We start from the raw sequence: 129,938 nt of genomic DNA on the forward strand, positions 1-129,938 counted from the left end.
TATCGACTGTTCTCAAGGTAAGTTCCGGTGTTCTTTAATCACTATCAAGACAAAGTGCCTTAAAGTAAAGACAATCGCTGCCACACTGAAAGTGCTATCCCACGCCCTATGGTGGAAGAGAAAGGAGCATCTTTTATTCTATTCATGTCTGAATTGAGAGCTTGTGATTCTGAGCATGCTTTCGGAAAGTACTTGATCACAAAAAATCGAAATATTTTCCAAAAGTGTCAGGTCCTTGCCTGTTTGTCGCAGCAAAACAACTCTCTCAGTAGACTTAAAAGAAGGTCACTAAAAAAGTGACATTTAACCATATTCACTCACTCACTCAAAACTAGGTTGGTGGGGACCTCTCGCCCTGCACTGGATCCCAACGGATTTCAACGGTGAAACCTCCATGTATGTGTTGAATGAACACCCGCATGACGGTCATGCTATGGATATTTATCGACTGGATAAGAACGTGAAACGCCCATGTACACCCCAAGTTACAGCTAATGAGATGGCTTGTTCATATTTTACTTCATTACATTCTGACTGCGACGGGTAACATTGTTGCTATGATGGCCTTGGTTTTGTAGTTAGTGTCTGAAGGATGTGAGAATGGTCCCATATGTCTGGAGGATGTGAGAATGGTCCAATATGTCAGGAGGTTGTGAGAATGGTGTCAATTGTCTGGAGTATGTGAGAATGGTATCATATGTCTGGAGATTGTGAGAATGGTGTCAATTGTCTGGAGTATGTGAGAAATGCTATCGTATGTCAGGAGGATGTGAGAATGGCCCCATATGTCTGAAGGGTCTGAAAATGGTATCATATGCTTGGTGGTTGTGAGAATGGTCCCATGTGTCTGGAGAATTTGAGAATGGTGGCACATGTCTGTATGATGTCAGTAGTCGGTTATGAATCACTATGATGATTCACGTAGCTCTTCAAAACCTCTAAAATATATTCCGCGTAATATATATGTATACACAATGCGCCGTTGTTGAGTCTACCGTCATGTTGATGGAGGTTGTAAGATGTTGCACACTGTTTATGGAACACCGCTCTGAAACAGAACCACAGATGGACTATGTTGTTGATTATTTATGGAGTAAGACCTGTTTGATTGCTTACCGATAAGAACAGCTTTGGTTGCTGGCAAGCTGAGCGAACACGCAAGGCAGGTCTCTGGCTAATTAAGTAAATATTTCACAATGATCCAACCAAACTATCATTTCCAATGGAGTCAGTATTGATTGATGAACGAGAAGGAAATGACATGCTATAAAAATGAATTACTAGGTTACTAAGCTTAATGTCTGTGCTATTTCCAAAATTCTCACCCTAAACATTTATCGTAACCGGCAAGAAATGTAACGTGGGTTTACAAGTAAACACATACACTGTGTTGTCCGTCTAATAGTCACGTGATATTGACCTTGACCACATAAAACACTGGTTTTACTTTCACGTTAACTTCGTGAGAATAATGTGGTCAAACTGCTGTGCACGCATGCGTGTCTGAGTGTGTGCATGTGTGCATGTGTGCATGTGTGCATACGTGTGTATTATGTTATATGATTGTACACTGTACGACTTGTGTGTGGTACAATAATTTCATGAAGATGTTACGATCAATGAATGTGATACCCTCCTTTTCAACTACGGGTGGGTGTGCAGGGGTATCAGTTACCTCGCTTTGCTTGGTCAAGATCCCATTTATGATTTGCATTGAAAACTATCCATAATCCTCATATATTTCTTCTCAAATGTTTCACCAAGCTGGGCCCTTTTCTTTGATATAAACACAACATTTCGAGCTCCGGGAGATAGATCCGGTAATCGTAGGTTCGAATTCGACTGAAGTAATATCATGAATACTTACTGTGTTTACTGTCGGCACAATTCATCGGTTCCGTCTATGCTTGTGCCATTTCGAACCATTCTCCTATTTAAAGCTGACACGCACTCACCGAACTTGAAAAAATTATTTTTTTCTCAAGCCTTAGATTTATCCCTAAGTGTTCCACAACGCAAACAGTTGTTAGTTTGTCCGTAAGAACTTGTCCCGAGATGTCGAACCTGGCCCTAATGCCCAAAGCATTACCGACAACGTCTTAATACCGCTCATTATTCTCTTATTACCATCAGCATTAATGAACTCTTTGGAAATCAAACTGTATGGATTTTCTAATGAGATCCACACTAATCAGACTGCTGGTTAGGAGATCGATGTCGACCCGTGAGTTATTCCGTGTGGCAAGCGTTTTCCGAATAAGCAACAGAAATCCTAAGAAAATACCACAGGTTCAAATCCAAACATGATATTTCCTTTACGCCTCCCCCAGAACACTCCGTCAATGTAATAGCCATTTCTGAACTGTAATTCAACCAGCGTAATCGTTAAATCGGCACTTATGCCATTGGGATAACTATCGGCTTTTTCGAAGCTGTACTCGGGGACCTGCGCGATAAGTGACAAAAGCGAAATCGATAATACGATAGATCGATAATTTCTTAATCTACTACCTGTCTTTATTGAGGACTGGCGTCCGTTGGGGGATATCGGTGCCTCCGCATTGTGTCCCGTGTCCAGCATGTTTCACTTGGACACTGAGTAACAAGGAGCCATTAGTGCACGTGGCTATTCAATCCATCCAAACTCAATGACTACCTGATTTTGAGGAAATCGTTTGTCTGTAGATGGGAGATGGGATCGTTTAGTGTAGTGGGGTAGGAATCAGCAGATTCGATTATAAAGTCAGTGTTGTGATTGAGAGTCTAGGACACATTGTAGTTCCTATTTGTCCAAGGGGATAATTATTGGAAATCGTGTTGGTCAGTGGAATGCAGCGGTCATTGAGGGTTCGTGGTCAATCAGATTACTCCCTACATCTGCTGTTCAGTTATAGCAAATAGACATATATTACACATGAATGAACGCTGTAAACACCTGAAGTTCAAGTCGAATTACCTTCACGTTTAATAATCAACACCGTTGCTTGGGTCGTTGTTCAACATTTTAAGCCTCACTCGTCTGTCATATCTCTGTCGAATAAGCACGCTAATCTCTACTTATCAGTGATCTAAATTCACCACGAGGGCAATACGCATTTGGCAGAGACATTCCGTTCATTCATTTCAACAGTCTGGTGGTTGGTTGGTTAATGACTGACTCGTGCTTGAACTCGCAGTGTCGTCTGCTTCCAACCGTGCACGTGCTGTGACGTCACACCTGGCTCAGAACACAACTGACAGTCAGAAATCGGATTGCCTCACCTGAATTTTAGTTGACGTATTTCTTGGTTGGATCATCAACCTTATCTCAACACCGCCACTGACAGGAGGCTGGGCTGTCTACTACCTGCTCCGAGATCGATACATGCGCTGATTTTGTGATAATTCGTGGAACAATTTCAGAGTTTTATTGTTTTCTCCCCGGGATATTTATTGAAACCCAGACATGAGACGTACTGGGGGATTGTGAGCCAGGATCAGAGTTAACCATTTGCATGCAATGATTCCGGTGTCAGATGGTGTTGCAAATACAGATGGTGTTGCGGACACGAAGGTAAGGCAGTGTTCATATTGTTGTGATACGTTAAGTCTCTTCGTTTCAAAATGAAGGCCGTTGCAAATGTTAGATTTTCAACACAATAATGAAACGTTTCTGCTGTAATATGTTTTGTATGTGCTGAATAGTCTTCATATCACCACATCGCATCCCGAAATGAATGCATGTTTTTTTCACTGTTCTTGACTCCATTCCGACATTGTTTCAAATTTCCCATCCACCCATCTTTAATGTTGTCTATAAATGAATCATAAACGATATAGTTGTTCTTCCTGATGTATTGGATGCTGGTCTGTTTATTCTGTTTGGATCTATAGTTAAGAGCGTGTTGGCGATCGTTGTCAGTCTTGTGACGTCTTGGTGACATTTGGAATTTAGTCAAATCCAGTTGTAGATAAAATACTTACTTTTCTGCAGTTTAGAACTAAACTTTACGCCATCGGTACCCAAGTCAACATTATTATAATTTTATTTTATTTCTAAATAAACAATGATTTAAAATGTTATTTCAGTTCTTGAAATGGGGAATCAGTATTTCATTAGAAGACGATTATGGATATGGAATGGATTCTTCTACTATGAAAACACTTATGAGTCATTAAGAGGGACTACTTATATCCATACGTCCAGATAACGTTTTAAATGTGAACAAACCCTGGTTGGCAATGCTAATTCCGTGAATGGTCGACCGCGCCTGTCCCTCTTGGGTCTAAACGATGGAAAAAGTCGAGCCCAGTTGTTTAATGAGCACTGAAAGTACTCCGATTTAATCAGCAAGCATAATGTGTTTACTGAGACATGTTCAATGATGAATATTAAAAATCACGTTTGAGTGATTCCATATGACAATACTGCAATAAAAGACATACCGACAATTCATCAAAGCATGACACTGAGAGACGGAACCTTTGTTCAGCTCGAGTCTCTGATACAGACACTGTACATGGAGGAGACGTTAATCAGGGAGCATGCTCGCGTGTTTCACGAGTGTATTGTTTCTCATTAGCTTAGTGTATTGTTTGTCGCTTCTGAAGTAGGGCATACCTGATCACGATGAGGTACTACAGGACTGAAAAGGTTTCTGAACAATGTGTCTTTTCAGGAAACGAGGAAGGAAACGTCACTTGAACTTTGATTCCACCATCCATAAAAAGATTAACGTTTATGATAAACAGGTCTTGTGATTTCTATGAATACCTACAGGTAATTATGCATAACAGCAGATTTACATTGAATTACGCCATATGGCTATAAGATTATATATCCTGATGTAACATAGCTCCTAGGCAACTTACACTTGCTGTGAGAGGTGTCTAAGTGGATTTGTTTGCCAGGATCTTGTATTTGGTTCTCTTCCTTTCAAATACCCATGGACGTTGCCCATAATGATATAAGTAACTGATAAACAGGCTTTTAGAAAATACATCTGTGGATAGCAACGTTTTTATTGTTTGAAGCGACGTTCTGGGGACACACAAAGTTCACCAGATTATGTGTTACAGAATTGTCAGGTACAAGCTGCGAAAATTACGTATTTATTTATGTGAGAACTCAACTCCCATTATGTCCATTGCGTACTGTGAACTGGATTTTTGTAAAAACTCAATAAATTTGGAAGTTATGTGCGTGCACACAAAACTATCAAATCTTAGCTTGTGTACCGAATCTACAGATGGATAGATAAAGTAACTGAGGTATACTGAGAGGGTCTATTTAAGGGCATGAACTTTACCATTTGCAGTCTTTTGTATCTTTTCTCTTATTGCAGATCAAATATAAATAACAAATGCGTAAACCAGTGTTTAAAAATTATTATAATTTTTACAATTAATAGAAAGTGGCTAGATACCCAGCTGAGTTTCAGTGATGTGAGTACTGCTGCGGCGTAGATTTACCCTCTACGATACTGGGAATAAAAGACTGACGGTGTGAGGTGAACTCGTTTATTCTCCGATCGGTTGATATCTGTTGATATCAGTGGGCATTATGTAACAATAGCGTCATCATAAATACAAATTCATTCCATTATATCAAAATATAAACATACGTTTTGTTACGGTTAAGAATTTACCGTGACAAACGATGTAAGAAATGCCCTTGTGAACCAGCAAAACAGAACAACGACTAGTCATAAACGTTCTAATTATGTATTATTATGCAACGAGAGCAAGGTATACAAAGTCACAATTCAATAGTCATAATACAGATTTCAGGTACAATTCAAACAAAATCTAAGTCAATGGGTCACAAAATACAATATAGCAAACTCACCAAAGTCTTAGTGCGAGAGAGAATCAACTATGCAGAGTGTAAACACAGCCTAAAAGTGTTGACCAGCTATTAAAACGAAATGTGACCCATCATAATTATTATTCAAAACACTAAATGTTGTGACCCAATAATAATTTTTACTTAATTATTAACAAAATATACAGAAAATATGTACTCATAACAATATTACATCACATTGCGTTACATACAATCAATAAGCATATGTTTATAGGTACATTACTACCTGTAATAATGCATACGTCATATGCTCATGTCATCTCTTACGAATGGGTTTACCAAATGCCGTCATGTTATCAAGAGAGGGAAGGGAAATTAGGATACCGAAATGAGACACAATCGAGTGCATAACTGAGCGACCTAAAACATTACATGTTGCACTGAATTTGATCATTACAGGTGGCAGTTATATATGTCTAGAGTAGCTGGGTGCGACGTCATGTCACGAACATAAGATTTACGTGTCCCGTGTCCTTTCATGAACTATCCTGAATCTTAGTTGATGGTGTGTTATGGAGCTGAAGACCACGATGATGTAACTGAAATATCATTTGTCAGTCAAGATACACTTTTCATATTTTAACCTGCATCAAGTTCAACATTCTTGACAGTTTTTAGGGAGATGCGCCTAATGACGCGACTCATACGCATAATTCTGATTTACTGTGACGGGGGACAATCAGACTTTGAAAGGTCAGAGAAATGACCTTTAGTATCTGTGTTTGTCAGGCGGCAGAGAGGACTGAAGTCCTCAGTGTAAGACCTGGCATCTAATTCAACAAATTATCAATATCAACAAAGTATCAATATTGATACACATAAAGACGTTAAAGACACCTGAACGCCCAAAGGTAATAAGGATGCAGTGATAGGCAGAAACGAAATACTGGTATATATAAAGTGTTGCTATTGTTCTACGTTGGATCACAGGGAAACTGTACTTGTAGCGCAACCTGTCGCGTTGCCATCCTTTGCTCACTTCCCTCCCATACATGAAGACTAGTCATTTTCTCTCTATTGCGCAATCCTATTTGCGCTACAGTTTGCCTGTGGTTGGATGCTACCAGTGAAACAGGGAATGATTATTCTCTTCGGCAACACCCGATATCAGCACCGTTTTCAGTGATTTCTTTCTTATAGTATCACCACAATTTCATTATTAAGCTTACTTTTATTTTTATAGCAGAATGTCGAGATCAAATATATAAGCGAAATAGTGCTGAGCAGGTAAACGTGGTAACTCATCTCTTAGTTATATCCTGTATTTCACAGGGCCATAGAAAGCGTTCATGGGTATAAGGAATAAAATAAAGATTACTGCTGCAACAAGTGACAATCAGTCCAAGTTGGGATATGCCATTGTTCGTGGAGTGAAAAGTACATGCAATAACATATTACTAACAGATTATAGAATAGTGTGGATATAGAGCTGCCCTACGTAGCGGGCCCAGGTTCGTTTTCCATTATGGTTGCAAAGTTTCAAGTACTTATTTACACACCATGCAATAGCAAGAGATAGGGATTATTCTGATTATAATCTGCTACAGATGAGCTTCTGTGTATGGGACAGGATCACCCTTTCGTCCCTAAGTCTTTTTAGCAAGGGTGAGCTGTTTTTAATGAAATATTCTTGAGTCAATGTCCTTAAAAACACGTGCTGACCTTCCTCTGCGTATGTGCTAAAGGGTAATCCTATTTCCAGGAGTCAACGTACATGACTATGCTTGTGTTGATCTCACTGCGTACATAAATGTGTCCAGTGTATATATCGGTTGTTTATTATTCAACAAAATACCGATAGCTGGGTTATCGTTCTAGTGTGTATCACCTAACTTGGCCGTACGAATGAACCAACCAGGTATATAACATGAAGTATTAATACCATTAGCGCTTTCTTCAGTCACATATCTTACACCGAGTAGAGTGGATACAATAGATATTCCCCTGGTAGTTAAGATATTCCTCCTGGTACTGATAAAAATATCCATGCATTATGTATTTCGGACTTTTGTCGAACTTAATGCGATGCTGGTGGTCTGTTCAGCGCTTTTGAAGACTTTAATTTACGTAGAACAGTCGTGATGTTGAAACATGTACGTTAAAGTAGATACCGGAAGCAGCTTTTTGTGGTGTAAATCTAACACTGCTCAACGCGGCTTTAACCCTCACGAACTCACTCACAAAATCACTGAATAGGAACCATCGGTCTTCATCGGGCCTTTACATTTACGGTAAAGTAAAATGTCAAGCCCTTGACTGTAAGTGCCACGCAAATGGGTCAAACGATAAACTGGTGTCCCAACTATCGATCAGCTTGCTGTCATGACTTGAGAGGACACTTATACCATCAAGAGTCGTGTAAAAGAGTTGTGTTGTTTGCGGGAAATATATTCATCCTGTCATTTATTGACCCATATAGTGCAAAAACATGGAATCGGCACGGATCACCAACATCTACAGCCTTAGGCAGGTAGCCACTACCTGTGCAGATCTTGCAAAGAAGGAAATATGAGAAGCGCCAGAAACTATAATCTCAACGCTGTGCAGTCATATTCTCCCAACAGCACGGGTCAATACAGATAATAGTAAGTCTATGGATAGTGTGGTTCGTTTCATTTGCTTCACCTTCCATCGACCATTGTTACATTCATACATTTTAACACCAAAGAGAATCGCCTACTGTGACTGTTCCCAGTGTATCCGATATGGTGTGTCGTGGTACATAGGCTATTCAACCTCTGCTCACAATACAACGAGAGACGTCAATGTTTTGCATTCGTGTATATTAAGCCATGCTTGAAAGGGTGGGTGTGTTATACTCCGGAGTATCAGTGCACGTTACGGTCCAACACGGTACCCGTCTTTCGCTACATCACGTGTCCCCACCCTCGGGAACTCCGTCTACCCCAGCTTCCAGCGTTAGGGACGGGTGTTTGTATTGCGCGGGTGGGGTCGTCACACTACATAGGCACAGGCAGATTGGGAACGACGCTTGTTTAAGACGTTGCGTCTCAAGAGGATATATGGTTTGATACGTTGTCACTGGACAGAGGTGGAATACGGGCTGTATACCCTCGGATTTAGAGCGTCGACCTATCAGACTTGATCATGGAGTGGCGAGAGTTGAGGGAGATACTCTACCCGGTAAGATATAGCTTTATTATCAAACCATTCAGTTAAATGGCAGAAGTAGGTCGCGTGAGGTATGTCAATAATATTGTTTACATACCTCGTTTCAGCATGCCAAGGTAATTGCTACGATGAAAGCGACATTGACGTCTTAGCATGTGTAAATAAAAAAATTAATAACCGAAAGATCTTCAAATAAAGAATCCTTATTAATCATTTTAGTATGATGCAGGTAATCAAATATATTCAATAACACTGTTTGATATTTATTTTAATTATCGAAACCTGACAATTCCTATATGTCTATGATTAGCCTGCTTAATGGCAACGGCAAAATATTGGTCTGAAATTAACTTCACGATTGTGTGTATCAACCCCAGGCCGAGAACTGTAGACACAGGTATGATATTACCACGTCCTCCATTAGAGAGTTGCAGCGCCAGGCTTATGTTTGATGTGCTATTTTAAGATATTTGTGGAGAATAACTGCCGAGATTGAAAGTGCTTTGAAAGAGAAGAGCTTCTCATCCACCCGGTGTGTGACAGGTGAAATATTGGTGGAGGGAGAGTGTGCGTGTGTATGTGTGCATGTGCGTGCGCGTGCGCGTGCGCGTCTATGTGCCTGTGTATGTCCCGGGAAATCAATCACCATACACAAGAGCTGACGACGATGCAGTTACCGCACATCGTTATGAAGGTCTCTTAGAAGTTCAGTGAAAAATTTGTCTTACACAGACAGAAAAACGAAACGCAAGAGAGTGAAATATGATACTTTATTCAGCTAATGTAGCTTTCAAGTAGGTTAGACTATAAGAGTCTTTCCTATAAATATGCAGCTTCTTACTGTCGACCGTCGTTCCTACGTTTCTGTTCTAGTGAGTATGGTCAGCTATTGCGCTTAATGACGAAACTGCCTACTGTCCACTGTTCTGAGTCATGTTGGTATCTGTGTTCGTCGGTATCCATGTTTATGCCATCTAGTGGCATTTGTCTGACTTTCTTTCTGTTCATTTTGGGGCATGTGAGGTAGCCAACTGGATAAAGGGTTTGCCCTACACGTCGCATGGTCGGGTTCGTTCCCTCAAATGGGTAAAAACTGTGAAGCTAGTTCTGGTCTCTGCCCTCTCACATTATCATTGCTGGAAGGTTGCTAAAAGCCATGTAGAACAATATTCACCCATACACTCTAAACCTATTGGACGTTGTGCAACACTGGCATGAAGGCTACAACAGTGTGTACAGGAAACATTTATGTGTGAAATATGCACAGGATACCTGTTGCAGGCGTAGATTCTTATCGCAGTCATCTGGTCCTCATCTGTGTCCAGTGTGCAAAATATAGCTGGTCCTGTGTGGTCCCTGGCTTGTAAAACATCATCAGGACCACTAAATGATAAGTTTGCAGTGGTCCTGGTGGCCATTGAAATATGTATTGATAGTTAAGTAAATCTACAAATGTTATTGTGGACCAGTGAAGAAGAGACTGGGCCACTAATTACTGTCCTGTGGTCTAGAGGGAAATTTTGAAAGGTTTCTTTCCCTGCAGTTTGTATTTTACCCATGTGGACGATACACGTGTGTGCTTGTTGTTCACTCATATGTTTACACTTCTACCTTCAACTTCGTACATGTGACAGCAAGAAATTTATCAAGCAAACTATGTAGTGTATTATCTAGTCTACGAAAAGCATTTAGATGTAACGAAATAAAAAAGAAGTTGGCATCAATAAATCTTCACTTTTATGAAATTTAAGAACAATCACTTTTTTCTAAAATTCAATATTAGCTGTATCGTTATCTGTTTACGATATTTACAGCTTTAGTCTGACGCAGATAATTGGCCTGCTAAGTTAAAGATTTATCTGGAATATTTCAAAGGAGAGAAAACAGTTTCACTAGTGTACACATGCTCAAGTTGAGGCTGTCTATTGTGTGATATTCTGGTGAAATACGACATAGCAGTAGGTGATTGTCGTGTTCGTGACAATGCGGTCTACTCTGAAGCTTCACTGAAGCGTGTGGCGGCTGCCTGGCGTACTGCAACAAAGGTTTCTGTGAGCACGGCTCATTGTTCTAATCACCGTAATTGCATAGTCGTTTCTTGTTCATTCGGGATTTCATTGTAGTGGCATAGTAATTTCCAATGTAACTTCCTTCAATGTAAATTGATGTCTGAAGGCTGTTTAAGTAACATGAAAGTAGGACTGGATTTAGCAAGTATTTACATGCTTGTGTTTTAGCTATCTTTACTCTCTATTTAAACGTCGCCACATGCTCTTCTACTGGAGATAGGGAGAGAGAGATATTGCTACCGGCATAAAGCCACATAGAGACATACAGAGAACGGGAGGACACTTATACCTTCCACATACCCCAGAACCAGTCAACCAGCCACCCATTATCTCCCATACAGTCTACATTACACTCGCATATCCACATACCTGATACACGCCCACCCAGTCGGCCTTAAGTGACACCAAGTACAATTCGCCAACCTCTTCCATAGATTGAGTAGGGCAGTGGTCTGGAGAGGGGCTATGAGAGCATGTATTTGGTTAAACTAAGGGATGTTTATATCAGCAAAGAGCCAGATGTCCTTATGCCATACGTATATATTAGTATGTGATAGTTTCAACGAGGAGCGTAACTAGGTATCTAGATGGAGGCATTTAGACGTTGATGCAGTTAGGATGGCTAGGTATACCTAACGATAAGGCATTTATATTACCGTGTGAATACTTTGGACAAGTCGTGTAACATAATGGCCTAGCCCGCCTAACTCAACACCTCGATGACTTCTCCACTATTATTATTATCATGCTGTAATCAGGTAGAAAGAGAAAATGATACTTCTGGGACATTATTTGTGGTGCGTCACCTCTCCTCGCGTTTCCTTGACGTACATTGGTTTGGCAGAGGTGTTCTTGGGATCAGATACAGTCGCGGACGGCAGGGTAGAGACCAGGTTGGATGACAAACAATGTTCCCATTTTTTCCACAGGAGCCCATTGATGCGATCAGAACAACGTGATTAAGCCAGGCTTATACCTCATTGTTAAAGAAAGAGATCTGGGTCGTTTGGTTGTCCAAACAATAACGAAACACGTTTGACTTTCACGACTTTTCTTGGCCTGTCTGAATGGGATGGAGGACAATGTGCAAATCTCAAGTCAGAAATGTTTTATTGTAGTAATATTTCAAACCCACGAAACACTTTTCTTGTATATTAAGAGGAATGTCACATTTCGAGGAGTGACACATTTCAACACATCTACAGGTCAGAGGGCAAATGGATTCTGGGGAAAGGAAATAAATTCACCTATACAGGTTTTTCGAATTCGACAAAACGATATTTCACAATGATAGGTGGCGTCAAATATCTTGGATTGCTGTGTTTTATACTTCCCAAAGTTGTTTTTCCTGAAACAGTAATGTAGTCTTAGAGTATGTACAAAACAGCCGGCGATTGGTGGATCGCGAAACTCACGATACGAATGTCTGTAGGTTATACGTTTATACCACCCCTGTGCTTGTAACTATAAGATCTCAACATCCGCTGCTTTACCTCTCCTAAAATGATGTCTAGTTAAGTCCCTATTCATTTTCTTTAGCGAAAATGATCCCAACTGCCTCAAGCATCGAGTACCGTATCGATATCGTCATGATTTTGATGAAATATTAACGGTGGCTTTAAAAGAATGACTGATGCGTCATAAGGAACTGTTTTCCTACGACTGTATCGATTACCACTCTGATGAATGTTACGAAATCCAAGAGATGACGAACGTTAGTTCAACTCGGGATTGTTTATTTGAAAGATCCCAGTGCAGATGAAATGAATGATCGGGGCTCGGTTGGCCGGAGCAACAAACACTTGCTGCACTGATAAGAGGGAAAATGTTTCATTCATCCATTCATTCATTCATTCATTCATTGACATGTATATATTTATTTAACCGCATGCAGAGGGCCATGGAACCATTTTGTCTCTCTGTTCCAGTGTCTTAATTAGACGACAGTGGATTACACGTTTAGGAAAATCAAAGACGGGGGTCATTTAATCACCCTATCACCTGTGACATTATACGTCATTTGTCAGGCATGTTGTACAAGAGGGCCCACGTTGCTTATATATTTGTTGTATAGTGTCTATAAACATCTACAGGCCAAAACCACAACACACGGAAACAGCAAAGTTATACGACAGGGGTGCAGTTAACCCCTCGTCCCTATCTTCTAAAGTCTTACAACGTACAAATACAAAAACATGAAAACTAAATACTGAGCATTGGGACTGGGCGCATTGCTCCCCGACGCCCGATTATGTGAACCATTGCTGTAACTATAAGAACCAAATAAGTGGTGAGTATGATAATAGACAGACCACGTGTCGTGTAAAGTATCAGGACTTTTACAGAATTAGTCCTCGTTAGGACATGAGTCTGAATAAGGATTTCCACTATGCTTTCATCGGCGTTCGTATGCTAAAATGTCGCCTTTTTCGGTGATGTAAATCCATGTATGCAAAGACATTTTTGTCTAAGTGACATCAGAAAGCGGCAATAATTCAGCAAATCACTAAATGTCTACTTAAGAGATAAATCAGCATGCAGAGGCATGCAGTAAACCTGTTTCATGTCGTGAGTGAGTCAGTTTTACGCTGCGTTTAGCAATATTCCAGCAATATCGCGGCTTGGGACACAAGAAATGGCTTTGTGGGGAATCGAACCCATGTTTTTTTTCGTTACGAGCGAACGCTTTTCACCACTAGGCTACCTGACCGCTCCGGTACCATCGACGACCAGCTGAATCCCAGACCGACTCGCCTAAAATTACAAGTGATCCATGCAGTTCGTGGTTTCACTGGAGATGGTTACCTGGTGCCCCGGTTTCTACGGGTACATTTCACCTAGCTGTTGATTTCAATCAATAATTAACTTAATGAAGAAACCCCGAGTCATGTCGAGCAAAGATTGATCATTTTCTAGTCGCACGCTCCACGAACTTTGAATAACTGCCACTATCGCTTAGAGCCTGTATTCATTAAAAATCAATTGTTTAGTCCAGCACCGGCGATATTGCATCGGTGGGATCACGAATGGCATACTTGACTCAATCTGTAATATCTGTGACGTCACGGGAGTCGGATGGCCAAGCTCTTTGGTGCGAGTGTTTGATTCAGCCTAAATAGTAGGGTGATATGAATTATTTATCCAAGTACATGCAGATTTAATTACACCGCCTGTTCCCATCGCGATGTCCTAACCCAAGGATCGCTACAGGACAGTGCAGTCGAAGGCGGAGATTGTGGTGTGTGATATTTGTATGGGCATTGTGGTCGACAGGAAAGTGGTCAACGATTCTGAAAAGTAGGAATACGATGACCGATTCTATATACCGGGGTGAATGTGTTATTTCGACAGTCTGTGTATATATACCCGTATGGATTCTAATACAGGAAGGAGCGATAGGTTTGCCTTGTGATAATTCGGTCGCCCGTCAAAGATTCCATACATGGGTACAATGTTTGAGGTCAGTTTCAGGTATCCACCCTGATATTGCTGAAATATGCTGTAATATGACGACGTTAACAATACTCGCTCATTCACTCACTCACTGTGAATTTTACGCCGCTTTTAGCAGTATTCCAGCAACATCACGGCGGGGTATACAGTTTGAATACGATCGAAGATTCCATGTGTAGATACTAAATAATACAACCCAACTCAGTGACTCTACACAGTTACTGACATGACTAAACACGACGAACCTGTAAGGTGACGTGATGTTCATAAACGTGAAGTAAAGAAGTAACGTCTACTGCCAACAGACAAACACGATCCCAAAGCTCCGAAACGTTGCGTCCCTCAAAATATAGAAGTTGACAAACAATTCTTGCCTTTATGTGTATCACTTCTAGATGAAATTCAAAGACACTATTTCCTTGGGTAAACGTATCATAACGATGAAGTGAGTGGGTGAGTGAGTTTAGTATTACTCCGCACTCAGCAATATTCCATCTATATGACGGCGGTCTGCAAATAATCGAGTCTGGACCAGACAATTCAGTGATCAACAGCATGAGCATCGATCTACGCAATTGTGAACCGATGACATGTCAACCGAGTCAGCGAGCCTGACCACCCGATCCTGCTAGTCGCCTGACCTCTTACGACAAGCATAGTCGGCTTTTATGGCAAGCATGGGTTGCTGAAGGCCTATTCTACCCCGGACCTTCACGGGTAGACTGTAAAAAGAAGTTGAATATCACATATATAGATGTAAGACTAGCATGCAAATCTAAAACTGGTCATAATGTTTTAAGACAATGCCATATCTACTGGGATTATAGATAGTCAAACCATCGTAGGTATCTTGTATGACTTTATACACATGTGTTGAGTATATATTCTTCTCAAAAGGAGTTCAGGTTATATCGCTCACATTTCATCCATAAAGTGAGCACGCTCACATTTCATCCATAAAGTGAGCTCATGAAATAAAATGTTATTGTCAAACCCTTCAACAATAAACCAACCGTCTTAGAGCTTGCAGTGTCCTCAGTTATGACAATAATTGTTTGAAATTCAAGAAAGCCATGTCGGTAAAATAAGAACTTTTGCAGTGGGATAATTGTTTGATTATTTGTGTGTGTCATATTAATGACTGTTCATGACATTTAATGCACATTACTTCTCATCATTTTGCAAAGAGACGGATGTTTACCATTGAAGAAAGTTTGAGATATTGGATTTGCAAGATTGATAAAATGCAGTTAATGAAGCCAAGGAGGAAACGGATTATGAAGAGAAATTAACGGAAAGTGTGACAATTATTCCATTCCTTGGAAATGTTTCATCTATATGGATATATTATGACGTTTTCTCATATGCATGCTGTAGGATGCTCGCAAAATGCAATATCACCTAAGTTTTTTAAGGTATGTATAGCTCGATGTTCAGCTTTGTAGTATATTTATGATAGTCTTTCAGCGAGAAGTTGAGGCTGTCTGAAACAAGAATCAGGACACGAAAAACATAGATTTGTTCCCACAAACATCGTATCAAGTCTTCTAGAAATATACTTTCTTGTATCCAGTCTTTCAGCAAGAAGTTGAGGCTGTCTGAAACAAGAATCAGGACACGAAAAACATAGATTTGTTCCCACAAACATCGTATCAAGTCTTCTAGAAATATACTTTCTTGTATCCAGTGTAATCAGCTATATTGAAGTAATGTCACCAGTTTGCGACCGCCCCAGCTTGACGTGTCTAATAACGATGATTCATTACTTTCATCCATTCACCAACCCAGACTAACTGGTTTTGAAAACATTTCGATTACATTATCATTTCATTTACCATGTTAACCCAAGCGTACAAAGATAAATCCTTTGCAAGGCAGTGTATGCGTTATAAAAGACACGTTGTCGATATCCTGACTCCTGTTTATAACCCGTATTTATATTATCAGATTAGACGTTTATATTCCCACGCAATCAACGAACATTGGAAAGTTCAGGCTTGTACTGAAAATAAATTTGAAATCTTCTAAATTTAGTTGTTAAGAAACGAAGAGTTAAGGTTAATGTCAGTTCGACCCAGGTAGTCTGGCATTAAAATCCCGCAGCCCTGACTCTCCGTTGCCATAGTTTCTTTGGGAAAAGGCAATAATTTTATGGGTGTCAACTTCCTTGTTGTGATGGACACGACGCCACGGAGTATATTCTTACTCATTCGTCTACATTCTCCTGATGAAGAGGTTAGAATATGCTCCGAAACGTCGTGGTCCCTCAAAATAAAGAAGTTGACACAAAATTCTTGCCTTTATGTGTATCACTTCTAGATGAAATTCAAAGACACTATTCCCTTGGGTATACGTATCATAACGATGAAGTGAATGAGTGAGTGAGTGAGTTTAGTTTTACTCCGCATTCAGCAATATTCCAGCTATATGGCGGCGGTCTGTAAATAATCGGGTCTGGACCAGACAATCCAGTGACCAACAGCATGAGCATCGATCTACGCAATTGGGAACCGATGACAAGTCAACCAAGTCAGCGAGTCTGACCACCCGATCCCGTTAGTCCCCTCTTACGACAAGCATAGTCGGCTTTTATGGGAAGCATGGGTTGCTGAAGGTCTATTCTAACCATGGACCTTCACGGGTCATAACGATGAAGCAGAATGCTAACATTCTTTCGTGTCCAACGAGATATACGGCAGTTATTTAAGGGCGTCAATATACCCAGTGTTCCCGAGACTGTTCAAGTCGTGTTGGTTTCTCTGAATGACTAGGAATGCTACCCGTATATGTTTGATTGCACGCTGAAAATGACGTTATTCCGCTTCAAATGGCGGACTTGATGCCCGAGGGTTGGTCTATAGCAGGCCCTCTTGCACTCAAATCTCAGGGTAAATATTATTGACATCTTAGGTCAAGCATAGTCACTATTAAGTCCATGATTTAGGGTGACCCTTTCAGGTCATATTTGCTAAGGGATACGTGTAGTACAATTCATGAGACTTGCATATTGCCTTTGTCGTAACATCTTGTGTGTCTTAGGTCAGTATCTTCTGTGTATTCGAGTGTAAATAGATGCAGATGCATTGCTTCTGTATCTCAAGGATATAGGCTTAAACAAATACATGTACACGTGGGTGGTTATACAACTACATCTCGTGGTATGCTGAGTACAAATATGCAGTAACACCTGTATACCTGCCACCCCGGCTTATGTATCACATGAACTACCTATGTCCTGTTCTCGAGCAACAAAGCCAGAGAGAAACTTAAGTTCTCTTGTAACTCTTGCAATCATGATATTTGCCTGATGACCGTATGACTCACGATATATGTGTTGACCATATGACTCACGATATAAGTGTTGACCATGTGGCTCACGATACGTGTTGACTCTGTGATTCACGATATATCTGTTGGCCATACGACCATACGAATATATGTGTTGACCATGTGACTCTCGATATACGTGTTGACGATATGACTCACGTGTGTTGAGCATATGCGTCATGATATATGTGTATTGATCATGTGTCCCGAGATATATCTGTGTTGACTATATGACTCACGATTTATGTGTTTTGACCATGTGATTTAGCTTATGTTTATATTATTCCCCATGATACAGGTGAATAGATCACATGCCTATATGCATTTGCACTGGTCATACTCTTTAGAGACATGTGTATTCTGTGAGTATATCTACCTTAAAAAGTATCATGTTACGTTGAGCCATACATCAATAGGTGTCAGCACCGGCCTTGTGCCACGCCCCTTTCTCGTTGGCGTTGTGGGATACGGGATGATACACCTTTCGTGCTGTGTAATTGTTAGTGGATTTCAGATATAGGCCAACCCCACGGAGAGGCTACCCAGCACGTACACCTGTGACGAGATAGAGACAGCGAAGCACTGGTCATTGGTTGGTGGTATTCTGAGATATGTGGGGATAATGAATGAATGTCTATGAAGGAAAGGGATGGACTTACATGACGTTGAATTGGAACTGCCAGGAACTGTGCACTCTACAGCGTCTGCCTGGATAGTGGTTCACTTTTCCTGAAGCACCTTACTCTAATGTCATGCCGTGAGAGACAACTGTTTCAGAGTTAGATCTGTAGCTACCTACTGTTCTCAAACTTGTGTGACTGTCAGAAGAGGTTTGTGACATATCACAATGTTGATGTCATCACTTCTGGGACCACCTCATCAACCAGCGTTGAGGATTGCGTAGTAGGTTTCTGCAAACTAATGAGAGCACACGTACTCCCATCTCTTGACACTGCAATAAACCAGCACCGAACAGACAACGTCTTGTCGCATCACGGGCTTCCATGCTGCGGGCGTTTTCAAGCACCTGTTTTTATTTCACACTACACCACCCCGCCTGTGGGGTACCAGAATATGGACTGTAAGCCCAGGAATGGACGTATGTTGTAGTTCGAGCTGTAATTGTTGTTAAATAGCTGCCCACTCATGCCCAAGACTGTCATAAACAGGTAAAGTGGGTTAGGTCTAGACCCCATGTCGTAAACTGCTTCACAGTTCTAAGTTAATGGTGCTTGTGGTCAACAAGCGAATGTCCTTCGCGACATACTTATGCTCATGGCTTAGTCCGTGAATGGGAAGGACTTCGTGAAGTATACATACAAGCACTCCAGCAAGCAGGCCAATAACACAGTGTCACACAGGCGAGAACGATATTCCACAAGACGTCAAACGTCGAGCAATGGACTCGTTCTTTATACTGAGTTTGCAAAATAACGCATCGTCTGGGGGTTAATGGATACCATAATCTATGGCTTCTGGATTGTGTGTGAAAAACGAACGCCAGCAACATATACCTACAACGCCATCGCTCTGACTGGGAGGCTACTGCAACAGCTCTGGCAACGTGATACTTCCCGATGGCGTGCTACCCGTCATTAAAGGGGCGGGATCGACTGGTTTGAATGAGTCTACGTGCTTTCTACCCAGATCTGGGATATAAATATCCACGTTGTGTGGTACTGTTAAAAGGTGTTACAGTGGATAAATGGATTTCAGTCCTTTTATTGCCATGGATAACAAATACCCGAGTGAAGATGTCCAAGAGCCGCAGGTATTATAATATTACTGTGGGAACATGCTGAGATTTATATTCTTATGCTTATCGGGATAATACATCGAATTTTCCTATTTTGTTTGTTCCAAAATGCTCACTGTGATGAGAATCCCATTCAGTGACCTTTGAAGATCTTAATCATTTATGTGTGCGCTCAGCCTTTGTAATCGGTCGCTTGGATGAAATCAAGCTCGTTTGGTACGTTGGTCCTAACTATATCTCAGCTTATTCACCTGAAACTGAGGTTCTACAAACACTTCATACACGGTAGAATATGAGCGAGAAGATCATTAATCCCTGCCTTACATGAGCAACTTGATGATGTTCATGGTTTTATGAAATGGTAACATCAATGAACTAGTAACACCTATATATAGTCTTGTCTGTTATCTATGTACTAATAACACCAGTATGTAGACATGTCTGGTATTTATGGACCAATAACACCAATACATAGACGAGTCTGTTATCTATGTACTAATAACACCAGTAAGTAGACATGTCTGGTATTTATGGACCAATAACACCAATACATAGACGAGTCTGTTATCTATGTACTAATAACACCAGTAAGTAGACATGTCTGGTATTTATGGACCAATAACACCAATACATAGACGAGTCTGTTATCTATGTACTAATAACACCAGTAAGTAGACATGTCTGGTATTTATGGACCAATAACACCAATACATAGACGAGTCTGTTATCTATGTACTAATAACACCAGTAAGTAGACATGTCTGGTATTTATGGACCAATAACACCAATACATAGACGAGTCTGTTATCTATGTACTAATAGCACCAGTAAGTAGACATGTCTGGTATTTATGGACCAATAACACCAATACATAGACGAGTCTGTTATCTATGTACTAATAACACCAGTAAGTAGACATGTCTGGTATTTATGGACCAATAACACCAATACATAGACGAGTCTGTTATCTATGTACTAATAACACCAGTATGTAGACATGTCTGGTATTTATGGACCAATAACACCAATACATAGACGAGTCTGTTATCTATGTACTAATAACACCAGTAAGTAGACATGTCTGGTATTTATGGACCAATAACACCAATACATAGACGAGTCTGTTATCTATGTACTAATAACACCAGTATGTAGACATGTCTGGTATTTATGGACCAATAACACCAATACATAGACGAGTATGTTATCTATGTACTAATAACACCAGTAAGTAGACATGTCTGGTATTTATGGACCAATAACACCAATACATAGACGAGTCTGTTATCTATGTACTAATAACACCAGTATGTAGACATGTCTGGTATTTATGGACCAATAACACCAATACATAGACGAGTCTGTTATCTATGTACTAATAGCACCAGTATGTAGACATGTCTGGTATTTATGGACCAATAACACCAATACATAGACGAGTCTGTTATCTATGTACTAATAACACCAGTAAGTAGACATGTCTGGTATTTATGGACCAATAACACCAATACATAGACGAGTCTGTTATCTATGTACTAATAACACCAGTATGTAGACATGTCTGGTATTTATGGACCAATAACACCAATACATAGACGAGTCTGTTATCTATGTACTAATAACACCAGTATGTAGACATGTCTGGTATTTATGGACCAATAACACCAATACATAGACGAGTCTGTTATCTATGTACTAATAGCACCAGTATGTAGACATGTCTGGTATTTATGGACCAATAACACCAATACATAGACGAGTCTGTTATCTATGTACTAATAACACCAGTATGTAGACATGTCTGGTATTTATGGACCAATAACACCAATACATAGACGAGTCTGTTATCTATGTACTAATAACACCAGTAAGTAGATGTATCCGTTATCTATTGGACAAGTACCACTAATATATAGACGTGTCTGTTATCTGTAGACCAGTAAAACCGATATATGGACGTGCCTATTATCTATGGACCTGAAACACCATCTATGGACCAGTGACAGAAAATGAACATGTGCGTCATATTAAGACCTGTAACATAAATGTAGAAATCACTGGTATCTATAGACCAGAACTATCAACATGTCGGTTCCTCATCTTGGGACTAATGATAAAAATATATAAACGTTTAACGGCTGAGTATGTAAAAACTGCCGGGTGCTATTTTCTCCTCTGTGGGTTTGTCCGGATGGCCAAGTTCCCATAGATACGAGCTTTGTTGTACCTGTATGTCGCGTGTATTTTGAATGTGGGGTGTTTTATTTACTGGCTATATGTCCCAGATGGATCATGAATTCACCAATCACTTCTTTCCAGTGGAAGTTAACGCAGTTTAGATAACAGGATCACATGACATACACACCCTCCAGCGGACTCTTCAGTGACTTAACAATATCCTCTTGTTGATGTTCGGGAAATTAAGTTTCACATTACTGATTCTCAGTTCCCTGATTATTACCAATCCACTTAAGTCGCATCGCCTAACGACTTTTCCAAGCGGTCGGTGAACAAAGCTCATGAACAAGGGTTAATAACAGATAGAAATGTGAAGATTGTTGAACTATTCCGACATCTGATTCACTGAAGTGCCCGACGTGTGTAAGGTGTGTGGGTGAAGTGCAGTGTCAATCAGTTGCAAGTGCCCGTTTTTATGGCCCTGAGTATATCACAATATAGGCAACGTGTCATGTGACTCTTTAACGTAAACGTAAGGCTATAGCTGCTTTTGTCAAGTTTTATTGTCATTTGCTCGTTAAGATTGGTCAGTTAAAGTGGACGCAAATACACGATAATGCCCGACGTAGCAAATACTCGTATGTGGAAATGTATGTAAGCTAACATGTATGTAAAGCCTGCTGTTAACTTAGGTGGCACGGTGGAATATTAATATAGATATGGGCTGGTGAAAATAAACAGTCGAACATGGACAGGCACATGTACAAACCTAATAAGGCAAAATGCATTAGTGAGGTAAACAGCTCCATGAGTGCTCTTAGGGATAGGGGAGCATGCCAAGATAGGTGAAGGTGGACATGGACAGGTGAACGACATGGCAGGTGACAACTGACTTGGAAAATTAGATATCGACAGGTAATTACAAATTTACACAGGTGAGCATGGACATTGTTGCTGAACGTAGATTTTGAAAGGCGATTGTTGACAATGGCTTGCTATACTGACATACAGGTGATTGTAGACATGGACGGATTTATATAAACATGGAATGGCATTCTGACTCACAGGTATTTGTAGACATGGACAGATACTTATAAACATGGAATGGCATTCTGACTCACAGGTATTTGTAGACATGGACGGATTTATATAAACATGGAGTGGCATTCTGACTCACAGGTATTTGTAGACATGGACGGATTTATATAAACATGGAATGGCATTCTGACTCACAGGTATTTGTAGACATGGGCGGATACTTAAAAACATGGAATGGCATTCTGACTCACAGGTATTTGTAGACGTGGACGGATGTTTATAAACATGGAATGGCATTCTGACTCACATGTGATTGTAGACATGGACAGATACTTATAAACATGGAATGGCATTCTGACTCACAGGTATTTGTAGACATGGACAGATTTATATAAACATGGAATGGCATTCTGACTCACAGGTATTTGTAGACGTGGACAGATACTTATAAACATGGAATGGCATTCTGACTCACAGGTGATTGTAGACATGGACGGATTTATATAAACATGGAATGGCATTCTGACTCACAGGTGATTGTAGACGTGGACGGATTTATATAAACATGGAATGGCATTCTGACTCACAGGTATTTGTAGACATGGAAGGATTTATATAAACATGGAATGGCATTCTGACTCACAGGTATTTGTAGACGTGGACAGATACTTATAAACATGGAATGGCATTCTGACTCACAGGTGATTGTAGACATGGACGGATGTTTATAAACATGGAATGGCATTCTGACTCACAGGTATTTGTAGACATGGACGGATTTATATAAACATGGAATGGCATTCTGACTCACAGGTATTTGTAGACGTGGACGGATGTTTATAAACATGGAATGGCATTCTGACTCACAGGTATTTGTAGACGTGGACGGATGTTTATAAACATGGAATGGCATTCTGACTCACATGTATTTGTAGACATGGACGGATGTTTATAAACATGGAATGGCATTCTGACTCACAGGTATTTGTAGACGTGGACGGATGTTTATAAACATGGAATGGCATTCTGACTCACAGGTATTTGTAGACATGGAAGGATTTACATAAACATGGAATGGCATTCTGACTCACAGGTATTTGTAGACATGGACGGATTTATATAAACATGGAATGGCATTCTGACTCACAGGTATTTGTAGACATGGACGGATGTTTATAAACATGGAATGGCATTCTGACTCACAGGTATTTGTAGACATGGACGGATTTATATAAACATGGAATGGCATTCTGACTCACAGGTATTTGTAGACATGGACGGATTTATATAAACATGGAATGGCATTCTGACTCACAGGTATTTGTAGACGTGGACGGATGTTTATAAACATGGAATGGCATTCTGACTCACAGGTATTTGTAGACATGGACGGATTTATGTAAACATGGAATGGCATTCTGACTCACAGGTATTTGTAGACATGGACGGATTTATATAAACATGGAATGGCATTCTGACTCACAGGTATTTGTAGACATGGACGGATTTATATAAACATGGAATGGCATTCTGACTCACAGGTATTTGTAGACGTGGACGGATGTTTATAAACATGGAATGGCATTCTGACTCACAGGTATTTGTAGACATGGACGGATTTATATAAACATGGAATGGCATTCTGACTCACAGGTATTTGTAGACGTGGACGGATGTTTATAAACATGGAATGGCATTCTGACTCACAGGTATTTGTAGACGTGGACGGATTTATATAAACATGGAATGGCATTCTGACTCACAGGTATTTGTAGACGTGGACGGATGTTTATAAACATGGAATGGCATTCTGACTCACAGGTATTTGTAGACATGGACGGATTTATATAAACATGGAATGGCATTCTGACTCACAGGTATTTGTAGACGTGGACGGATGTTTATAAACATGGAATGGCATTCTGACTCACAGGTATTTGTAGACGTGGACGGATGTTTATAAACATGGAATGGCATTCTGACTCACAGGTATTTGTAGACATGGACGGATTTATATAAACATGGAATGGCATTCTGACTCACAGGTATTTGTAGACGTGGACGGATTTATATAAACATGGAATGGCATTCTGACTCACAGGTGATTGTAGACATGGAGATGTTTATAAACATGGAATGGCATTCTGACTCACAGGTATTTGTAGACATGGACGGATTTATATAAACATGGAATGGCATTCTGACTCACAGGTATTTGTAGACGTGGACGGATGTTTATAAACATGGAATGGCATTCTGACTCACAGGTATTTGTAGACGTGGACGGATTTATTTAAACATGGAATGGCATTCTGACTCACAGGTATTTGTAGACATGGACGGATGTTTATAAACATGGAATGGCATTCTGACTCACAGGTATTTGTAGACGTGGACGGATGTTTATAAACATGGAATGGCATTCTGACTCACAGGTATTTGTAGACATGGAAGGATTTATATAAACATGGAATGGCATTCTGACTCACAGGTATTTGTAGACATGGACGGATTTATATAAACATGGAATGGCATTCTGACTCACATGTATTTGTAGACATGGACGGATGTTTATAAACATGGAATGGCATTCTGACTCACAGGTATTTGTAGACATGGACGGGTTTATATAAACATGGAATGGCATTCTGACTCACAGGTATTTGTAGACGTGGACGGATGTTTATAAACATGGAATGGCATTCTGACTCACAGGTATTTGTAGACATGGACGGATGTTTATAAACATGGAATGGCATTCTGACTCACATGTATTTGTAGACATGGACAGATTTATATAAACATGGAATGGCATTCTGACTCACAGGTATTTGTAGACATGGACGGATTTATATAAACATGGAATGGCATTCTGACTCACAGGTATTTGTAGACATGGAAGGATGTTTATAAACATGGAATGGCATTCTGACTCACAGGTATTTGTAGACGTGGACGGATGTTTATAAACATGGAATGGCATTCTGACTCACAGGTATTTGTAGACATGGAAGGATTTATATAAACATGGAATGGCATTCTGACTCACAGGTATTTGTAGACATGGACGGATTTATATAAACATGGAATGGCATTCTGACTCACATGTATTTGTAGACATGGACGGATGTTTATAAACATGGAATGGCATTCTGACTCACAGGTATTTGTAGACATGGACGGGTTTATATAAACATGGAATGGCATTCTGACTCACAGGTATTTGTAGACATGGACGGATTTATATAAACATGGAATGGCATTCTGACTCACAGGTATTTGTAGACGTGGACGGATGTTTATAAACATGGAATGGCATTCTGACTCACAGGTATTTGTAGACATGGACGGATGTTTATAAACATGGAATGGCATTCTGACTCACATGTATTTGTAGACATGGACGGATTTATATAAACATGGAATGGCATTCTGACTCACAGGTATTTGTAGACATGGACGGATTTATATAAACATGGAATGGCATTCTGACTCACAGGTATTTGTAGACGTGGACGGATGTTTATAAACATGGAATGGCATTCTGACTCACAGGTATTTGTAGACATGGACGGATTTATATAAACATGGAATGGCATTCTGACTCACAGGTATTTGTAGACGTGGACGGATGTTTATAAACATGGAATGGCATTCTGACTCACAGGTATTTGTAGACATGGACGGATTTATATAAACATGGAATGGCATTCTGACTCACAGGTATTTGTAGACGTGGACGGATTTATTTAAACATGGAATGGCATTCTGACTCACAGGTATTTGTAGACATGGACGGATTTATGTAAACATGGAATGGCATTCTGACTCACAGGTATTTGTAGACGTGGACGGATGTTTATAAACATGGAATGGCATTCTGACTCACAGGTATTTGTAGACGTGGACGGATGTTTATAAACATGGAATGGCATTCTGACTCACAGGTATTTGTAGACGTGGACGGATGTTTATAAACATGGAATGGCATTCTGACTCACAGGTATTTGTAGACGTGGACGGATGTTTATAGACATGGAATGGCATTCTGACTCACATGTGATTGTAGACATGGGCGGTTGTTTATAGACATGGAATGGCATTCTGACTCACATGTGATTGTAGACATGGGCGGTTGTTTATAGACATGGAATGGCATTGTGACTCACAGGTGAACAAGGAAAGGTGAACATGGAACATAGGTAAACAGGTGAAAAACGACCTGCTGCAAAGATAATACATATGGACAGGTGTATAACGAATGAACAAGTGAACGAAAATATAGATACATATAAATAGACATTTGCAACTGAAAGAAGAAATGGAACTGTGTCACAGACATGGGCATGTGAATACACATGATAGGGGAACATCGACATTTCAGGAGACAGAGGACATTGGCGGATGATCATAGACAAGACTGGTGAAAGTAGAAATGGATCAGTGATTTGACAGTTCACAGTTGTGTCATTTTTCCATTGCCCAACTACCTACATCAAAACCTGTACAAAGTGGCAGGAGTACCGCTCATGCATGCGTTAATCTTGATTTTGCTATCGAGAGCAGATCCAGCTGCAATCTTCTATCAGGAGATTCGTCACAAGTAAATACCGATTATCCAGTAAACCAGTGTTATTACAACTTGTGTCCGTGAGAAAGAATGTCATCAGGCTCTATCCTCAAGAACATAATAGATTGAGAACCCACTTTCAAAATTTACAAATATCCCTAACTATTTTTATCCAGTATATTATCTAACATAGCATTTAAACCATTAGTAGTTGAATTATCATAACGTATGATTGTTTGAAGCCAGAGGAAAATTACGTATGATAATACATAAAAAGCAACCAAACCACTAAGAATGCATTATCTAAAGAAATATAAATAAAAATACATGAGGTCAGTACCAGAGTATAGTTGGTATCTGAAGCGTCTGATTCTTTATGGAGTAAAATGCAAACTGGATGTGTAAAAAAACAGTGTTGTAAACCCAAACCGATTATCTGTTTAAATGCCATTAAGGGATCTCTGAAACCGAGTGATGAAACCAGGTTTTGCGAGATGGATAGGCATGTACTGCCGCACTGTAAGATCCCGGTTACATCATGAATCACAAAACGCATCATCACCAGCGTGCAAACTGCGTGCAACAAGGCTGTTCTGAACAAGTTCATACGACACCTTCAATGGTTTGATTGCCGCATGATGTTCCCAAGCTTCTACATGAGACTGTGCTATATCCACTATGACAAACAGTGCTTACTTTATCTCTTAACACAGGTAATTTTGTCCCAGTCAAGAAGGTCATGTAAAAAATAGTGTTGTAAACCCAAACAGATTATCTGTTTAAAAGTGTCTTAACTGCTCATTCATTTAGACCATTCATTCTTCTTTTATTACGATCTTTGCTACCAGATGGATGGTTGTTTATATCACTGTCCTTTTCTGTTCCACATTCCCTATAGCCCTAATGCTTCCTATATAAATCTGTCAAGTATTGATTCAAAATTAAAGACACAATCAACAAACCAGTGACAGAAGGGCAAAGCTGTTTACTTTTACCAATTCCAATTAACAGAACAGTTCGGTATTGATGAACATTTCTATGGTGGTTATCTAATACCCGATGTCTCTAATATTTGTTTAAGTCTCATCGCTCCATGTTTGCTACAGCCTTGAATTAAGTACAGGATCAGAATCCCCCGTAGTCATGACGCTAGCAACTCCTCATTGCTGTTTACTCGTGTGTGGAAGAGCGCTCGTCGAAACAGTTTGGTGTGCACGAGATGTGCTTTATGACACTGTGGACATCGATGTTATCAAGATGCGTTACGCAATGTTGCCTACACAAAATAAACAACCGTTCTGTTTCATGTACATTGTCCCTTTGGCGAAACTGATTATTTATCGATTTAAAAATATGTGTCTTAGAATTCGTGTCTAGTTATACAATTATTGAATCATTGTACCCTGAGAAATCAAAGCGGCAAGTCTGATTAGATATGACAGTATGACATCTACCTGTACTTCATGATGAGAACAGAAAGTGGCCTATCTAAAAACAACTGGTATGCACATGCATTTCGTGAAACTTGTATCACGTGTGATTATCTGCATGCTGAAATAAGTATTCCAGTTCTGTCGCCATTCGTACGACGAACCACGCCGTCAGGAACCACGATAACGACGTCACCGAGCCTGACCGTTATCGCTCCTCTTTCGAGCAGTAGTGTGGAGGGGAATCTGCACTTGGACCTTCCCACCCAAGGAGGAATGGGACAATGTCCAGTGCTACGCTTCACGTCGTTCCCTGACTGTCGGAAGCCAAATGTAGTCATACAAACTGATTCCGTCGCCTTAAGAGAGGGTCTCCCTTTCACGAAGCAACCTTTCCTAAGGCTGACCTAACCTCTAAGGTTGGCATTTACGTAACCTTAAAAATGTTACGTCCGTTTCAGGAAACAGCGTTACGTCACACCTCTTAAGTTGGGTTGTTTTGTAAAAGCAGACGTCAACCTTAGTAAAGGCCAAGGTTGAAATCCTTAGAATCAGTTATGGTTAAACGTAAAGATGAGGGGCTCCTTTCACGAAGCATCTTTTGCTAAGGTTAACCCTAACTCCCATTCCTTGACATTGCACTAAGGTTACCTTAATGACTTACGATCGCCTTAGTGCACAGTGAAAGGAGGTCCAGGTTGCTTCGCGAAAGGAGACCTAGGGTCCTTGTCATCTGTCACCACTACTTTCCATGTTAGAATTCATGTTACAAACATATTAACCTCCTCGACCTATACATCATATTTTGATATGCAGGTGTGCAGGTTTTACGACTAACAAAGCGTGTATCTTGTTTAATATCACAGAAAGCATCTGAATAATGCATATACGGTACGTAATGGATTAAAGGGTTTCACAGCACACATTTAAAGGGTTAAACAGACTATATATAACCTTGTAACAGTACTCGTTAAAACTTAATGTCATCCGTTTTATGGTTTTAGTTTATCTATTTACTCAGTGCCATTTGTTTTGTGTTCAGTGGATGATCGCTGTCAAGGATAGATAATAGGTTAGGTAAATATTCTTATTTCATAATTCGAACCCTGCAGCAAAACTAGCATGGGTTAGTGGAAAATAACAAAAGCACATTAAGTAAGCATACGTACAAGACGAGAAAGATTACTGTATAACTCATCTCAGTCTTTAGGCCTGAATTACGCGCTTTTACGAACAAACTAATTTGACGCCTCTTTAATATTCGGTATGCCAGGAATCTCAAAATCTGTCATGTGGAGGTATCGCTGACAAAGTTACATTCTTACAAGTATCGGTATCAGATGCGCCCACGGGGCTATCTTGGAACATAAGTGTATGTGACACTTATCGGTAACCCAACCATCTTTCTTTCAAACCCCCATGATGCGCCAGTACCCTAGGTTTTACCTCAGGGCGATGATCAGTGGTGTTATGAATGCCAGTTTGAAGGTAATCTGGGCCCTAAATTCTTTGAGTACCTTGACGAATTCCTTAATCGAGGTTATACGTGCCTCAACATCCTGTGTTGACAGGAGCGCAGAGGAAATATGGGTATACTACTCAAAAGACGTTTAAGAACACTTTATGCGTACGTGTTACGGGGTGGTGGGTAGTGGGTGGGGCGGGGCGGTAGAGTGGGCTTGTAGTTTACACTTTCTCACATCACGTCAGAGACCCGAGTTCGAATCCTCACGTGGGTAGAGTACTTGAAAGTGGCCCCTGCTGTGATAATACTGTTATATTGCTACTAGAGGCGCAAGTCTCGCTCATTTACTTCCATGGTAACATAACTGTATGATAAGTGTTGCGATATGAGCAGATAGAGTAGTATACTGTATTTATCACCATAAATTTGAATACGTGAATAGATGTAAAATACATCGTGATAATGAGGGATTTTTTGTTTTCGATGCACTCAGCAATACTTCAACCTAATGACGGTGGTCTGTGTTTAATCAGTCTAGACCAGACAATCTAGTGATCAACAGCATAAGCATTGATCTACGCAGTTAGGACAATGACATCATAGGGGTTCCAGATAATTCCATCAGTATATGGCGTGTTGCAGATCCCGCTATTGAATCGTTTGAACTACTAGTCTCAATTATCTTTATGCAATATTGTCCTCTGCTGCGATAAGGTACTTAAAGCAATACCCGCAGTTATGGGAACCAACACGTACTAGGGCCTCATAACCCAGTACCTTGAATAACTCGTTCCAGCCTCTCGAATACCAAACTCGTGTAGCGGGTATTTAAATCTCGAAAACATGCACATGTATATTTAGACGTGTGTTTCAACCACAACAGAAAGTTTTATAGTGCATGACATAAGCTGATGTACCTATTATGTACAGGCATATATCCTCAATCGCTTAATGCGTTTTGCAAGAACAGTTTTGAATAAACCACAATCAAGAGCCGTGATTGTGAAATTAAGTAGTAACGCGGATGTCTAATAGGATTAAAGGTTACATCACAGATTCACATACCCAACACTGAGATTGATATCAACGTTAACAGTTCCTAAGCAGCACAAATGAGTAACACTTGGCGCCATGTAATTCACCATAAGGAATATTCCAGGATAAATACTTGTATTAGCATTGCCGTTGAAGTCTACTCATGGTTGTGATAAACAGGTCGCAAGTCTCAGAGAAGGTATGATGGTGCAGGGTTCGAATCATATCTCCCCTGACTGTTTCTGAGTTGGTAAGCAGCATGACCGTAGATTTCATCTAAGTGGTCAATGTGAAAAGATATTCCACTTCGGTGTACTGTAACCCATCAAGCAGAGAGCCGTGATATAACAGATAAATCGCCCGGAGCTGCTGAAACTAAACTGACTCTATGACAAATACAGGGAGTCTTGTTCACCATTCCTGTACTGAGAGGTCTCGAGATATCACGAACTTAATAACTGTACTACGGTTCAAATGTCTCATCTATTTTATAATGTACATTGTGATCATTCAGGAAAAGACCATTATATTTATTTATTTATTTATTTATTTATTTATTTATTTATTTATTTATTTATTTATTTATTTATTTATTTATTTATTTATTTATTTATTTATTTATTTATTTCAGTGCTTATTGAAATGAGGTATCCTGTTTTGTTATGTCTCATGTGTTTACGATGTAACCAAAATTTCCTTCGGGATAATGAAGGATTATCTTAACTTATCACTAGAGTTCTCCACAAACAAAAATCTAAGGAATCCCATTAATACAAGCTTTACGCCCTATAAGTACTCTTATACTGCAAAAATTAGGCTTAGGTACTCCTCATGTTGAATAATTATCTGGAGCCCTGCAGAGTTATCGACTTACACGCGCAGAGTATTATTGCATAAACTGTCCCGTCTTCGTTTATAGGGTTGCAGATTCACTGTCTGTGTTCCAAGTTCATGTAAGCATCTTTCATAGGACAAAAAGCCTTTGGATGGTTCAAAGACAACATGTAGACCTGAAGTGAACAAGCAGCCGTTCAGCATGGTTCGTGTTTAATACACTGTCAGGTATCGAACTGTGTGAAGGCTAGACAGTGTTGCTGCTTCAACGCCTGACATGAGAGCGTGTAGAACGCGGGATGTATATATACATATGCATAAACCAGTAGCACAGGTAGAACAGGGTTTCCAGTATTCTCGTCCATGACCTTGTGTTAGTGTTCCTGTACCTGAGATGAACGTGTTACGCAAAGGAACATTTAATGCATTGTATTACCAACATACGCAGTAGTCGTTGACAGGTCATGGCACTTGTTAAATGCTGCTCTGTTTAATAAGCGGCATACTCGCGTTGCTTATATTCATTCACTAAGACATAGAGTGAGTGAGTTTAATTTTACACCGCACTCAGCAATATTCCAGCTATATGGCGGCGGTCTGTAAATAATCGAGTCTGGACCACACAATCCAGTGATCAACAACATGAGCATCGATCAATGACATGTGTCAACTAAGACAGCGAGCCGGACCACCCGATCCCGTTAGTCCCCTCTTACAACTAGCATAGTCGCCTTTTATGGGAAGCATGGGTTGCTGCTGAAGGCCTATTCTACCCCTGACCTTCAAGGGTCACTAATACATAGAAGACATGTATCATGAGCGTATTGTACGTGATATACTATTTTAAAAAATGATAAGAGAAACCCAAAGTGTTTCATATGACATTACCCAGTCTGTCAGTCGATGACTGACCACATTTTAACCACTTCATTAACTTAGTCATGTTGGAGAATCTTTCTTTTTGTTTTGAGAAGAATTACAATTAAAAATGATGCAAACGAATTAATGGTAAAGGTTAATGTACGTGTGTTTTAGGTTTCAGCCAAGTGTTAACCTAGGGGCGATGTAAAGGATATGGAGTTTCAGCCAAGTGTTAACCTAGGGGCGATGTAAAGGATATGGAGTTTCAGCCAAGTGTTAACCTAGGGGCGATGTAAAGGATATGGAGTTTCAGCCAAGTGTTAACCTAGGGGCGATGTAAAGGATATGGAGTTTCAGCCAAGTGTTAACCTAGGGGCGATGTAAAGGATGTGGAGTTTCAGCCAGGTGTTAACCTAGAGGCTATGTAAAGGATATGGAGTTTCAGCCAGGTGTTAACCTAGGGGCTATGTAAAGGACATGGAGTTTCAGCCAGGTGTTAACCTAGGGGCTATGTAAAGGACATGGAGTTTCAGCCAAGTGTTAACCTAGGGACTATGTAAAGGATATGGAGTTTCAGCCAGGTGTTAACCTAGAGGCTATGGAAAGGATATGGAGTTTCGGCCAGGTGTTAACCCAGGGGCTATGGAAAGGATATGGAGTTTCAGCCAGGTGTTAACCTAGGGACTATGTAAAGGATATGGAGTTTCAGCCAAGTGTTAACCTAGAGGCTATGGAAAGGATATGGAGTTTCAGCCAGGTGTTAACCTAGGGACTATGTAAAGGATATGGAGTTTCAGCCAGGTGTTAACCTAGAGGCTATGGAAAGGATATGGAGTTTCAGCCAAGTGTTAACCTAGAGGCTATGGAAAGGATATGGAGTTTCAGCCAAGTGTTAACCTAGAGGCTATGGGAAGGATATGGAGTTTCGGCCAGCTGTTAACCCAGGGGCTATGGAAAGGATATGGAGTTTCAGCCAGGTGTTAACCTAGGGGCAATGTAAAAGATAAAGGAAAGTTTTAAAATGTTTTAAATCAAATTATATTTTATGTAATAAAACCGTGAGGATATTTTCTGTGAATGCTGAATGTAATAACCCATCCTAAGATATGTTTAATTTGAAAAGTAAACAGAAGATAAGTCAATTGTCAAATTGTAGTCATTATGTTGTCGTTGATCCTGTTGGTAATTAATTCAAATGCCGATTGGTTCTAATGCTGATTGACTGAGAAGTGGATTGGTTGAGCTCCTGATTAACTCAATCGTTGGTTAGCTCAGCTGCTGATTACATCAGACGTTGATTGGTTCAGCTGCCAATTGGTCCAGTCGCTGATAGGTTGTTATTCTGCAGGGCTCCGTGATGACGATGTCGACGGAGGAGGACCGGCTGATGTGCCTGGACGAGCAGTGGAAGATAATATTCAATGAGGTAAGTCTAAGTGCTCGCTGATAACCACCTTCTGTCGGGGTGCGGAGTCTTCTTAGATAATGTCCAGCTGTATTAGCTACTAAAATTCCTCGAATACAAGGTGCGTCTGAAGCGAAAAGCATATATGCCAGTCCCAAAAGAAACGAATTTGGATTTTAATGGTACTTGCCGTCTTTCCCAATTATGGACCAAGCAAGTTTCAAAAAATGGAAAATTGACTGATATATTAACATATCCAGAAACAACGGCGTGGACGTCTGTCTATAGATTGCTTTTTATGTCAGTGAAGCCATCAAATATATTCAACCATGCACTGGTATACAACGCATATCCAGATGTACGGTAGATCGTATACATGCGAGAAACAGATTGTTCATTTGTATGTTGAAAGGTAAGACAATGTACACACCTTCATATGAGTGTCAGAGAAGTGTATTAAATGGGTAGTAACAACTAGAGAACTAACCAAAGGTATTCCAGAGATGGTTTGCCATGTGGCCTTTCCAAACAAAATAATCAAGCTATTTTTACACACCTTAGGCCACCTGTAGCTTCAAATCACAACTGTTTGTACACTGTGAACTTTATTTCAAGCAAATTCGTGCCCCCATCTACGCTGTCGGCCACTACATCAGCTACCTCCGGAAGTATGTCCACGGCGACAAGGCGGGGCCGGGCAGACCACCAATGGTCCTCAGAGAGGGCATCAGTCCAATGTCATACCTTCTGCGCAAACTAAAGCTGGATCTGAAGATGTCATATGACAGGTACGCATAATGTTTCTTTGTTTTATGCCGCAGTATTCCAGTACACCGTAACAAGAAAATCCGGTGATTGTTATCACGAGCACTGTCCCTCACTGCCAGGGCACGATGATCTGCAATAAACACAGTCGTCCGACTTTTCCGCACGCTCCTGCTTTGCCCCCCTTTAGTAAGACTGTAAAGTGCTGGGAACCCATTCTGACCCGGGTTTCTGTTGTTCGGGACATGTATTCATTGCTTCCCAGTTTCAAATCGAAGAATAAATATACAGACGTAACAAGAATACCAACGCTTCTACCGTCTATGATGCATTGCTGATGCTCACTTGTGGATCGGGCATCTAGTGCAAGGCTTCAGTTCCTCCCAATACTAGTATTGCATCTCTTAAACTGATAACAGCAGATAACTGGGTCTTCTCTTCCCGTGGCTGTATGAATTATATTTTTCTGAATTGTCGAATGTGTTAGGTGTATCCGTTATCTTTATTTAAAATTAGAACCTTATCTTTTACTTGTTAAAGTTAACACTTTCTCGATTTGGTTGTAGCTTAGAAGTTCGTTTTAAAGTACGACAATGATAAATTTGTGGACGTGGCCGATAATACCGCTTAACCGTTATATTGCCATACGAGCTTCACAGTACTATATTTCGCAAACCGGTTCACCCGATACGATCTGCCATTTTTGTGATGTAGCCAAACTACTAATAATATTCGTATTTCCTCTATATCATTATATATTAATACACTCCGTATTGGGTCCTCTTATGTTCCTTGTTTAGATAAATGAATCACTTATTGGTATCAAGCAACATACTTTCATTTGCTGATGATACCTCCCCTTACATAATCATACGTAACCCCACCGATGCACCAAGAATGTTGAACAGTGATCTTGCTAATCTGTCTGAATGAAGAAATGAATTGCAGGTGTCGTTTAGTCCCCCCAAACCAGTGACAACGTTATTCACTGAAAGGCAATACCTAGAGCGAAAACAGATTTAATGATGGATGACTATCATAAACATTTAGGGCTACGATTTCAAAGCAATGGTATATAGAATATGCAAATCGAATATCAAGTAAAGAAACTAGTCCTATAATATATTGCTTTTGGAATCTTAAATGTGAACTAATAAACTAAACAGAAAGACTGTATATATCATTCCTCCTTCCTGTCAGTACTAGAAAGATTACACCTTGATGCTCATCGTACCTTAAGCGAGGCCATCATGGGTATCAGTCATTAAACAAATGACGAAGAAACATGTATGCCATCTCTCTTTCAAAGGAGAAAGAATCATAAATGGTTTATTTTTTATGAGATGGTACATGTTTAACGCCAGAGTACTTAACAAGATAAGCTCCACAAGAAGTGGGCAAAAATACTCACTATTGCCTTCATAATGCCAAAGATACTCAAGACAGCCAGAACAAAAACAACTAGACGAGTTTAACACTATAACACCCTCTTCTTCCATCAGTCATACAAGGCTACAATAATCTGGACGACTATGTAAATCGGCAGAGTTATTGTATAAATTTAAATTATATCTTACATATTACACTCTCATTTTCAGAGCTATAAATACTTTAATCATTGCCACGCGCTTTTTCCAAATTATCATGTCCAAACTGAGACTGGGTGTAGTGTTTTAAACTTATACCATTTCGAAAGACATAAAAGGAAAACAGTTCATACCATTGTAGCTTTTTAACAGAAGATACCCCGTACTTCACTTTTTGCCCTGTATTTCGTCATATCAGACATAATATAACCAGTACTTCTACCGCAATAGATTCTCTGTTGAAGAAATAATCTGTGGCAAAGATAACGTATCCAATATTCATGCAGAATTACTTCTTACATCCATTTATCATTTCATAATTCAACTCCAAACGTATGGCTAAATAACACATAAACTCGTTTTCTTGGTTTTGAAAATTGCCTCATTGAATTATACATCCTTTTACAATCTCTTAATCGTGTTTAATTCGTTTAAGCTGTTTTCTCTTGGGAGAGGCATCAATACAGGCCTTGTTCGATCCGTTTGCCATTCCTTTTTGTGGGTTCTCTGTTCGTATTGCGATGTTTTGTGATATACTTTGGCGTACTGCAATATGTATTGCAATACATTGTGAAAGTGGAACACATGGTTTAAGGTCATGAAATTACTGTTTCATTTCTTTTGAAACAATGCCACTAGCCAGTTAGGAATCAGGTGTGATTGTAGGAGAGATCAAATGAACATGTTTCTGAATGCTTTGCTCTAATGTTTGGAACTCGAGAAAAAGCGTCTGCAGCGGGGTCAACCATTTCGGTTTGTTTATCCCCACAACAAGTGCCCTACCAATCTATTTTCTTTAATTCACATGGTTTAAAATTCATGCTAGTACAATCACATGACCAATAAACAGTTTCGAAACTAAAAATATGCGGTTTAAACAGTATTTATTCAAAAAAATAAATAAATAAATAAATAAATAAATAAATAAACATGAGATGTTACTAGAATGCGCACGTAAAGCACATTCTTCATCCAGTATATACCAGTCGGCGGCAGGATGATGTGCTCTGAACGAGCCTAGCACATTGAGGTATACTAGTATATTTCAAAATTGCACTTTGTGCATTATGAACTGATAAAAATCATGACATTAGTTTTAAACATTAACTTGACACGGCAAGACGTAGACTTTCGGAAAACGGGAAATCAGCTTCATTAATCCTTTTGTGCACATTACCATGGCCACACATGAGTTTAACTGTTTGTTTCCAAATCGTCTTCCAGAGGCATCATGCAATAACAACTACAAGACCCAGACTTTCTTAATCTAAAAATATCTGTAGAGATAGACTGAAACCCATGAACATTAATCATGTAAATTATTTTTTATTAGCCAGATGTTTAATCCCATACTTCACATATTAGATTCTAAAAGTGAATAAACTTATCCACTTTTCCACATTTCACAAATTATGGTGGCTGATTCGGGCCATCGCTTTATCGCCCGGCAAAATCAAGGCGACATCGCGACAAAGCGATAGCACGACACGACATTGCGATACGGCGACACGATATAGCGATATTGCGATAAGGCCAGAAAACGAAATAGCGAAAACACGACACGAAATAGCGATAACACGACACGAAATGGCGATAACAAGACACGAAATGGCGATAACTAGACACGAAATGGCGATAACTAGACACGAAATGGCGATATCACGACACGAAATGGCGATATCACGACACGAAATGGCGATAAAACTGGGCGACATTGCGATATTGCGATAAAGCGAAAAGGCGACATTGCGATATAGAGACACGATATGGCGATACAGCGACATTGCGATAACGCGAAAAGGCGACATTGCGATATAGAGACACGATATGGCGATACAGCGATATTGCGATAAAGCGATACAGCGACAGTGCGATATAGCGACACAGCGATATAGCGATACAGCGACATTGCGATATGACGATATTGCTCCCTTTCCATTTGTGAAATGTGCAAAAGTGGATAAGTTTATTCACTTTTAGAATCTAATATGTGAAGTATGGGATTAAACATCTGGCTAATAAAAAATAATTTACATGATTAATGTTCATGGGTTTCAGTCTATCTCTACAGATATTTTTAGATTAAGAAAGTCTGGGTCTTGTAGTTGTTATTGCATGATGCCTCTGGAAGACGATTTGGAAACAAACAGTTAAACTCATGTGTGGCCATGGTAATGTGCACAAAAGGATTAATGAAGCTGATTTCCCGTTTTCCGAAAGTCTACGTCTTGCCGTGTCAAGTTAATGTTTAGTACTAATGTCATGATTTTTATCAGTTCATAATGCACAAAGTGCAATTTTGAAATATACTAGTATACCTCAATGTGCTAGGCTCGTTCAGAGCACATCATCCTGCCGCCGACTGGTATATACTGGATGAAGAACGTGCTTTACGTGCGCATTCTAGTAGCATCTCATGTTTATTTATTTATTTATTTATTTATTTATTTATTTATTTATTTATTTATTTATTTATTTATTTATTTATTTATTTATTTATTTATTTATTTATTTATTTATTTATTTATTTATTTATTTATAACCTTATCTTTTACTTGTTAAAGTTAACACTTTCTCGATTTGGTTGTAGCTTAGAAGTTCGTTTTAAAGTACGACAATGATAAATTTGTGGACGTGGCCGATAATACCGCTTAACCGTTATATTGCCATACGAGCTTCACAGTACTATATTTCGCAAACCGGTTCACCCGATACGATCTGCCATTTTTGTGATGTAGCCAAACTACTAATAATATTCGTATTTCCTTTATATCATTATATATTAATACACTCCGTATTGGGTCCTCTTATGTTCCTTGTTTAGATAAATGAATCACTTATTGGTATCAAGCAACATACTTTTATTTGCTGATGATACCTCCCTTTACATAATCATACGTAACCCCACCGATGCACCAAGAATGTTGAACAGTGATCTTGCTAATCTGTCTGAATGAAGAAATGAATTGCAGGTGTCGTTTAGTCCCCCCAAACCAGTGACAACGTTATTCACTGAAAGGCAATACCTAGAGCGAAAACAGATTTAATGATGGATGACTATCATAAACATTTAGGGCTACGATTTCAAAGCAATGGTATATAGAATATGCAAATCGAATATCAAGTAAAGAAACTAGTCCTATAATATATTGCTTTTGGAATTTTAAATGTGAACTAATAAACTAAACAGAAAGACTGTATATATCATTCCTCCTTCCTGTATTTGAATACTGTGACTTCATTTGGGACAACTGATCCCAAGAACAAGGATCAGTACTAGAAAGATTACACCTTGATGCTCATCGTACCTTAAGCGAGGCCATCATGGGTCATCAGTCATTAAACAAATGACGAAAGAAACATGTATGCCATCTCTCTTTCAAAGGAGAAAGAATCATAAATGGTTTATTTTTTATAAGATGGTACATGTTTAACGCCAGAGTACTTAACAAGATAAGCTCCACAAGAAGTGGGCAAAAATACTCACTATTGCCTTCATAATGCCAAAGATACTCAAGACAGCCAGAACAAAAACAACTAGACGAGTTTAACAGTATTACACTCTCTTCTTCCATTAGTCATACAAGGCTACAATAATCTGGACGAATATGTAAATCGGCAGAGTTATTGTCTAAATTTAAATTATATCTTACATATTACACTCTCATTTTCAGAGCTATAAATACTTTAATTATTGCCACGCGCTTTTTCCAAATTATCATGTCCAAACTGAGACTGGGTGTAGTGTTTTAAACTTATACCATTTCGAAAGACATAAAAAGAAAACAGTTCATACCAATGTGGCTTTTTAACAGAAGATACCCCGTACTTCACTTTTTGCCCTGTATTTCGTCATATCAGACATAATATAACCAGTACTTCTACCGCAATAGATTCTCTGTTGAAGAAATAATCTGTGGCAAAGATAACGTATCCAATATTCATGCAGAATTACTTCTTACATCCATTTATCATTTCATAATTCAACTCCAAACGTATGGCTAAATAACACATAAACTCCTTTTCTTGGTTTTGAAAATTGCCTCATTGAATTATACATCCTTTTACAATCTCTTAATCGTGTTTAATTCGTTTAAGCTGTTTTCTCTTGGGAGAGGCATCAATACAGGCCTTGTTCGATCTGTTTGCCATTCCTTTTTGTGGGTTCTCTGTTGTCTTTCTGATGTCTTTTCTTTTTTTTTTTGAACAAATACTGTTTAAACCGCATATTTTTGTTTCGAAAATGTTTATTGGTCATGTGATTGTACTAGCATGAATTTTAAATCATGTGAATTAAAGAAAATAGATTGGTAGGGCACTTGTTGTGGGGATAAACAAACCGAAATGGTTGACCCCGCTGCAGACGCTTTTTCTCGAGTTCCAAACATTAGAGCAAAGCATTCAGAAATATGTTCATTTGATCTCTCCTACAATCACACCTGATTCCTAACTGGCTAGTGGCATTGTTTCAAAAGAAATGAAACAGTAATTTCATGGCCTTAAACCATGTGTTCCACTTTCACAATGTACTGCAATACACATTGCAGTACGCCAACGTATATCACAAAACATCGCAATACGAACATTTTGGTAACACCCAACCCTGCTAATGACTATTTAGAAAAAAATCGGTAAATATCTCAAACATTTCTACATTTACTGTAATATTTTTTGTCCTTTTGTACGGAACAATGTGTCGACGTTGTAATAGTATTAACCACCCCACCATTCAAATACAACATTGACATGGTCAGAAAGCAAACAAACAAACAAACAAACATACATGTTTTTATCTGTTTTCAAATCGTTTACCAGAGGGATCATGCTATAACAACTACAAGACCTACACTTTCTTAATCTATAAATATCTGTAGAGATAGATTGAAACCCATGTGCATTAATCGTATACATTGTATTTTATTAACTAGATGTTTCACCCCAAAAACATTTACATCCCCGCACATGTACCTTTCCTGTAAAATTCTATTGCTCTAGCCTCAACAAACCTAAAATAAAGTCAATTCCACCCAATTTTGTATCAAATTGTTTAATCTAATCATGTGTAATATTGTATCTCGGACTGTTTAATTGGGCTGTCTCCTCAAACGCTGAAGGTCATCAGTGGGTCCACAATACTGTATTCGGCGTCAAATATATTTTGCTTTAAATTCTTTAAATTCTGAGAGTGACTTACTATACTTACTGAAATTAATTCAGGGTACAATGTAATATTTTCTTATATATAGATACAAGAATAAAAGTCTTCTACAACTTTTCTTTATGATCATATTATCATTTCGTAAAGAAGAAAAAAAAGGCACAGTATGATGGCAAATCCGTTCTGGTGAAATCCTATAGCCTACAAAGTTAGCATGACCATGGCCTGCACAACTATCACAGTTTGAAATATGTCATCACTCATCGTGCTTTTGGATGAGCTATAGCTATTTCTGTAAACTGGATGGTTTTACAAATGCGTTTATCTCACATACTCCACCTATCAGATTCTAAAACAGAATCAGCTTACCCGCTTTTCCATATTTCATAAATGGAAAGGAAGCAATATCGCAATATCGCAATGTCGCTGTATCGCTATGTCGCAATATCGCTGTATCGCCATATCGTGTCTCTATATCGCAATGTCGCCTTTTCGCGTTATCGCCATATCGCAATGTCGCCCAGTTTTATCGCCATTTCGTGTCGGGATATCGCCATTTCGTGTCGTGATATCGCCATTTCGTGTCTAGTTATCGCCATTTCGTGTCTTGTTATCGCCATTTCGTGTCGTGATATCGCTATTTCGTGTCATGTTATCGCTATATCGTGTCGGGTTTTCGCTATTTCGTTTTCTGGCCGTATCGCAATATCGCTATATCGTGTCGGCGTATCGCAATGTCGTGTCGTGCTATCGCTTTGTCGCAATGTCACCTTGATTTTGCCGGGCGATAAAGCGATGGCCCGAATCAGCCACCATAACAAATGGAAAGGGAGCAATATCGTCATATCGCAATGTCGCTGTATCGCTATATCACTGTGTCGCTATATCGCAATGTCGCTGTATCGCTTTATCGCAATATCGCTGTATCGCCATATCGTGTCTCTATATCGCAATGTCGCCTTTTCGCGTTATCGCAATATCGCAATGTCGCCCAGTTTTATCGCCATTTCGTGTCGTGATATCGCCTTTTCGTGTCGGGATATCGCCATTTCGTGTCGGCGTATCGCCATTTCGTGTCGCCGTATCGCCATTTCGTGTCGTGTTATCGCTATATCGTGTCTTGTTTTCGCTATTTCGTTTTCTGGCTGCATCGCAATATCGCTATATCGTGTCGGCGTATCGCAATGTCGTGTCGTGCTATCGCTTTGTCGCGATGTCGCCTTGATTTTGCCGGGCGATAAAGCGATGGCCCGAATCAGCCACCATAATATTCAGTGTCATATAAAATTATCTATGGTGGCGAAAAGGCGACATTGCGATATAGAGACACAATATGGCGATACAGCGATATTGCGACATAGCGATACAGCGACATTGCGATATTGCTTCCTTTCCATTTATGAAATATGGAAAAGCGGGTAAGCTGATTCAGTTTTAGAATCTGATAGGTGGAGTATGTGAGATAAACGCATTTGTAAAACCATCCAGTTTACAGAAATAGCTATAGCTCATCCAAAAGCACGATGAGTGATGACATATTTCAAACTTTGATAGTTGTGCAGGCCATGGTCATGCTAACTTTGTAGGCTATAGGATTTCACCAGAACGGATTTGCCATCATACTGTGCCTTTTTTTCTTCTTTACGAAATGATAATATGATCATAAAGAAAAGTTGTAGAAGACTTTTTATTCCTGTATCTATATATAAGAAAATATTACATTGTACCCTGAATTAATTTCAGTAAGTATAGTAAGTCACTCTCAGAATTTAAAGAATTTAAAGCAAAATATATTTGACGCCGAATACAGTATTGTGGACCCACTGATGACCTTCAGCGTTTGAGGAGACAGCCCAATTAAACAGTCCGAGATACAATATTACACATGATTAGATTAAACAATTTGATACAAAATTGGGTGGAATTGACTTTATTTTAGGTTTGTTGAGGCTAGAGCAATAGAATTTTACAGGAAAGGTACATGTGCGGGGATGTAAATGTTTTTGGGGTGAAACATCTAGTTAATAAAATACAATGTATATGATTAATGCACATGGGTTTCAATCTATCTCTACAGATATTTATAGATTAAGAAAGTGTAGGTCTTGTAGTTGTTATAGCATGATCCCTCTGGTAAACGATTTGAAAACAGATAAAAACATGAATGTTTGTTTGTTTGTTTGTTTGTTTGCTTTCTGACCATGTCAATGTTGTATTTGAATGGTGGGGTGGTTAATACTATTACAACGTCGACACATTGTTCCATACATAAGGACAAAAAATATTACACTAAATGTAGAAATGTTTGAGATATTTACCGATTTTTTTCTAAATAGTCATTAGCAGGGTTGGGTGTTACCAAAATGTTCGTATTGCGATGTTTTGTGATATACGTTGGCGTACTGCAATATGTATTGCAATACATTATGAAAGTGGAACACATGGTTTAAGGTCATGAAATTACTGTTTCATTTCTTTTGAAACAATGCCACTAGCCAGTTAGGAATCAGGTGTGATTGTAGGAGAGATCAAATGAACATGTTTCTGAATGCTTTGCTCTAATGTTTGGAACTCGAGAAAAAGCGTCTGCAGCAGGGTCCACCATTTCGGTTTGTTTATCCCCACAACAACTGCCCTACCACTCTATTTTCTTTAATTCACATGGTTTAAAATTCATGCTAGTACAATCACATGACCAATAAACATTTTCGAAACTAAAAATATGCGGTTTAAACAGTATTTATTCAAAAAAAAAAGAAAAAGAAAATACATCAGAAAGACAACAGAGAACCCACAAAAAGGAATGGCAAACAGATCGAACAAGGCCTGTATTGATGCCTCTCCCAAGAGAAAACTGCTTAAACGAATTAAACACGATTAAGAGATTGTAAAAGGATGTATAATTCAATGAGGCAATTTTCAAAACCAAGAAAAGGAGTTTATGTGTTATTTAGCCATACGTTTGGAGTTGAATTATGAAATGATAAATGGATGTAAGAAGTAATTCTGCATGAATATTGGATACGTTATCTTTGCCACAGATTATTTCTTCAACAGAGAATCTATTGCGGTAGAAGTACTGGTTATATTATGTCTGATATGACGAAATACAGGGCCAAAAGTGAAGTACGGGGTATCTTCTGTTAAAAAGCCACATTGGTATGAACTGTTTTCTTTTTATGTCTTTCGAAATGGTATAAGTTTAAAACACTACACCCAGTCTCAGTTTGGACATGATAATTTGGAAAAAGCGCGTGGCAATAATTAAAGTATTTATAGCTCTGAAAATGAGAGTGTAATAAGTAAGACATAATTTAAATTTAGACAATAACTCTGCCGATTTACATATTCGTCCAGATTATTGTAGCCTTGTATGACTAATGGAAGAAGAGAGTGTTATAGTGTTAAACTCGTCTAGTTGTTTTTGTTCTGGCTGTCTTGAGTATCTTTGGCATTATGAAGGCAATAGTGAGTATTTTTGCCCACTTCTTGTGGAGCTTATCTTGTTAAGTACTCTGGCGTTAAACATGTACCATCTTATAAAAAATAAACCATTTATGATTCTTTCTCCTTTGAAAGAGAGATGGCATACATGTTTCTTCGTCATTTGTTTAATGACTGATACCCATGATGGCCTCGCTTAAGGTACGATGAGCATCAAGGTGTAATCTTTCTAGTACTGATCCTTATTCTTGGGATCAGTTGTCCCAAATGAAGTCACAGTATTCAAAGACAGGAAGGAGGAATGATATATACAGTCTTTCTGTTTAGTTTATTAGTTCACATTTAAGATTCCAAAAGCAATATATTATAGGACTAGTTTCTTTACTTGATATTCGATTTGCATATTCTATATATCATTGCTTTGAAATCGTAGCCCTAAATGTTTATGATAGTCATCCATCATTAAATCTGTTTTCGCTCTAGGTATTGCCTTTCAGTGAATAACGTTGTCACTGGTTTGGGGGGACTAAACGACACCTGCAATTCATTTCTTCATTCAGACAGATTAGCAAGATCACTGTTCAACATTCTTGGTACATCGGTGGGGTTACGTATGATTATGTAAAGGGAGGTATCATCAGCAAATAAAAGTATGTTGCTTGATACCAATAAGTGATTCATTTATCTAAACAAGGAACATAAGAGGACCCAATACGGAGTGTATTAATATATAATGATATAGAGGAAACACGAATATTAATTTAGTAGTTTGGCTACATCACAAAAATGGCAGATCGTATCGGGTGAACCGGTTTGCGAAATATAGTACTGTGAAGCTCGTATGGCAATATAACGGTTAAGCGGTATTATCGGCCACGTCCACAAATTTATCATTGTCGTACTTTAAAACGAACTTCTAAGCTACAACCAAATCGAGAAAGTGTTAACTTTAACAAGTAAAAGATACGGTTCTAATTTTAAATAAATAAATAAATAAATAAATAAATAAATAAATAAATAAATAAATAAATAAATAAATAAATAAATAAATAAATAAATAAATAAATAAATAAATAGACATGAGATGTTACTAGAATGCGCACGTAAAGCACGTTCTTCATCCAGTATATACCAGTCGGCGGCAGGATGATGTGCTCTAAACGAGCCTAGCACATTGAGGTATACTAGTATATTTCAAAATTGCACTTTGTGCATTATGAACTGATAAAAATCATGACATTACTACTAAACATTAACTTGACACGGCAAGACTTAGACTTTCGGAAAACGGGAAATCAGCTTCATTAATCCTTTTGTGCACATTACCATGACCACACATGAGTTTAACTGTTTGTTTCCAAATCGTCTTCCAGAGGCATCATGCAATAACAACTACAAGACCCAGACTTTCTTAATCTAAAAATATCTGTAGAGATAGACTGAAACCCATGAACATTAATCATGTAAATTATTTTTTATTAGCCAGATGTTTAATCCCATACTTCACATATTAGATTCTAAAAGTGAATAAACTTATCCACTTTTCCACATTTCACAAATGGAAAGGGAGCAATATCGTCATATCGCAATGTCGCTGTATCGCTATATCGCTGTGTCGCTATATCGCAATGTCGCTGTATCGCTTTATCGCAATGTCGCTGTATCGCCATATCGTGTCTCTATATCGCAATGTCGCCTTTTCGCGTTATCGCAATATCGCAATGTCGCCCAGTTTTATCGCCATTTCGTGTCGTGATATCGCCATTTCGTGTCGTGATATCGCCATTTCGTGTCTTGTTATCGCCATTTCGTGTCGCCGTATCGCCATTTCGTGTCTTGTTATCGCCATTTCGTGTCGTGTTATCGCTATATCGTGTCGGGTTTTCGCTATTTCGTTTTCTGGCTGTATCGCAATATCGCTATATCGTGTCGGCGTATCGCAATGTCGTGTCGTGCTATCGCTTTGTCGCGATGTCGCCTTGATTTTGCCGGGCGATAAAGCGATGGCCCGAATCAGCCACCATAATTATCAACAGCCATTGATATCAAGCCGAGTGTGCCACACGTGCGGGCAGCCGGGTAGCCTAGTTGTTAAAGCGTTTGCTAGTCATGCCGTAGACCCGGTTCGATTCCTCACATTGTGTTAAGGCCATTCCTGGTGTAAAACTAAACTCACTATGCCCTAAAATACTAAATACTGAGAGTCCTCGTAGCTCGAATATAGATAGATCCGGGAACTCTGTGTCTTGTGGTGACAATGATATTCACTGCCTTGCACCAGAAAGACTTCACCACGCTTGATGGTGGCTTTAAATTAGAACAAACTAGAAATAGTTATTTGATGGTGAATTGTTTGAAGCAACAATATCATTGTGTTCGGGTCTTATGTGTCAGTATTGTAACGTATATAGTTTGAATTTTTGGTCAAATCCATTTTCTAACCCAGTGTACCCTTTCTGTGCCATGCAATGCACGTCATCTATCATTGGCTTCATCGTAACAGAGATCATGTGGTGTGTGGAAGTTGGGAAAGTCGTTGTGCCTTGCGGATATGTTGTCTTGCAGCAAACAAAGGACACTCGTTTGCTTAATTGGCTTCAAACGGCATAATTGTCGACCGTTTACAGTGGTCCACTTATCATCATAGGGTCGCCCAAAGCATCGTTGTCGTTTCTCCATAGGAACACAATTTCAATGGATAGCCATTCCTTTCGAACGCATATTACTACGGTTACCCTTAATCAATATATTGATCCCCTAATCTGTTGGTTATTTCTCCATACAAGCGTGTCAGCATATATTTAGGTAGTGTTTGATCTGTGATTAAATAAACATAGGTTTTCAATGGTTAATACGATAGTGAGATCGCTAAAGGTTTGTTTTTCAATTCCCCACCCTTTCATCATTGTTGCGCATCGAAAGCTTGGATATAATTCAGTGTCAGTGTAGCCGTGTAACCTAGTTATTGCGGTAAGGTAATCCCGTTTTAATTGCATCGAAGTGTACTGTAGCTCCGACTTTGTCACCACCACCTGTGTCACTGAAATCGCCTCTTTAAGTGGCACTGTAAGGCGATTTCATGTACGAAAGGGAGATAAACGTTATGCGAACATAATAACAAATCGTAGTCGGATGTGAGTTGCTCTACACGACACGATTCGTCAATTTACTTCACTTCCGGTGCCAATCGGTGATGACGTGTATTGATCACGTGGTGTATGTTCAAACATGAACGAGGGAAGAACACGTTTCCAAACAAAACAGTTTTCATGGTTAGCCACATGGCATTCGTTCTGTTACTTAGAGATAACGATGCACGTACCTTTAATTCCAAACTGAAATGGGGACCGACATTATTGAAACAGCTAAGGGCGTTAATATCGAAGCGTAAACAAACCATTAGCATTTCCATGAACGGTTCAAGGTTTCGGTTATCGTCTTCACCACGCCCTTTAACGATCACTAACTATCACTACAATTTGCTCACTAAAGTTTTTAACTACGCCTGAATTAAACAAGGGAGCCAACAGTCAACAGAATAAGGTCTCTCTGCCATTCACTGACAGGAATTCAATAAGGTCGTACTGGCTGAGATTGTGTAAACCTGCCGAGGTTTTGCATGTGTCATGTCTGTTTCCTGTTGAACTCCGTGCCTCTGTAACGCCCGTCTGGAATTACCTGACCCTGGGCCCAATATCCCGTTTGGTCACGATGACACGTTGTCAACAAGTCTGACTGTCTGATCCACATGGTTACCTCTTAAGACCAGAATTGGTTCCTTGGGACCAAATCTAACAAGGAATCCTAGGGGGAATAAATTGCCGGGCGAAGGGATGTTCACATTACCAAACTTGATCCAACGAAAACATTACAAATATTATCGAATCAGTACGAGGCTGAATTTCGGGCGTGTCTGAACCAATTCAAACACAGTGTGCGTGTGTATGTATCAGTCTGTCCAAATCAAGCAGCAAATCTACTGAAAAAGGAAGCCGATCTGACCACATGCAAACTGTAGCGCAAATGGGGTTACGCAGCATAGAGAAAATGACCAGTCTTCTTACATGCGAGCGAAGCGAGCAAAGGTTGGCAACGTACTTTCCTCGCTTCAGTTTGAAAATATTTTTCAGGTCAAAGTAAAATATCGCCACCATCAAAAGTATACACCTATTTCTTCACTGGGTTATGCTCTCACATTTCCAACCCCACGTTGAACAATTACTCACGTGAAATATTTTTTATTCAACATTTTAAGCGCAACTCATGGTAGATCAGACAGTTCTTCGCCTCAATTACCCCTACGAGCTGCCGGTTCAACGGAGTGAAGGAACAGGAGGGTATTATTCCATATGGAATATTTAGAGTTACCTCCCCTGCTTCATTCGCCCATTACGCAAGAAGTGTTTTTATGTAGAATAAATGTTACGAAAATTCTAACAATAGCGACAACAGATACGACAAATAAACCCCAACAGGTTCATGGTAAAATTAGGCAATATGGTAATTCTTTTTAGTTTCTGCTTATTCTTGCTCCATCACTCCGTTCAACTGGAAGCTGGCAGGGGTAATGGAGGCGAAGAACGATCTGAATACCATGTAATATATACCATAAAAATGTCGAATAAAACATATTTCACGTGAGTAATTATTAAACATGGGGAAGGAAATGTGGAAGCAAAACCAAGTGAAGAAATGGGAGTGTACCTTTAATGGTGGCGATGTTTCATTTTGCGATGGAAATATTTTTCGATCCGAATCCAGGAAAGCACATTGCCAACCTTTGCTCGCTTCGCTCGCATATATGAAGACTTTTCATATTCCATATGCTGCGCAACCCCATTTGCGCTACAGTTTGCCTGTGATCTGACGTAACCATTAAAGCACAGGTCAGACGCTTTCTTCACATGTCGGTTACGTTTGTCATACGTTCATACGTTTTGCTGAACTGACGTTATCGCTATGATCTTACTACAGCTTCTTGTACGAGTTCGTGGGTCCTAATTACGACGGTCTGTCCTTACTGTTTGGCCTACTGAGGAAGCTGCAGAACTCGTCGCCTGGCAACCAGAAGTCGTCTTCCGTGTCCAGCAAACACTCCAGTGTCGAGGAATATAAGAGAATGGTGGTGAGTGATCGTGCACTGTATCAAGTGGGACCGTATTCGACATTTCGTTGAACTTGTATATTACATTGCGTTTCTGTTCGAGTTTAACTTTATTCCGCCGAGATGTTGTTATTCTCTTTGGGAATTAGGAAGAGTACACCTTACAGTAACCAGACTACAGATAGCCAGTGACTTATAACAGTTCAGTTGGTGTATGTTAGTTCGAAATATCAGTTAGACCCAGGCCTCATATCGTATCGAACCTCGGAAAACTCGAAGTATTTCCCTTCCACTTCGACACAAACGTATTTGACGAGATGTCCAGACCCCTACTCTCGACACAAACTTAGTTTTTTATTCAGAAATGTTCGTAAGGAGTTAGAGAAATTGAAGAAGTTGAATTTTTAACTCAACTGCATTTTTTAATACAAAAGCCCAAACAAATAATGTAATCTGTCCACCAAAAACAAATCGTCCACTGTGTTTCAGTTTATTATCATCCATTCAAATTATCCAGGGAATTGCAGTATCCTGCATTTTCTCAAAGTTGAGTGAAAACTGCATTTGACTTAAAAACCCTAGTTAAAACTCAGACTTACGTTTGTTTGGAGGAATCGGGGCCAGGGTGCTGTTGTACAAAGCGGTCATAGGGCTAAGGCCATCGTAATTCCCATCCCTTAACATACACATAAGACTATCGTAGAGCTTACGTTGCTTTGTACAACGGTCTTCCTCCATTTCACTCAGTGTATACAACGAAGCAAAATAGAAGCAATAATTATGCTGTAGCTTCCAGGGACACCTGTCCACAGTTTCTGCCTTCGTTTATCAATAAAACTATGTACATGTAAATAACAGGTACGATTTTGTACATTTTTTCTATAAAAACAATACTGGAAACACTGAATAGTGCTGATTGTTTCTCCCAGACTGACGAACATGACTGTTTGCTGTGTATCAAGTTTACTTTGAGACTAAAGGTGGGTATTACTCAAGAAACCCTACATTTCAAAACGTTAACGTTGATTTCGTTAAACGCGGCTTTGAATGCGTTTTACAGAGAAATGCGAGTCACAAATGAATAATATTTTGGTAAAACACTGGAAAAATAAGCGTGGCTGTTGACAGATATAAATTAGAAACCTATTCTGAGCAAAGGGTCATTTTTCAAACAAATATATGAAATGATACAAATTGCAGACACTAAATTCCTTTTTAAAATGGAAATACATGGAATAGCACCTGTATTATCAATGAGATAAATCGTGGCGACGCTTGTCCTTGTTGCAGCTTGCCCAGGAACAGCTTCTGGAGAACTTCACCAACCTGGAGACTTTGGTCTGGAGTCTTCTGAGCAGCAACACCAAGTCAAGGGTCACGTCTCTTGAGGTCAGTGTCTATTTTTGGAGGTGTTGGTCAAGGATTACGCCTCTCGACCTGTGTCTTGGGGGAATTTGTGTCAACGATCAAGTGTTTCGTAGTCAGTACCTGTGTCTTGTAGGACTTTTTTGGTCAACGATCAAGTGTATTGAAGTCAGTGCCAGTGTCTTGTAGGGATTTTTTGTCAAGGATGTGGTCTTCCGAAGTCCGTACTTGTGTCTTGTATGGGGATTTCGTCAAGGGTCACATCTTTCGAAGTCTTTGAAGTTTTTTTGTCAAGGGCCATACTTCTCAGGTCATTTTGGGAAAGATGTTGGACTTAATGGTGACAGGGGTGGCTTGTCTTGTTAGGTGTTGCTTCAATGTGAAATAGATTGTCAGAAGTTAATGTGATGCCTGGCACATACCAATGCATAGTTTGTAGGGTCATATTAAAGGCCCGTTGGTTTTATGGCCCTCTCTTGTCACGCCAATTACTGGGTGCAGGTTAGTTTCTTCACATAGCACTGTGTTTTAAGTAAATATGATCTCTGGTCATGTCGCCTCATGATGATGGAATAATGAAAGTGAGTTGTTCGAATTCCGCGTAAGAGCAAGGTACAAGGCGAGTGAACCAGTCCAAGTTACATGCTCACGTGCATGTTACTGTACAGCGATTTCGAGAATCGATCCTCCGTGCTAATCACCCATTAATCTGGCCAGGACTCGGTCATTTACTTGGAACATTACATTATTACATCAGACAGTAGAATTAATGAACAAACAAAGCCATGTAAAACTGATAATGCCATACTCAGTGTCACAAGTTATCGAGCACAGTGGCAGGAGCCATTAGTTAGTGTGTTCACAGCAACTGACTGGTTCTAGGTTCTCACTCTGGGTTTGGCTGTACCGGGAGGATTCGACAAGGTGTTTGACACGTTCACTTACATGCGGTTGAAGCTGGGGGAGTCCGTCAGGTTCAAGCTTCTCATCAGTATGCTCAACAACCGGGGATCGGGACACGTGCTCTTCCAGGTACATTGAGAATTCGTTTACAGAAGGGATATTCATATTGCCCCAAACGGAAAGAGTTCAGTACAGTATGCACTTAGTCATGACAGCACCTATCCTTTAAAAAGGTGAATATGTCCTGTCAAAGATTTCCTTTCTTTTAATAATGAGCTCAATCATGAGCACTTTTCTCAATAGTTGTCACAAAGCCATTTTACGATTCCAACTATGTATATCATTAGCATCTGTTTGTTCATTCAAAAGACGAAAGCTTTCTTTGAAACAAGTTTAAATCGATTTGTTACAAATTCATGAAAGTACTTTTGGGAAACCCTCACGGCTGTTAGAACTCTTTCCTCAGGTGGCGTGCATGAGGTTCCTGAACGCCCTTCTGAACTGTCCAAGCTCAGGGAGTCTGAGAGTCTACCTCCAGGAAGAGCTGAGAATGGCTGGCTTTGAGCTTGCACCATTGGTAGAGGTAGGCTACGCTAAACGTTTGTGCTCCAAACTAAGATGTATTGAGAACAATAGGTAACTGGATTTTCACCCGGGTTTTGGTAAATGTTTGTTTGATTGACATACTTGTTCCCCAACAGGTGTGTATAAGATGAAGATGTTTTATGATTGGAAAGCAGGCCAACTTTTATTTGCATCAGAATTAGCATGACAGTACAGAAATTCCCAGACGTAATGATGAGACCTTTCAGATGCTCACCCGTGAAGAAACAGTCTGTGGAAAACCATGCCTGTCCTAAGAGACGAGTATCGAGATCGCGTGGTCAAGCTCGCGTCATCATTTCCCAATATACATTTATAAACTATAGTCATATTACTGGAATATTGCATCATATTACTGGAATATTGCATCATATTACTGGAATATTGCATCATATTACTGCATCATATTACTGGAATATTGCATCATATTACTGGAATATTGCAGAGTATGGCGTTACAGTAACAAACATAATCGGGATGAAGTATGTATAAGACTACCACACGCGATTACTAATGCGACAAGCGTTATTTATCTCAAACGGTCTCTTTTGAACAGAACTGTAACGGAGATGGATTGGAGTTTGATGATCTGCGGAAGGAGCTGGACGATTGGCAAGCCAGATATATAAACGTGAGATCAGGGAAACGATGCGGGCTGGTGCGGGAAGCAACATTAAAATGTCATCAGACAGTGGTTGGGTCAAACAAGGGTTTAATTCTTGTCGCAAAACAAGCAAGAAGTTAATGAAAAGATAATGTTTATAAAGTCATATTGTCTATGAAAGCTATTGGACAAAACATAAAACTGAAGGTAAAATTGATTTTATTTGTATTCGTTCGTTTAATACGTGCATATCGACACCAGACATTGCCAAGACAAATGGACAACAGTCCCAATGAACCACTGAAATTGGTGTTAAAGACAAAACTGGTCTGAGCATTACATGAATGATCACTAACAGTCATTGACACCAAGGACAACATGTTTGTATCCAGACTGTCAATCGAATATGCATACACTTGCAGAACCGACATAACGGAACTGTTATGCCAATTTCTCCACAAAACGATTGTCTCTCTCTTGATGGATAACTGATTTTCTTGTTGTGTTTAGGTGGACACTCTCCTGAGAAAAAATCGGGTAAGATCTAAAGCTGCCTGCATATCCTTATCTGTAAACCTAATCTTCTTAACAGTCATTATTTATCAGTTTATGTCCCTCGAGTGTCGGGCATACTTGTTGGGACTGTCCCCACAGACACCTGTCACGTCTTTCACTATACTTTGTCGTAACAACTCGTCCGGGTTGACCTCATGAACTGCCAGCTACCTATTGTATAGCTGTGGTAGTTATGTTTACTGTTGACACAAAAACACAACAGCTAGAGACACAAAAACACATTTGCCCAAAGCGACTTGAGGGTTACGAGTGCCATAAGTCTTTAATGGCGTATTTGAGGTACTATCATCATGAACCCATGATTGCAGCCTGCAATTAGACACCTGGCAATGGTTTTGAAACATGTCGATACAGCTAAGATTTAATTATTGACAAAGACAGCAATACGTATTGGCAGATGGGAATGTTTCTGAGACTAAAAATGGCAACCTGGTTCCACTGGATATTGAAGCTTTCAGATAAATTTTCAAAATGACGATTTTTACTAACAGTAAAGGTACCTTGATGTGCAGGAGTGAAGAAGATTCGGACCGTGTTGTTAGACTGGACAAATCAGCAGCTACCACCACCATCTATTCATTAAAATTGAACTAATCACTGTGTCAGCAGAGGCACTACAGCTACTACTACTCCTACTGTCACTTCTCTACAGGTACAGACTGTAGTAATCATTACATATAGGAGGACACAATTGCTTAATCCTCTTCTCTCGTCCCCAGTTGGACTTTCGTGCTTCACGTGACAGGAGATACGACCGAGTTGATGGTCAGGTGAACTATGCCGTAGTGCAAGGTCAACCGCAGGTCAACCCGCGGAAGGACACAAGAACAGCACATCTTGCAAGTACGAAATCGATAATCGACCAGCAGCCTGCATCAAACCTTCACGACATGGATGGGTTAAACCCACCCTAGAAAAGATATACAATTCTTAATATGCCATTGGTTGTTGTCTGTTTGCAGTGAAAACTTTATACAAAAAGGTAAATCAGATATAGTGAAATTAGGATTGCTAATCTTCATAAACTTACCTTGCCAGTTGAGCATTTAAATCTCAGAGTTCAGAGTCAACTTAGGATAAATATTATAGATTCAGTCGCTATTACTGGTTTGTATTACAAGTGGGGAAGCGCAGCAGTTGGAACAGTGAAACAAATGCACTTGCGGTACGTGATGAGCGTTAATTAATCCCAGCCCTCCTTGTTCTCGGCGTTTCATTAATGTCTGTGACGACAAATGACACCCAAACCTCATTCAGTCTTTGTTGCTATCGTGTAACTTCATTAAACCGTGACACAACCGATGACAGCTGATACTATCACATTATCTTCATACTCAGCACATTAGAAAGAATGGCATAATTATGGATCATCAGTTACGTTTGATACAATTTAGTCTACTATGTAATCGTGTCAAACATTTCATTTGGATTTTACCAGTGTCGGCCAAAGTTGGTTACCAATGTTACATAGATCGTGGAATAAGTATTTATCAGTCCTTCTTTCGATGTGTTTCAGGCAAGTCGGTTCCAAACCTGAGTCAGGCGAATGGTCTTCTCCGCGATGACGTCACAATTACATACACCGTCAATGGACAAGAGGTAGTCATTAAAGGCCATTATCGCATGGTCTCCTTCAATGGGAAATTATCCCCGTATACAAATGTTTTGGGTCTTAAGATGCCCAGATAACTGCATCGTCGTCAATTATAAGAAGTAAAGTAAATAGTTATGTTGTATTGGACATCCAACGCTGCAGTCAATAATATTCCATATATAGTACCACTACCTGCCTAAAGATTGACTTAAACAAACCAAGGAGAGACACCATGCATAAAAATCTGCATCATCGGATACATTAAGATAGTCAGCAAGTACCAGCCGTAAGTCAAACCATTGCTAATTGATATGTGAGGGTAATGGTTCATAAGGCTGCATAGAAAAAGGAAAAAAGTGACGAGGTAGGAACATATATTTTTTCTCTCTCACAAATACAGCTTGGAAAGTTTGGCACGCGTTAATGAGACACACACTCATTCTTTTAGAGGACACATGGATGATCGGGACGTGGCCAAGTCAAAATTTGTTTTTGTTTTTATACGGCAATGAAAATGTTACGCACAAATAAAAGCGACGGTCCGATGTCCGAGAAACATTTCCCTTTTTTTTATTTAGTATAAAGTTGTCATTAAGCTATTTCCTACTGTTACTTATAAAAGTGAGATTTACTTTGGCCAGCCATGAAAGGATTACATTCTCCGTCATTCTGTAAATACAAAACAACATTTGCAAGGAAATACCCAAATACTGCTGTCTGTGGTTTCTGGAGATGATCACAACATCATCATACCCATTCTCATCCCACCATTTATATATGAATGATACATTGATTCTTTCAGGTAAGGGAGGAACCATTTATATATGAATGATACATTGATTCTTTCAGGTAAGGGAGGAACCATTTATATATGAATGATACATTGATTCTTTCAGGTAAGGGAGGAACCATTTATATATGAATGATACATTGATTCTTTCAGGTAAGGGAGGAACCATTTATATATGAATGATACATTGATTCTTTCAGGTAAGGAAGGAACCATTTATATATGAATGATACATTGATTCTTTCAGGTAAGGAAGGAACCATTTATATATGAATGATACATTGATTCTTTCAGGTAAGGGAGGAACCATTTATATATGAATGATACATTGATTCTTTCAGGTAAGGGAGGAACCATTTATATATGAATGATACATTGATTCTTTCAGGTAAGGGAGGAACCATTTATATATGAATGATACATTGATTCTTTCAGGTAAGGAAGGAACCATTTATATATGAATGATACATTGATTCTTTCAGGTAAGGAAGGAACCATTTATATATGAATGATACATTGATTCTTTCAGGTAAGGGAGGAACCATTTATATATGAATGATACATTGATTCTTTCAGGTAAGGGAGGAACCATTTATATATGAATGATACATTGATTCTTTCGGGTAAGGAAGGAACCATTTATATATGAATGATACATTGATTCTTTCAGGTAAGGGAGGAACCATTTATATATGAATGATACATTGATTCTTTCAGGTAAGGAAGGAACCATTTATATATGAATGATACATTGATTCTTTCAGGTAAGGAAGGAACCATTTATATATGAATGATACATTGATTCTTTCAGGTAAGGAAGGAACCATTTATATATGAATGATACATTGATTCTTTCAGGTAAGGAAGAAACTGTGAAAACATGGGCGCACGTTTACAACCCGGAATAACCACAGTTTGTGTATCACATTCAGTCGCATCACTCTCTGTTGTCGAACTCTTTTTCTCTGTTTACATCATCAGCTCATTCACGATCCCTTGTATGGTCACAGGTTGAGCACTGGGCAGAGGAGCGCTACAACCTGAGTCAGATAGGCCACAGACTGACAAGTATGACCCAGCAAAGAGGCGAGGAGGCCAAGATATATCAAGGTAAGTACTACATAAATACTGTACTGTATTAGAAAATAAATATTCATTCCATGTGTATGTTCGTATTTAAATCAATAAATGAACACCGGTTTTTAAAAAGTTAGTTCAGTCCACAACTCTTTCACATGTCACTGAACCCTAGGTTACTCTAAACGTTAAACGTCGTCATAATGAAAAAAGCACAACAAAAAAAACCCAAACAAACAAAAAAACAAGAACAGTGAGAAACATCAGAATCATCAAAATATCACCGTTCAAACTGTACATTAGACTAAGTTTTATACTCCGATACTTCAACGACTCACCATGACATTCATACCAAATACCAGTGAACCGCGGAGAATTATAAATGTCGATTCTTTTTAACGTAGACGTCCCCAACATGAGTTACACGTTCCCGGACATCCGCCATTACATCATGACGTATGACATCACGTGTCTGACTGGTGATGCCCCGGATGTTTTACTTAGGCTGCTGAACATGAATAACCACGTGAGTTATATTGTCCAAAAGAAATAAAACATACTATTCCGAATTGTTTTTACTTTGTTGGTGGAACACCACCCATCTCCCCATCTGAATAAGGTAAGAAAGTCAGTTGGAAATAATGATCGAACTTTGTGAGGAAGTTATCATCTCTGTAGTGATTAAATATTTTTTACGCAATGAAAGATATTCCATCTATGTCAGAACGAACAAACCAGTGGTCGACTGCATGAGCTACGATCCAGGCCGTCGGAATAGGAGGACACGCGAACCAAGAATAAACATTAAAAAGACAACGGATCTTCCTTTAGGCCTATCGATAGACAAACATGGCGCACTGGTGCCATATTCCGAATCAACACCATGGTTAACCAGCTTATGGAATTACTAGAGTAATTCATCTAGAAATGCATCATTGCTTCAGAACCCACAAGTGCCAAATACCTTTGTTGTTTTTTTTCTGTACAGGACACAGATCTATCGACGACAAACAACCCTCATCACACAGGAGACTTCTTGAATCTATCTAAAAAAGTAAATGTTCATATATTCATCCTTCTATACATCCCTCGACATAAAAATAATTTTTGGAGAAACCTGTTTTTACTCAATAATTGCTTCCTTATAATACGACACTTGTAGACCTCATTACACAACATGTAACGCGCCTCTTCTTTAAAATTTCCTTTGTGCAACATAGACCATAATGCGTGGTAATAATGATAATATAGGTTCTCGCGGAAAAGTTATAGTATTTATACTATCCCAGCAGGATCACAACATTTTCCAGGACATTCATCCATTTTACTGTCCAAAAAATAGATCTGATCCTTGGGATGCCCATTCCGATTTTCACCCAAGCGGTTATCTCCCCTTTTTTCTCCACCAGCTGCAGAGTATCAGCGAATGTGAAGACCGACTGAAGCTGCTCGGATTCATGAATCATTACAACAGCAGACTGAAGGAGCTGAGAACAGTACGCTATTAACCATACATATACCACTCAACATATCATAGGGGTGTTCCTTACCAAACTCAGGGGCAGTAACTCAAGGCAACATAAACGGGTTATTTCCATTTCGGTATTCAATTCACAGGGGTAATAAAGACTATCGACTCATGGACTTGACATCAGCTCTCCTCATTACTGTTACTGCAGCATCTAAAATACCAAGGGCATTAGATACATTCAGTTCCCTATCAAATGTTGGGTGGCATGGTTCCTGACATTCTCTTCCCACAGAGGTTACTTGTCATATCTTCCTACGAATCTCTGTTCTAATACGGCCATATTTCGCGGTTCTCATAAAATCCCCTAGCGGCAAAAAATGGGAACAGATTTATCTCCCTTTTTCTGTCCAATCAGAACACGTGTTACATCGACTTAGATTCAGCTTGACAAATGCAAGTAATGTGGAGAAACAAAAATGACATGACTGAGTTCTGTCTAGAAGAAACCTTTGAGTATCGCGCTCGGGAAGTGGTTCTAGTTTTCACGATGCATCCGGAAATTACCGAGATCTTTCGAACGATCACTTTTGAAACAAGGTCGCTGATTGCACTACTAAATCTGATTGCCTCCAATCACGAGTCTTGAACACTCGCACCATGAAAGGGTCGTATTAGAACAGAGGTTACGTAGGAAGATGTGAGAAGTAACCACTGTGGGAAGAGAATGGTTCCTGACAGAGGAACACAGAATTACTGAAGTTTTTAGGGTCGATAGTTGTCACAGTTTAGGTGGAACTCATCAGTATTACTTTGTATGTTTAACGTTTGATAAATGATGAGTCTTCCTATCCTATATTATTCGAATATATCAGCTGTTCTGCACCTCGTCTTAGCACAGTGTGATTGCTTTTAAACATATATATGTTAATGTATGATAATTGTTAAGCATGTGTTTATAACATATGGAACCCTTGTAACATTTGTTTGATTTGTTTACATGTCTTTCCTGTTTCAGAAAATCAACCAGATCAACCGAGCATCTGGAAGTATGCTGCACAATCCGAAAATGAAACAATTATTCGAGGTAATGAATTCCATGCTCACAAATTACCACAAACCACGCTGAGTATCCAGTGGATACGTTTAACATTTGCAGATGCGTGCTCACGTTTATCACTGAAAACAGCACCGAAACTTTTGACACACGTTTACTGCAATAACAAATCATCCGGCGAGTCACTTCACTGTGCACGTAATTTTTTAACACTGCAAACGATTCCATGTCAGCCCCCTCTGTGTAGATCCGGCATAGGATTGGTGTCCATCAAAGTATATAATTATGTTATAATGCGACTGTAACCACCAGTGGTCAAATCGCACACTTGGTAGATACATCGTAACCAAATCCATGTCGTGTCAGTCACTGGAATCAATTATTTAGACTCGATTGTTTCCAAACCGTTGTCATATGCCTGGATTATTGGTGAGTGCAGCATACAATCACAGACTAACGTAACTAAATATTAAGAGTAAGTAAACAGTAAGTAAACAGAATTCCAGTCATGTCACAGCGGAGGGCACAGATGATGGGTTTGATATACAAGTGTATACTTTCTTTCGCACATGAATATATTCAATTTAGTCTATCCCTTTCCTACATAACACGAGTCATTAGAATGAGGCTGTTATGGTGCACCCCTTTGCTTTGTTCAGATTATTCTAGAATTTGGCACTCGCATGAACGGATTGAACAAGGAGTCCGAGAGAGGTTTCAAAATATCATCTCTAGAATCGGTGAGTGAGTCGGGAGGAGTACATTCTGATGGTAAATACACTGACGCTAAATGACCAGATGGAACACAGACAAAGAAAATATCAAGGTCACGCGGGTCCCAGTCAGTACTGTTTCCCCAAACATCCAGTGTTTTTTTAAAAGCTTCACTCCAGGCTTGAATGCAAAGGCTTGAAAAAGCCTGAAATTTGGACATTTTATCCCACAAAAAGGCACTAAATTCGTTTTATTCTTGATTAGAGCCTATTTGTCAGTGTCTTCAAAGAATATTTTTTGCGTTGAAAGGTCATTGACCCAGGTTTATGATGTTAGGACTGTTTTATGAATGCGTCTCTTTGGCCACGTAATTAGTTCCATATTGTTGAAAATTGTGCAGTAACCTAGCAGACTATTTTGTTAGAGGGAAATGGGTTCTTTTTAGATTTCGTTAAATTTATAACAGTAGTTTCGCCACCTCAACTGGGTTATTTTTTGTTGGCAAAAACACCCCTAAAATATTCTTGCTTATGTAGGGAACTGATGTTTTTCAAGCCCTTTATATGCTACATATTGAGAACTACACATGTGACGGAGATGTGTATGGAAGCGAATTAGAGCCAAGGACTATCAGTGATATATTTTAATAGTCTATGAAAAAGCAAATATCATCTTGGCAGATATTAGCCTTAAACCACGTAGATGTTTAAAACTGATGTTTAGAATATAATAGCATTACGCTTCCACATTAAAAAAAACTGATCCCAACAGCATGTCAATTGCATATTATAATATATGGGATATAACTGATTACCCTTATCAATAATTGAGTAGTATGTATGTTGTGACGTGTTAAACTGCTCAAATGAATATGAAGGTATACCTTTCAGTCACAGAGGGTGTTGTCCGTTTCAGCTTTCTCGGAGTCACGTGAGTTCCAGTGACAACACGCAGACAGTATTAGACTATTTGGTAACGGAAGTTAGTGCCCACTACCCGGAAGTGAGAGACTGGTACTACGAACTGGACGCCGACATACCTTCCACTGGTGAGTCACGTGATGCACAGGTCTCCATGAATGATTAATAGTATTATTTCTTAAGATCATTAGTTTCCAGGGGAATGTAAATGTATATTACGGATGGTTTATGGAAAAAATGTAAACGTTGTATCTGGACAATATAGTACCACGGGTGTTTCAGTGTCGATTCGGGTGATGGAGAAACAGCTGGACTACCTCAAGAATGGCGTCAAGATTCTCAACATGGAGGCTCTCCAGTATCCGGATGTTGAGACACTCAAAATATCCTTTACATGGACGTTTACTGAGAAATGTCTTTGCTTTTTAACCCATACCGTGCATGTGCACATAGCCCTGTCTACAGACCTGTGGCGATCAAAGGCTAGTAATGGAAGGACTGCTGATGTTGTATTACCTGCCATGCTACAAATGAACCCAAAACACCCACGATTCCCGAACACTAGAAACGCAACAGGTGTCATGTTATCCCAACTGCGTACATCGACGATCATTATGTTGACCACTGGATTGCCTGTTCCACACTTGTTTATTTGCAGAGTGTGGCGTTAAACAATGAAAAACAAATGTAAAAGTTACACATCTATCGAGCCACCAGTACACCTAAACATTATGTAGACTCGATCTTGGTGGACCATTTCACTACGCACTTGGCTGTGCAGAGTTATGGCCCTTGACGGGCCAGAAGGCTCTTAATGTGTTCCTCCGATTATTGTTGTTGGGTCTCATTAAAGTCCCCCTTTCTTCCCACGTCGGCCTGGATCTGACTGGAATGCAATACAGGCCGATGTAGAACCAACTCTCTCACACAAACTCATCACAAATTAGGCATGCGTAAACGTCAGTCCCCAAACAATCTATTCGATGGCTGCACTACTCAGTGATGAAGATGAGCCACTTAAAGCATGCAGACATGTGAAAGTGTACTTGTGCATGCTGATGTATTTGCTAAGATGAAAAGGATGTATTGAATAATCTGCATTAAATAAACGTACCATACATTCTCAGCATTACCTGCGAGCATACTTTGGTTATTGTGTCGTACAGGCAGATGTTTCCTTAACCATATGTACACCTTCCTGAAGGCAGCGCCTGATGCGCATGTGCAAGTGGAGGAGGAATTCACCAAGATGATGTCGCAGTATAAAGAGGTGTGCACGATGCTAGGGGAGACGGATGACGTTGAGCCACGGGACATTTGTGACATGGTGACCAGGTTCGCTGCCGACTACAGAGTAAGTGTTGCTACAGGGCGTCCATGATTAGCGTGGCTGTCGGTAAACATGAAAGAGTCAGTTCCAGATCTCATTATATAATTGCATAACCGTGTAATATAGCAGAACGATTTCCATATCTCGGAGTGTATAAAATATGAAGATTTATCGTACCCCAAACAAGTTCGTTTGTGTAACATAAAACGTTTGTTATCTCATAGCTACAGGTAGCAGGACCAATTAAGATAAGACTGCAACACAAAATATTACACGGTTACATTAAATATGCATATCGTGAGGAATCCTATTTTACTCTGTACGATTGAACCATGTATATGTGTACTTCAGCTAACTGTGGAGAAGATGGAAAGACTCAACAGGACAAGTGTATCACGTCGCCCAGTGTCAGCAGGAAGTGTTCCTAGATCAAAGAAGGCGGGCACTGCTGACTTTGATGACATTAGGACAGACGCCACCCTTGAGAAAAAGATCAATGCTCAGATCGCAAGCGTCTCAAAACGCCGTGGCAGCAGCCTCAACTGTTTCAACGACACCTCCAACGACAATGTCCCACCTGCCATCGCTAGGAGGAAGAGACTGTCCAAGAACAAAAGTGTGCCTCAGAAGAGTAGCCCTTCCAAAGGATGGTTCAGCTTCGGCCGGAAGTCCAAATCACTGTCGCAACCTGACCTTCATAGAGAACCTCTGAGCTCTTCAACGTTTGAAGAAAAGCTTCACAAGGATGGCTCGTCGAGCAAAACGAGTCTCGACGGCAACTGGGTTCTTCATCCTCGGCCAGCTCTGCCGAAGGACTTCAGGAGTCAAACGGCCTGGAAGTCAGAACCCGAACTGACACACTCTACTGACCACTATCTGCCAGATTTCCTCAAGACGAAGGGACCTCGTGAATCTAACGGGGACATTCACCAGACATTTATGTTCCCCACCAAAATGCCAACGCTGTCCAATCTTCCCAAAGAACTGGAAGACACAAAAGAAGGACAGGGTTCGCCCGAGCCGGACTATTCCCAGAATCAGTCTCCCGTAGGGACAATGAGAAGTTACACCGCGGAACTGGCAGAGATTCTTGATGACTTCGAACAGACTCTGTACGCTCACGATGAGGATACACCTAAGTATATGGACGGGGACATAAGTAAAACCATGGGCCCAGTTGTATTTGTATGATACGTGTTAACACGTACCTTACGTGTCTGTCTACATGAGTCGTTAGTGTAAAAGGTGTTTGTGTGCATAAGTAAATAATATTAAAGAAAATATATCAGGAGCCATACATATTTTGGAGATCGTATTTTTGTATTGAAAGCTGAGCTCACAATTTTATGTTAGTATTTCTTAAATAACGTATGATCCGTAACTTATTTTTGTTCAGTTTCTGATGGATTCCAGCTGACTGTAACATGTGTTCTAGAAATTACATTAAACGTTCTGGTGGATCTATTTTGACACGTCTATACACTAGGCTGCTGTGCCGGAAACTCGTAAACAATAACTGATCAGCGAGCTCAGATATTTCGGCCTCGGATACTTCCGGGTTCAAATAGGTCCCTGGCATCTATGCCGGTCTCAAGAGCCGCCTGCTGTGGATGTTCAAGTAGGACTGTGCGTGTGTTCTCCAATGAATGCAGCGTCAATCACCTTGCTGCCAAAAACCGAAAAAGATTCAGATTCTATAAGCGCCACGACGACTGAAATACCGTTTTAACACTAATGGTGTGTCTGTATATTAATGTTGTATATATTATATAGCGCCCATCTAAGGCATTGTATAAACTGACAGAGATGGTTACTGTAAACAATACACAGTGCAATATATTTTCAAATACTAGTATGCAATATGAGACATCGTATTTATACTGCCTTGTACCGTGTATATATTTCTACTTATATTTTATATCATGAGCCTGATTTTTCTGTCGGTTCAAGTCATACTGTTGGGCTGCTGTGAAGGAGAAAGACAGTCAAAGAATTTAAAACCACCTGTAATTACATATGAAATCATCATAATAAGTGAGAAATCATCATCGTATTATCCTCGCGAAGATGACTACAGGGATTAGCGTAATAATGGGGTAGAGGTTCAATAACGATTGGGCTCGTGACATCCGAGAAAAAGGACGGCATTGATGAGCAAACAAATAGCAAAGCCTTGGTTATGGCTAAAAGGATCTTTCTACTAGTGCATTAGGTTTCCACTGCCATTAAAGCATCTCCATCGTGATGAGAAGGAATTAAGGTGTTATCTTACTTCCCCGCATTGTTATCACACTGTTTCATCATCACTGTTCATGAAGGTATGAATAAATAATTATGTGAACTTTTTATTGTGTGACTTTTTATGTTCAGCTGTAAATGATGTGTGATTGATGTTAACGTCGCTTTTAGGGTAGTGCGTCAATATATTTGTTTTGTAAAAGGTCGAGTGAATAGGGTTTCTCGGTCAGCCCTATTACAATTAATTATGTCAGATGGCAGAATCTCTCTCTCTCTCTCTCTCTCTCTCTCTCACACACACACACACACACACAGACACACACACACACACACACACACACACACAAGGCAATAACAATAATTAGGCACAAATGAGTTTCGATTATACATTGAACAGCAAAAAACGAAACGCAACACTGACTTTTAAATGGAAGTCATAAACATGAACGGTTACTTTTATGAGATTTAGTTTTTTCGAAAATTGCGTTTCTTTTGCTGTTCAGTATAGCATGAGGACTTCAAGGCAACGAATCTATGTTTTATCCCCATAAAGCCGGGTCCCAGGCAGGGTAACATCAAATACCATGGTTTAACATGTTTGAGTACAACACGCCTTGAAAGCAGACCTGTGTGATTGAGCGTCCCACTGGTCTTTGTTTTTCCCAATAATACCAGGCACCAGCCAGTACAGTAACATTCCACGCACCTGGTATATCTCTATCCGTGAGACCATGGACTCTTGGCAGGGAACAACAGGGGCACTTGTCCGATTGTTGCCGCAGTAGTCTGTTGTATCTCAGTTAGATCACCACAGATTGTATATAATCTAACCTGGACTAGACAAACCAACGACTGACATAAGGTCGTTCCACTGTTACACGATCAGCTAGGCCACCGAGGTTGACTACATGGTCGGAGCACAGTATACTGGGGACCAATTCTATCCTGGAATCAACAATGGTCTTCTGAAGCAGTTTTAGTGGAGAACGTGCACTATTCGCAGTTGCTGTTTCTAAAACATTTCATTTTATAGCACACGTGTACTTTATAATGAAAAATCAAATAAACTGGCACCCGGTTATGGCGAATATACGTGATGCGCAGGTCATGTGGTATGCAGGTGAATGGTGCTGTTCCGGATTCTAAATGGAAACTATTAGTCTGTGATATTTCACGCAATAAATATAGATCGACTCTTGAAGCTAAATAATCCTTCACGACATTTTAAACAAATTTATCACTTCCATCACTTAAAGACAAGAGTTTTTTTGGATAACAACTTCTTTATTGTGAAGAGTCACGACGTGTCTAAGTATGCTTTTACTTCTTCAGATTTCAATTTATCCCACTTCCATTAAAAATCACACTTCTATTTCCTTACGACTCTACGATGGACAGTTTCAATATGGTCTCTCGAGTTCATCAGCTTCAAGTGGATGATTTTATAGCCTGTACGGGTGAATATCATTCATTCACTCAGATCGGATCGGTTGTAGGTATTTCCACAATCACAGCATCTGTGTCGTGTACACTTAAACTCGTCGCTATGTAGTCTAGGTGACTTTGGCTCAATTACTTACATTGCTTATACTGCATAGCAATGTAACAAATAATACTGGGCCAAAGTTGACTTAGTCTCGTCGCTATATAGTATAATATAGTTGAAATAATGCCGATGAGAAGTAAAAGTTCAACTCCCATTCATCTGTCAGTGTGGAAATTTGGTCATGTCGAATGGTAGAAGGGAGATAATTCTGTTAAACCGGTCCTTGAGTCTTCAGTACAAAAACCTTCATCACACGATGTATAGCTGTTGATCAATGTACAAGACAAATCCAGTGAGATGGTAGAGGTGCGCAGACACACACTCCTAACTCCCCTTGAAGATTTTCCCTGAGGAGCATGTTCCCTTAACGTTTTGACTTCATGACTTATGTGTACTCGCCCAAATCCTCATTAGTTTCCCATCTTGTTGTGTGCATAATGAAAATTAATTAACCCTTGTCCAATGGAAGCCCAAATGTTACATTAAGTCCAGATGGACCCCAAACCTCTAAGGGTCCGCAAATTGTAGTTCATGGAGTTTTTGTCGCCGCATTTCACATCGGGAATCATGGAGGCTGCACTGCGATCAGCGTTTACTTCTGAGAGGTAAATATAACAATTTCACTATGTAATAAATTCACTGTGCAATATAAACCCGAGACGTACTTTATAGCAAATATATGGTTGACAGATCAATGTCAATTTCTTTCTTCCATAGTCTCAAGTGCCCTGTTGGACTGGAACACACTTTGTTTCACACAGGGAAAAAGCGGAAGGGTGTGTATCGAGCATTGTATGGTGCGCTTGTGGTAAGTATGTCAAACCATAAATAATTTCAGTTTCACCATTGCCGTTTTCATGTAGTACTTTTCATACACTGATTTGTAAGACAAGACACTACAAAAAGTCATATAATTGATGTTTGATTTCCTTATTCGTATAATATGTATAACTCAACACTGATTCACACAAAAAAATAGCCTTATTTCTCACCTTATAAATAAAGGTCACATATTGGTACAGTGTACAGTGTGAAGGAATTGGTACCAACAAATTCACTAACAAGTGAATGCTTATATGTGAATGATTCTATTTGCAGGGTCGCCATGTCACAATGGCAGAGATAGCATCATTGAAACTGAGGGTCCCCCAAACCTGTGCTTTGACCAGCCAAACCAGGAAGAACCAGATCTTCCACTGCCCCATACTGAGGATACTTGTACTGAAGAACAATTTCTTACTACATACATTGTATTAAACTCAGTTTCACGAAGAATGTGTTAACAACCAGTTACTAACATTGCATTATGCAAACTAAATTAGAAGAGAAAAAAACCCATGAATGATTATCATGTATGACATGTTTTATCAGGACAAATAAAAGTGTGACGAAATACAACATTGTTCAGTAGTGTCAACATTCACTTTTGACTCCAGCCCCTGTCTGAAACGACAAATTGTTGCTTCCAGCCATGAGCTATTATTGAGCGCAGTCATAACACACAAACCGTCCATGTTGTGGACATGTTGGTTTCATACACTTGGTACAGCATGTTTTCACCCTCCTATCACTGCTTCTGGGACAAGAATGACAGCGTCTTTTCTTTGTCGGTGAACTTGCTTCGCTGCCGGTACGAACTTCAGCTGTGTACCCAGGATTTTTTGCAAAGTCGCATCGAAGATGCTCCCGGGTGTTTGATGCCATCCGTCTTCGAATGTTTGGTCCTGTAAGTGCCTCGCCCAGTTCCAAAAGGAAATGTTGGTGCCTTGTTCTCTGTTCTGCCACAGTGGATTCTTTCCCAACCAGATGACATTGGCAGCAATGGCAGCAGTGTCGAACATATTCATGAAATAGACAACAGGCTATCTCTTGGTTTTTCTCTTGACACCATACGGGTGTGCAAGCTGGTCTAGGGATTCCACACCACCTTTTGTTTCATCGTAGAACAGAATCATTTCAGGCTTGTGATTCTTGTCGACAATGACATCGGGAGAGTTATGCATGGTTGAGAGCAAAATGACAGCTTTGGACTTCTTTGGTACATACGACACCATACTTGCAGTTTCCTGAAAGCTGTAAATAGATGATTCCACTTCTCGTGCACGTTTTGGTAGAAATTCAGCCGGAACAAATGTTCTGTTTGAACGCACCGTTCCAACAAGAGTAAGTTGATCCTTCTGAAGGTTCTGAGCCAGATTCAGAGAAGTGAAATAGTTGTCCATTGTAATATTTCTTCCAGAATGGGCACAAGGTCGTGCCAGATCCGTGACGACCTTTTCCCCAAGACCAACTTGCATTCTACCAGCCTCCTTTTCCATATGCATAGGACTTGTTTCTCCTTCGTTTGCTAACCAGTCCAAAAATATTTAACATTTCATTGAAACTATATACACCAACTCGCTCGGTTATTTGAAAAATACAGTTTTGAAAACACATTTAATTAAATATTCAGTCTAGAATATTTCACGAACATGGAGCAGCGTGCAGCTCATTCCATAAGAAAACAGTACATAATATGTTTATGTATTTAACTTATGAAGCATTCATTTACCCGCAGTGATCAAAGGGACGTAATTTTGACCGCACAACTATTTGGTGGGCTTATTTGATCAATTTATCGCTTTGATTTTACATTTGGAGATTTTCTACCATACGAATCACGCCCTGTAAGCTGTCTAGCACACGCTTTAAAAATGAGGAACTACACAGAGTTGGTGAAAATTGAAAATCCTGTCATAAGCGCCTGTAAAATCACGTGTCCCCTGCAATGCGGAAGTAGGCAAGGTCAGGAAATACATCGTCTGCGCATGGCAATCTAACATTGGGGTATTTCCCAAGCCATTTCCCAAGTAGGGCGGCTGGTTCCCGTGACTTGTGGGAGATTGTTATGCTAAACATTGTCATACGATGGCAATGAAAAGAATAACCAAGGTAAGATCGAACGGAGAGCATCGGGCGATCAGTGTATGGTCAAATGGAGGTCTATGAAACACATTTAGTACCGTTTCAGAGTTGACAAACATTCGACTGCCGCTAATCAGCAACTCGTGTCATCGCCGGTTTTTGCTGCAAAAATCCAGTATTCATTCATATTTGATCGCGTCCTCGTTCGCGGAAACGTGAAATACAGGATCTTTGGTAATGTAATATAGCACACGGTTTGAATATTGTTCGGAATATGAACCAAATTATGAACGATGACGTCAGCAGTAAGTAACGTTATGTCGAAGTATTTATGGGTCACTGATCAAGAAGATTTGGTCTATTTGTGTAAAATAATACCTTGGTAACCATAAATAGTTAACTGTGTTATTATTTACTCGACCCGAAATATTAATCGTAAATCTGACTTTAGTGGGAAACCGTGTCACCTCCTGAGTTTCCTGTGTTGCATGTTACTACAGTTCACTTAGTTCCACATGGAATGATGGATAGACCTACTGTTTTATGTTTTTGTTTTCAACAGCGCTGGTTGAAGAAAAGACGTTGCTATTAGCAACATGTACATATGGGTATTAGTAAACCAATGTCTTTGTTATTAACAAAACAAAATCATGACCAGAATATATTTTTGGAGTTTGACCTGGTCATGTTCTACAGTCCCGTTTGATTCCATTTGAGAAAGATGAATTGCTCACTAAAACAAAATCTAATAACTGCAACAAAACCAAATTTTGCACAGCCACATGAAATCGACAGCCCAACTCTGATAATGTGTCTCATAATTTGGGACACCCGAATAAAAAAGTTGTTTAACAAACGATCATCATTTTCTTGTCACCCTTTGCTACTTTGTACGAGGGGGGCCTCTTGTTGGTAGAACAGCCAGGTGGGCATGGAGCACGTTTGAAATTGACACGTGTGATTTTCTCATCAAACCAGACATTCATGATTGCAGTACCTGAAACAATGAGACTATCACACGGCGCTAAGTCAGTTATGTGCAAAGTATTTAACTTTTTTTGAAAACAAAGGTGAAAGGGGTAGGCATCAATATGCTTTGGCTAAGTATTGTTTACGAACTGAACATGCTGTTGGGATGACGGAAGGGAAGTTAAAAAGTATCTTGAAAAACTGCCGATTCAACCTGCACGGACACTACTGAGGGGACCGTCTCAAAACCCACACGATGTGAGAAACTCGATTCATTTCAGCATCAGCTGGTTAGAAACGCCATTGAGTCTCCATATAAACAAAACATCTTTGTCTCTCTGCATATTCTGAAAAAGCATATGGAGACAAATCATTCTTAGGTCATTTCAAAATATCAGTTATGGAAGTTGCTTCACAAATTTAGTTTCCGTTACAAAAAAGTAGGCTCAGAAAATAGACATGCCCTGTGCGAGAGTGTCTGATATTTTTCGACTAAGAAACCAGTTCTTACACACAATTCGAAAGAAACGTACAGAGGGTTACGAGCCTGTATATTTGGACGAAACATGGGTAAATGCTTCCCATACCACAGGGACACAATGGTTCGCTAGCTCCTCTTCAGAGTCCTGTGCCAGAAAATTACCACTTGGCAAGGGAGAGCGATTGATTGTGCTCCATGCTGGTTGCAAGAGTCGGGTATCCCTCCTGGCTGCTCCCTAGTCTTGAAGGCAAAATCTAAAGACAACCGAGACTGTCATACCGAAATGAAAGGGATGGTTTTCTTAGAATGGATGCAAAATCAATTGGTGCCAGCACTGCCCCCCAAAAGTCTGATTGTCATGGATAACGCTCCATATCATGGCGTTCAAGTACCTAATACAAAGGCCCCAGCATCGAACAGTAAGAAGGGGGGCATGATTTGAATGGTTGCAAAACAAAGCAGTATCGTATCCAGAAAAAGCAACCAAACCTGTTCTGTATGACATCATATAGTCAAATAAAATCACACATGTCTTTATGGTTAATGAGTACCTTACAGAACATGGTCATTCAGTTTTGCGATTGCCACCCTATCATTGCGATTTAAACCCAACAGAACTCATTCGGGGTATGATGAAATCAGATGCTGGCAGGCAAAATGTAACATTCCAACTTCGGGATGTACAGGCAATTGTTCAACAGTCAATAGACACCATCACGCAGGAAACATGGCAAAAGCGTGTTGAGAAAGTTGAGAATGAAATAGAAAGACATTATTTGGAACAAAGTGGACTGGACCATGCCACCACCAAGCCAGTCGTCATCAGGGTAGACTCTGACGACAGCGACACCGATTCGAACAACATCGTCTTCTGAAAGTGGCAACACTAACTCCCATTGAACATCTCAAGTAGTAACCAGATAATGGCTTTTGAGATGACCCCATCTTCACAACACACGCTTGTTGAAAGAAAATGATATTCGGGTGTCCCAAATAATGAGACACATCATCAGAGTTGGTCTGTCAATTTCATGTGGCTATGCAAAATTTGGTTTTGTTGCAATTATTAGATTTTGTGTTAGTGAGCAATTCATTGGTCTCAAATGGAATCAAACGGACTTTTGAAACAATAGTACTACGTGAGAATTGTTTTTATCATGCCCTATCTCAAAACTGTGTAGCCTGCAAGCTCATTGTATCATGGATTTTGACATATCAGTAATCGGAAAAAATTCTGAACTTATGAGGCCAGTTTTTTGTAAAATCCAATCAACATGACATTTAATCAACACATTTGTGAAAGAAATAACTTTGATAACGAAAGCCATTAGATGAACTAAGCCAATTAATATGTTCTAAGGGAGAGAGTTCCATCGTATCCTGGTAAACAATAAACTATATATCCAGGAGATAAATATAGTCCATGACAACACTTCGTTATATTTTTGGCAACAAGGATATGCAGACAACATAGTTCATATGGTATGGGAAGGGTCATATAAATGAAACGTGAATGTTATAGCAGGTATTTCATGGATAGGGGTCAGACATATTCCAGATTTTAGTGTTAATAATTCTGCTGGGTAATACTTCTGGAGATTCGATACTTCCTGTCGGTTTCATAAAAGTAAACAAACCACTGAGGTATGGCTGTTGATTTACATACAAAATCACCTCTAGGAGGCGTGTCTAATGCGTAAACCAGGAAATAATGACTTGCCGCAATACCATGAATACTGCGATACAACAAGGTCTGAGTATACGTGTGTCCCTGCCACTTCACTTGAAGACCTTTCTTGTTCAGAAAATGGTACTTAAAACGTTGTTTGTTGTTTATCTCTGCATTCACCAGTATCCCATCTACATGGCAGGTTTAGCACGTCATCATATCCCAAATTCGTAAATCAATGCTCATGTTGTTGATCACTGGATTGTCTGGTTCAGACTCTATTATCTACTGACCTGCGCCATGTAATTGGAATATATTGCTGAGTGTCGCTTAAAACTAACGTCACCACTTTTAACCACTTTTACATTCCTGAGTCTTGTAATAGATTTTGAACTACTGACCTGAAGTAACAAAGGTTGGACGCCTTGTCCACATGACCAAAATAGATTAATCATATCAGCGATCTGACAAGGTGCGCATGTCCTGTTGGGCAGCTCAGTGACGTGCTGAATAGGAGCTCTACTGTGATCCTTGACATTCAATCACATGCAAATCTTGTAATGCTTGATTACTCTTTCCCTGCTGGTTCTCAGTACCAAAGGGGCAGTAGGGTAACCTAGTGGTTAAAGCATTCACTCATCACATCAGTGACCTACGTAGGTTTGATACCCCACATGGGTACAAAGTGTGAAGCCCATTTTCTGGTGCCCCCAGGCTTGATGGTGAAGAAGTAGTGCTAAAAGTAGTATAAAAGTATTCATTCACTTTACTAGTTTGCCATATTTGGAAGCTGGAGGGACAGGGGCCTGGCCTAGAGATGGTTTGTTTTTTTGTTTTGAGTTTTTGTTTTCTTTTTATCCCTGCAGCATGTAATCATTTTGTTTCCGGAGCATAACTTAATATTTTTAGACCAAACTTAGATATAGATATAGTAATCTCAACCTATGGTTGTGCCTTTTGCTGTTTACAGATTTTTGGCATTTATATTTATTTATTTTTTTTTTTTCCATGGAACATTTCGGTATTAGTCTTATGGAGGACTGGGCGTCATTTCCGGAGCACAACTCAAAAACCGTTCAATATTTTTCTGCAAAACTTGGTAGATATATCAGTCAGAACCTATAGTGGTGCCTTTTGGTATTTACAGGTTTTTGTGATTTATTATTTTTGGTCTCCATGGAAACGTTAAGGACTTAGTGTCAAAAGTGAGAGGTGTGTTTCATTTCTGGATGAGAACTCAAAAACTTCTTAATATCTGTTGGTAGAACTTGGCAGATATGTGTGGCAGACCCCAGAGTGGTGCCTTTTGCTGTGTACAGGTTTTTGTGATTTATTATTTTTGGTCTCCATGGAAACATTTTGGACTTAGTCTGAAAAGTGAGAGGTGTGTTTCATTTCCAGAACAGAACTCAAAAACATCTTAATATCTGTCAGTAAAACTTGGCAGATATGTGTGGCAGACCCCAAAGTGGTGCTTTTGTTTGTTAAAGGTTTTTGTGATTTATTATTTTCTTGGTTTCCATGGAAACATTTCGGACTTAGTCTCAAAATGGAGGGATAGGCTTCGTTCCCAGAGCACAACTCGAAAACCATTACATATCTTTCAACAGATCTTGGCAGACATATGAGACAGATCTTGAAATTGTGACTTTGTTGATTACAGATATATGGCATATATAATTTTCATGAATTCCATGGAAACAATTCAAACTTAGTCTAAAAAACAATGAGTAACTGTCAGATGATTTGTCCATTCAGACATGTGGGGGCCGGGGGTATATGTCATCTTCTGATGACTCTTGTTTTTAAAAGCTTGCGATCCTTTGTGTCATACCCATATTATGACTAGAACCTGTTGACAGGAAAACCTTATGTGCTTATCCTTGTTTATTTGGTTTATAAAGTTATTTGTATGTATTTTTAATGTAAAGGAGTATATTTGTCATGTTTATGAATACTCTTGTTCAGTTCAGCTTGTTAAAAATATACCTGTAGTACATCTGACATTCTTGACCTTTACCAAAGATAGTGATCAAACGTAAAGGTAACTCATAACTTTGTAAAACATCAAAGGCGCTGACCTCAAAGAAAAGGGCGTGTCCATAACACATGACTGATCCTGTTACCCTGCTGGGATGATAGCTGGTGTCCTGCAAACTCATCTCACCAAGTAATTGTCACAATAACATCACATTTAATTTAATTAATGTCCATACATTAATCCTTGAGATTACTTCCGTATTTGTTCACGCATAATCATACACACTGGCTGTTGATAGAATTTTTCAGTGCGTTACATTTTTTATCCTCCTCCCCTTTCCTTTCACTCACTCACTCACTCACTATTATTTTCTTGGTTTCCATGGAAATGATTCAGATATATTCTCAAAATGGAAGGATGGGCTTCTTTCCGGAGCACAACTTGAAAACTTCTCAATATCTTTCTGCAAAACTTGGCAGATATGTTAGACAGACCCTAAAGTAGTGCCTTTTGCTATTCAGAGATTTGAGAGATTTATCATTTTCCCAATTTCCATGGAAACGATTCGAACTTGGGGTCAAAAGGGATTGGTGACTTTTGTTTCCAGAGAAGACCTCGAAAACTTCTGAATATTTTCAGTAAAATTTGGCTGATATCACAGGCAGACCCCAAAGTGGTGCTATTTGCTATTTGCAGATTTTTGTGATATATCATTTACTTGGTTTCCATGGAAACAGTTCAGACTTGGTCTCAAAAGGGAGGGATGGGCATGGTTTCTGGAGCACAACTCAAAAATTATTTGATATCTTTCAACAGATATTGGCTTACATATGAGATAGATCTTGAAGTGGTGCCTTTCGCTATTTATAAATATATGGGATTTATGTTTTTCATGATTTCCACTGACACGTAGCTGTCAAATGATTTGTCCTTTCATATATGTCCCGATATATCATCTTCAGATGACTATTGTTTACTCCCATGAGTGGACATATTTATTCTATGTTTTGTTATTTCATTATATTGTGACTCATATCTGTGTGCTGACCCAAGTGTGAATTCACAACAATGGTAAACATGCCTGGGTGACATTAAACTAAACAATAAGCCTTTTGTGTGTATGGCATTCACAGCAGTAGGTCAGTAATGGTATACAGGGATATTTGTTCTGTTTACATGTATAATGTACATAACTTGTTCGATTCATCCTCAGTTATCTCCAGGATATATGTTCTAATGTATCTCCACAATGTGCCTGTGTTTGTTGTTAGCCATACAGTGCCTGTGTTTGTTGTTGGCCGTACAGTGCCTGTGTTTGTTGTTGGCTATACAGTGCCTGTCTTTGTTGTTGGCTATACAGTGCCTGTCTTTGTTGTTAGCCATACAGTGCCTGTGTTTGTTGTAAGCCGTACAGTGCCTGTGTTTGTTGTTGGCTATACAGTGCCTGTGTTTGTTGTTGGCTATACAGTGCCTGTGTTTGTTGTTGGCTATACAGTGCCTTTGTTGTTAGCCAAACAGTGCTTGTGTTTGTTTGTGGCTGTACAGTGCCTGTGTTTGTTGCTGGTGGCTATACAGTGCCTGTGTTTGCTGTAAGCCATACAGTGCCTTTGTTTGTTGTTGGTGATACAGTGCCTGTGTCTATTGTTGGCGATACAGTGCCTGTGTTTGTTGCTGGTGGCTGTACAGTGTCCGTGTTTGTTGTTGGCTATACAGTGCCTGTGTTAGCTGTAAGCCATACAGTGCCTGTGTTTGTTGTTGGCTATACAGTGCCTGTGTTTGTTGTTGCTATACAGTGCCTGTGTTTGTTGTTGGCTATACAGTGCCTTTGCTTGTTGTTAGCCATACAGTGCCTGTGTTTGTAGTTAGCTGTACAGTGCCTTTGTTTGTTGTTAGCTCTACAGTGCCTGTGTTTGTTGTTGGCTATACAGTGCATGTGTTTGTTGTTAGCTATACAGTGCCTGTGTTTGTTGTTAGCCATAGTGCCTGTGTTTGTTGTTGGCTATACAGTGCCTTTGTTTTTAGCCAAAGTGCCTTTGTTTGTTGTTAGCTCTACAGTGCCTGTGTTTGCTGTTAGCCATACAGTGCCTGTGTTTGTTGTTAGCCATACAGTGCCTGTGTTTGTTGTTGGCTATACAGTGCCTTTGTTTTTAGCCATACAGTGCCTGTGTTTGTAGTTAGCTGTACAGTGCCTGTGTTTGTTGTTGGCTATACAGTGCCTGTGTTTGTTGTTGGCTATACAGTGCCTGTGTTTGTTGTTAGCTATACAGTGTCTGTGTTTGTTGTTAACCATACAGTGCCTTTGTTTGTTGTTAGCCATACAGTGCCTGTGTTTGTTGTTGGCTATACAGTGCGTTTGTTTTTAGCCATACAGTGCCTGTGTTTGTTGTTAGCTCTACAGTGCCTGTGTTTGCTGTTAGCCATACAGTGCCTGTGTTTGTTGTTAGCCATACAGTGCCTGTGTTTGTTGTTAGCCATACAGTGCCCGTGTTTGTTGTTGGCTATACAGTGCCTTTGTCTGTGTGTTCCAGGAGCTTCACGACCTGAACAAAGACCCTCCCGCCAGCTGCTCAGCAGGACCGGTCGGCGATGACAGTGAGACAACAATCTGTTATCTTTCTTTCTCTTAACTTTTGTAGTTGTACATTTACCTCAGGGAAGGATTCCTTCAGTGTTGGGATTCTGAAGCCAAATCCATTAATTCTATTATCAGAGGACTTATGGTGAATGATTATTGATTATAATCGAAATATATACAGTCAGGCCGCGTTAGTCCGGACCCCGACAATCCGATTCCCGCGATATCCGAACAGTAGCTGGCTGTAACCAATCTTGTTTACTATATAAACTCATTACCTGTTGATTCATCAATCCGATGCTTCAGTCTCCGTATCCGAACGTTAATTAGCGGTAACAGATTGGCTAATTACACATGGTTTTAATTTTTAATCAGTTAAGAGGTTTCACTTTTGTTTAGTTAGAGTAATACCTGACATGTTTCCTTGCTGTATAAAATACCGATCGAGTCAAAATGAGGTCAGCTGCACTTGACACCTGTCAGTCACAATGGCAAGTCCCGCCCCTAAGCGTAAACGATGTGAAATTACTGCCGCACAAAAGAGAGAAATTTGTAGATACAAAGAGAAACATCAGCTCCTACTGTCCGCCAAATGAGAACCTGTATGGACTCCATGATAAACTATTTCGAGTGTGTTGGAGATGACAAAAACCTGGAGACAATGCTCAACATGCGTGATTCTTTCATAATTGGTATGTGTAATACTATAAATAATCTATTCAGACATTGTATTTATTGATTGTTATGTTAATATTCAAGTTGTTATGTCTACAAACTGTAATAAAGTCATTTGATACATGTATGCGTTCGTGTGTTCTTGTCTCAGTATGTCAAAGGGAAGTAACTCTCCTGAAGTGGTGTTTGCTTCAGTAGTCCGTATGTTTCACTATCCGAACGGTTTTGATGAAAAACAGAAGTGTTCGGATTAACGCGGTTTGACTGTATACTTTTAATATAATCAGTTTTAAGGTTTTCCCCTTCCCCCCTCATTCTTTTCTAAATAATGTAATTATTCTGTTTATTTGTACAATCAGGATATCTCATTATGTTAAAAATAGATGTAAAGTTTATTAATATATTAGTAGACAGGTTACGGTAATATTTACCATAGTGATGAATATGAAACTGTGACTACAATACACACAGCTTTACGCTCTAATGTTTGTTTGTTTGCTACTCTGTTGTTGATTCACTGATAAATCCAACCCCCAACATCTTTGGCCAGGTCCCACAATCCGTAATGGAGATTCACGACAACCATGGCATGAAATTGATGAATAGTTCTTTCTGCTACTGTGCCAGAGTAGTCGTTGGAATGTATCTCTCATCTTATCTGTAACTATCAAAGTCATTATGATGTTACAATCTACAAAACAATATTAGTGTAGTGGTTACAGTGTTATTGTAAACGATCAGTGATTGTAAGTAGTCTGTGTTTTTAAAGTATGGGAGGTTGACCCTCTTAGCGTGAGTGACCCATGAAGGTCTGGGGTAGAATAGGCCTTCAGCAACCCATGCTTGCCATAAACGGTGACTGCTTGTTGTAAGAGGTGACTAACGGGATTGGGTGGTCAGGCTGACCTGGTTGACACTTGTCATCAGTTTCAGTTGAGCAGATCGATGCTCATGCTTTTGATCGATCACTGGATTGTCTGGTCCAGACTCGATTATTTAGAGACCATCGCCATATAGCTGGAATATCGCTGAGCACGGCGTAAAACTAAACTCACTCACTCACGCACTGAGAGTGTCACTTTTGGCAATATTCAAGCAATCTTACACCAGGGAACACTGTAATGGTCTTCACACATTTCATCCAAGTGAGGAATTGAACAAAGGTCTGATGTGACCAGCAAACACTTAAGCACCTGCACACCCCACCACTGCAATCACCTCAACATCCTGTTCCTTGTGTGGAGGTGATGATAACTCCCATACCATGACATGGACTTTCAACAGTCATAACCCAGACATTGTTTTGTAGAACGACACCGTGGATGTAATATATCATACCCTATTCCTATTGTCACAACACATAGTCAATCTATTCTGTAAAATGTTTCAGTGTTCCACTGGCAAGCAACAATAATTGGTCCTGTAAGTACGCTCCTATTTGTTCACATTCTATCTTATGGGAGGAACATAAAGCTGTTGTTATCTTTTTAGATTGGTCTTGTCACTAATGTCAGTATAATTCTCAAAGGTTTTCTCAGAAATTTACCCGTGAAGACCCTTTGGTTAGAATCCCTGTAAATCCCTGATTGAGGTGAATCGTTTGTATATTTAATATGGAAATTGGATTCTTAAGGGGATCCAATGGTCTGAGTTATACGATTATGGGAATTTGGTCTTGAAAGACCCAAGATGCATCAGGAACAAAGAGCCTTATTGGTTGAATAGATGCCTGATCTACCATAGATGCCTGATCTACTGTCACCCAGTGCATCCTAACAGTTGACTGGTACAGTAGGTAGAGCTTGTGCCAGGAGATCAGAAGGTGGGGGATTAATCCCCAGGCACTGTCACACTTGGAGAGGTAGAAAGAAGGTACCTTGTGTCACCCTACCTCCTCCTAGGTTATAGACAAGGACTGGACACTCAGGACACTGTGTCCGTGTGGCCATCTTAAACTGTGGCATGGCACATTGACTGAGCTGGCAGTATGCGTCCAACAGAGACAGACGCATGCATCCACATCGCTGTGTAAGTTAACGCGGTAAGCTTGAGGACGTTTCCAGCATTAGATCTGACTAATTCTGCCTCTTTTGCTAATTAAGGGCATACATTATAAGTAAAGAATGGTAATATAATTAATAAAAAAATATATAAATGTAATATTTCTGACCCCAAGTTAGGACTGGATTCTAGCAGCGTAGCAGTTGCATCCAAATGTATTTTATGCTCAGGCTTCGTGACTTTGTTGACCAGCATGTCCTTGTACTGTGACAGCATAGATGAGTGTTCATAATATCAGTCACAAGGTTAGTCTTGGTAAGTTGAGAAATAGGTCCCAGCAGCCTATGCTGGTTGGGAGAAGAGGCTGAAGTGATTATGTAGTGAGGCTGGGTACCTTGGTTGGCTATCATCAGGCCCCAACAGAGCATGAATCCCTGGATTGTCTATTCCATTCATTATTTTTACAAGCCAACATCATGCAGCTTAGATATTGTGGGTGTGGTGTTCAACGACAAAGAAATAAGTTCAATTCATGATAATATTTTGTTCTTTCAGCACGAGTCACCATTTCAAGGAGGTGTGTTCTACCTGTCGATCCATTTTCCCGCTGATTATCCTTTCAAGCCTCCCAAGGTAGGAGAGTGATTGGAAGGCATTTTGCCTATAAACTGTCCTTCAGTTCTCCAAAGTGGGATTGAAGTGTAGTGTTACTGGTGTAGCGAAAGGAATACCGATATGTTGGGTGAAAACATATGACACATCTTGACCCTTAGACTGTTTCACATTCTAATGAATGGAAAAAGTGGGATAATTCACATACTCTTAATTGTGATTAAGAGAATAATCACTAATCGATCCTAATTTCAAGTTTGCCATGTTTAGAAGCATGAGATATATTTTTAAGGACTTGCTATGTCAAAATTATGATCTGCACGTGGATCTAGTGTCACAGTTCAGTTCCAAAGATGTCACAATCTGGATATCTTTCATGAAATGTTACAATACACAGTGCAGTACTACAGCATACAAGTATGTCTGAAACACAAATCACTGCCATGTCTGCAAGGGTAATTGAGTAGCTGGCATTGTACCGCTTGCAATGCTGAAAATCTTACTGCTAACCACAGAGGTACAATGGTTCTTGATGTGTATCATAGTGCTGGACTATGTTCAAAAACAGAGGTAATACGTTCCCTGATAAGTCCAGATACTCCACTGTCACAATATTTCTTTGATGTATCCAAATATGTTCCAGCTTGCGTTCACCACAAGAATCTATCATCCGAACATCAACAGCAATGGCAGTATCTGTTTGGATATACTCAGGTCACAGTGGTCGCCAGCTCTCACTATCTCAAAAGGTAATATTCCATGTTTTCTTACCTCACACACGAATGTCACTTTCTGATTGGCTAATCGCTTTTCTATTATTTTCTATGTTCCCGGCTTACAGACATTGTATTTTCAAAGTGCATCGCTGGGAATTCCGAACTCCTCTGGTGCTTCATGGTAGTACTTCTTTGTCTCCAATAACATTGAATCACACATGAAGCACGGAAATTACTGATGTTTTGCAATTGAAAATCGATGGAAGGGAGATAACTCTAAATCTGTATACCTGTCGTCTGCACAATGGCAATTCACCTCGTATTCAACAGAAGTGCTTCAAACAGTTCAAAATCAAAACTCAGGTGTTTGGTAAGATAAATATGTTGTTCACTGGTCCCTCGGGGTCCATGGGCTCATGTACCCTCAAGGTTTCCACAGGGGGTTGCAGCCTTGTTGCTGGCGCTAACAATCTCAAATGGTAATATTCTACATTCATGCAGGGGTTCAAAAATCCCATCGCCTGACACCTGGGACAAGTCAGTTTTCATTTCGGGCAATAAAGTAATGGTATTTTACTTGTCCATGGGCTACTAGAAATTTTCCACTTAAGGTTTCAAACTGCAGATAAACTTGAATTTCTTTTCATATCTACTCTAAATGCTGCCATTACATTTCGCGATGATAATAAAGTAGAGTTTTCTTTCTTTGCTGTTTACCACTTTTCGGGAAATAGTCCAAGAAACATCAACATCAAATACCATGTTTTTTAATTCTTTCATAATTACATCATCATGATTATGTCATAAAATCAGGACAAGTTACTTTCCTACAGTTACTTGCCCTGTGGCAAGTAGCTTTTACAAAAAGTTTTGCACCCCTGTCATGAAATTGTGGATTATAGATAGAACCAAGCAATGGTAAATACAGATTTAGCCCTACACCCTATAGGAATTACAGATTATGGTACTTCAAGGGTAGCCTCATCCTCGATATCTCCAGGGTATGCGTTCCGATAAGTCTCCACTATACCCTGGACGCATCTACGGCTCTGCCCGATAAATTTATTACCTCCCTTGGCTGGCTTTTTATCCAATCAGTTGAGCGAACCAATCACAACTCACTTTCGCTTTTTAAATTATCTCTAACCGATTAAGTTTGGCAACGCAAACCACGTAGAGGTTCTCTGAAAGAGGTAAAAGGAGTCCTTGCTTGTATGTTTTTAAAGTTTCGGACCTATAAAGCTGCCTGTATGATTTCCGAAAAAAATCCTTCGCAAACCTTCGCAGTTGCGATCGCTACCTTTCTTGACACTGGCAAGCTCGGCCATAACGGCGGCATAGCTGATTGGCTACTGTGAGAATGCGGAGCCTGCAAAGGGAGGTAATAAAATTCTCGGGCCGACCCGTAAATGCGTCCAGGGTATAGTGGAGACTTGTCAGAACGTATACCTTGGAGATATCGAGGATGGGGTAGCCTAGTCGTTGATGTGTTTGCTTGTCATGCTGAAAACCTCTTTTCAATTCACCACATGGGTAAACTGTGTGAAGCTCATGTCTAGTTTCCCAGCTGTGATATTTCCGAAACAGTGCTAAAAACAGCACAAAACTTATCTCCCTCAGTCACTCACACTCACAACTGTCTGGATGTATAACCTGACCAGATGTGTCCGAGTTTGACGTAAAACTAAACTCACTCACTCACCCAGATGTATCGGTATCACTGTCACAATATGTGAAAGATCAGTCATTCTGTCATTAAGAACCTAACAAAGCAAGAGTTATGTCCCTGCCATCGACTTCATTCGCAAAACATTGGTAATTTCTGTGCATCATGCATCATGTAACGATATTCCAGATAAAAATTGTAACTAACCGAAGTACCGGTTGAGTTGGTAGCTGGGCATATTGTAATGTACATTGACAATAATAGAAGAGCACTCAGCCAATCAGAAAACGACATTTATGTGTGAGGTAAGATAGACAGCGTTGTTGGATCACATACCCAGTACCAGTACAGTGATAACAAATGGCAACTGTTGCACAAGTCACAGTTCTTTTCATAATGCCTCAAAGTAAAGTCGCTGGGGCGGTTGTCAAAAGGTTTGTTTGTCAAGCAAAAGAACCAGGTTGGATTCCCCAATGTGTGAAGATCTTTCCTGCTGCGGAAAACCAAACTCACTTGTTCAACACAAATCAAAATGTAATTATGCTGTTTGTGGACAAAACGCTAACAAAGTGAATATGATGGTAACACTACCTTGTACCATGCAAAGTACCTGTTGTTGTTACAGGCCCTCGTGTCACTGCGAGGATTAAGGATTTTCTCTTAAATATATAAGAATTTTGAGATGGCCCCTACTTCACAGTATAAAGCATCTAGACAAGGCCGGACACTTTGGTGTACTCCACCCGCCTGCTTTGCCGATTGCTACCATTGCATGCAATCGATTAAAACTTCATCTAAACATAATCATGGGTGACCGGCCAATTGATCGCCACTCATGACACCTACCAGTTCTTTATTGTTATTTCTACAAGTAGATTCAAAGTCGATTTTGACCTTTAACTAAACGATCTTAACATAAATGGCGGATGAGCAAATGTGGTTGTATTGGCTGGGGACATTTAGGTGTCATTATTGTGAAAGTATTTGCATAGTCACTCTGTCCCAGATGCCTGGATTCTGTTTGTTTCTTGGGGTGTGAAAATGGAATATTTTTGTCTCTTGTACCATGATAATGCTGGAATATTGATAAAAATACACCACAAAATTATGCTCTTAAGTGACCATGAATGCAAACTAACACATTCGACAGTATTCGGGTACTAACAAAGGGGAGCCTACAACCTTCTAGATTTGCTGCCATAGTGTCCAGCCTCTTATTAATCCTTTATTATTACAAGGATCTTTAAACATTTTTAACTATATCTTTCATTGATCATTTCCTTCCTTTTCAGTACTTCTATCCATCACTTCCCTGTTGACTGACGCTAACCCTGATGACCCTCTTGTCCCTGAGATTGCCAGAGTTTACAAAACGGATCGTCAAAAGTACGATGATACAGCCCGAGACTGGACCAAAAAATATGCAATGTGATGCGACTTAAAACATCTTTTTTAAGTTCGTAAGTGACATGCAGGACTGCTATGATTGACAATTTCGCAGACTATAAAAGAACGTGAATTTGCAGTTTCACCCGGATATCTTGTTTATTGCTGTGAGGACCTGGGATATCAGTGGCCCTTTCAATTCTTTCTATGGGTGACTTACATGTAGATTTACAGCCCTGGATCTCAAGCCACTAGCACCATTGTATAGCTTGCACCTCAGCCATCCTGTAAAACCCTTGAGAATATTGACATTGTTTCACATTGTGGTTACTTGTCAGTTTGTCAGGGCTTTAAATATGTACATACTTGGTTCTCAGATTCTTCAGAAATAATAATGAAAATATCTTTACATTTTGACAAATGAAACATTAAATTTTATGCCAAAAATGTGGGAAACATCAAACGCCCCTCAAGGTTTCAAAAAGTCATGAGAACCAATTATATCCATTTTTAGCCTTATTGATTACAGTCATTAACCATAGGGTTTGTTGTTGCTGTGAATATTCAACAGGGTTTTTAAAGCGTTTAAGTATTGTCCAGTGCTATCTTAATCATGTTTATGATTATTATTTGATAAGTATCATTGTCACAATTATTATTTGAAATGTAAGGAAACTGTACTTTTGAAATTTGATGTATTCCAACTTGTTCGTTTTATTCTGTGACGTTAATTATAAGTGTAGTTCTTTGGGTGGTAATGTTATTGGTGCTAACAGGCTTTTAGACAGGTAAAGTTTTCGAGTTAGTTTTAGACTAAATTAAGTAGTTAAGTACATATTTGCATATGTCAGAAATCAAGTGACGGTTGCGTTGTTGTACTAAAGATAGTGCCAACACAGGTATCTATGTTGTATAGGTTAGTTGTCTTCAAACAGTATCTTTAGATGAGTGTACTCATTGTATCTTCATCCCTGGATTCCCAGAGTATTTTCATCACAGGAATGTAGGTGGTGATAACCTGAGGTAGAAGGGTGTGTTTTAAGTTAGCTTGCGTACCTATAGCAGTCCTGAGGAAGCAGAAGCGAGTGTTGCACGTCCAATAGATTTAATCAGTATATAGGATCATCACAGGTTACATTACTTACTATCATTATACACACTGATATCAGGGAGCATTGATTGCCAGGTGGATTGGGGCACATCACAATTTGCTGTGCAGAGTTGCATCCCTTTGTGCTGCCACGAATCAAGGATCAATGTTAACCTGATTGTGATTCCTTGTTTGTTGGCACAGTGCTTGTGTGTTTCTCCCCATTTTTAGCAGATGGGCTGTGTAATTGAAATACTGTGAAAGGAGCCTTGAACTCAAACATCTATCTGATCTGGCACCTGTTCTATAGGGTAACGTTTTCCTATTGCTGTGGTTGTTGTAAGACTGGTGAGGTGTAAGAAGTGCAGTAGTCATGACACCGGTTCCTTTGTGGAGTGAGGGAATTGCAGCTCTCCATGCTATGGGTGACATAAGTGAAGGAAGGCACTGGGGTCAAGAATCCCTGTAAACGAAGGTATTGTACCATTAGTATTATCCAGTTTTGTTAGGCTGGAGTAGAAGAAAGAGATGTAATTTTGACACAGGATAAAGAACTACATCCTCGAATGCAAAGATGTTGAAATCAAAGCTGTCTCTGGATTTTTCTGTTTGCCCATGCCATACCGTTTCAAATGTGGTCAAAACCCAGAGGTGAGAAGGGGATAGAGACAGTGTTCTATATTATGGGAAGGGTCAGGGTGGTCCTCATGTTTACTACTCACATGTTTACCAAGTACTTACCATCAGAGTAATAGCATGGACATTTGACCTTGACTTTCATGCCTACACGATCAGCTGTCCCAACTTAGTGATACAGTACCAGCTGCCTTGATAAAGCTGTAATATTGCTGACAGTGCATTAATTCCAATGAACTGTCAGATTCTGTTGGTGCTACTCACGGATTTCCAAACATGATGAAGTCAAACCTACAAAACCAGATAATACTGACTGCTACTCCTCATGAAAGAAGTTCTTTATTCAGTTCAGCAGTTATTCAAGAACAAACATTATTTGTGAGTTTGTTTGGCAAAGGTAGACTGACATTGTCTTTTTAGTGGACATTTCATCGTTAGAATAAATAGTGTTCTTAGGATGTACATGTCTTGATTATTTAAGGACCAGGACACATCTAGTCCTGGTTGTTGCGATCAGGTTTGACAGATGACACTTTGGTGTGATGTCTGGTAATGGCAGGGCTTGATTTAAGAGATAATAACATACTTGCACCAGGTGCAACCAAAGATGCAAACCTTTTTGCACCGGACAAATTGTAGTTGCACTGCTTTTATTGCAGTATGTAAAGAAAGAAATATGGCATGGAATTATGTAGATGTTTTATTCTGAAGTTTGCCTTCTACAACAATTTACTTGCACCTGGTGCAAGTTAAGCTAATACATGTAACTAGGTTGCACTTAATAATTTTGGGTTGCACCAGGACAAGTAACAAAGCACTAAATCAAGCCCTGAAAGGGATAATCGCAGTCATAGTGCTGAGGTTGGAGGTTTTTTTTATTACCTTGTTAATACTGACAGTACTGTGTGATGTTATTATCAACAGTTTTCTTTTTGTACAGTTCTGTGTAGGTCAGTGATAGAAATAGCCAAACTCACTATTTTCCTCTGAAATTAAAACTAAATTGCATTGATATTGTATATTATTTTCTTAGCCTCATAAGATTTAATACTTGTGTGACCCTGAACATATTGCTGAAGTAACTGTTTAATTGTATTTCCCTTTATTTTGCACTTTACTAATCCAAGACTGCATTTTTTTAACTCGACCATACCTCTCAACCTTTCTTAAGGGCCTCTCAAACTTAAAATAACTATTTGATGCTTTGCAAATATTTAGTATTATAGGATGGTAGCATGATCATGGAAGTATTTCTTTTGTCACATTTATGGTCAAGTTGCTTTCCAGTTGTTGGAGGTTGTGAGGGAAGTGCTTTGTGAGTCAGTGTTGGAAGCTGGCAAGTGCTGGTTACTTGTGTGTAAACTACACAGAACAATGGAGACCTTCGAACCTTTGATAGCATCCTTTTATATGAACCATTTCACTTAAATGGTGCCATGGCTGTTATTTGTGTTGCAGCACTCTTTATGTAAGGTCAGTGGCACTTGCCTGGGAACCAGATTCAACCTTCTTGCTTGTATGTTGACTGGATTGGAAAGACATTTTGACAGGTGTCAAGGGAGGCAACTCTTGTTGGTTTATTTAAGGAAGCCAGCATGGTTTAACAAAATGTGTTTAAGCATGCTTTTCAGAGTATTATGAATAAGAGCAGGCTCATTCAGTGGCTGTGCAAAAGAAATGTCTAGCCCTTGTACTAGATGATTTTGTTGAATACATTGTCTCAAATGAAATGTTTTGTTGTATTTTGTTGATACCTCAACAGTTTGACAGCCACAAATGTGTTTCGAATGGCTGTCCCTTTCTGTCTCTAAACAACACAAGCCCACATCTGAAGGTAATTTTGTATAGCTGAAGGCATGACAGCTTTAAATGGATTTGACGCTATCATAAGACTGTACAGAGTATGGATACTGCAAGGATTGTTGATGATTGTCTCATGACTTTCTGTGATGAGACTTCTGGAATCATATTTATTCAATTTCAGGAAACAACAGATTCAAGACCGAAACAATATTTTGTTTGACATTGTAAGGATTTGATTTAGAAATTGAAGCACTAAGTTAACTCTGGCATCTGTACACAAAAGAATTCAGTGCAAAGAAAGAAAACAGTAAAGCAAGAAATACAATTGATTTTCACATGGGTAGTCAACAGAAAGCCCATTTCTGGTGTGCAGTGCCATGATATTGTTGGGTTATGACTAAAAGCGAGCATTATACCAAACTCACTCAGTCATTCTGAACATTTGGCAGTACCTTGTTATCGTGATGACCTGGGTTCCGTTCCCCACATGGGTACAATGTGTGAAGCCTATATCTGGGGTGAGAGAGAGAGGCACGTGCACACACACATGCACACACGCGCACACATACACAAAAAAAAAAACCACAAAAAAAACATAAAACAAACAAACAAAAACAAATGATAAATAAGGATGGAATACAATGTCATGTGACAATATCTACCTCATACTTTGGAAAATATTTTTAAAGGGATCGCATACAACACCGACATTTCACCACATCTTGCTGAGTCAAGACAAAATTGTAAACATTTCATTGCTTTTCTTTCCCTCCGTCCATCTGTTCTGTCAGGCCCTCTATCTCACTCGGGGAATTAACAAGATTTCTTATGCTTACCTCCAAGAAAAGAGAGAGTGTATGTTCCTCGAGGGTCTGTTGTGAAGAACATGCAGACAGGGTAACGTCATTCTAGAGATCGGTCAGCATCAGACGATCGTAATTATCAGATGAACGATCCACAGAATTCAGTGGCCACCATGCTTATCATACAAACGTTTGGGAGTTACAGGTAGATAAGACATTCCCCAACAACATATGTCATATTTGGGATTTCACTTTCTTAGTAAAGTACAAATTCTAGTACTTTTTTCGGTCGATTCCCATCCGGGATTTGAACCCGCACCCTCAGAGTCAGGCACCTAATCGCCAGCACACAAAGTCAGCCGCCTAGCCCGCTCAGCCACCGCGACTTCCACAAAAATGAAAGTCGGACAACTGGTAGTCTAGACTGCGTACTTTGTGTACCCCTCTGATGAGTGTAAATTGGCACAACTCCCACAGCCGAAAGCTATGATTACACGATGCCATTTAGAAAGTGGTCAAATGCAACATATGTCATATTTGTCCGACATATTTACCAGTTGTCCGACTTTCATTTTTGTGGAAGTCGCGGTGGCTGAGCGGGCTAGGCGGCTGACTTTGTGTGCTGGCGATTAGGTGCCTGACTCTGAGGGTGCAGGTTCGAATCCCGGATGGGACTCAACTGAAAAAAGTACTAGAATTTGTACTTTCCTAAGAAAGTGAAATCCCAAATATGACATGTTGCATTTGACCACTTTCTAAATGGCATCGTGTAATCATAGCTTTCGGCCGTGGGAGCCGTGCCAATTTACACTCATCAGAGGGGTACACAAAATACGCAGTCTAGACTACCAGTTGTCCGACTTTCATTTTTGTGGAAGTCGCGGTGGCTGAGCGGGCTAGGTGGCTGACTTTGTGTGCTGGCGATTAAGTGCCTGACTCTGAGGGTGCGGGTTCGAATCCCGGATGGGACTCAACCGAAAAAAGTACTAGAATTTGTACTTTACTAAGAAAGTGAAATCCCAAATATGACATATGTTGCATTTGACCACTTTCTAAATGGCATCGTGTAATCATAGCTTTCGGCCGTGGGAGCCGTGCCAATTTACACTCATCAGAGGGGTACACAAAGTACGCAGTCTAGACTACCAGTTGTCCGACTTTCATTTTTGTGGAAGTCGCGGTGGCTGAGCGGGCTAGGCGGCTGACTTTGTGTGCTGGCGATTAGGTGTCTGACTCTGAGGGTGCGGGTTCGAATCCCGGATGGGACTCAACCGAAAATAGTACTAGAATTTGTACTTTACTAAGAAAGTGAAATCCCAAATATGACATATGTTGCATTTGACCACTTTCTAAATGGCATCGTGTAATCATATTCCCCAACAACGTTCGCAGGGGAGGATCATCAGTCGAGTAAAGAGTGATCAAAATGACTGGAAGATCACCTTCAGGTTGGAGATATGAACGACGCAGTTGTCAGCTTCAAAACACCAAAGGAATCGTTAGGAATTAGATCAGTGCGACTTGTTTAGTTTTTCCCATGACATCATTATTTAAACGTTTTCTTAAATCGTAAATAAATTGGGGATTTTAAAAAAAATTATTTTTTATTTATTTTTATTATTATTATTTTTGTAAATTATTTTTCGCTTTTTTGTGGAGACTGCATTCCCTTCCCTCAGAGGTGTACTCCTGTCATATTGTCGTATCTGCCTACGTTTGGTATCCTTCAGCGCCTTGAGCAAGCAATAATTGCATGGATATATGCGCTATGTAAATATCCTATGATAATAAGTTACATATGAAGTTACTACAGGAGTAACATCGTAGGAAGAGAACTGAGAGGTCGTTGGGTAGTTGAAAAGGATTCTGTATTGTGTAACTTATGTGGAAAGTTGAAATTGTCACTTCAGTGGTATCATCGAGTTCATATGGTTGATGGGGATTAGCTCAATGAACATTACGTTGACGAAAATGAATACATGAATGAGGTGAGCGGACTTCCAGCTCAACCATGGGCGTTTCCTACAAGCGGCATAATTCTTCTCGCGATCGTCCCTACGCAGACAGTCGGAATACCGGACCTCCACACACCCAGTGCTGATGTGAGCATACATATATACAGTTTTAACAGCAATGAACAGACAACGATTCAACAAAGGACAGACACAGAAACAATAGCACTTCCTTCTACAGGTGATGTGATGACAGACACAGCCAAGGGGGATAACCAATATAGGCCATAAATGTCATATACAGTAATCAATGGACATGACAAGGAGGAACAAGGTAGCTGACAGGACACTGTACGCTGTGGTAGTGATAAAAATTATGAATGCAGATTAGATAACAAAAATAAATCTCATATGGCTTGGTTGCATAGTTTGTGGTTTTTAGAAATATTTGGACGATGGCTGTCCTGAATTAGGCACTGTAACAATGGGAAAGAAGTACCTGATATTCTCCACTCCGTGACCGACAAGACGGTTTCTTCTTCACACCGTCACCCACCAGTTTCCTGGGCACGTTACACGGAACAGCAAGACATGATCCTATTGAGGTAATGCTTTAACAGGCTCATGTTTAAGGTCAGGTCCGTGGTTGAGTAGATGGGGGGATAGACGGCTTCGATCTCCTTCACATTCCACTCTGCTTTTAATAATAATAAATTCATTTGTAATTATTTGAATTCAGCACCACGGAGGGACACACTCTAAGGGTCACAATCTGTGATTATTAATACCCAGATAATTCAAGCTTCCTGTGAGGCGATAGGTTATTAGTCACATGACCTATCCCACCAGGTACCCAGTTTGTGCTGGGTGAGCAGACGCAGGTTTGAACCAAATCACTTGCCTAAGGTTGGACCACATGTATCATATTTGCTTCGTAGTGGAGCAGGACTGGATGAAGACCTAGAATCTCTCAGTCAACACACCTCACCCATCTAATTACTGTCCACGCCCAACGTTGCTCAACTCATTTTCGGGATTGAACAAAAACTGGTCGCCATGCTGTGTGTCAGTGTTGTATCCATCTCACGTCGAGTGGATCCAGAAGGGGTACGTTGCGCACACCTCTTTTGACCTGCAAGTTTTAAAATGGCAATTGAAACTCTCGTGAGAACGGGTGCAAATGAACTTTGCACCCTCACTCTCCCTTTTTCAAAAAGCTATATCCGGTCCTATAAACTGCAGCATGTTAATTAATGGGATAGGACTGGTTCAGACTTGTGCGGCAGGTTGAATTCAAACAAGGATTTTTGTGTAACACGATACTCTGTAAGGTAGATTGTAAAATGTACAACCATGGAGAATCTAAAACTAATTTGAAGTTGATTTACATTTCACCGCGTGCTGACACAATGTATGGCCCCTGGATGCAACACGGGCCGTATGGTCTTGGTACGTGAGCGATCACATACATAGGGTAGATATGCGTTAACTCTGACACATGGCAGTATCAGCTGATAATCCCGATCTCTTATCCTGTTTGGCGATAAGAAACGTGTCGTAACAAAGGTTTGAATATTGTTTTCCTTGGATCAATCATTTGCATAACTGCCGCAAGAATATTTACAGTTGTGTCTACCTGCACCGAAACCCCATCCACACACCACGACTGAATATTTTGTTACGTTCTCCTCTATCGTTATAGCAGGATATACACATGGACAAATGTATTGCAACACCCCATATATTTCGTAGTATCACTGTTACTCTTGACCACAGCAAAGGAACTTATCCAAACCTCAATTTAACTTACTATCTTGAAAAACTGACAAACCGAATAATTAAATGACAAATCTAAACGCACAAGAACGAGTGAGTGAGCGAGTGTGGTTTTACGCCGCTTTTAGCAATATTCCAGCATGCAATATCACGGCAGGGGACACCAGAAATCGACTTCATATATTGTATGCATGTGGGGAATGGAACCCGTGTCTTCGGCGTGACGAGCAAACACTTTCACCATTATGCTACTCCACCGCCCCCTCACAAGAACGAAAAATTGGAGTTCAGTCATAGAATCAAACAACACACAATAGAAAGAAAATGATTTTTGTAGTGCTAAAACTTCGGTCATTTTCAAGATTCTGGCTTACAATCCTCAAGAAATCACGCAAGTATCAATAACAGAGCACAATCAATATCAGGTGCATCTATGCTAGCTACAATAACATCTGTGACCTCCACCTCACTGACTGCTCGATGCCTTTAATTTGACGTCGGTGCATACTGCGATGAATATCTGATGGTGGTCTTGTTTAAAGAACTTGTTTGCATAAATGTGTGTGTGCATGAGAGCGTGCAAATGTGTTCGTGCGTTATCTTTCCTTGAACCTTTAACATAGCAATGGAAACAAGAACAGCACAGATTTGTTTGTTTTTAACAATAAATTTGTATAGAATGCCATACGATCACATTAAGGGAAGTAGTCAAAAAATGACCTGATGTATTGGAGCAATCCATCTTTAAACTTCAAAGTTATATTTCTCCCCGCCGATTCTATTTATAGTTGAAGCAACAAATGAGGTAGGTGCCATGATGTATCGATGTTGTGTCATTAAATATCTTGTTTTAGGTGCCTTTTATCATTCCATGCACTTGCAACGTGGTGGGAGTCGTTTGTCTCCAAGACCCCAGAGAAAGAGTTTTGTAAATGATAACGATGCTCATTGTGTTTATTACTGGATTGTCTGCCCACACTCGATTATTTACAGACAGCTGCCCTCTCAGTCTAAGGAAACGTACTCTCAGAACTATTCGTTACACTGCATTATTAGTGGAGAGTAACGAATAGTACTGAGACTAAGTTAAAAATTCACTTAAACTGGCTGCCATATATGGTTGGAATGTTGGTGAGTGCGGCTTTAAATAACCAACCAGTAGAATGAGTTGATGATAATGTAATTTCAACATCTATTTCGAATTGGTGGGTTAATGTTCTTGTATTTTGTAAACATAAATATCTTCACATTAACGCATTGTTCCAAAAGTTTACGCCTCGATCAGGCGGCCATACTTTCAAGGGAGACAATCTGTGCACTGTTCCTTTCTGTACAAGGTCACCCTAAAACTTTACCTACAGTCTACCTACCGCTTTCTGTAGGCTGTGTCTCACCAGCGACCATATAGCAGACTATTTTATGGTCTCTGGTCATACACTGACGTTTGATTGCTCATGTACGTAATTGTTCAAAGGACGTTGTGATCACTACTGTTCCAGCTATAGATAACTAAGTCTTGACCAGACAATCCAGTGATTACAAGCAGTCAACCCTACGTCCGAGTCCACCTATCATTAGAGTCAATGTAATCTATGTACCGCTCCTGGCATACCACTGGATTCCAAGTATACGCAAACTTTATCACATTAATACAGTAGAGTACCTTAATTAGCATAATCGGTCACTGGTATGGTTTAGTATAGGCAGGTCGAGAGGAGGTAGTGTGGGGGTGGTATAGCCTTTTGATGTAGTTTTTTTTTTTTTTTCATTTTTCAGAAAAAAAACGTGTAGTTTTGTTTGTTTATATTGAAACTGTGACACTGGTTTGGCGATTTTTCTTTTGAGAAGTGCTGTAGTGTTTACACATTTCAAATCGTAATGTCGAAGTCAAGCTGACGCCCACATTTAGGACGGTAAATGATGTGGTGATTATTTTAGGTACATTCAAACTGAGACTATATACGCCACTGACGGTCTCGATTACATGACAACATCAAAATACACTGCGCTTGCTAAAGACCGTACCAAGTCAGTGCTTTCACGCGACGGCTGACCGAGTTGTATTTTTAGTAACAATATTTACGGAGTCTGAGATCACCTGTCGTCTCGATGGATTCGCTTAGAACTCTGGTTAATAATCCGGATAAGAAATACGCGTTGTCATTTTTTCACACTCGCTTCTTTGACAAGGGTATGAGAATACAAATCGACAAGTCGTATCATAATGTAATAAAAAAGTTTACATCTCTAAAGTATCCGAAACTTATTTTATATTTTGGGGGGTGTCCATGCTCCAGACGCGAAATCTCGTGTGTGTGGTGTTTTTTTCCACCTATTTCAGCATGTAATATTTATATTTTGTCTCTGGCCAATTCCAATACTGCCCTCTAACAATGTAATGATGGTTAGTAATTATCATGATTATCAACATCATTATAATATTCGGGATTCACTGGAGAAGAGTTGACCCCTTCAAAACTGTAGCTCTCAGCCTCTGGCCCCATTTGCGTCATCACGTGGGAAGTCCTGGCTTCTTGTCGAACTTTTTGTCAAATCATCACGGGTGACGAAAGTGCGTGGGGAATGTTCACGAATGATTCACTGAAGATTCAAGCGAACTGTGCCGTGTGGCAATCTACGTCATTAGCGGAAGTATCTGCTCGTGACCCCATACGCATGCTCAGTGAAGTTACAGTATCCATGCAGTGTTGAGCAAGTAAAAATTGGCCCCAAAAACTAGGAAAGAGGAGGTTTTTAGTCATACATCTCCAACAATAAACACTATAATACACTATGGCTCTTAAAAGGATAACTAAGGTAAGAATTTGAACGATCACAAACGTTCAAAACGACAGAATTTGCCGGTATGAACAGCCGTGTTGAAAAACTGTTTCGTCTCTCGTTTTCACCAGTGGTCGTGTTTCAATTTGCTTTGGTTCTGTGATGTCAATTAATTAATGTACCGCTGTTATTAGGTATTCTCTAATGTACTGTTATCTTAACTATTGTACATTGTATTGTTGATGTTCATCGAAATTACAAATGGCCACCCAAACATTCCCCATTTCAATAATCTGCATAACTTTGAACAAGGAAACTAATGTATAAATCCGGTTTTTGATATCTGATTAATGTTTACGCCATATCAAAGACGAAGGTGTTTAATGTTCTGTTTGTTCTTGTTTCCAAGACCCGCTGGAGCTTCACATTGTATCAACGGACATCGATGATACGGATTTATATGACTCATCATGACTTCGTAGTCATTTAATTGACATTACATGTGCTATTCTGAAGCATTTTTTTAAACAATAGGCCATATCCACCAGTCTTACTTGGTTCTAGCGTCATCATTTTCTGGTAGAGACAACGTTTCCTATATGGACGAACCACAGGTGTAGGTAGATAGTGCGACTAGACTTTCAATGTTGGTTAACCAAAGCACTTCCTCTTGAATATGTACAGACACCAGAGGCTAACCTTTTACCGTGCTTGACATTTGTTTAGTGTAACGCGATTGGTATACTACTATGACTACATCAGTAAGTTGCTTATTGGTATAGCATTAGTTATTAAAGTGACCTTATCACTATCCATCCTTACAGTTTTCACTATCCATCCTTACAGTTTTCACTATCCATCCTTACAGTTTTCACTATCCATCCTTACAGTTTTCACTATCCATCCTTACAGTTTTAATGAAAGATATCCACTCATAAATCACATGTATTTCTTAAATCAATCCATGCCTAAGTATAAATAGGCATATGGTTTTCATAAAACGCATAAACCTAACCCTAAACCCTGACCCTTTTCAGGTGCTTTCACAGAGATTCCAGATAACACTCATAAGTACCCATGAGCAGGACACAAATATCTTATTATGGTTAAGATAATGTCCTACAGCTCCACAACTCCAAACTTATTTTAATATGTTTATTTATTTATGTCATTCAACCCTATAGGTTGAAGTGGAACTCCTGGATAATGTCATTGTTTTCGTGACAAAGTGAAGCAGATGGCCAGTCTTGGTTACTGGTTCATTGTGAGAAATAGTACTAAATTTGTGGGTAATACCCAATTAAACTATGTCTCCCAAGCAGGTTAAGAATTTCTTTAGCTTATCACAGACACTGACCTCAAAATTATTATTTCAAATAATAAGTGCTACAGATAAGAGGTTTGAATTTCTGTGATCTGTATGTTATGTCACGGACATTTCCCCAAAAATTAGTGGACACACAATTTTGACTAAAAATGCTCAGGAAAATATTTGTTGTTGCCTCTGTTAACCATGTTGTATGTTTTGTCTTAAGTATTGTGATGAACTACAAAGATAGCAACTCAGCAGGGCCCAAGGTCTGTGTGAATCCTGTCCTGTCTTCATAATAAGTCAGTTTGCAGTCATGCAATGCAAGCTGTATTTATGGTCCCAATGGTATCTTTTATGCAAATTGCCTGAAACAAGATTAATCAAGAACATCACCTTGCCTGACGAAAGGGAAAGGAATAGCCCAGAAACATTGTGTAAACAATAGAGAGGAAGGTGACATCCATAACATTTTTGTCTTAGATCTCCTTGCCTGAAGTAGGGCGGTAGAGTAGCATTGTAGCATTTGCCTGCCTTGCTGTAGAATCAAGTTCTATTTCCCACATGGGTACAATGTGTGGAGTCTGTTTCTGATGTTCCCCACCCTGATATTGCAGAATATTTCTATAAGTGTCTTAAATTAAACTCACTCCCGTGTCTGAACAGTGTGAGGATACAGCTGTTATCAAAATATTATAAATTTGACACGTCTTTAACGTTAACAAAACTGGACAGGGCTAGCAGACCTTTGCGAATATTCATTCCTAGATTTTCTTGTTCATGCAGAATTTGTTTTAGATGACCATCCTCACTTTCAAGTAATGTTTCAGGAACTGAATGACCTCGGCAAAGACCCTCCTGCTCAATGCTCAGCTGGACCAGTAGGAGAGGATTGTGAGTTGAACCACAGTAGTGATTTACGCTAAGTTCATGGTAGTGGCACATTTACAGTGTTGGCTGAAGAGCACGTTTTTGTCTTAGACACACAAGTATGAGTTTGAACATACTTACCTAACATTTGTGGGTCTTGTGGACGCACATAACATTTGTGGGTCTTGTGGATGCATTAACTCGAATAGCATTAATTTCCACTCACAAATAAAAAATGTACATCTTTGTGTATATGTCCTAGCGTATTGGGTTATTTCATGTGAAAGACGACTGCGAAATGTTTATAAACATTTCCGGTTCATAAACTCTTCCGTTTGTTAATCAAAGCCAGTTTTATTTGTCTCGCACTTTTCATGACCAATACCTAAACCGGTTACTTGATTTACATCTATTTTCGGTTTTGCATAAATTATTGTACGGTGTGGTCCGTAGGTTTCTTCAGCCAATCAGATGATACCTATTGAAGGGCTCAGCAATGTTCCTAATTTGGTTAGCTTGGGGAAAATATCACGACCTCATGTCAAGCTGAAAATAGCCAGGCAAGTCAAGGGTATTCTCAGAATGGGGTAACTGCGCGAACAAATATAATGCAGAATAAATGCGAAAACTTGAATATGGGCGTTGATTTTTCTTTTATGGGCGCTAAATATTTTGATATTCTACAACAGACTTGTGTGTTTTTTTTCTTAGAATTTGTCAGAGTGAGTGGATATATAATCATCATCCAAAGTTTGATATTTACCTTGGTCCGTGAAATACGGCACATCCTTATAAGGGAGTCGTTTACTACGGTTGCGTAAAATGTGACTGCTCCTGCGAGGACAAGCCATCATATTCAGGCAAGTTTAGGCAGTTGGTTTGGCAAACTACCGCTCAAAAATAATTACCAGCTGAGAAAACCGGTGAAAAAAATGACACAGAAAACGAACCTTTGCAAATGAAACAAAAAGTTGAAAAGTGATTTTACAGTGGCTGACTTACAACAACTGGGTAAGATTTGAGAGATTACTTGTCATGACTTGCCATGTCTGTATTTCTGAAAGCAAGACCAATGCATTTACTGTTGGCTGCCATAATTATAGGCTATTCTGCTATTCAAGCTACATATCTGAGACGGAATATCTCTACAGTTGTCTCCAAAGTGCTGAATGACAAGGAATGTGCAGTTCAATCTGCAATGCTGAATATATACTGGCTAGCAAATTGCTTCATCACAATGTGCTGCAAAATGTGATTATGCATGCTTCATGGACTATTATTTCCAAAAACAGTAGGTTGTGATTCAGACTCAATGAAATACACATCTCACTGTGGAGTTGACGACAGACAAGATGCCATAGCTGATTCATGGACCCTTCCAGTTTGTTTTTGAATCTCTAATTTTTAAGTGAAGGGGTCCAACAGACCCCAAGAAATTTTAAGCCAGATCAGACACTGCCTTTAACTGAAGTACCAAAAACTGATAGGATTGCATTGTTATAGTAAGCATTTGGTTTTTTATATGAGTACTATGGACTACTGAAATGAAGAAATGTGTAAGTGCACTCTGACCTCACTTGAGTGTAAGTTGTTAAACAGAGAACAGAAAAGAACTCATCACTTTAATATCTTTTAAAATTGTTTCATTGATACACAGGATAAATTGTCTACTTTTTTTGTCTGTATAATGCTGTGACCTACATCCAAACCCAGCGATTTCAAGAGGTCAACCATCTTTGGAAAATCTGTGTGGGGTTTCTCTTTCATTGCAATGTTGTATGTTTTTCATCAATATTTCTGTATTTTACAGTCAGTCTTCATAACGGCTTGTTCTAGTTGCAGTTTTGAAACTCCAGATGTACTGCAAATAGTGGTCAATATGTACAGAGGGCTTATGTTAACTCACCAAGTTTGTGAATTTTTTCCTTGAAACCTCATTGAAAAAACAGCCCGATCTGCACCCATTATGTCAACTACTTTTGTCTTGCTTCTGACAGAACGTACAATACATTGATCTTTCAGTTTCACAATAAAACAGACAGGCTCTACCTTCTTTCCAAGAATCACAAAAAGAATAATTTGACGTCAAGCTTCTTTTCATCTTTCTGTTCAGAACTTTGATGAAAACAGCCAAAAGATAAATATTCAAAACCAACTTTCATGTTTCGTTCTGTTATTGGCTGACCTTTATATTTCCACAAGATCCTTAGTTTAATTATTCAAAACAAACGTTTCAAACTGGTTCGAGAGCCTTTCTAAGGTTTCTGTTTAGCTTGGCAAACTGGATTGCCACTGAAACCAGTTTGGTTCTATTTACATGTTGTACTATGGCTGATAAATAACTCGTTCTGGTCAAAACGGGCGTAAAAGTAAGTGATTGAATCAACAATGCTTTTGTAAACATTCACATTCAAAAAGGGATTTGAGACAAAGACCTGCACTGGGTGCTAGCTGAAATACAAGATAGGCTGCACTGAGCAATTTTCACCTTCAGCAGTGCAGTTAGTAAATCGCCCCCTGACACAATTTTCAATTATTCATTTAATTGATGAGACATGTTACATGTGAATCTCACAGTGACATATAAAGCTTGTAGTGGGGATTTGAGAGAGCCAGGGTATGAACTTCAGTTTCTAATCACATCACCCATATCTTATCAGGGATAGAAAAACACATTGTCTTCAAAGGGTGCCATAGGATTCCAGACAGGTAATTTAGATGTGCATTTGTGTAAATTAACGCATGTCCATACTTTTTGATGATCCTGTTAATCTCAAAACATGACAACAATTATGCCATTTCAATTTATTGTTTATTCTAAGATGCTTTGGTGAAAAATCAGAGGCGCCGACAATACTTTATCAGACGATAATGTGCACTTTTAGCATTACCGTCACAATGTGTTGAGGTCACTGTGTCATTCTAGCCTGCCCCCTCGTAATCAAACGTTTTTGCATTACGTCACAATGTAACTGATGGATGTCAGTTGCCATCGTCTCATACGGCCACCCACAGTAAACTGCTTTGTCGCATCCTGTTTCTTGGTTTACAGTTGCGTCACACAGTTTACATCAATGGTGGAAACATTACGTTTATGTTTTCCGAAGGATAAAATGTCTCATAGTTCGACTCAAAATTTTACAGAGACAAGGTAATGTTTGCAATGTTTACATTCCCACAGTGCAATCGTAGAATGTCGCATGACTAGTCAGTTTCAGCTGAATGTACTGATCTAAACTTTCGTCATATTGCCTTATTATGGTTTAAGAGAATCACAGATGTTATTAAAATGACCTAGAGAAGATATTTAACCTGAACATAAACCATCCCCAAACTGTTCATCATTTGTTTTTCTAGTAATGTTTGTCTTAACGTAGGGGGCTGACACGTCAAAAGAACAGCATGTCAGTTAGCCCTGTGTGAGGATTCTTAATTTAGATCACAGAAACCATTGTTTGTTTTCTGCCATAAGTTGATCAAAATTAGGTTTAGAAATTATTATATACAGCATCTTAGAAAAGAATACAGTTGTTCTACCACCATGTATAGTGTAATAAAGCCTGAACTATTAGATAGGTAAAGAACTCTAATGCAAGTCTGTAATAGTTCAGGGTGAAAGTGTGCTTTATTACACTATACATGGCGGTAGAACGAACTGTATTTCTTAAATAATCAATAAAACAATACCTAGACCTGTAAACTTGAGGTGAAAGATATCCTGAACACTACAATTTCAGCAAGAATAGTTTATTTTATTCTGCCCTAGACCCATAAACTAGCACACAAATTTATGTTATCATCCAAAACGTAATTACCTATTATGCATAACAGTATTCAACATGGCCATGCCCATGTTAAGCTTTTAGATACACTGCCAGTGATAAACAGTTTGACAGGGTCCAAAAATAGATTTTGAATCATTGAGTTGGTCGTATTCATGACATTATGTATTAAATGAATCGTATTATTTGTATGAGTTTAGTCATTCTGCTAAGGCACATTGGAAATGTTCCATCCACACCATTTCACTATTTATTGTGCCATGTCATTCCTAATAGCTCTGTTTTTATCTTGGTTTCTGCTTACTTTGCTCAGTGAAAGTCTCCATCATGTATATTGGCTGTTTGAGCTTTTCATAGAGCCTGGTTTGTGGTCGAACTGTTCTGTACGTTTGACCTGGATCAGTCTGAACAAGATTGGTGGCCATTTTGGTTTGTTGGTGCTTGTTCCGTCATCTGGTGTCAGATCTTGAAACATTGAACAGCAACTGATGCCAATGTTTTCAGCATGCCAAAAGCCTACTGATACTCCATATTGCTAGTGTAAACACATACAGTTGGTGAAATGAAGTTGGTAACAAGTGAATGATAAACAGCGTCGGGAATTTACCATGAGTCCTGTATTTGTGGGTCTCCGGTACTCATACTCTTAATTTTCAGGGGTCCTGTGTTACAAAATGGAGGTCTCAGGCACTTAAATATTTTTATTGAGACTCTTTTATAATATTGTTGCAGTTCAGTTACTGTTACTGTATTGTGTATCATGGTCATCACATTAATAAAACTGCAAATGATCTAATTTAGCTTGTAGCAGAGTCAGTGAAAACTTACTGTTACCTGCTAACTTGATCAACATTTTAAGAAAAGTATTTTGACTTTTTCTGCATCCCTGTGGATGTGCTAAGTAATCTAATTTGTTGCGTCTGTTGTCAATTTTGTATTGTGTATAGGATGCAGGAATCTTATCCTGTAAACCCTGGAGTCAGTATGACTGACTGAAATACTGGTCCACAGTGATTGATGAATCTTCCTTGAAAGTGTCAAAATCAAGAATTGAAGAATATGTAGGGCATATATAGAATGTATATTTGTGCAGCTCATGCAAACTATCAAATATTTTTTTATGTTAAGTTTCAGAAAGTGTTCTTAAATATCATATTTTTTTCGAAAATTCAACTTGTTCTTATTATTGGTGTTAACATCTATGTTTTATGGATAATCCTGTGTACTTTGTTTGAAGAGTGTCAGATAATGTTAGAGTTCTGAGTAACAATTCAGTTGGTAGTTCACAAATTGTTGTTAACTCCCTTAATGTCTTTTAATAATTTTACTTGAATTGCTGTTAAAGATGGCTTTGTATTTTAATCTGATGATGTTGTGGAGCTAGTTTATAACATGTGGCATGAAGTTAGAAACAGATGTGTACCAGATTTTTCCTTTTTAAATCAATCACCACAGCAGAAATCTTGTATTTGGGATGCTTATGTTTTAGATTTTAGAAATACAGGTTGGCATATTCTAAAGGCAATGAAATTAACTGACTGTAAAAGTCCTGTTCCTGCACTTGTCAAACTTGACCGGTTTTTTGGTAAACAACGAGGTGTTAGACAACGTACAGTATCTGAAATGTACCTTTTGTGTGTTTTCAAATCTCATCATGTTCTTTAAAGAGTGACAGGAACTTTAATGCTCTTTGTTAGGTTAGACTATTTTGTTGCATTAAAGATCTTGATGATTGATCAGTTAGTCTACTTGTTTCACTTTTTTTAAAGGAAGTACAAGAATGAGAAGTAGAGGTAGTGATTTGTCAATGGAAAGTGTGTAGTGAGAACTGTTAGAAGTGACTGTTAACAGCCAAGCAAAGCAAACTTAGTTCTAGGGTGGAAACTTTGCTTAACTAGCTTAGCATGGGAAACAACTATTCCTGCATATTTCTACTCATAAATTGAAAGTCATAATTGTTCAAACCTAAGCTTTCTTCACTAACTGTTGAAAGGTGTTTTACAAGTTTCCAGCTATGGATTACTGTTGAGAATCAAAGACTGCACATTTAGAAGTTTATTAAGATAGTATCATCACAGCATGATTTTTCTTTTCAATTTTTTCAACTTTATGATCTATCTAAGTCAGTATGTCTGATACTAACAGTCTTAATTACGTCTTTTTTGACATCAGATCTGTAAATCATTTGTTTACACAATGTTTGATTTTTTTTGCAGTATTCCACTGGCAAGCAACAATAATGGGTCCGGTAAGTGAATTTTGTTGGCTGATCTTGTTATTAACCCTTGTTCACCTTGGTTATATGGGCTGTACATAATCCTGGAGCTATAAACATATGAATTGACAGACTAACACTTTTCTTCATTTTTGGGCAATACAAGAATTTGTCCTGTTTGTCCTTATGTTCTTTAGAAAGGGTTGGTATTTCAGTTTGTTATGATTGTGATTGCATATGTGACATAACCTTCTTGTCAGTGGATAGGCTGAGATCATTGACCTTGAGATTGCCATTACTCCTTTCATTTCCTGCATCAATTAATATTTCATTTGTAAGTTTTCCCAACTATCGATCTAACAGAACAATAAATGTGAAATTGAAATTGAAATATGGATATTTTGTATGCTATTATCTACATAAGCAAACATTGCCTGAAGGCCCGATGTCTGTGAAAATGTGGGATTTCATAAAAAAATCATGACAAGATATCTGCAAGTGTCATTGATTTAATTAAACCGTTTGCATATCAAATATGCTTGTTTTCAAAACAACCTTTGAATGAATATATGCAGTTATCTGGGTACCAAGCTCATATTCTATCTGAAACCCTGGATCCATTTTGAGCACTTTATGTTACGGAACTAGCTGGCTAGAATGACTGATAATGGGATATATTGTTGATATGAAAACTTTGAAAAATTATCGAAAGGAATAATGTGTTAAGTATAAAAGCGTATGTACACTTTTGTGACAAAAACAAGTTATACTTTCTTGCACATATAGGACTTCATTCGCGGTCTGCTTCTAAGTTATGATGCTGTTGTATTAGTACTACCTTCGAAACATGTCACCACTCAACTGTGATGTGAAATATATCTATTTTTGCAGCCTTTTGGGGGGCATTTTTGACCTATCAATATTCAATAAATAATTATCTGTGACTAATCGATATCCGGCCCTAGGTTTAACAACACCCTGGTTTTTTTGGTTGTTTTTTTTGTGTGTTTTTTTTTGTGTTTTTTTTTCACAAGATTGTTTTTGTACCTTTAGTCTGTTGGTGATCAATTCAGTATGAATCCACTAAGGAATTATAGTCATGATCTAGATGATTTTGATCAGCAATGTGACCCAAACTAACACATAAAGTTGTCGCAATCCAATTGATGGTTGGAAAATTAACCCACACAACAGCAGTGGAGTAAAAACATGTACTGAATGCTGTTATTGTTATTTAGAAACCTTATTCCAGGTGTTTATTATCTGTGCATATATAACATGACTAACAAATCATTCACCAAACACTCACGTTACACAGCGTATTTTGCTTCCCATTTACAGAATGCCTACAGTGGTGTTTTGGGTCGATGTTAAGACTGGAAATGGATGTGTACTATTAAACAGGATACAAACTTTTGCCCACTCTTATGAACTTGGTGTCCGTGTTGGAATTTTATATTGTTACATTATCTACATTTTCTCTAACTTCAGTCACTCATGTATTGTTCACATTACATATGTGTTTATATTTACTGCTATATATCAAGGAAAATTGACTTAGTGCCTGGGAGACCAGTGAAGGTCCCAGGGTTGAATAGGCCTTCAGAAACCTATGCTTGCCATAAAAGGTGACTATGCTTGTCATGAGAGGCGACTAACGGGATCAGGTGGTCAGACTCACCGACTTGGTTGACACATGTCATCGGTTCCCAATTGTGCAGATTGAAGCTCACGTTGTTGATCACTGCATTGTCTGGTCCGGACTTAATTATTCGCTGACCATATGGCTGGAATATTGCTGAGTGTGGCATAAAACTAAAGTCACTCACTCACTCACTCACTCACTCACGCCTGGGACAGGGAAATGGGTAAGATATTCCATTTGTTTTTTAGTCTTATTGTTGTAAGTTCTGAAATATTCTTTCTGTCATTGAGGCCAAATGCTTGGCTCAGTCAGGTTTGGATATGTGACTGATTTCATAAGGTAAATGTTAACATTTGCATTTCCAATTTTGTGATTGACTGTAATGTTTTGATTTTCTATCTCCTTCAGACTGACAGTCCTTATCAAGGGGGGGTGTTTTTCCTAACCATACACTTTCCAACAGATTACCCTTTCAAACCCCCAAAGGTAAGTACAGGTTTGTTGGAGAAGGCAGACCACTGTTCCCATTTTGCACTGAAAGTTGTCTCTCAGTCCTGGAACCATATTATTTTCCCAACAGCCAAGCCATCCCTGCATTTCTGAAGCCCTAAATGAAGAAAGTCTAGATTTTCCCAGGTTCAATCTCAGGGTCTCCTTTTCAAATTAAATGTGTTTACTTGTGGCAGTCATGTTATTCTGTGTAATTAAAAAGGATGTTCAAGTGACATTTTTTAAATTTATTTTTGAAGAATTTTAATGTAGTACACAAATTATCGCATTATTAACAGCTGTCGTCACTAGCATGAGCTCATGTCATGGATCATCATCTGTAAAAATTGTTAGTGAAGACTGGCTTTGTTTTCAAGGCCTTAGGTTGCTGTGCAATTTCAAGGAAAGTTGAATCGATGATCCAGTTCCCAGAGATATCTGACAATATTTTCAGATGTTACTGTACCCTTAGGCTTCAGTAAAGTAGTAAAGATGTGTGATATTGCTTCACTCCGAGCATCCTCCAACATCAAGTTGCCCTGCTGTGATACATGAATTTTGTCGAAAATAATCTTTAAACCAAATTCATTTCTTAAATTTCTTTGATTGGCATTTTTAGAGTGAGATAAGCACAAAGTTTATGGATGAACAACTTTAATAAGGAAGTTGTCCGTCCATTAACGTTTTCCATATCTCACTTCTGAACAGTACTGATAGTGATATTTAAACTGAATTACTTCAGGCTCCATGAAAGGTTATTCATCTGGAAACAACCTACCTGAAGACAGACCCAGTGCTTAAATATGTAATGCAATCTTTCATTGATTGTTAGCAAAGTTCAAGGCTTCCATAGTCCAGTAGATCCAGGATGTGTTACTTCACAAAAGCAGTTCAGAGTTATAACTGATACAAGATAAATGCCTTGGATTCTGTATATTGGTAACGTTAAGCATTATACTGATCGGGTGACATCACTCACATGAATTAAGAAGTCAACTTTGCTTGGATCTTGGGCTATAATAGAGAGCAGAATTTATGGAATTCAAAATTATATTGCTTAAGACTGATGATTACATGATTAATCAGTTATGTGGGCATAATGGGTTCCTGCAGTCAGTGTGACCATTAGAATGGAGAAGGATGTACTTACATGTCAAGTTTTCTGTCCCTGCACGGTGAAATAAAAAAACATCTGGGTGTGTCTATTTCAACAAGATTATGCAGATATACATAGTGTTTGTATAGTTATTAACCCTTATACTTCCATACATGTGAAAGCAGTAATGAAGTAAATTCTCATTTGTATCTCTTGTTCAGTACTTTAAGTTGATAAAAGAAAATGAAGTATGTTTATTAGTTGAAATAAATTTATGTACAGAATGGATTGGGTTCAGTCTCCTCTTGCCTTTCCTTCCTTTCTCTTTTCTTATCCCTTGTCTTCTTAGCTTTGTACTGTTCTGTTCTCCCCACTCTTCTAAAATCTTCATCAATTACTTGTTGCTATGAGTGTATCAGCCAAGACCCATGGAGGTCTGGCGATAGAGCTTTCAGGATTGGCTGGACAAGTTAGCTGACTATGTTGACACATATCATCGGTTCCCAGTTGTGCATGCTGTTGATCACTGGATTTTCTGGTCCAGACTTGATTATTTCGAGACTGCCACCATATTGCTGGAATATTGCTGAGTGTGACATAAAATAAGCTCACTCAGTCACTCACTCACCACCTCTTCAAAGTGGCACAACTAGAGGTGTTGGGTGTTCTCCCCTGTTACATATTCAAAGCAATAAGGAGTATTGCATATGATACTGTGATATTTGAATAAGACAAGTACGTGATTCCCCTTGTTTGTCCATTTTTTTAGGTGGCGTTCACAACGAAAATCTATCATCCGAACATCAACAGCAATGGCAGTATCTGTTTGGATATACTCAGGTCACAGTGGTCGCCAGCTCTCACTATCTCAAAAGGTAATATTCCATGTTGTTGTAGTTGATGGATAGGGGCTCTCCTGTTTGTTCCAGAAAACACTAATGACTGGAATAAGGAATCAGTACATGCACTACCAAGTTGCATTCTTTGCTGGGGTCAGCTTGTTGTGGGTTTGAACCCCAGACAATGCCTTATTGTGATCCCTAATGTTAGTGGTTGATGGGTTTCTTCACAGTGCTAAATGTTTCTAGCCTACCACGTATCCTTCAGAAATGAAGCTGATGTGTGTGTGTGTCATGTTTGAACCCAAATCGCTCCTGATCATATGTTTGAGTAGCTGCAAGCCTGATGTATTGTAAAGCTGTCTTCACAGATTGTAGTGAATGCCTTTGTAATGAAGTCTTTGGATTGATGCTAACAGCTTGCCTGCTCCAGACCCAGGTTTTTTTTCAAGGTCACTGATATTGCTGGGCACAGTGTGCAACATTCAGTTACGCTTTCAAGATCACTCATATTGCTGGGCACAGGGATGTTACGTTCAGCCCGATTCTTTTCCTTTTTGTATTTATTTGTATGAACAAAATAGCAAAATATGATTCTTGGGAGAGAATCTAGTAGGTTATTAAGGTCTCATATGTATAGTTCATTGTATGAACATATTGTACCAAAGACAAAAGTTTTCTCTTTTGCTATTGAATGGTATTGTCAGGTTCATAACAGAAGGCTTTGATTTCTTCAGATGAAACAAATATTTGCCTTGCAAAACATAGAGGTTTCATCTTAAGCCCATCTTCAATGTAAGCTCATCTTCCAATTTTGGTTCTGGCATTTAGTCTTACCTAACTTTATGGTGTCGCACATGTGAACTGATTTTATTGTATTCTAAAAACTGGGGTAAATAGAACTTAAGAGAAAATAACGCTACTCTCTCTTCAAATCAGTTTGAGATGATGCACACATGCACTGATTTAGTCAGTAAACTAGTTTCTGAACACTTTGATGGAAGTATCTGTGTATCAACAAATATCAGTCAGCTTCCAATCAGTCAATCCAGGCTGGCCATTCAGTATTCATCCTTTGAGGTCTGATGGAATGACCAAGCTTGTTGACTTTGTCGATGCCTGTCATTGTATGTCAGTTGCAGAAGTCATTGCTCATAATGTCAATCACAAAATTTTCTGGTGAAGACTTAATTATTTGCCGACTGCTGTCAAATAGCTAAAATATTGCCAACTGCAGCATTAGACAAGAAGGGAACTAGTCAGTTTAACATCATCTAGGCATTGCTTTGGTGGGACACATAGGTGAGTTATGATTATAAGTCTTCATGCATCACTAAGAGAGATATTTATGCTTTGCAGCTTGACCTAATCAGTCCTTATACTTGGCTAGCTAGTATTACCTTGATACATCATGAAACATCTGTGAAATTAGTTGGCACAATATTTGTTGAAAGAGCATTTGAGAACTAAATGTGTTGGTTCATTTACAGAAACTGGTTGATAGCAATTTCATGTCAGAAGAACTTTATAGAACAGGGATAACTCACTAAGAAATTACAAACTATCTGATTGTGATGCACACTGTATTGTATGTCAAGAATTGCAGTATGCTACTTGTGTGGTGTGTCAGGCATATTGTTATAAAATGGGGATGTTTGACTTCAATGTATGCCCAGTGTTTACTATTGGTTTCAAAGTGTGAATTGAAGGTTAGAATAGATCTAGGGCTGCAACGACTTGCCCAGATTTAATTTGATTTTCAATATTGGAACCTTGATAAGATCATTATTTATTCAATTCAGCTGGATTCTTGATACATCAGGTTTTATTAACTCTGTGTCAAAGTTTTTGTTGGGAAATTCATCGTCAACTTTGAGATGTCATGTAAAAATTGTCTTGTATAATTAGCCTGGTGTCAACCAAGCACATTTCGCCTTATCTCGACACTGCTTGAGTTGGCATCAAAATTACTTTCTGGCTTTGTGTAAAGAATTTAAATAGGTTTTCAATTATCAAATCAGAATAGTGAGTATGGATATTGAAAATCGTAAGTAAGGTGTCAGATTTGATGAATCCAACCGAATCACTGCAGCCAAGAATATGTCCTGACCAGTCTGTGTTGGTTGTTAGAACGATGGTTGGTAAGGCTGAGTAGCTGGGATAATTGAATGTTGTATTACCCTAGTGGTGTTGATCACTGCTTACACTATCAATCACATGATTGTCTGGTCCACAGTTGCTTAAACATCACCATCATATAGCTAGAATATTGCTTAGTTATTATATTACATTACTCAATAACTGCCACATGCTAATGTAGAAAGATATGAAATACTGTCAGAAACCATCATACAGCTAGAATTTTGCTCAAGTTTTATATTACTCAGTAATTGCCACATGCTGATCATGATATCATGAAATACTGTCGGAAAATTTAGTGTTTAAAGTCCATTTGAGTGAAAGTCTCTCCAGTGAATTGCATTTTAACTAAAAAACATAATTGAAAGTGACTCAAACTAAATGACAAAGCAATAACAAAATGTAAAAGTTGTTTGACAAACCCTCATTTATTTTCATTTAATTCTGTAAGATTTGTGACATGGGTGTAGCAACAGCTCAGGTAACAACCAGGTAAGCGAGATGCATGAGCAAATTTGTCATGTGACGATTTATCCTACTGATCATGTGATTGATTCATCTCACACAGTGAAGTTTACTGCTGATGTTAAAGCTTTAATTTACAAGGTCTATGACTTTTAAGTCTGAAACTCAACTTGGCACACCATTTTATGCTTTTGATAAACTTCTTAAACGTACATCTTGTGCTGTTGGGGATTCCAGAGCAGCAATTGAAAACATTATTAAAACAATGACAGATTCCATCTTCAAACACGAGTGTACAGGAGGAGGGCATATCAAAATCCATGAAATTGAAAAACTTGATTTGTTTCAAAACTAACTTGTACAGAACACAATCCAAAGTTTATATAGCAAGAACAGACAATTATCATTAGGCATATTGCAAGAAGAAATGGAAACTCAACATTCCCTCTCAATATCCAAGTACCAACTTTTAAAACTGCTTCATCAGTTCGGATTTTGGTATACCAAAGTTAGCAGGGAAGTGAGATTTCTTTTTGAAAGATCAGATATTGTGCAAATGAAAGATAATTATTTATGCACCATACATCAGAAGAGGGAAGAGGGGTTTGAACCTGGTTAAATTGATGAAACATGGGCGATTGCAAGCCACACTGAAGAAATGCAGTGGGTCCCTAGCACTGAAGAGGCATGTTCCAGAGGAATGCCAATAAACAAACGACAGCGACTCATAGTGCTTCATGCAGGTTGTAAATCTGGGATTTTTACCTGGGTGTTCTCTTGTGTTTAGGGCTAAAGCCAAAGACAACCAAGATTACCACACCAAAATGAATGGACAGGTTTTTATGGAATGGGTACCAAAACAACTGGTACTGGCATTGCCATCAAAGAGCTTAATTGTCATGGACATTGCTCCCTATCATAGTGTCCTGGATCACAGAAGAGCGCTTTTGTACAAAATTGACCGGTATCTGAAATCACAAGTTCATGATGTCTTAAGTGTGCCTCCTTATCATTGCGATTTGAACTTGATTTAATTGATCTGGGCTATCATCAACTCTGACATTGCCTGGAATACCATGTTTAAAATGACATTCAAAATCTAGTCCACGAATCCATAGCTAAGATTTCACAAGACACATGGAAAAAATCAGTTGAAAAGTTGAAAATGCTGTGGGGCATCAGTACTGGCTTCAACAAGGTTTACAACAGGCGACTATCAGCCCTGTTTTCATACGAGTACACTCTGACAACTCTCAAAGCAGGAACAACATGCCTGATTCAGAAGGACAGTGTGACTCTTGATATCATTCCATACCAATGAAATCAACATTGCTCATGCCGCTTGCTTACCTGGCTGTTACCAGAGCTGTTGCTACACCCATGTCACAAATCTTGCAGTATCGAATGAAAGTAATGATGGTTTGTTTAACAACTTTTGTATTTTGTTGACAAAAAGTATAACAAAATTCTGTAGAGTTGGTGTGTTTTTCCTATCAACTTTATCGTTAGTTTGAGTCATTTATGATTCCTTGTTTTTGAGATAGAGTGCAATTCACTCAAATGGACTGTAGATGATCACAGATATCAAGGTGTGACAGCACAGGTATCATGTTTGACTAAAACTGTTCTTAACACTTGTTGGCCAAATGATCTAATGTCGGTAACTGTGTTGTCTTCAAAGATGAGTGCCAATATTCACCATTTTGATATGTCTCTGGTCTGTAGCCAATTTTTAGAGAGCCAGTCGTGCATGCACACACACACAAGCACAGTGTAGGCCATATTGTGGCTGGAATATTGCTGAGGTTTTGAATCACCAAAACACTTTTCATAGAAGTGTGAGTTGCATACAAGTTTGAGGAACTTCACTAGATTCTGAATTCTGGGCCTGTTGCCATGGGTGCAGATTGTTCCCAGCATTCCTACTTGTTGTTGAACTATGTACCACCATCATTTTTCTATTGAAAATAACTTTCTTTATTCCAGTGCTTTTATCAATCACTTCACTTCTGACCGATCCGAACCCAGACGATCCGCTAGTTCCTGATATAGCTCGCTTGTACAAAACAGACAAGAAAAAATACAATAAACTTGCAAAGGACTGGACCCAAAAATATGCATCATAATCGTTACATGTCTGAGGAGAGAGAAGAAATGTTTCCCGGGATAGTCATTTCTATTAAGTTGCCAGTTAACCAGTTGTTAGGGTTGAAACATGTCACTTGTGGCCTATACACATTGTTTATCTAAGGAAGTAAGAACTTTAGTTTATTGAGAATATATGATGTTTCTTAACAAGTTTTCTTCACTTCAAAGACAAATTATCCAAATGCTATTCACACTAACTGAACCTGGACTTGGAAGTTTTTGGTTTTGTGTATTTGGTTGTGTTGGTTCAAATGTCCAGACTGCTATATTTATCATCTCTCTTGTTAAATACGTAGTTGAAGTTAATCAGCTATCCATTTGTTCATGGACTCTCGTTTATCAGGCAAGACTAGGAGAATTGGTCCCATAGACTTCAGCACCTGTTAGTTCCTTACAAGGCTTTTCAGTTATGATTAGCAATCAAACCTATTTTGTGTCACTTTCAAGCATCCCTTAATTTGGGGCAAAAGATCCAGAAATGGACAAATCAGATAATGTGAAGAAATGGGTTCTGTTGAATTGAAAATAAGCTTGTTTTGAATTCTATTTTGCTTGTATTTGTGAAAACTTCCATTGCCAAGCAAATAAGTAATAAGTGAATTGTACAAACCTGTTTCACTTATTTCTGTGCAACTTTTAGTCTGCTTAATAGAGATAAGAGGAGAAGAATAAGAAATTATTCAGAGGTTGGAATGTTGAGAAGATTAAAAAGATAACCTTTTGAGTACATACATTTCTGTTGCATATTTATTTTCTCACAACTTGAAATACCAAAGTTATTTTTCCGAATGATGGTTTTCATGAACTGATTATGTCAGTATAGATATTTAATGTCAGTATTACTGACAAGTGTCTGCAGTTAACAGAGTGAGTTGTTATGATTTGCCACTTTGTATTGATATGTGCATCTCTACATCACACAGTCAATTTTCCATAACAGAATTTGTACCCTTGGTATTTCAATAAAGCTGGAAGAAATATTTCTGGGTTCGTCGGTTTTGATTTGAAGACAAACAACAATCTTTTCATGGAAAACATTGAGAAAGAGATTGCATACAGTGATACGAACAGGTGTGGGTGAAAGTGTTTATATATGATGGAACCCAAATAAAAAATCAGAAATGCAAAGCTGAGTTTGTGCCATTGCATAAATTGACTAAGTATTGATTTAGGGGTATAACGCTCAGCAAAATGTTTGAATATTGTTTCAACAACGAAAAACTTGGACAGAAAGTCACACAGGGAGATTTTTGTGCTACATCTTTGCAATACAGGGATTTATCAAGAATTCCATACTAAGTTCCCTTTTTAAGATAAATATTGATATTTTCGTGAAATTTGTCAGCAAAATACAAGTCACCACTACATGGGTTATTACTAGGTAACATTGATTAGGAAAGGACATTCATATTTGGGAGCTCGGAGAAAGTATGTGTAAATCCTGGGTGTGTCCATACAGTGAAAGTGTGGCATATTTCGCATACATGGAGCTACTTTGACATTGTAGGCCAAGGGCCAGTTTGAAAGTGTTGGCAATATGATAACAAGTACTTCTTGTGAGGGTAATTTTTGTGTGTGGAATGGTACGCAAGTGTTGAATATTTAATGTAGTGCAAGGAATGCCTCCTCCAAGATGGATCTGAGAACAACAAAGTTTGAAGGACCTTCAACGATAAGAATTTATTCCCATTGTCGAACATTAACATGGGAAGATGTACATTGTATCTGATGTACATCAGAGAAAACACAAGACACACACATTAACACTTCTACTGACAAATTATGTCGCTGGACACTGGCTTCACTTAAGTAAAAGAAAAAGCTCTTTATGTATGCAACTTATATAGCAGTGATTCAGCCTTTTGATGTGACTGTCTTTTTCCTTATGTTCTGCTGGAAACCCTTTGATTCAGATGCTTTTTGTGTCTGTAACATGAAATGGACCACCATGGTTACAAATGTATAGATATGGCAGAAATTGTAAATAATCAGATCAGCATGCTGATCTTGGTTTTGAAATGTCATGGTCATGGTTCATTTTGTAAATATGATCCAAAATTTGAGTTGTGGTATGAACTTAAAATGGTACAGGATATGTCATGTTATTGACAAGTTATGTTTGTACTGTAAAACAGCTGATTTTATATGTTTCGATCATGACTCTGGATTTTAAATGGTAGTCAAAGGGAAATAACTGTTCTTGTTATAGTTACCTGCCCTTTTATACCTTACAAGTTGGCATCAGACAGTAGTTGTTTTTTCTCTCAATTGTTTTAAAGACATGTCACATGACATGATGGATTGTAAAGCCTGCATTTGTTTTTTAGTATGCCCCCTCAATAATATGTATCTTATTATTTTTTTTCAATTTTAGTGCCATTAGAACTTGCATAAATTTTATTGAAAAATCTCTCTGAATATAGTGTTGTAGGAGAGGTTACGTTATCCATTTCTCCTCAAAAACCACTTGATGGAATTCATTTAGATTAAACGTGCGGTTTATAGGGACTGTAAAGGTGTGCATCTCATATTTGTGATTTTGTACTTTATATATAGTTTTTCAATTTTAATGCCATTTTTGAACTTACCAAACTTTGTTTAATTTCAATCTGAATAAAGTGTTATAGTGTACGAAGACTATCCAATTCTCCACAAAAGCACCTCAACAGAATTGATTGAGCTTCGACATGTGTTTCATTGAGACTCTAAATGTGGTGTATCTCATACCTTGTTCATCCAGTTTCTAAATTTTGTCACTTCTACAGATGTTTTCACTTCATTGAATTTAGTTCTATTCATCATGTCCGTACCAAACGAGGGGATGTACTTTGTCCACTTATCCTCAAAACCTCTGCACAAAACTCGTTTAGCTTACATATGTCTTTATAGAGACTCAAATGGTGTGCATCTCACATTTTGTTTTTGTATTTTATAGTGGTTTTTCTTTTGTGTTTAGAGAAATTATGTGGAATTTCTCTCTGATGAAGGTGATTTAGGGAACTAAGCCTCTTCACTTCTCCACAAGAACTGCTCAACAGAATTGATTAAGCTTATTCATGTTTTTCACTGGGACTCGAGAGGTCTTATGGTTGCATAGATGTATATTGAACTTGTTCAGTAGAAAATAATCACCAGAGCACACTCAGTGTGGGGAACACTTCCTACAGCAGCGCAGGCATCAGTGTCCCTAGACACAATTTTTTCTTGTTTCTTTTACATCTGAAAACAAATGGAATATTTCCTCATATATCTTATGAGACAGGTAACAAACATTGTAGATTATGGTTTTATAATGGTGATTATGTTCCTTCAGAGGAAACAAAGAGTATTTTTCATTATCACAGAAAATAAAACTGATGCATCATGACCTTAATTTTGCTAAAAACAACAATGTCTGGTTATGAATCTTGTTTAAAGTTAGTTCAACACGTTTTATGTGATAAACAAACATCTGCTGAAATTGATGCCAATTTTGGCCAGTCTGAGTAAACTTAGTCTCAGTGTATTTTGTTACACTCCACCACTGAGTCTTAACAAAACCTAGTAGAAGGTCGCGTCAGGTAACCTTTGAGCAACCAGTGACCATCCAATCAAACGCTAGATGGTTAAATAGATTTAACCAATCAGACAACGGCTACTATTTAGGGATAGAATGGACTTTCAGAATATTCATTTTGCTGACACAGATCTCTCCACAAACAAAAATCCGCATATAACATTATTATTTGACCTGCAATATATATGCTGTGGGGTTTCTGTTGACATGGTTACCATAAGCTAATATTCCAGCAAGATGACATCCTTGAATGTTTGCCAAACACACCAATTTCAGTGACTGTTTACTCACCGTTGTCATGGTTGTACGTACGCCGTGTGCATCACCCGTAAGCGAGTGCACGCTAAATAGCATTTGGAATCTTTCGGGTATGAACCTTTTCGAGGTAAAAAGTTCAAAATGAATGCACATATGTCCACTTTTGCGATTTTGTAAGCTGTGTTCTGAATGGTCAGTCTCAAAGGTTACCTGACACTACCTCCCTTAAGGTTTTATTAGACTCTGTAGTGGAGTGTAACAAAAAGTACTGAGGATAAGTTTACTTAGACCGCAATTTTAGACTTCCTGTATTCAGGGTTTGGCACAAATTGCTAACTATCTTGATTTGTTAGTGGAAATATGTCAGTTCGGTATGAGGAATAGCAGAGAGACACAACACTATTTCCTGTTCTTGGAACCTTGTAAGATGGGGAGCGATTCTTTTATTACTTGACGAGTTTTAGAGTGAAAAAAAGTACAAACTTTTTTTGCACTTACTTGGTTAACACCTATTTTTCTTAAACTCCAGGGTCAATCGTTTAGATGAACAAACACTCAAAACTAATATATCAATGTAGATTTAACGTTTTGAATATTGAATTGAATTTTGAATTTTGAAGCAGTGCAAACTATGGGAAAATGATGCAAGACAGTGTTTTCAGTTTTAAGAGTTACTTCCCTTCCATAACTCTTTTACAAATGTATTTTCTAGGGGTTTTATGTATTTGTGACAAATCATTAACAGGTTGTAAATTCAAGGACAGTTATTTAAGTTCTATCGTGATGTCACCATGGTAGAGGCAGGTACCTGAGAGTGCTTATTTGTGATTATTTCTTCACAAACTATTCAGTGTGAAGATGATATACTAATGTGCTTGTTATATGAGACAAACCATGAAAGAAAAAAATAGGAAGGATGCATATTAAGAAAACTGAAATGACTGAAATTCAGCAAAGGGCTTGATGCCAGTTTATTACACCATTTCTTCCAAGAATTAAAGAAAAGTGGACATGCTACATAAATTCCTTCTTGTGCTGCAAGTATGTGAGAGCTTTGTACTGCTGCCTCAGCACAATAAAATCATGTCCTTCAAATTACACGGATATAAAGTTGTTTATTGTCATTGACAAATACCCTACAAGGGTTTACTGTGTGGTGCCCATTTCTGGTGTCTGTTGCCGTTGTATTGCTGGAATATAGCTAAAGGCGGCATAATACTAAAGTCACTCACTAACTCATTCTCTCATGGACAAGTGATGTGTGCATCAACAGTACTAGATTGGTAACCATTTTTGTGACTCAGAATGATAGCCATAATTTATTATAGATCTTGGCTGTTCAGTTCTTGTAATTAGATAGTAAAAAAGTAGTGTAAATAAGGTTTAGAAGTGATTTATTCAAAGTTTGGACAAATGAGGGTTAGACCCCCCAAAATGGGAATTAACTTTTTACACATGCTTTTGATGTATGTAACTGAAAATATTAGGTTCCATATTTCAATAAGAAATTGCTCTGGTGCGTGTTTCATATTGTTAAATTAAGTCAATTAAGTGTATTGACAAATTTTGCCCTCTTCAGTCAGACTTGCATGTCAGCAATAAGCTTCAGACATGTTAAATTACCAGTGCTGTGCCAAATAACCAAGGAAGTTAACATATATATATCTCTTGATTCCTGTTCCATGCGGTGATGTTTGTCTCGTGTGGGAGTACCTGTTCTAACAGCTCCATGCAGGCTATTTTTAGTGTTCAAGTACTGTTGTTGCAATGCCCATAAAAGTCATTGAGTGTTTTCTATGCATAGGCAAATTCACTGCATTCTTCCACTGAAGTATTGTATTTTCTTTTTTTCCAGTCCTTTTATCAATCTGTTCCCTTCTCTGTGACCCGAACCCAGATGACCCACTTGTTCCTGATATAGCACGAATGTTCAAAACGGACAGAAACAAATATGATGAATTAGCAAAGGAATGGACAAAGAAGTATGCAATGTGAATTCCTCGATGACTGAGGAAGAACATACCCCTGAATTGCAGAGCACAGCTGTTTGAAACAGACTGTGAATGGAGTGTATCTTCTGTCACAGGCTTTATTGACCTTGCAAACAGAACTTATCCATGCGTTAGTTCTGATAGAGGATTTCATATGCCACAGATAGTCTGGTAAAGAGGCCTAAAAATGTATAAGTTCAAACATTCTAAATTTCTAAAAATGTATAAGTTCAAACATTCTTAATTTCTACATGGAATGGCCTGTTTTGGTATTGTCCCTTTAAGTAATGTGTCAGTATCGAAATTAAGACAATTGGAAAAGTTCTCTACCTCTCCTGGTCAGTGAAGACATTTGTACAATTCAATATCACCAAGTGTTAGGCTGTTTGAGACTGTAATTTATTGTATGTTTTATCTTTGTGTGAATTAAAACTATTGTGATTAAACTTATTTGATTGAGAGTTGGGGGATTTTTTGCTTGGAAATTTGAATGATCTAGTCGGGAAGCCTCATGTTGTCACTGATGAAAGCAAGGGAGGATAACTCATTGCTTTTCTCTGTGTGTGTCAGAATAGATGCAATCCATTCTATTTGATACTGTATCTGTGAACCATGTGTGATAAATATTTAGTTCCATCATCTTATTTGTACTTTTCTGTAACATTGGTCACATGCTTACTGATAGTTATACGGTTCTTGTGTTCAAACTATCAGTAACAGTCAATCTGTTACTGATACTGCATATCGCCACCTCAACTCTTTGTATATTTCAGATGTCTCCAAAATGGAGGAAATTGAAATGATAAATAGGTCAGTCAGGTTTTATGTCTCATCCTCGTTTTTAAAAAGACTTCTGTACTTCAGGTCAAAGTGACTTGCAGTCAGTGCTAAGGTTACCATGTTCTTGGTATGATCAAAAAGAGTTTATCTTTGGTGAAAAATGCATAAACTTTTAACAGAAACAGCAATAATTGCCTAGATTTGAAATCATAACTGATGCATCTGTCATGGAATGAAATAATTTTGCAAGGTTATATCAAAGTTTTTTATGGATCTGCAAAACTTACATGCAGCATTGCCATATACCTGATGGTAAATTTGGTAGTCAACAAGGAAATGTGACTGATCCTCCTCAATATTACTAGGTCTAGTGTGTCTAAATATATAAATTTTGACTCTTGGTGAATAAACAGTTTACTGTAAATGACATCGGTGACCTTGTGTCCTAATTGTTGCTCATAATAAAACTAGCACATGCCACAAACCATGTGCAAGATGAGCAGTGAGCATGAAATCTTACAAGGTAACCAGAAAGTACAATGATTAATTTTTAAATTTCTTCCGATTTGACTGGAGTGGAAACAGTATCTGATAAGGCCAGTAATTTTGTGTAAGTAGGGCTGTAGATGTTGAAGGTAATTTGAAACACAACAAGTCATTTTTCAACCATTTGTTCTCTCATTTGACCAAATAGCATACCTGGTTCTGAACAGTCATAACATTGTAGTTTTGGAAACTTTGATAGCATGTTTTGAGTGTAGTCTTTCATATTACAGAAATAGGACATGATGGTTACCGTGTATTTTTTTCACTCCTTAGTTTCATGGGAACTGATCTTGTGGTCTCTTGTGAATATGATATCTTTGAAAAATCCTGATATCTTTCAAAGCTGCTACCAGCTCTGTGTTCAATTGTTGCTCACAGAAGCTGGTTTAAAGTCTGTTAGTGGGCTAAGGTGGGGCCCAAGTTTTACACATTACAGTTGCTTTGCTCAGAGATGCCAACCTCTACAGTTTTATCGTAGTCGCTACGAATTTCAAACTTCAAACGATGCCAATATGATTCCACTAGATATCCTACAAAATTTGAATAAAATGCATTAAAATTCGGATTTGGGTACCAAAACACTTTGTCACATAATGTAGGCTAATTACTGTGAAGATGTTTGCCGTGTAATGGACCTGAACATTTGTTTCTGAGAAATGTGACTGGTGACCTTGGACTGAAGAAAGTGAATATGTTCCACATGCTGGGTATAATGTTCCTAAAACTGCATGGCTTTATGTATATAGTGTTTGATCATGGCACATGTACGTTGTCATCATCTATTTGAATGGTCGAGTTCCTACGTGGAATATTGCATCAAAGCTTGCCTTCAATGATGCCAGTAGCATGTTTTGTGATCAACAGTTGTCTTGACTCTGGTATAGTACCATCACTGCTTTCAACATGCTATCATGGCCCCATGACACAAGATACCTTCTGGTTTGCCTTCTTTCTGAAATACTGGAGAAATAGCTCTTGAAGCAACTCAATCAACGTATCTAAAAATAATAGCAAAGAACCTTTTCAATCTGCCAAGAGAAAATCCTGTTCAACAGAAACTGTTCGACTGAGGGTGTACTATGACATCCTATCTTTGGACAAACAGGAAGTTATTTTGTTGGTTCTGTCTGCTGCTTTCGACTCTCTTGCTCACTGCATTTTGCTATCCAGCCTCAAGCATATCTTTGTCATAGGTTTGACACAGTTCAAACATGGTTGGAATCTTACCTTGACAAGAAATCTTTGAGCCAACAGATTGACAGTTTGTTCTGATCCTAAAGACCTGAAGTGTGGAGTCTCACAAGGAAACTGAGCCTCTTTCTGATGCACATTTAGCATCCTTGACATTTAATTCATCAGCATTCACTCAAATAACTTCCGCAGTTGTACAGCAGGCATATCGGGATCCAGACTGGAGTTGACCAATTCATCTGTACATCATTTGCATTCAGGAATGGATGTCAGTTTAACAGTAATAAATAAAACCCAAGTTTACAGTCATAGGAACTCAGTCTCTGAGTAGATTCCGCCGATCAACTAACTCCAGTTTTGTGTACTCTTTACAAAAGTCAACGTTAACTAGCCAGGCTTTTTAGATGTGGCTCCAGCTGAAACAGCTGCCCATCATCTCGTAAATCTCCATGGAGTCCTTCCATTGTGACTTGATGTCCTATCACCTCAATCAGTAACTCTGGGTTTTTTTTCATTTTAAACTTTATGAAGCACTGCTGAGCTGTACAGATGCATTATTACTATCATTCTTTGAAGATGGAACTTGTGCTATCATGGATGGATCTTGTTGAGTCTGTTGTTTTGCTGAGTGTCTTGAGATATATGTATACATATGGGGACTGTCATTTAGGATATCCTGTATGTATTTCTTCACATGGCTACATTTAGGAACTTGTGATTGACACATTTGAAGCTAATCTTAATTCTGCAGCTTACTTGGTCAGATGAATTGTCTTATGTGAAAGTAGTTCAGCAAGAATGCAACCCTTGAAACTGAATTATTTGCAAGCAAATATTTTGATGAAGGTGGATAACTTGAATTTTCATCCTTTCAAAGATAATGAATAGCAGACAATGATTTTGATGCTGACAGTTGCCCAAAGTAAATGTTTAAGCTTTCAGGAAAGCTAAGGTGAAGTGGTGCCATTTCTAATATTCCTGATTAATCCCCAAAGGAGCAGGCAGGCAGTCATGAGCAGTGTCCCTTCAGTCTATTCTTGTAATGGCTTTTGGCTCTGATACATTGATTGGTAAACAAGATTTCATTCCAATCTCACCAAAATGAACTTCATTTCGCTGGTGCATTTTCGTTAAACTCATAGTTTTGGAATTGCTCTTTGGCTCATTGGTAACTCTATACGAATACTAATCATTGCAAGTTCTGACATGTCAACTCATTTTCTTTAGTACTAAAGCTTATTTTCTTCATTCCAGTGCTTTTGTCTATCTGTTCCCTTCTGTGTGACCCGAACCCAGATGACCCACTTGTTCCAGAAATAGCACGAATGTTCAAATCAGACCAACCAAAGTATCTTGCAACGGCAAGGGAATGGACAAAGAAGTATGCCATGTGAAATGTTAGGCGGTTATGGAGAGGACACAATTTACCATAACAACTGCATCTGCGATAGGAGTAAAATGTCATCAGTCATGGACATTTTGTAGCACTGCAAATCTTTGGAGTAAACCTCTCTTGGACTTGGCATCTCTTGACTAATATGAGAATATCCTTTGCATTGAAATTTCTACCCACTCCTTCTCAGAGAGGCTTGTTCTTGGTGAGAACTCTTCCATTTTGTTGGTCATTTGTTTGATAGTATCATATTCATTTATAGATTTGTGAAAATGGACAAAATTCTTGGCTCATCTTTGAATTAAATTTTTAAAGAAAAGATCACACCTATGTTACACTTATTTGAAATATTGGCATGTTTGTTACTGGCTAACAATATAAATATCCCTCAATTTAATGTATTATTACATAATTCTGCCATCAGCCAAAGTGCTATCAATCTATGCTATAGTGCTATTACGGTGAATTTAAATTGTTCGTCGGTTGGCCCAATGAGACAGCCTTTTTGATTGATTGTGTATTTATTAGTCAGTGTCATGTCAAAATTAACTTAATTGTTTACTTTATTTTCTACTGTGTTCTTTGTGCACCCATAATCCTCTTAATGTCAGTGAAATTAAGTTTAGAAACACATTTGCAACATCCTTAAGTTAAATAATTAACGATCATCTACAGCATCTTTGATCCATGGTTCCAAAGGAGAGAAGACAAATTTGTGTCCATGTGATGCTACAGCAGAGAGTCAAACTTACGTTGACTTAATGACTGTCACTCAGAGAGACAAGAAAGAAGGGAAAAGTAGAATAGAGAACTAATGTTAAGGACCTGGATGGCGTGATCAGTTGGTTGGAATGAGGTGTGTTTTTCGGCTTTGGAGTTGGATCTTTGTATTTCAAGCTGTGATGACACGTATCTATTACATCTTGAAAAGAATGTTTGACAGGTGGAAGATTGCGATTTAAAAACACATTAATTCAGCTGAAATTGGTTTTGAATACTACATTTCAACTGTCAGTAACCATTTTAACCGGTTTCACTTTGAAAGTGCATTCATGTGTAAGGGACATGATGTAATATGTTTCAGCTCAAAAGAGCTTTACTATTCTGAGCAAATGTCTCTCCCTGTTTGTCCTTGCTTGTCTTCATCAGTGTCATTTCTGATATGTGGGAAATGTTAAAACATTTTCATGTCTACCGACAGTGACATAAACGTAAGTCATTGTCAGTATGTCAGGACTTTAGTGCGTTGAAAACAAATGAACGGAGAATATGTTGATGTTAGTAATGTCATCCAATCTGGAATCAATTAATGGTTGAAGCTGCTTTGTGGTAGTGACTCCAAGGTTTCCAGAACTGTTTCCAAGCAAAATTACCATGCAAATTTAGTTGAATTATATAAAAAAAATAGCACACGTTTTGCCAATGTTACCTTCAGCTTTGAATTGAACACAGTTCAAAAGTGTGACCCTTCAACAAGCCTCTTCTTCCAGAAATCGAAAATACTTTGGTATTGTAAAAATCCAATCACAATTTAATCTCATGTAAAGGACATAAGTAAGACCTGTGCAGGTCAATATTGTGCGCACTTTTACCTCTTGTCTGAATTATTGCTAGCTGCAAAACAAAGTCAGTTGCAGTTTAAGTCTTTTATGATGTAACCTGTGTGATAGAAATTGCTGACTTTTACTCAGTTCAGTGCATGTTTTTCACCTGTAAAGTTTTAAGTAATTTCTTAATGCTGTCTTAAAAGAAAAACTTTGTTTCTTTATTATAAGGTTTATAAATGATTTGGTGAGAAACATTGCCATGACTGCCCTTATCAGCATATATGCAAAATCTGGTTTCCTTTTCATCAACAAAAGTTAATGTTTTTTACAGAAAATGTCTTGTGAAAATATGAACAGGTGAGGTACACTTCTGTGGCACTGCTTGTAATTGTGCCTTTGAAAGAGTACATCAGTGTCTCTGCCTTTCAGAATCACCATCATGTTAGTGTTTAAAGAGACATAATATGCGAACAGAATGTAACTCTTTATTATGCTCAATTACATGCACATTCTCTTCCCACAGACTTACTCAAATCATCTCTCCCTACGTAACCTCTGTTCTAATACAGCCCTTTCATCGTGCAAGTGTTCAGGATTCGTGATTGGTTGCAATCAGAATTAGTTGTTCAATCAGCAACGTTGTTTCAGAAGTTATCATTGGCAAAGCCTCCATAATTTTCATATGCTTCAGGAAAACCAAAGCCTATTCCCCTGCCCGATATGCAGCTGTTTCTTCTTGACAGAACTCAGTCATGTAATGGCAGATCAATCGTCTCCATCGCCTTTGTTGACAGCTTACAAGCTAGTCATATGAAATGTCTTGCATGTCACATCAACATATGTCATTGGCAGAGGAGGGATATTTGTGGCCCCACTTTATATTTCTAGTTTCTTATTTTCACATAAACATGAAGTCTATCCTTCCGAAACTGACCAACTAACCCCATGGCAGCTGCTACATTGGATCTAACTCTATGTAACACATGTTCTGATCGGCTAGAAAGAATGGAAATAATTTGGGTTGTGACTTTTTGCTTCCAGGTGACTTTACAAGAACCGTCAAATATGGTCATATTAGAACAGAGGTTACATGGGAAGATATGACTTAAGTAACCTCTGTGGGAAGAGAATGATGCATACAATGATCCAAAGGTTTTTTCATTCAGGTATTTGACTGTAATTATTTGTCTGTGCAGCTTGGTAAAATGGTTACAGACAGTGCCATCCTTTCTCTGCATGTCACCACCACCACATTTAGTTAAGTGTGGCAAGATTTATGACATGCTTCTGGTTAGAATGAACTAAACTTGTTTTGTATGAAGATAGAAGTATACCCTGATAAATCCATTTGGCCATATGTACAGTTGGGGGGGTTGTGTATGAAAACATTTATATTGCAATAAAAGTGTAAATTTCTTTTATGCCTTTTTGTCTTGATTTGAAATTTCTTATTTTTTGGGTGTATTTTGTTTTTGGTACTGTTGTTATTGTTTGAGTTAATGCTTATAAAAGTAATGACTTACATCAAATTTAGTGTCCAAAAGAGATTGAACTTATGTTAAAGTTTGGTTTTCCATACTGTTCTTGTATTTTGAGGTAGTGCAAGACATTTGAAATTTCTCCATAACTGTCAAATGGTATACAAGTTGTCTTTTTCCCTTTTTGAAATTCGAAAGTGATCATCTCAAGTGCTACAAAACTAATGGAATCAGTTCCCATTCTGTTGAGCAGCCTGGACCAATTGTCAGAATATGGTTGGAAGGGAGGTAACTCTGACAGGAAGCACAGTAGGAAGGGGATGTTAAAAATGACTGCATTGTAAAATTACATCTTTTAGCCTAAAAAGAGGTTAGCACTAAACAAATTCTAGTAATAATTGACTTTTTTTCTAATCTGCATATTACACCAGATCGCCACACAGTTTGAATGTTACTGATTATACCTTGTTTGACTGCCAATTCGGATGCATGATGATATGTTCATTTGAAGGGTGAACAACTTGTCCAGCATAACAAGAGTTTGAATTATTTTTGGATAAATATAATTGTCATTTTGGGGCCAAGAAAGACATGACAACACGGGCTTTAGTGATCAGTTCAATTTTTAAAGTGGATTGGTCACATAAGATTCCCCATTTATGGCAACTGCAGCTTACAGTTTACCAAATAATTCTATACAATCAACTTTTATTAAATCATAGCTGAATAATTTGTTTAATGCACTCAGGTGGTAAAAAATTATATCTTATCAATTTAGTTAGTACAGCCAAACTGTTAACAAATTTATTCAACCAATACATTCAATACAAAGTGCAATAAAAATTCTAATTCACTAATTCAATAAGTACTCTGAAACTGTTGAAAGTACAGCTGATTTACATGTTGTAAGCGTTTAAGTCAGTTTCATGAGTAAGGATAGTTGGAGACACAACAGTTACTGAAGTAGCCAAGGGGTTACAGCATTTACTTGTCACACAGAAGATGTTGGTGCAATTCCCCACATGGGTACATTGTGTGAAGCCCGTTTCTGGTGTCCTCTGCTGTGATATTGCTGGAATAGCGACTTGAAACCAAACTCAGTTTCACTCGCACCAGGACAAGAACTGTTGGTAGACTTGTCATATGTAAGCACACAAGTGGTAAGACACCATTCAGGATTGTTGCATAATAATTATAATAACAAGTAGGATTGCCCTCTGAGCAATACTGATGGTCTTCAGACTTCTTCCATGGCTTCCTTTGCTTGCAGTTTCTTTGGACACCAACTGGACCGTCCATTACAGTGTCTTGGCACTAATTCATTGTTGCTGATGAACACAAAATTCACAAACTGTAGAAAAGCAAACAGGAAGGCATGATCAAATATGGAAAGATTACATCCTAACGTTTACAGAATGCTAATTGTTTCGACTGTAGACCTAAGAACAATGACACTATGGCCTGTGAAAGAACTGTGAAAGACTATTTCCTTGGTCACTGGAAAAGCAGCAAGTGTGCACCGTTGCTAGATTCCTTCAGTTGTCACCATGACAAAATGCGAAAATCAGAATGTCCCTCCCTCCTTGTGTCGTGATTTGGGCATAATTACTTAAACATATTGTGAAACAAATATGCTCTCCGTTCAATTATCTACAGTACCTTCAAAAGTCAAATCCATTTTGCTTTCGCGGAGCTATATATTTATGAAGCCTAAAAAAATGTGTTTTGACAAAATTGACCAACTTCTGTGGACGATAACTCCGAAACTATTCAGGATATCAACATGTCTTTAACAAGTTTAAGTAGCCAGGAGCGTGGGCTTTAGAATGATGCATCAAACGCATTGGTACTTTTTGCAGTTCAGGAGGAGAAGATTCTGACACATTAGTACTATTTGCCGTTCAGTAGGAGAAGATTCTTAAACAGACACAGTCAAAATGTGCAGAAATGTGAAAAATTGTAAAGTTTGTGTTTGTGTCGCAATTGTGATGAAAGTATTGATTTTTCCATAAACAATGTGAAGCATACATGTTTCCCTCCTTTTAATTATCAACAGTTTGGTACCTTGAGCGATGAAATCCCTAGTCGTGTTTTTGAAAGAGGTATGACATTTTTATGAACCCTATGAAAACGCATCTTGGAGAAATTGCCCTACTTCCAAGGATGATAACTCCAAAACTATTCAAGATATCGACATGTCTTTAACAAATTGAGCTTGCAAGGGTATTAGCTATCCAGTGGCGTATGGAACACAGTTGTGCTATATGCCGTTCTGGAGAAGAAGATATTCAAAGACAGACACTGTCAAAACATGAAAATCAGCAAAAATTTCACTTATTTATTTTTTTTTTTTTTCAAAATGGTGGTAAATATATCATGGTGGCCAACTTCCACTGTGTTGATTTAGTTGGGTTATTTGCCCTTTTGTGTAATGAGGATGTTTTTGTTCATTGTAAACCTTTCAGTATCCCTGAAAGTTTCACTGAAATCGCCCGAGTGGTTAGGTCAGGAGAGATGGTACAAAATTTGTCGAAATAATAAGAAGATGAATATTCGGATAAAAACAGTAGGTCTTCCAGACTTTCGTCTGAAGACCTAATAATAACTGGGATTGCCTCCAGGGCAGTACTAACAGTCTTCAGACTTCCCTGTACACCCGCTGTGTCTATCTTCACATGAACAGTTTCTTTGGATGTCAGCTGGACTGTCCATTACAGTGTTTTTGACATGAAGTTGGTATTGATTCAATGAGTGCTTCATTGTGGGGCAGGACTGAAGTCAAGAAACTCCCAGCAGTAAAGCACCCAAGCACGTTGGACACTCAGCAACTACATTTCACCTGACTTGCTACCTGATAACTGGTGCCACACAACAGTTCAACTCCAGATGAAAAGGATTGATATCTTGAGCACCGAGAATTCTTCAAAGGATTTACAGAAAATGATAAATGTGTTAGCCATTTTCTTGACAAAATTGTGGAGTTTATGTTATACATCTTCTAAAATACGGCAAGTCGCCTGTCAGTGTTGGCCCCTTGGACACACAAGATACCATTGAGTATGGGTTCAAAACTTCGATCCCAATAAGATATTGTGTGGTTTGTCTGTACCATACTTCAAGGTTTCATTCTCCAGATTATATGAATATGTGTTGTTTGATGTCTCAAGTTCTTTAAAGTGATGGTGGGGTTACATGAGCTCTTTTTGTTATAAGTTTCAAAATAGTCTCTCAAAATAGTGCTGAAAGAGTGAGATGAGATCAAAGATGTGCAAAACTTCCGGGGGTTGGGTATTAGAAACACCATGACAAACAGTATATGTGCACCACTCAAGAGACAGTTAAGACCTTCACTTGAAGAACAATACATCTGAATGTGTATACTTTTAACAGTGTCAACTTTATACACTCCTTAAAATGGAACACAGACTGTTGGGATGTGCATGAAACCTGGGGCCCTTGTGTCTGCTAGGATGTAAAATATACATGGAAAAATTTAGATGGCCCCGACTCAAATGCTTCAGAGAATAATACATCATGATGTATTACACTGTGAAGCATTTCAAGCTGGGGTTCTTTACAAATCCTTTCAAAGTCTCAAATCCTTCACAGAACAATGAATCCTGATCTCAAAATCCCTCCAATGCCATGAGGGGATGTGTTTAAAGTGGGGAATGAAGCTGAACTACCTATGAGCCTAGTTGCCATCTGCGATTCTGAAGTCAGGGCTCCAGTACTAGAACACATACTTAGCACTTCCTGCTATCAGGGAAAGCAGGTGGTTGCCAGGGCTTGCATTTAACAAAGCTGAATCCTGATCAAACCTGGTCATATTTTCAAGTCAAATTTTGGATTCGAACTGTGTTTTCAGCGGTGGTGTGGCAATATTGGGGTAGAATCCAACTCACTCAATCTTCAGGCAGACAATGTAGTTTGAAAGGTAACGTTTGTGACTGAACATTTGTGACTGGGATCTATGTTGATGCGCATGATGACTGAACATGTGGTTTATTGTTTATTTAGTTCCTTAAATTTACTTTTCTGGTCACTGTAAGAATTTTGATAGTTGTCTCTAATGATGCTGTGTATCATATTGCCATCACTGATTCCAATCCAAAGTGGCTTCTCATTGTGTTCTTTATTTGGCTGTGTTGAATTTGTTCTAAGGCCAGGTGCTTGTGGCAGTAAGGATGGGTTATTAAACCTCCTCTGTTTTTAGTACAGGGGTTTTGAATGTTCATTAAATGTGTAACGTGAAATTTAAAGGTATCAAATGTACAAATATTTAAGATCTTTTTTCTTCCATGTGCCACAATGTCAAGACAACTGCAAATACATTGCTTATCATGGGACTTGGTATTTTATGCTACATCAGCTGGGTTCCAGTACTTACATTAAACTTCTCATGGTGGCCAAAATGGAAAAAAACATGAGTTTTCCTAACCAGTCTGATCCTTTGACTCATAACAAGCGACAAAATAATTCGAA

General features: G+C 38.9%; 4 protein-coding genes across 7 annotated transcripts; 3 read left to right on the forward strand and 1 right to left on the reverse strand.

Moving 5' to 3' along the window:
- Positions 1–8,864: 8,864 nt before the first annotated feature.
- On the forward strand, positions 8,865–65,797 carry LOC137284932 (uncharacterized). Of its 2 annotated transcripts, XM_067816984.1 has the most exons (22): positions 8,865–8,989; positions 34,342–34,419; positions 35,014–35,186; positions 50,326–50,476; positions 51,385–51,435; positions 51,746–51,844; positions 52,703–52,852; positions 53,190–53,306; positions 53,883–53,957; positions 54,441–54,467; positions 55,226–55,349; positions 56,023–56,105; positions 57,901–58,000; positions 58,372–58,493; positions 58,956–59,021; positions 59,377–59,463; positions 60,454–60,522; positions 61,152–61,232; positions 62,122–62,254; positions 62,409–62,509; positions 63,319–63,480; positions 63,808–65,797. In XM_067816984.1, the coding sequence occupies exons 1-22, from the start codon at positions 8,954–8,956 to the stop codon at positions 64,645–64,647; spliced, it is 2,925 nt and encodes a 974-aa protein (XP_067673085.1). In that variant the 5' UTR covers positions 8,865–8,953; the 3' UTR covers positions 64,648–65,797. The 2 variants fall into 2 exon arrangements, with proteins under 2 accessions (XP_067673085.1, XP_067673086.1); XM_067816985.1 differs by lacking the exon at positions 61,152–61,232.
- Positions 65,798–69,102: 3,305 nt separating this feature from the next.
- Positions 69,103–69,558, reverse strand: LOC137283929 (piggyBac transposable element-derived protein 4-like). The gene has a single exon (XM_067815603.1). The coding sequence runs from the start codon at positions 69,556–69,558 to the stop codon at positions 69,103–69,105; it is 456 nt and encodes a 151-aa protein (XP_067671704.1).
- A 478-nt stretch (positions 69,559–70,036) lies between these two features.
- Positions 70,037–88,331, forward strand: LOC137284943 (ubiquitin-conjugating enzyme E2-17 kDa-like). Its single transcript, XM_067817026.1, has 6 exons — positions 70,037–70,171; positions 77,773–77,836; positions 79,885–79,916; positions 81,051–81,128; positions 81,751–81,856; positions 84,782–88,331. The coding sequence occupies exons 1-6, from the start codon at positions 70,148–70,150 to the stop codon at positions 84,919–84,921; spliced, it is 444 nt and encodes a 147-aa protein (XP_067673127.1). The 5' UTR covers positions 70,037–70,147; the 3' UTR covers positions 84,922–88,331.
- A 7,234-nt stretch (positions 88,332–95,565) lies between these two features.
- On the forward strand, positions 95,566–125,391 carry LOC137284942 (ubiquitin-conjugating enzyme E2-17 kDa). Of its 3 annotated transcripts, none has more exons than XM_067817023.1 (6): positions 95,566–95,752; positions 97,856–97,919; positions 103,894–103,925; positions 105,946–106,023; positions 107,892–107,997; positions 112,552–113,693. In XM_067817023.1, exons 1-6 carry the CDS (start codon positions 95,729–95,731, stop codon positions 112,689–112,691), a joined length of 444 nt encoding a protein of 147 aa, XP_067673124.1. In that variant the 5' UTR covers positions 95,566–95,728; the 3' UTR covers positions 112,692–113,693. The 3 variants fall into 3 exon arrangements, with proteins under 3 accessions (XP_067673124.1, XP_067673125.1, XP_067673126.1); XM_067817024.1 differs by lacking the exon at positions 112,552–113,693 and adding an exon at positions 122,290–125,391 and having other exon boundaries at positions 95,575–95,752; XM_067817025.1 differs by lacking the exon at positions 112,552–113,693 and adding an exon at positions 118,383–119,727 and having other exon boundaries at positions 95,601–95,752.
- The last annotated feature ends 4,547 nt before the right edge of the window (positions 125,392–129,938 follow it).

Source organism: Haliotis asinina, chromosome 5 (assembly GCF_037392515.1).
Source record: "Haliotis asinina isolate JCU_RB_2024 chromosome 5, JCU_Hal_asi_v2, whole genome shotgun sequence".
Lineage (NCBI taxonomy): Eukaryota > Metazoa > Mollusca > Gastropoda > Lepetellida > Haliotidae > Haliotis > Haliotis asinina.

Coding starts and splice junctions, on each gene's coding strand:
- LOC137284932 (XM_067816984.1), top strand. CDS start 8,954: ATGGAGTGGCGAGAGTTGAGGGAGATACTCTACCCG. Junction 51,436..51,745: donor AGTTTACTTTGAGACTAAAG/GTGGGTATTACT, acceptor TCCTTGTTGCAG/CTTGCCCAGGAACAGCTTCT. Junction 61,233..62,121: donor AAATATCATCTCTAGAATCG/GTGAGTGAGTCG, acceptor TGTCCGTTTCAG/CTTTCTCGGAGTCACGTGAG.
- LOC137283929 (XM_067815603.1), bottom strand. CDS start 69,558: ATGGAAAAGGAGGCTGGTAGAATGCAAGTTGGTCTTGGGGAAAAGGTC.
- LOC137284943 (XM_067817026.1), top strand. CDS start 70,148: ATGGCAATGAAAAGAATAACCAAG. Junction 70,172..77,772: donor CAATGAAAAGAATAACCAAG/GTAAGATCGAAC, acceptor TGTGTGTTCCAG/GAGCTTCACGACCTGAACAA. Junction 79,917..81,050: donor AAGCAACAATAATTGGTCCT/GTAAGTACGCTC, acceptor TTGTTCTTTCAG/CACGAGTCACCATTTCAAGG.
- LOC137284942 (XM_067817023.1), top strand. CDS start 95,729: ATGGCTCTTAAAAGGATAACTAAG. Junction 106,024..107,891: donor ACCCTTTCAAACCCCCAAAG/GTAAGTACAGGT, acceptor CCATTTTTTTAG/GTGGCGTTCACAACGAAAAT. Junction 107,998..112,551: donor AGCTCTCACTATCTCAAAAG/GTAATATTCCAT, acceptor TCTTTATTCCAG/TGCTTTTATCAATCACTTCA.